Source organism: Triplophysa dalaica, chromosome 23 (assembly GCF_015846415.1).
Source record: "Triplophysa dalaica isolate WHDGS20190420 chromosome 23, ASM1584641v1, whole genome shotgun sequence".
NCBI lineage: Eukaryota > Metazoa > Chordata > Actinopteri > Cypriniformes > Nemacheilidae > Triplophysa > Triplophysa dalaica.
The window spans coordinates 8,297,575-8,435,212 of NC_079564.1; the positions used below are offsets into that span (position 1 = coordinate 8,297,575).

The 137,638-nt window shown below is 38.7% G+C and overlaps 4 protein-coding genes across 8 annotated transcripts; 1 reads left to right on the top strand and 3 right to left on the bottom strand.

Moving 5' to 3' along the window:
* Positions 1-4,932: 4,932 nt before the first annotated feature.
* prdm14 (PR domain containing 14) lies at positions 4,933-8,440 on the bottom strand. The gene is made up of 8 exons (XM_056738894.1): positions 7,888-8,440; positions 7,645-7,695; positions 7,381-7,541; positions 7,018-7,285; positions 6,511-6,713; positions 6,075-6,176; positions 5,358-5,577; positions 4,933-5,087 (listed from the first exon to the last, which is right to left on the bottom strand). Exons 1-8 carry the CDS (start codon positions 8,438-8,440, stop codon positions 4,933-4,935), a joined length of 1,713 nt encoding a protein of 570 aa, XP_056594872.1.
* A 1,982-nt stretch (positions 8,441-10,422) lies between these two features.
* Positions 10,423-80,117, bottom strand: ncoa2 (nuclear receptor coactivator 2). 5 transcript variants are annotated; one of them, XM_056738933.1, is made up of 22 exons: positions 79,542-80,117; positions 63,407-63,493; positions 48,955-49,059; positions 47,877-48,049; positions 43,638-43,741; positions 39,537-39,714; positions 37,920-38,102; positions 35,629-35,730; positions 34,854-34,994; positions 33,595-33,742; positions 30,849-32,109; positions 24,076-24,271; positions 22,522-22,722; positions 21,266-21,499; positions 20,767-20,896; positions 20,395-20,557; positions 19,989-20,285; positions 18,981-19,058; positions 18,413-18,893; positions 16,108-16,285; positions 15,470-15,662; positions 10,423-13,588 (listed from the first exon to the last, which is right to left on the bottom strand). In XM_056738933.1, exons 3-22 carry the CDS (start codon positions 49,041-49,043, stop codon positions 13,574-13,576), a joined length of 4,545 nt encoding a protein of 1,514 aa, XP_056594911.1. In that variant the 5' UTR covers positions 49,044-49,059; positions 63,407-63,493; positions 79,542-80,117; the 3' UTR covers positions 10,423-13,573. The 5 variants fall into 5 exon arrangements, with proteins under 5 accessions (XP_056594911.1, XP_056594913.1, XP_056594914.1 ...); XM_056738935.1 differs by lacking the exon at positions 79,542-80,117 and adding an exon at positions 78,517-78,763 and having other exon boundaries at positions 30,858-32,109; XM_056738936.1 differs by lacking the exon at positions 79,542-80,117 and adding an exon at positions 78,517-78,763 and having other exon boundaries at positions 18,623-18,893.
* A 223-nt stretch (positions 80,118-80,340) lies between these two features.
* tram1 (translocation associated membrane protein 1) lies at positions 80,341-88,875 on the bottom strand. Its single transcript, XM_056738938.1, has 11 exons — positions 88,627-88,875; positions 87,396-87,459; positions 87,132-87,253; positions 86,843-86,959; positions 86,678-86,736; positions 85,838-85,922; positions 85,519-85,589; positions 83,449-83,553; positions 83,115-83,258; positions 82,438-82,583; positions 80,341-81,424 (listed from the first exon to the last, which is right to left on the bottom strand). The coding sequence occupies exons 1-11, from the start codon at positions 88,747-88,749 to the stop codon at positions 81,351-81,353; spliced, it is 1,110 nt and encodes a 369-aa protein (XP_056594916.1). The 5' UTR covers positions 88,750-88,875; the 3' UTR covers positions 80,341-81,350.
* Positions 88,876-90,037: 1,162 nt separating this feature from the next.
* On the top strand, positions 90,038-93,211 carry xkr9 (XK, Kell blood group complex subunit-related family, member 9). Its single transcript, XM_056738937.1, is given in 5 exon segments — positions 90,038-90,235; positions 91,327-91,755; positions 91,955-92,151; positions 92,455-92,979; positions 92,982-93,211. Coding segments are annotated over 4 exon segments (1,134 nt in total). The 5' UTR covers positions 90,038-90,235; positions 91,327-91,453; the 3' UTR covers positions 93,092-93,211.
* Positions 93,212-137,638: the final 44,427 nt, after the last annotated feature.

Sequence of the window (137,638 nt, forward strand, 5' to 3'; positions counted from 1 at the left end):
TTTTTGGTCTCCTGCTGCTCCGTTAGAGTCATGAGAAATAACTGTGAAAGCGAGACAAAAGCACATCAAACATACACGCATATGCATACAAGCACTCCTCCTGGGCCATTGTTTAACATGATGTATGGTGAGAGATGTTCAGCACAATCACATGTAAATGGCAGATTCCGTTTCAGGCCTGTAGGTCACAAGATCTGACTCTAAAGATGTATTCAGATGAGAAATATTATTACATCAATCATTCTATTTAATTCCTTTGGGAATTCTAAAATATATAGTACACTGTTAAAGAAATCCGTAAAAGTAAGGCATACAATACTGCATTAATATTAAGGAATTTTCAATATTGATTTTTGTTTTTGATTGATCTGTTTCGTGTTCATTTTAAATTGTGCACTGCATGATGTTGTGTTTAAGGATTAATGGAAATATGGCATATAAATTAATGGATAATGTCCTTGCAGAAAATTACCAGAATATTTTGCGTTTTTATTTTTTTAAATGTGTTATACTTACTGTAATACAAAAAATACTTATTTACAAATCTTATCACTCAATCAAGTAATATCCAAAACAGTTCAAGTTATTATTTTGAATGAAAAACCAGAGTTAAATTGAACGTTTGGATAAATTATTCTGCATTTGTTATTTGTAATATTTTTTTTATAAATCCATTTCTGAATGAGATTTTTACCGGTTGGTCATCTATGTAATAGAGGCACAGTATTGCTTAAGACATCTATATAGAGAGTGGTGTGTGTGTGTTGTCCCATGAGACTGACCATCACTGAAGGCTCACTGAAGCTTCAGCCAAGCAACCAGAGCCATCTGCCCAACCACTACTGGTCATCTGGACACTCTCTCTCTTCCTTTCGTCTTTCACCCTGTATATCTCTTTCTCTCTTGCTCTCTCTTTCAGTCTAAGCCTTTTTCTATCACTACCAGTATGGAGCAGATTTACAGTGTTTGATCTCTCATTCATCCAGTGAGCAGCATGCAGATCCTTTAGCTGGACTTTGCTAAGGATTACCTACTGTCCCAGAGGAACCTCCTAGCACAATGACAACATACCCCAGCCTGTAACCTTCTGCTTCCAAGCTGCTCAAGAGACCCAAGCACCTGACCAGGGATCGTTTTTTCAAGTGTTTAACAAATCTGAGTTAAAATTCCACCAATAAGCCCACACAACAGGGCGTTATGTGTAATAACATTTTACTATTTGGCGGAGAGATCAAATGGGTGCTTGAGAGATGAGAGGGCAGTTTAAAACCCAGTTTATGGTTTCACTGAGCAAAGAGCCCACGGCTAGTTTTAGACAAGTCTAGTGATGTGTGCTGACTGCTATTAGGGAATCAATAGGGCTAATTGATCAGATTGCGGTTTAGCTCAACTGTTGGTGGCGGCTGGAGGTAGAGCTGAAATAGGAACTGACAGGTAACCACTTAAAGAGAGACAGTGTGGGCTAAACACATGGACCGTATGTGTGCGTGTTTAGACTTGGAGTGAAGCTAGTCACTAGTATCAAAGTTATATAAGTGGTCCACCTTTTCTCTTAAACAAACGCACATGTAAACACAACCTTTTCTCCTTTAATGAACAGCTGGGACATTTCTTTTAAGCTCTGACACACGTGAAAATGAATCCCTGTGTTGCGATTTAAGTAAAAAGTGTTTAAGGATACTTTCTGAATACACTTTAGGCTCTGAAATAAATAAACTTAACGGGACAAAAATAGCTAAAGTTACTCATTGCTTAGTCAAGATTCAGAGTTAAATTGTTTATCAGCTTGAAGTTTATTTTCATATTTTACCATATTTAATAAAAAGTATGGTATACAAATCTGTAATTGTATCAAACATGGTGGAATCAGTTATTATGATGACAATATTTATATAGACACTGTTTTCTCCAACCAACAATGATATCACTTCCTGAAGAATGATGTTAAGTATAAATTTACTTGACCAATTTGAATAATATTCGCAAGATTTTTTTTTTCAAATTTGCTTGAATATTGCAAAAATAAATTGTTTGTTTGTCATTTAAGAAGTTAATGCACAGCACAAAGCGAAAGCGGAAACATTTGCTTAAACCAAAAAAGATAAAAATATCACACAATTAAATTTCGCTTAATTTTGGTATTGTAATAAAAGAAACATGACAAATATGATTTATTCAATTTCTTTGTTCTGATAACACAGAGAAAGATATTAAAGTATGCTTGTATCCAAACAGTTCTTGACCACCATAGTCATTTTTCCTGCTATGGTAGTCAATGGTGGCCAAGAACTGTTTGGGAACAAGTATTCTTCCAAATATCTTTCTCTGTGTTCATCAGAACAAATAAATGTATACAGATTTGGACAATGACAGATTTTTAATTTTGGGTGAACTGTTCCTTCAATATTTTACCCAGTATGTTGAAGGGGACATGATTCTGAGATCTGGAGTTATGCACTACATCCTTCATTTAATATGTGATGCAGCACAGCCATTATAAGACTTGACCTCGAGGTATAGCTGCATCATAACACAAGCATCAAAATGCCATAGGGGGAGGTCATTAATTTCATATTAATAAAGAGATCAAACTAAATTATGGATGTTACGGTAGACCGGGCAGCATTTAAAAGCCCCAAAGGTTAAGTGTGAAATCAATGTCTATAAATGATCGTATACATATTCATTGGAATGAAAAACGGGAGACGAAGACAGAGCCACAATTGTGCAGCAATGCTCTTAACATAGAGCTTTTACGTAGTGCTTCAAGACAGTAACTTTTGCCATGCTCATTATGGGCTGTGATGGAATCATATGTTCTTTACAGCATCATTCGACAGACGTTCCCGGCATGGAGAATAACGCCAGTAGTGACATCATCATGTGGGCGACAGGAGTATCTATTGTCTACAAGGAATATGCTTTTTATCGTCAGCCCTGAGGGCTCCTTTGTGAATTTATTGTGCCTGGAAGCTCTGTTAACTCAACATGAGCTCTGCTGTACACATGTACTACCAGAAGCCCTGGGGAACTTGAAAAGCTGGAGACAGAATGGTAAAGCCCGGTGAGGGTTGGCTTTCCAGCATCTCTCAGCTGAGCAAGTATGAGAGGGTAATTGAATTGTCTTTTGAAGCTTGACCTATGACCCATCCAGTTTTGTATGTAACCAGTGAGGGTGAAATTAATAATAGGAATCCACGACAGCTCCCTGTGCCAGTGCCTGGTGAATCTGGATCTGTGTCAAAGAGAGCTATCCGGGGAAACCCTCAAAACAAAGACTAGATATGAGATCAACATTTCAAATGATCTCCAAACCAGTTTACACCAAACCCGCCATCCGTGAGTTCCAATTTCACAGTTTTGGTGAGGTCAGCTGCACTGACCAGATAAGTGGACGCCCACATAAATAAAGAACGTGTACATTAAAAAAAATCCTAAACTTACTTAAAGATGCTCAGCCACACTTATGAAAAGCATATGTTTGGTAAAAAGCTTTGAAAATAAAGGAAAATTGCCCTTTGACCTTTGTTGTTGTTGTGTGTTTTTTCAGAAAGGAATGCTGGAAGATCATGGAAGGAGTAATCTGTCAGAAAGGTCCTTTTCTCTCTTCTCCTCTCCATCACAGACAGTTGGTACCATGAAGACACAATCAGGGGGCAGCAGATGTCAGAGAGACCGCCTTTGTTTCCATTCTCTCCATACTGGACCACCTCATTGCAGTAGTCCATTGTCATTAATTTGCTGTTGGGGGATGTTCACTCTCCTCCTCTGCTGTCCCCGACCATCATTTAGTAAAAACTGTAAATGCACCAAAGTCTCTGTCTAGTTGGGGGGGGGGGGGGGGGGCTATGTTAAGTCTCTTTTGGACTGCTGTTTGCCCTGCTAAATTCCTTACAAGTCCTTGACAAACTGAAACGGTTAAATCAGTTTTTATTCATCTACCTTTTTAACCCTAATTTATCCCACAACACAATGTCAGATCTATTATTTGTTCATTAATTTGATCCCACTATCAGCAGTGCTGTTGTTTGTTTGCTGTTCTTTTTGTGCAACTATGTGTGTGCATGTGTGTGGGGGGACTATTTAAAAAATGAAACGATTTAAATGTTTTTTTCTGTAATGTTTTAGATAAAATGTATACAACTTTAATCTGTTCTCGATCATTCTTGCGCTTTGGAATTTAGAGTTAATTGTTTTGCGCAGTCAGAGATTCCTTAAACTTCAAGTCAAATAAATTATATTTAATTGTTTGGTAAGCGTGACCCGAGGTAGTTCGGATAAGCGGTAGAAAATGGATGGATGGATGGATGTTTGGTAAGCTCAATAATAGAATTTTCGTTGAATTTAAAATAAGAAACGAATATGACATTATTTAGACTATTGCATTAAAAAAATAATTAGAAATACGCATTTAAGCAGACATATAACATGGAGAAACGCATTAGAAAAATCTTTCACATAAACACTCATGCTCGATGTATTAACATTTATCTCTGAATAATTTTAATTAGTTAACAAACAATTCGACATACACTGACATATACAGTATTATAAGAGTAACAGCTTATGATATCGTTCTGACGATAGGTGGACATGACAGCAATATAATAACAAAATAATAATACAAATAAAAATGAAATAATATATTTGTCTTTAAAAGGTCTGGCTTTGGTTGTGCGGCTCACAATAATAATACGCAGATATTTGCTTGGAGCTAACTTTAAAAGTACAAAAATGTTTACTTCAATAGCCAAACACATTTGAATAAACACTTGAATAAATAGCAACAACATAAAAATAATATAATTAAAGCAAAATATTTTAGGGGACAGTTAACATTAAATAAAATATACAGTACCAAACAACATTAAGCAAGTCTCTTGAAAAGTCTTATTAACGCAACCAGTGACATTTAGATGCAGTTTGACGGTATTAATTCCAGGGTCTGTACTCGGAGGAGATGGTGGTCATCCCGGAAAAAGAGAAAGGATCCCCAATTTGTTTCTCTAGGTGTGAAGGGTCTTTAATCGTGGGGAAAAACTTGTTCTCGTCTCCAGGAAGAACAGTATTTTCCAAAACTGGCCGCTCTGGAGGAAAGAGAAATTGTATTATCTACTCATAAATAGTTCGCAAGCGCATGCCACATTTGATGGACTCATTATCAAAAATACCCCAAATATTCAATTCCATTCTTTCCACACATACCAACTCTCCATTGCAGATATTACATGTAAATTACAATAACTGTCCATCCCTTCAATAAAACTCTACATTTTACTTTATTAAAATTAGCCGTGGGATAAAAACAAAGTAAATGTTGCATTGACCAATGTACCCACAAACTGCTTAACACTTACTTTTATGGGTCTTCATGTGATGTTTCAGCTCTTGGGCGTCTTTGAAAGTAATGCCACACACATCACATGATAAGGGTTTGTCTTTGGTGTGTGTTCGCCTGACGTGGCTGTCGTGGGCAGCGTGAGATGCGAATGCTTTCCCGCAGTGTTTACACTTGAACGGCCGCTCACCGGAGTGCTGCCTGATGTGTGTGCGGAGAATGCTGGACGCAGTGAAAGCCTGCGACATAAATATTATTACAGTTTATATGGCTGATAATATTATTACGCATATAAACAATATCTAACAATATCTAACCGAGATCTTCCCATGGTCGTATAATTTTGTGTTTTTACATTTTTACGGCAATTTGCCTCAAACATGCATAAAGATACAAACACACAAGGATGCTTTATTGTTGGTACAAAACGAGTCCACAAACAGTCCAGAGGGAGTGACACGGCCATTGAAAAAAGGCTCTCATCGCACGCGTTAAGTCACTCTTTCAGATGGGAAGGCGGCGGATTTGAAACAAAGCGACAGACGAACATTTGTCTCTTTGAGAGTCATAAATTAAAGCATAATCCGCGTGCACAATAGAATTAAGGTGCATCTGGCATTAATTAGCATGTAAGTGTCTTCCTATAGTAGACCAACGCTTGGACACACGGTAACGAGCGCACATATTCACCATGAAAATAACCAAATCCTTATACTTTACTTCACATTTTACTCACCTTGTTACAGTAAACACATTTGTAAGGCCGCTCTCCTGAGTGCACGCGCATGTGTTTGTTCAAACTGGAGGACTGCGAGAAACTTTTTCCGCACACGGAGCACTAGAGAAAAGTCACATATTGTGAGGTTATTATGAAATCAAATATATAGCATTACAATTTTCGTAAAATTCTATATTTTTTTGGCAGGTCATATCAAATTATAAGCATGCATGCATCTAAACGGTGCGTGAACAGCATTTATGTTTTTCAAGTTTTCTTAAAGTTTTTAAACATTTAAAAAATAAAATACTTTATGCACAATTTACAGCCATACGATGTGTTATTTTCTATAAGGCATGTGCCGCGTTTTTAACTGAGCTGTTCTTTCAGCACCTTATAGTCATCGTTTTAAGAAAAAAAACAATTATTTATGTACGTTTTCTATAATTTGTACCTTATGTGGTCTGTGTTTCTCGTGTACGTGGAGAATGTGAATTCGGAGACGGTCTCTCTTCTCGAAAGACCTGTTGCAGAGGTGGCAGGGAAATTTCCGGTCGCCCTGATCCACGCAGCGCGTGTATTTCAAGTGTTTGTCCCTGTAGTACTTATAAGCGAAGACTTTACCACAGCGATCACACTTGAAACCCTCTCCGGAATCTGAGAAAGACGATGGGGACATAAGTAAAAAACATGTAAACACTGATTTGTCATTTAATGTTGCAAAAGGGCAGTTCAAATTGCATCAAAACCACTGTGCATCAGACATGCGCCCTGGATCATAAGATCACGTTAGCTTAGATCTATCTATTTATCTATCTATCTATCTATCTATCTATCTATCTATCTATCTATCTATCTATCTATCTATCTATCTATCTATCTATCTATCTATCTATAAAACTTTATTAGGAGAATAATTCAAGTAGTGTTGATTTGAGTGCATTGCATTTCATATACACACCTTCAGTTGAGAACTGCTCGTTATCATCAATAAACACTTTGAGGGTGAGGGGAATGCCCAAAAACTGCACATAACAGTCTCCGTACCACACCAGCAGTTCCTGGCCGGTCTGGATATCTTTGCAGGCCTCGTAGTATATCTGTCCTTCACATTGCACAGCAATCAGGTTCTGCTCTTCTGGAAAGCGCGCACACTTCACTAAGGACATCCAATTCCCTGGAGCGCCTCTTCCATCCACAAAGTGACTCAAGCGCCCATTCTCAAAAATCTTAACACAGGAAGAGAAAATATTCATTTGATAAATATTTAATATAAACCTGATTTTACATTTTTACATTTTGAACAATTATCATTGATATTTACCTCCCACATTAGCGTGTTGTCATCGTAGGTTTTGATCTCACTCGTGTTCACTTGTTTTCCCTGAAATGGTCCAAACCTTGTGCCTTTTGGGATTATGCTTTTATCGGCAAATACACCATAATGGAAAAGGCTTCCACAATTCGTTTGGAGAATCGATAACCCTGAAAAATTCAAGACACTTCGTTAAATTGGCAGAAGGGATATATAGTACATAAACTCTGGAAGACGAGATAAAAAAAGAAAGAAAGAGAAAGAAGGAAATACCTTCTGGGAGTTCATGCGCCTCAGCATCACTGGGAAGAGGATGTCGACCAACTGAGGAACAATTAAACAAATAAATCAAAATCCCAATATTGATGAACAACTAAATATGACATTAAATAAAAAATAGAAAATAAAAGCCGTCATCTGAGATACCATTTTGACATTTTAGCTAGATAGGTCTGCCTAACTCAACTGCGTTTTTAGATAATAAATACAATTTAAAAATCAAAACCGAAATGTTACCTGTACTAGGAGGAAATGATAATCCAGAGATCGCGTGCCCAAAATTTTGACCCTGGTTTTTGGAATATCCATACAGGACCGTGAAGAGGTCTTCTTCTGTAAAACTGTAGGTGCGAGGGTGTTCAGGTAGCAGATCTGTGGCCTGCAGGTAGATTAAACTGTCCTTATACGGGGAAGTTGAAGCCGAGGACGATTTTTCACTGGACGGACTGCTGAACAATGACAGTGAGCCAGTGCTGCGATCCTCATGTTTGGAGAACGCGGTTTGCGAAGGCTGGACATGCTGAAAATACGGCGTGCTGGACATATTGATGATTTGTTCATGGAATATCGCAGTCTGATGGCTGTTGTGACTGAAAAAAGGCGGAGTCCCTGTAAAATTAAACGGCATGATTGTTTGTGTGTCGGTCACCATGCGGCCCAGAGACTTGAGCGGGTGGAAGATGCTGTGCGCGCTCTTCAGGACGTCCGAGTAGTGCGCGCCAGGAATAGATGGATAGAGCGGAAGACTCCTGTCTCTCACTGCCGGGTGAGTGGAGAGAGACACCGACATCACCACAGACGATGAGGGGCAATCTGAAGAGAGTGAATACTTTCTTTATTCAGTCTTATATATTGTCCCGTTTAGACCAAACAAAGCTAAAACTGGAAGAATCATATAGAAAATTACGCATACTCATGAATGTCTGACGATTTGACAATATTACAATTTATTGCATCTTACACAAGCAGCGTGACATTCTCAACAAATATTTTTGTTCTGAATATTATTTAAAAGATCCCTCAAATTGTTTTAAAGTGTAAAAATAAATTAACGTGCCAGGTTAGTTTTAAATGACTAGATCAACCTAAATACACCAAGCAGGACTATGGTAACACAGAAACAAAAGTTGTAACGGTCTGCTCAACGATAGCTTGTTAATACACTTTTTTACTTTTAACAGTGTACATATTATAGAATCTCAGCAAATGGCCGGTAATTAATAAATTAATATCATTTCAGAAATTTTACTCAACAGTTTTTAGTCTTGCTTTTTTATTATCCTAACGCACTTCTCGATCACCAAGATAAACAGAGGTGAGTTCGCGCACTGGCACACATTACCAGAGACTAATGAGGGTCGTGACACTACAATTTAAGAACACACAGGGTCAGTAAGAAAGGTCACCGTTAATGAAGCCTTTCCAGCTCTTTTAAAACGGATTGAGGGTGTCACGCTCCATATATTCCCTCAGCTGTTTTTGCACACGAAGAGTAATCCTAAATTCAGATTTAACAGTTTACACTCCCGAATTAACTATTGAACAAAAAACGAAACTCAGTTAAAGTTGTTCTTACCAAATAGCAATGTATTGTCAATCCCGAATTCTTTCCTCTACAGTTAAGAAGAAATGTTGACTTCGGTTCACAAGGGGTACTGACGACTCAAGAGCGATGAAATGCGGTCGTGTATATGTGAAGCTTTACATAGGTCTGAGGACATATGGTTCTGCGTACAAAACCTAGGAGAGATGGGATGCCTTTCCCGTATCTACGCTGTCATTGGTCAGTCTCGGTTCATCCTCAGGGAATTGCACTTTAACACGCTCTTAGCACCACCCGACCCTCCACTCTTACCTTCCTTTCATATGCATCACAAGTTCTCTAATGTGTTAACTAGAGGCGGACTATTAACGGGACCTAACGTGGAAGATACGATAAAGGCACGAGCATATCAGCGGCTGTTTCTGAAAACGAAAGTTTAAACGTAAAGAAATAAAGCGCGCAAGAAACGTGCATTTAAGGTTGGTAATGAACTTTGTGCACGTTTCTTTAAAATTTAGAAAGAAAATATGAAACGTCATGCTTTAAACAGGCCTACAATTGTTTTGAGTCAAGCAAACAACTTAGGCTAATAATCACCATAATCGTAATTGATATGAATAATTGTAATTAATACATTGTAATTTTAACAAAATAATCATGTTTGTTTTCATAATAAAATATATAAGCAATTAAACAATGGATTTGTCTATATCACAAATAAGATTCGATGTTCAAACTGTAGACATATTATTTGTATAATTTTTAGTATTATAATAACGAGCAAGCGGAATTCAACAGGTTTTATGAGGATATTTAGCTTATTCAGATTTTATACAAAGAATTTTGAAAAATGACATTATTGACAATGTTGACATCATGCATTTTAATTTCAGACAAGAAGAGTGTTCAAACTTTTCCAAAATTATTTTAATTAAATATGACAGAAATTATGAAACTTGTTGTTTTGTAATTGTTTTAATTAAAGCTTTTAATCATTTTCTTTAAGCAGTCGCACGAAAAAACGCATTTATGCGGTTTGCCTTATTTAGCCTTTTAGCAATTTCATAAAAATAATAATAAACTAAAAAAACGTTGTACCATCCATGCCCAAGGTTTTAATATTTTTTAATCGTTATTTAAAGCTCATCGTGTATTTATAACACATATATATATATATATATATATATATATTATTTGCAAGCAAAGATTCAAAAACAGCACCCACAGCATTTTAAATGTTGCAATAACAGAATTCTTTATTTACAATTCAATTTGATTCAACATCAAATAGCATCAGCAAAGCCATAGTTGACAACTTGCATAACTGTATTTAAATTTCTCTCGGTATATCTAACTTTGCATAAAAGGCTCACGCTAAGATTACACACATCGATGCGGATGAACAGATGTTTCATGTGACCAACTGGAAAGAAAAATACATCTCAGGAGCGCGCAACACTGTAAGCTTTCTCCAAAAAGTTCATATAAATTACATATTGCTTCGATTTCCCATTGCATCATCTCCATTTTCACACATAACAGAGGGTAAAATCAGGACTGTACAAATAATAAAACCCACAACTGATCACAAATATGGAAAATGAGCAATATTGAGACGAGGAGGAGAGAGTGGGAAAGGAGAGAAATAGATAGAAAGACATGAAAATGTCTAAGTAAGGTAGATGATGGGTGAATTGGGTCAATCTGGTCAATGATTCACTATACAAATATAATACATACAGGTTTTGTAATATACAAGACAGTAAAACAGATCTAAGGCAATATGCTACGTTTTAGCATTTCAAGGTTCTTGCATTTAGCTCTAAGAAATTGGCAGACTATACAAAAGACTCAGAAAAACCAAAGGTAAGGTAAAGACAAATCATTTCAGGAAATTCAATCACTGCCGTTACAATTCCATGTATTTATTTCTTCATTTTAGGACAAATGGCTCTTTTGCACTAGTACTGATAAAAACACTAAAAAAACAACTCTGCACCACCTTCACATCATGGCTTATATTTATTTCAAAATCTTGACAATCTTTGGACTTTGCAGAGGGTAGTTGTACATGTGCGACTTCGAAACTGGCTATTCTCCAATATTGGTCTCTGGATGTCTGTCCTTCTTCAAGGCATTCGACATTCAAAAAGCTTGTGGAATAAATGAATGCCAAATATAATTTTTTGTCCTTCTCAGACGCCAAACAGATGACAAATGTCAGCAGATTCATTAAGAATGATCATCAAATCAAAGTTTTGTTTTATCTTTGCAGGTGAGTTTCTGAGAATTCACAGAAACGTTGGTGGGCAGTGAACGTTTCACCCCAATTGACGTGAAATCAAACTTGTATTTACAGTGTTTGAAAGGAAAAGCTAAAGCTATACCAAAACACCAGGTATATTCGTACACAACCACGGCACCTTTAGCGAATAATGACAGAGCTGGGACATTGCAAACTTTAGTTGCTGCTGGTAAATACAGTATATACTCAAAACATGTTGTTTTTTTAATACACCAGCTTAAACACAGATGACATGGCGATATTTTCAGCGAAACTGCGAAAGCTGAGGATCATTCCCCAATACGACCTGTGCGCAGACATGAGACGAAACAAAATGACAGTGGCATGTGTAAGTCTACTGATCAATTAACAATTTGGCTTCGTTTTCTAATATAAAACACGAGGAACTGTATTGCGTATGTTACAGCTTTACGATTGTAGAGTTGACATGTCTCGTAGTGATGGAATTCAGACATATGCATTACAAGTGGATATGTCCGATTCATGTGTACTGGGGGTCAAAGCAAACAGTCTGGCTGTAGATTCCCAGTTTTACCTGTTTAGAAATAGCCACCTAAAACAAACGCTGCTTTCTTTTTTGGCTACACCCGAACTAAAACCTGCTTTTCACTGAGAAACACATAGATTCCGACATCTTTCGTTTGTAGTTTTTCTCAAAATATAAACCACAATAAAAAAGTATCTGTCTTTAATACTGAGTTTCAACCGGGGAGCAAAAAGGTGTCTCCTGAAAAGTCCTGTACAAAACTTACAAAACAAAAGAAAAAAATCTCAAGTACTATTTATTGCTTGTTGTATTTTCTTACACACACCGGATTCTGGTTGTAAATAGCATCTGGCATTAAGCACATTACTCCACGCAACAAAGAAAGCACGCTTCAGTGTCGAGTTTATGGCTGTGTTGGGCTCCTCTGGCGGGGCTCCCAGCTAAAAGCTTAGAAGCAAGCGAGTATTTGTACACTGTACACACAGCGTCCTCCCAGACCCCACCCAGGAAAGAAGGACCACCGCACCCCAGCTCACTCTACTTAGTACCATAGAAAACCCGCCTTTCTTATCTTCCCGGTCTACACACGGGTGAAACGCTGCAGTCGTTCACAAAACCCGGACTTTGAGGGAAGAAGGAAACGTATTGAAAATCAAAAAATAAATATCATACGAAACAGATTTGTTTCCCCCAATATTGGTATTTACAATCTACCAGAATTCCATTTTACTAACCACAAGATAAAAATCACATTTACCTGAAACTACTGGACCGAAGCAAATAAAACCCATGGGTGTGTTTAAGAATTTCTTATGCGGAGGCATTCGCACGAATTCTCCGTGTGATTTTTCACTCAAATTGATGGATCATAAAGAAATCTACATCGTTTAAAAAATCTATACATTAGAATAGAACTTAATTTAATACACAATAAACCTCTAAATTACTTCTAATTTTACAAACCATCATCTGAATTCTATGCCATTTCATCATCATTCTAACTTTATTTGCACTCTGAAAAGAAAACAAAGAAAATAAAAAAGGCAAAACGGCTGAATTGAGCACGTGTTTCAAATGCAGTCTTCTTGCCCGTTTGCAAAGTCAGACAGAGGGGAAAAGACGAGGGACATCAAGTCTTTTAAGAGAGCCTGAAGACCAGGAGAAGAAAAGGGTGGATTACATTCATGGGAGACAAGGATTCTGATTCCACAGTTGCCGAGTCTTTTTTCTGGGGAGACCTAAGTCACACTACGGTGAATGCAACAGAGCAGACTCGCGAAAAGGGCTCGCTGTGTGTGTGTGTATGAGAGAAGGCCGTGCTCGACTGAGGGGGGGAGCTCTAGGTCCAGATCAAAGTGTCAATGTGTGTGTGTGTGGGAGAGAGAGTCCAACCCCTCTGAGCTCCAGTACCCCTGATGCATCTTCTATAGATGTCCAGTAGGGGGCAGTAAACAGGATCTCTAAACACCCGTCTGGCCCCCATTAGCAGCTTAAATAGCACAGCATTACTCCAAAATCTCCTCCGTCACGCTGTAGCAGAATCTTCATCACACTCCGTTTACTGCATTAGGATGTCGTCCGCCTTGGGTCAACAATACTTCTGCTGGGTGAAAGAGACAAGACAAATTTTAGTCAGATTTGAGGTTTACATCAATAAAAAAACATCAAAATTAATACATATCTGCATTTCTTTCTGGTTTTGTCACGGCTATACACACATGTCCGGTAAATATACAGTATGGTATTAAACGTAGTACCAGAAAGGTATGGCATAGCGAAAGCTACATGGATGCAATAAATCAATGCTTAAGTACTTTTTACAAGCTCTTATATCCGGGTTTCATGTATCGCTCGCTAAAATGTGTTGTAATGCCAAACTTCGTGTTACCATGAAGAGATAATTACAGCTAAGAAACAGAGCAATAATTTGTTAAACCTAAGCTAATGGCAAAATGCTGAATTATTCAAAGACTAGCAGTTATACACACAGCCTGGAAATAAATCAGTGGACTAAGATTACCAGGGCTTATAGCAACATAAAGTGCACACAAATAAACCAATGTAGCTTGGTTAAATATTCATACTATTTAATGATTCGTAAAAGCTGTAAAGGTCCATGTAAAAAATCTTTACTGTGTAACTGGTGAGAGAGAACATGAATTAAAGGGCTAGTTCACCCAAAAATGAAAACTCTGTCATCATTTACTCACCCCCTTGTCAATTCAAACCTGTATAACTCTCTTCTGCAGAACACAAATGAAGATATTTTGAAGAATGTCGGTAACTAAAAACCGTTTGTCCCTATGACTTCAATGGTATGGACACAAAATCAATGCAAGTCAATGGGGACCACAGTTACATTATACCAACATTTTTCAAAATATTTTATTTTGTGCTCTTATTTTTGCGTTTTTGGGTGAACTACTTTAAGAATTTATTAAAAATACTTAAATGGAAAATTAAGCTAAATAATGTTAAAACAAATCAATAACTTGCTTTTGATATCGAGTAACTGAACTCATCATTGTTTTCGTAGCCTATTCAGTTAAGTTATATGTAATTTTTTTTTACGAACTACTAAGGCACAAAACTCAATTTTTGTGGTCACTTACAGCAAAACTCCAAAATATTCCTTTAATAATAAAATATTGTTTTTTGAAGCTGTAGCCTTGTGGTCAGCTTTCAAAGATACAGTTGCATCATGGGTGACATGAGTTCAAGTCCTGGGTTGAGGTCCAAATATCAGAGCATTCTGACATGAGCACTTAAAGTCTGTCATGTCTGCAGATATGAGCTCTTTATCAACCTCAAACAGGCACTAATTGTCAGTGACTAATTATATCACTTGTCCGATATGTCTAGTTTTGCATCATCTCTCTCAACTGCAAACTTACCGCGGCTAATTACAGTAAATTATTCAAGAGCTAGTTGCAGTCGTCTATGCTATTTGGTGACCTCAGACACTTAAGGTCTGACCATTAGACATTCTATGTCTAATGGTTTAAGTAAATAAATGCATCCAATAAATCTACAGGGTTTCACTTTCACTGAATTCCTATGTGGAACATTGAGGAGTTAGCGCTGAAAAAGTTCCAGTTTGACGAGCGCTGCAAAGTAGTTCCAAGTAGTTTTAAAGATGTGTCTTAATAACTAATCTGAGCTTTCAAACCATCTAATTTCAGCTGAGTGTGTGGCACTCCTATGGTTTCCTAAAAGACAATAAACATTCACACGTGACGTTACATAAAACAATGAGGTCAGTACGGTATTACATCAAAGGTGTCACATGACTCCCAAATTAAAAGGATGTCAAGTGTTTTATCATTCGCGTCATTTCAGGTGTAAACATTTCTGCTATATAAATACATTATATCGGACCATAAAAATGACGAAAAACCTAAATGGGGCAAAACATGCAAAATGCAGCAAGGCATGTCTAATTCTCCTGCAGTAAAGATAAGTGGCGAGTGTGTATCAGTCTAACCTGTTCAGGGCCCATGTTGGTCATACCCCCCACCGGTCCAGAGTTCATAGAGCTCATGGACATCTGGTTGCCCATTTGGCCCATGTTGCTCGAGTTGGTGCCCATAGACACATTTAGGTTCATGCCGTTACCGTTGTACATGTTGTTGTTGGCCTGTTGGGGGAACTGAGGTGGTGACTGCTGAGTGAACATACTGCAGAGGGAAGCAGATAAATATACGAGATACGTTAGTAACAACACATTATTAAACAGTTTTTTAATAATTAAGATGTGAATTGATGTAAAAAATATGACAGTAGATTTTTTATGTCATTATAAATCTTTTAAGATTATTGCTGCAAATGAGCTAAGTAATTTTTAATTCTTGAACAATGAAAAATTATTTATAAAAACAGAAAAATGAAAATATTTTGTAACAAAAATAAGTTCTAAATAATATCATTATAAAGATAAATTCATTTTCAGCAATTGCTAAAAAGAGAAAAGTTATATGATGAATATAAAAGGCAAAATTATAAGAAAAAATAATGCATAGAATTAAATGAAGTATGAAGCATGTCAAGTATGTCATAATTCAAAACTAACACTGCAGTACAGCATCTTTTAAACAAATACTTGGTGCTGATCTTGTCTCGTACCTGTTGGCATTCATGTTGCCCTGCGTCCAGCCATTCATGTCAGGGGAGGACTGGAAAGAGGTGTTGCCCTGCGCCTGTTGCATCATGGGACTTTGGGCATGGCCCAACCTGGGAGACATGAGGGGGCTCTGAGGGGTGGCGGCCCCACCAAACCCACCATCCGACTGCTGACTCATACCTGATGCGCACATACACACACAGACATGAATGGACTGAACTTGAAATAACAAAACACTTCAACAAATTATTTCTACTTTGTAACATGCACTCACACATACAAACGCTCTCTGAAAAACCCCATTAACCTCTTACACACAGAAATTATTTATAATCTATTAACGTTTGACAGTTTTGCCATATAAATTAGGGCTGTCAAGTTCTGTCACAAAAAAAATCACAGATAAAATACAAGGGAACAGGCCCTTAACGTAAAACAGATTTATGGGGATTATAAACCAGCGACAAATTATGTTTATAAATAAATGATATAAAAACTACATATTGACTTCTAAAGCCACTTTTTATAGTCTCTATTCAAATGCTTTTATTTGCCGCAATAATATTTTTTGTGTGTGGAAACATTATTATTTTGGGTAATGTTCTGAGCGAATACTGATATACCGTGCAAGATTAACTTTGATCCGTTTAGTCGCCAGTCTCGCCACGGCATGTAATACATTCAATAATATTTAATTGATTGACAGCCCTATTTAAAATATAAATACGAAATGTAATCAATGACAGAAATCTAGTTCTCACACACACATTTCAAGAGTACATATACAGTTGCTCAAACTAATTAGCTGATCATCATAAATTTCAAAGCAGAAATCATATTGAGAAGAGATTCAGCTCATCTCAATCAAAAGTGAGAAATCAGGAGGGACGGACGACCAGTGTCACAATCAATGGGTTTGAGGTGTTATAAGCAGGCATTAGGGCAGAGTTACACATGCAGGTTAGTGTTAGTGGCTTAAACAGCCAGAGAGAAAGCTTGGGTGGGGAAATGGGCGGGATTAGGGGCGAGATTGGGTGAGAGGTCTGGTTCACCGCATAATTGATCTTTTATTAATCAACTGCTCCGCTTCCACTGATCACCATCAGCCAATTAGTCTAGGACACAGACACCGACACATGACAGCACAGGCACAGACATGGCACTTAACAGGACATAAGCTTTGTATTATTGATATAACGACTTTGATAACATTAGTAGTTTGATACACCCTTGATGTAATATTCTGGGTTAGATTCATCTTCTATGCACTGGACCTGTGACATGTTGTGAAATACTACAGTCACACAATAGTTTTGAGTTGAAAATACTATGAACGTACAATAGGGCTGCATTGCTGATAGAGACGATAATCCAATATCAGTTTTCTTTGTATCTGGTGTGGTCCTTGATAATGCATACACTACACTTGACAATAACCCAGAATATTCTTTAATATTTTGTCTTTACAGGTAGTTTAGTTCATGTGGAATGGCTTTTAAGCTCTTTCCTGCCCTCTAGTGGCACAGGCTGGCCTAACCACAATTACCTTTTAATGGGACTACATTGCCCATTAAAGAAAGTATTTTTTTTTCTTAGGTGTAATCATTCAAAAAATGTATTACTTTTTTCTGCAGAACACATAAACTATCTAAAAAAATGCTGGTAACCAATTTACATTGATCCCCATTGACTTGCATTGTATGGATACAAAACAACAGAGACTTTTCTCGAAATATCTTGTGTTCCACAGAAGAAAAAGTCATATTCAGGTTTTGAGCGAAATAAGAGTGACTAAATCTTTATCTTTTTCTAGGTGAACTGTCCCTTATTTGAATACTACTATCACCACACGACACTTCACATAAAAACTATATTTTCTTTAACGTCTTTAGCTGAAAAAATCATTGTGAACTTTTTTCAAATACTGACTAAAAATGTTGCTTATAACTACAATATCTAGTGTTTTCATTTTAGCTTAACACGTTTAACGTAATACGTTTTGTTGCAAATACAAATGTCTTAAATCTCAGTTACTTACACAAGGCACAAAAAAAAACGAATATGATTTTTCAGATGACATATTATTATAGAGTCTAATAAATTAAATTAAACTCGGACATGATAAAGTATGTTCGACGCACCTGCCACCGCTAAACTGTTGCATTACTTAAAACTATTTCAACTACTTGAGGATACGTTCAATTCTTCACTGCATGGTCAAATCACACAAGTTAAGCTTGTAGCGTGTTTGCGGGTGTGCGTGTGGAAGCGCGTGACACACAGACAGAGTGAAAGAGCAGGCAGTACCTGAGCTGGGGAACTGAAAGGCACTGTGCTGCATTTGAGGGCTCATAACAGCCCCAAACTGTCCGCTCAGACTGCCCAGCATCCCCTGGTTAGCTAGACTCATCTGAGAGCCATGCATGGCGCTGTGGGTGAGGAGCTGGGGGGCAGGGAGGTTGGGGGAACCGGGGGAGAAGGGACTGGTGGAAGGGGGCGGCGAGGCCAGTCCTGTACCGTAGTTGGGCGGATAGGGGAACTGCTGGGGGTTGGCCTGGGGGATCCGAGGGTTGTTCATGGCTCCGGGCATGCCAGCAGCTGCGGCGGCGGCCATGTTGGGTGGCATGCTGAGGCCTTGCGCTCGCATGGCCATGCTACGCTGCTGCTGCTGTTGTTGCTGCTGCTGCTGACGCTGTTGGTCCAGCTGATGTCCCATCTGACGCTGTCGTAAGTGGTTACTCAGCAACTCTCTCTGCCGTTGGGCGAGCATCTGAGCGTTGATCGTCCCCTGCGAGACAAAGTTTCAAGTTTCAGACAAATGAAAAGTTGACGTCGCCACGCAGGGAAGGAGGATGTAAGGTGCGGCCTCACATACCTGATTCGGAACGTTAGGTCTTAGAGGTAGGTTCATATTTGACACTCCAGTCATCTGATTCATTATGGGCTGTCGATTCTGGAAGGAGAAATAAACCAAATTGTGGCATGTTTCACATTACTCAGCATTATGTTAAACAAAACCTGTACAAAAAAGTGCTACATTTTTAATACAGTTCTACAAACCATTTATGTCTCAAGGAACTGAAATAGTTTAGATTTATAAGATAATTAAAATATGTAGCAAATAAACATTAGGCTTAAGTGATTATATATGGCAAAATATTGCATTGTTGTTAATATCAATGCTTTAAAAATGAAATTATTGGAACTGTAAAAAAAACCTTTTAATTACTAGAGCAGGTTATAAAAAAATAAGGGCTATCAATTGATTAATCGCATCCAGAATAAAAGTGACATATTTATGTATTGTGCTTATTAATTTTGTATTTGTAAACACAAAAACATACACATACATGTATATATTTATTTAGGAAATGTGTAGATGTATTTATTTATATTTACCAATAATTGAAATGTTATATAAATGTATGTATATATATATATTTTTTTAAATATAGGCATGTATGTTATTATAAATACAAATTGAATATGCACAGTACACAGACATGTATTATGTAAACGCAAACTTTTATTCTGGGTGTGATTAATTGTTTGACAGCACTCCCAAAATGAAAAAAAAAATAAGAAATTCATCTTAAAAATGACTTTAAATTAATATTCAATTTTGAATGAAATACTCAACTATTTAATAGGAATTTCAACATTTACTGCAAATGACCCCTAAATAAACCCAAATGAGGTCAAGAAACAATTCCTTAAATGTCCAGTAGGAGGCACAAAACCAAAGGCGATTCTGAGATGAGAATATTTTGGCAAAAAAAAAAGATGCGTTAATGTCACTACTTAAAAAAAAACCTTTGCAATGATTCAATATCAACATTTCCAGCCTTTATCTGATGTTTTTCCACACTTTTCAAAACTCTACCTGCTGTGCTTGTAGCCTGTGTTGAAGTTGCAATCTGAGAGCATTGGGTTGGGTGGGAACAACCGCGGGGGGCCTGAGTCCCGGTCTGACCTGCATGCGGAGCAAGGGGTAACTAGGCCTCTGTCCCATTTGCCCTGTCATGCCGTGGAAGCTGGGATCCTGCATGGGCGCGTATCCCCCCTGCTGCATGTGGGCTTGGGATGCGGCGTACTGCTGCTGACTGTACATGGGAGGTTTCTGATCCATCATCATGCTGGGGTCCTGACCGGGAAACTGATCCTGCTCCACCGGCTGTGCCTGGACAAACACAGGTGATAATGCAAACATTTTTATTAACTACTCTTAATGAATTATTCTATAAAACGCTCCCTCCATTTATCAAATTTAAATGCTGACATGACTCTACCTGTCCTACTAGTGCAGGGATGCCAAGTGCACGGTCGATCTCCTCCAAGCCATCAAAATCTTTGAGGGCGGAGTAGAGTTGATTGAGTAGAGCCCGCTCGTCGACCTGACCCTCGGCACCCGTGGGTAACAACACGTCCTCTTGAGAACCGCTATACATGGAACTGACAAAGACCAGAGACTCTGATTAAGCACTTGTCAAACCGACACGTGAATCAGCAGCATCCATCACGTGATAACACGTACGTTTCGGACATTTGCATCTATTTTGTCACGGAAGGACAACATCAACACATGCACACAGCACATGCCTAGTTTGTGCAGCAATAAAGTGGAGTGTCTAACAATAGTGACAATAATAAATGCTGTTTACCTGTTCTGGCTCCCAAATGGCACCGGCTCTATAGGCATCACGCTGTCTGGCCATGGAGCCGTCTGATTGGGCGGTGCCTGTTGCTGGGGAAACTGGTGGCCAGCTATGCCCATGTCCATGTTTGATTGGGCTGAGGAAAGAATGGCACATAACAAAACACTATTTAAACTGCGTTTAAAACCTCTGTTCAGATGTAAAATATGGTTCTCTTTTTCTACACTTTATTTGATGTTTTAAAAGTCTTTTCAATTTTGTTTGGTTATTGTCAGGTATTTTGTTTTCAGTTAGTTCTTCGATTTATGGCATTTCATATTTTGTATAATGCTTAAACACTGTTTCAATAGGATGAAATGTAACCTATCTTTAAACATACACATTTTTATATAGTTTCAGAACATTTAATTTTTCTTCCTTTAACCACAATGTTTTTTTAGATTTGTTAACAACAGCGTTCATAAAATACCAAAACATCTGCTTGGTTTTCACAGTGTGCGTTTACCATTGGGCATCATCTGAGACTGAAGCATCTGTCTGGGTCCCGGCTGGCTGTTGGGTCTCATTGCCATACCAGCAGCAGACACCATACGGGCGTGGAGCGCTCCCTGCTGGAGGGTGTGCTGAACAGAGGGTGCGGCCGTGGCGGGCGAAGCCGCACTATTTACGGGACCCTGTCCCTGCGCACCCCAACCGTCCTGCTGCATACCTACACGAGGACCATTATTACCCATAACTCCTGAAAGATGATGAAACACACAGAAAGACTGTCAATTTCAGAGTATCCTTTATAAAAAAATGGTAATACACAAATGCAATTGCAATCCTTCTCAGTATTTTTTTATTTAAGCAAGAAATAACACAGGGTAGGACTTCCACATGGCCGTGATCTTGTCAACAAAGTGGTTTTCTATGCTGAGAGAAGTTTTATTTTAGCCATAAGATTACAGTTTTCTTCTTAAGAATAACATGCACAAAAAATATAAACCAAAAAAAACAGGAAATTACTGTACGTTGTTGTTGACAGTTAAAAGGACAGGTTTTTTGTAACTCAGACAAATACCCAACCAAAGCCCCCACAATTCTTTCCTAAAGTTATGAGTCATTCATACACCTTATATAGCTGTATGCACACTGCATTAAAGCAACTGCACGCAAATAAGCGCAACCCACCACAAACAAACACAAATGTTTTTGATATGATTCAACACTTTGTCCCTGTTCTTCCTTTTGGCTAACACCATCACGCTCAACTGTGCTAGTCGCACTGAAACTTTCCTTTAAAAGGGTCAGGGTGGGTTTGGAACATTTCGCTTGTAACAGGCGTTAAGCGTCGGGGAAGCCCTGCACAACCCATGGACAAACAACTCCGAACACTGCCGCTATCTCTTTCTTTAACACACCAGTTGGCAGGAACGCCCATCACGAATGAAGACTAAATTAAGTGTTCATGTGTTTGGACACCCTGTCATTGGAGGCATAGCACAAGCATGACTTAATGTTGCAGTTGAGGTGAATAAATCCCTTTAATAGCTATGGCAAATGTAAATATAGCCAACTTATTTCACCACGACATTGTAATGAGATATCAAAAGCCGAAGCGTTCAATGATCTGAATGCCATCTAAACCAGCCCTGGCAGGAAGTCAACCGCTTATGGACAAACTATATTTTTGCCCAATGGTTTTTGTTTTTGCACACTCAGATTTATTGCTTCAACATAAGTGGAATACGGACATTCCAGTTTTGCTCCCAAACTCACCTGCATTGACCATGTTTGGCTGATTTGGCATGCCACTGTGGTTTCCCATCATGCCTTGCTGCTGCATGAGTGGATACGGGCTGTTGTGCCTCATCAGAGTGTACTGACCCTGAGCGCCTTTAGCAGTCATGTTCATGTCCAAAGATACGCTTCGTACGGGCGGTGCTCTGCCGGGCTGACCAGGCCTTGGACCACCGAAATCTGCACACACACATAACCACAGTAAATATTCAGTATACTACAAAAGCAGAAAAAATACTGAATGTGTTACATTGAGTCTAATCATCTTACCACAGGTGTGTACGTGAATGTAACCAATAAGATACATACAGAACTATCTGTATAGAAGCTGGACTTACACCTGACGTAAGAAATGTCGCAGTTTGTTTTTTCAGGAACTTGATTAATAACAGTGTTAAAAGGTCATTTGGTCAAATGAGGGGTCAAATCCAAAATGTAAATTCTTTCATCATTTACCCTCACATATCATTCTCAACTTTCCTCTGCAGAACAAAAGAAGATATTTTGAAGAGTGTCGGTAACCAAACAACACTGACCGCCAGTGATCTTTGATTGTACAGACACAAACCACCGAGACATTTGTCAAAATATCTTCTTTTGTGTTCCACAGAGGTTCTGAAGACCTGCAGGTGAATAAATTATGACAGATTTTTTTTGGGGGGGTGAACTATCCCTGCAAAGGTATTACTGTACTTGCATATTTTTGAAACAAATTATCGTTCTGTGTCATGGACTAAAGATGAAAGCCTCGTTCAGAAACAGTGAGTGAAACAGTAACCATTATACAAAATTAGTGTTTTAGACAGTAATGTGGAATTTTTTTGTCACATGACCACATTTGACCCAGTCACATTTAAAGTCCCACTGCATTCAATAATTGTATCACTTTAAACGAATATTTAATAATGATGTAACAATATCACAATCTCACGGTACTGTAATACCTTGATTTAATGTTTGCAGTAACAAAAAACAGCAGCGATCATTTCAGTGCCGAGTCTACGCTCCATCCTTACATATCTATAGCTCAGATCTGTTAACGTGATTTGTTACAGGGTTATGATGTCGTAAACATAGGCAGTATCAAATTGCATTTTTCAAACTGGTAAACAGCAATTTAATAGAGAAAGTACTCTGCAATGGTTTAAAACGATGAATTTGCACATGTTTTATCTTAACGTGTATTAAAACCACCACACAGACATATAAACAACATTAAAATCTCCCTGTGTGAAAATCACGTTTGTAAAGTTTCAGTTAGTGATTGGTGTACAAAAAACATCTAAAACTACGTTTAAAGAAATCTTCAAAGTTGTGGCTGATGTTATTTGTCATACAAAAAACGAAAGGTCAAGTGCAGTGCAATGTTGGATTCCATACTCTATGCTCGGTTCAAAACTGCACATTTTGGCAACTGAAACAGGGAATCTGATTATTTCCATGTGCCGCAACAAAAGTAACAGTAGTGTGCTATTCTGAACACAGCCAGTGTCATTTTTCCGAGCATGTGTTATTGCATCCTCGGCTACTCACTCTGTTGGCCCATGGCCTGTAGTGCTCTCTGTTGCTGGGTGCCCATGTTGGCTCCGCCCTCTCCAGTCATCTGCAGGATGTCGTTGATGATTGACTGCTTATCCACGGCAGCAGGCAGAGACACAGGCCGAGGCTCAGAGAACAGTCCTGGCTGACTGTTCTGTAAATCATCCAGGATGTCATCCAATTCACTGGACTACACAAAAACACACACAAGGAAAGCATTTAATTCAGCTATTTATAAATATAGGGATATTTGTTGAAATAATGAAGCGCCTGTCAGCCGTCTGCAATGTAACAAGATAAATCAAAGAATCTGTCAAGGTCAGATTTCCTTTTATTGCAAGATTTATTTATAAGCGCCAAGAATGTCTTTATAGATATACTCCATATTTTTGCTGTCCAAATGAATAATTTTGCATTCTGCATTTTATAAATCTAAACTCAAAACTGGCTGAGATTTCAAATATTTACGCTTTTTTTGCTTGTGCTTTTAGAAATAATGAATGTTGTGATTTAACTGAGCACTCGTTTCCACAAATCAGCACGAAATGTCAATGAGTGTCAAAGAAAGTCTTGTAGGTTTACACTTCAGAATGGGAACAAATATCTGTCTGCCGAAACACACCCTCCTCTCTCTCTCTCTCCCTCTCTCTCTATCTCTGCATGTAGACACGCACAACGCCGGCAGGAATCTAGGACACATTTCACACTGAGTTAACGGAGGCTAGCTGATCACTTCTCCGTTTGTCATACCAGGGTTATCATCACTAAATCTTATGATTACTTCTTTATCAGAGAAAGTTCTAAATGCTCATGCACACATCACATCACATCACATGGTTCGGCGTGCAGCTTGATTTTAAACACCGAATCGATTTTATTCGAAATGCTTTCATCTCCTTCATACGCATTTAAACATATTTATTACTCTAGAAATCAAAATGCACGCTTGGCTTTAAGTGCACCGTCCCATTAAAGTACATATGCAATAAAATATCTGCCCTGATGCATCACATCTTTATCTCAACAGGCTGAGATGGACTTTGTCTGACAGATCAAACCAGAACAGACAGTAAAGAAAGTTTCCTGCTGCACTGCACTGCAGATAAACACCTTCAACTCAAAATCATGCAACTTTTTTTATGCCATGAGGAAAATAAGCAACCGCTCAATACAATGACAGAAAATAAAAGCTTAATCAACAAGCGTTCTAGAGTTCAGCATGTAAATATTTATCCTAAAACGCAAATCCTTATGAAAGCCAGCATTTGGAACTTTTGATAAACGTGCCTTAATTTCTTCACTCCACCACAAGGGGGCAGCATATGTGACGCATCTATATCAATAGAGACACAATAGAAGTGCAATCCACAGATAAATCATTTAGAATCTTCTACAAGCAGAAGTCTTTATTAAAAAAAAGCGCGATCTGAATGTCAAACAATTCCAATAATATCCTAAATCCGTTTTCTTTGTTGAATAAATCAAAACAGAGAGAGACGTGTTCATAATGTAAATGACAACAACAGAAGAGGGTTAATGCACGTGTGCGTTTAGATGGGGGATGCGGAAGGTGGCTGACGCTAGGGGTCAAAGTTCAAATGCTGTACATGATCATGCCGATAGATGGATAGTTTGTCTTGACACGCATCTCGAAAGCCTAATGAAGCCATGTTTCTCCTGCCATTGATTTGCAACTGCAGCGCGGAGGAAAAGGGCCACACAAACAGGAAGTGAGCGGGAGAGGAGGGACTACTTAATGAGGTCAGTCTCCTTGTGTAGCTCCCGCGTCTCATCTCATACATGCACACATGCACACACACACACTTGTGTGAGCACCACCTGTCCCTGGCTGCCCTTTTGTCAGAGAAAACCTGCTGCGGATTATTTCGCCGTCCTTGTGCATCTCACATGCCGCTTGTTTTAGCCTCTTCTTCTGTTCCTCTGTCCAATTATCACCCTCCCTCTCTATCTCCTGTGTATTCGCTGTGCTCACTCGCTCAGACCGGAAAGTGCCTGTGCATTAACATGGATTCTTATTGCACTGAGCTGCACCTCCACGGATCACTTGCTCACCGCTCGGTGGGAGAGCTGACGTCAGCGCCTTGTCAAGCCAATTGTGGAAAACCTCCCTGCGTGGTGATCTATGAGACCTCCGTTTCTAATCATCAGCTACTGGAAGACCTACAGTAAAAGTATATATTTTACACTAATCTACACTACTCATTTTCATTTGGATGTGGGGAGTTGGAAAAATACTTTTTGAGTTTAAGTTAAAAATATTTCTTAAGATTTTTTGTATTTCAACTAGAGATGCAGAGATACAATTTTTTCTCCACCGATAGCCATAATTCAGAGCGATATCTGCCGAACCGATTCGGAAGATTAAATTAATATTTCTTAACTTTCTGAATGTTATTATTTAATATAATGACTATTAATATTGAACATCAAACTGGTGCGATAGCCGATAGTGTAACAAATTCCTTTCATCGACCGATACCGATTATTGGTCGATATATCTGTAACATAAATACATTTAGGTTTTTTCCTGTTCATTTTAACAGTCCTGAGGTATGAAAATGTAATCTATAAATATTATTTATCACACAATATTATTAACATTAGGGATGCACCGATACCAGATTTCAAAGACAGAGTGTGAGTACCAAATTTATCGTAATTATTATTTTGTGCATAATAAAAACAATAATTATTCTGTATATTAGTAATAATAATAGTAATAATTTTTAATTTTATTTAGTTGTTTACTTTTACAGTTCTGAGGTATGAAAATATCTATAAATATGATCACACGTTATTAATAACATGTATCATAACATATATTATTCTAATTATTATTGATAATAATTGTACAACTAATAATAATTTATGTTTATATTTTTTATAAAAATATATATATTGTCCAAAAAACTGCAAGGACATTTAAAAGAAGACTTGACAAATAAACAAATGGTAAAAGTAAACAAATAAGTAGTACTACACTATTATACAGAATGGCAATATTGTCATATAAAGACCTCTATCCTCACTAGCAATACAATATTACAGCGGTTCATTACATAGTACTCAGATTAGAGTTATCCACATATATTGCAAAAGCAATCTTTACTTGCTAATTATGTTAAAGAACTTGTTCGACAGAATTTCTTTCAAATTCCCGATTTAGTACAACTAAGTAAACCTATAGAAATGCTGTCAATGCTAAACACATAAACAAGCTAAGAATACAATCGTTAGTCCAAAGAGGAAATGAGATAGCTTAAAGCTGGGTCGATGGGGTGGGGGTTGTTAGCCGTGTAGACAGGAGCACGACTGCAGGGTAAGAGGGGTTGTGGGGTTAATTGATACATAGAAGAACTACCAATGAAGCGACAATGTCAGCGTGGGGACAGCTGTCTGCACTGTGTGTGTGTTACAGAGGAATGGTGTAAAGGTGCCGATTAGAGCTCTGTGAGGGGTTTGGAAGGGCAGAGGAGTGACATCCTGACTCACACTTCCTGCTGCTGGGACACACGTGTGCCTTCGCAAGCACGTAGACAAACTGCAAGCGTCAGAGTGTGCATGCAAACACACAGATGCACATAGAAACCAAATATATAGAAGCAAACGCGGAGGAAGACAAACCAGTGTGGCCACCAACAAATGCACCTAAGTGTACAGAAGTGTTTCTAAAACCATGATGCCTACATAGGGAGCTGCCTGCAAAGGAAGCATTTTAACTAAATGGAAATTGCTGATTTGGGACTTCTCTAAACCTGTTGCGATGCATTGTGGGATTGCTTTAACAGGATTTGTGCTGTGCTGAATTTGGCCTAAAAGCGCTTTGTGAGTGTGCTAATAATGCCTTAAGATGACGTTAATGTAGACGGCTTACTAGAGCTCTAGAGATGCAGACTGGGAAATACAGGTCCCGGGTGACTAAGATATGTGCATCTGGGTCATTTCTACCACCCTTGATAAAAATGCTGCATTATTAAAGCCATGCTGTCAGTAAAGGAATTAAAGGTAAACCTTTAAAATAACCCTATGCATTGAATGACACTGATGAAATCATTCCTGTAGCTGCATTAATGCAAATGTGTAAGCATGCGTCACAAACTGGAGCAGTGTCGCTGAAGAATCCCTTAGCTCCGCTCTCTCTATCATGACCTTTAATACAGATCTCTGTTTCTCTTCATCCTCAGCTGTGCTTCTCTCACATCACCCTGCCACTCATCGCACGAGTGGTGCGAGGTCACTGTTAGTTTGGTCTTTCTGGATATTTTCATTAGCTCAAAAAAATAATCAAAAAAAATCTACACCAGAATACACTGGTATTTCAAACAACTCTGTTGACCTACTTCTGAATAAACAGAATATTGAATGAGAAAAATAGAGGGTGTGGCTTGTTTTTCACCACTGCAAATTGATTACATATAGGAGGGGGAGGGGTTAACATATAGAAAACAAGGAGGGGAGGGGTTAACAGATGTTCTGCCTAAGCCGCCAAACTGACATCAGGATTGCCACACCAAAGCGAAAGTATTTTTTAGATATATGATTACAAACACAAAACCCAAAACGTGTATTAACTTGTGTAGCAACAGCTTCGTAATGTATAGAAAAACGTAGAGATGCATGGATACAAAATTACTCCACCTACAGCAGATTATTAAGACTGATATCTCCCGATACAGATACTAAAGATTAAATGAATCTTTCAAATCTTTCTGAATGGTATTAATTCATATAATGACTGTTAATATTGAACATCAAAGATTTTCTTTACACAGAGCACAAATTTATTGCATACAGCTCTCATCTTTTGATTGACAGGATATATCGGCCCTGATCATTGGCTGTTTTTAAACTATCGTCCGATTGCTTTCATATACGGATTGTTTTCGGATACGGATTATTGGATGATATATCTGCAGATTTCTACTAAAAAGTAAATAGGGTCAGTTTCAATTTTATGAGGATTAATTTCATGCATTCTGTAATCGCTTCATCTATGAAAAACATGAACGGAATAATGGTGCCTTCAATTAAATGTCCTAAACAACTAGTAAATTTGCCACCTGCTGTTTGAATCACCTTTCATATGCCTATGCCACTTAAAATGTTTTCTAGGTAAACAACACACTAAAGGTTGTAGCTCAGCCTCTCTCTCAACACTCTCCTTATTTCATCCTGCCTCATTCTCACAAAGCTCGGTTTTTCTGCCGGAGCATCTCCCGCATCAGTCTTCCTGTCCCGCTGTGGTCATCCTGCTCTGTAAACTGCACTTTGTGTTCTCAATGGTGCTGTCGTGGCGACCGTGAGGTCACGGGTTCCTCTCCAGCAGAACTCTTGGTCTTTTCCTGGTAACCGAGGGGCGGCGTGATCATTATGCTAACTGCAACAGCTACCATAGACCGCTGCTTTGATTAGACAACTATGACTCAATTTGTGGCTCAATCAACAGATTTTAAAAGAGACCCGGGAGACCCAGTGAATACAAGCACGCACATATACAGGATAATCTCTCTATTCTTTTGCCGGGGCCCAGACATTTCTCTCATTTTACCGCCTCTGTGCCAGGTCTGATTGGTGCCCGTTGCCAGCTCTGCAGGGCATGTGCCAACCGCTGTGCCAGATGAGATGCGACGAGTGCAACCAAGACGTTGTTTTGCAAATGTCAGAGGCGCTTCTGAGAAAGTCCTGCCAGTTTCCCACAGAATCGACTTCCTGTGTCAGAAGAGCTAAGAGAGAGGGGGAGAGCAGAAGTTGCGCACTCTCTCTCTCTCTCTCCAGCTGGTTGAGTCATTTATATCCCCGCTGTTACCATACTGCCTCGATCTGGGGCTTCATTGGCCGGTTTATAAATCTGTTGTTTGCTCCAGTTTCACACCCAAATGGGGAGAAATAAAACAGAATGAAAAGAACAGAGCGCGAGGGGCGCACGGGGTACAGAAACAAACACAAGCAGGAGATGCGTGTGCTTGAATGTGTCTGTACTCTTATTGGTTACATCATTGTGCGAATACCATGAAGGTATCGATTTCTGCGATTTCTCAAAGCTCAAATCTTGTGACTCTCTTAAAAGGATACTTCACCCAAAAATGAAAATTCGGTCATCATTCACTCACCTTCGAGTTCCAAATCTGTATAAATTTAATTGTTCTGATGAACACAGGGAAAGATATTTGGAAGAATGCTTATAACCAGACAGGTTTTGCCCTCCATTGACTACCATCGTAAAAAAAAATACAATGATAATCAAAAGTGCCCCAGAACAGTTTGCTGTCCTACATTCATCAAAATGTCTTCTTTTGTGATCAACATAAGAAAAAAAATGATAAGTAATTTTTCCTACTATGGGAGTCAATGGGGGGGACAAGATCTGTTTGGTTATAAGCATTCTTCCAAATATCTTCTCTGTGTTCTTCAGAACAAAGGTGGAGGAAGAGATGTATACAGATTTGGTGTGGGTGAGTAAATTATGACAGAATTTCATTTTGGGTGAAGTATCCCTTTAACTACTAGGTTCTGTTTTTACTATCTGCCTAAGTGCCTATCTGACCCAAACAATTATTAAAGACCAACCTCATTTAAAAAATCTATACTCCATAATATGTTTTATGTACTATTATGTCTTAACAAATGTTTTAAGTAAACTGATCTTGCTTTATGAATGTTGTTAAATCTTCAACAAATTTAGTATCAAACAGATGCTGTCTCTTGAGTTAAACTTCTAAGCCCGTATATAAAAAAAAGTTAATTACATCACTCACCTGCTCCCCCCGCTCGTACCCTCCGTCATTCTTCTCAATTTTAATTACGGGCATCTTACTGCCCTCCACCTTTATCTCGTTCGGCTCCATCTTGATGGCTTTTTCCTTGAGTCCGTTGTCGTCTTTATCCAGTAGGTAGCGCAGCAGAGCATTGTCTTTCTTTTTCGGACTAACAGGTTCTTGTTTAATAGGCAATTCTGCCACGTTTGCCGCCCCACTGGCAGAATCCTGACACATCTCCTTTCCTGTGGCCTCGGCCGTGAGCTTGGCCAGATCGACGGGTGATGAACTGTTCTGGAGAAGCCTGTGTAGTATCTTGTGCTTCTCCTTGAGGGTGGTAGCGTGTGACGCGTTCTGAGGCCCCATGCCACCGTTCCCTAGACCACCGGTGGGGTCCTTACAGCCTGGATCTCCGCCGGGCATCGGAGGCGGTGAGGTTGACTCAATAGGCTCAGTTTTAGTAGTGAGAAGCTGTAGGAGTTTAGTGTGGCCTTTGTTGTCGCGTAGCCGGTTTTGTGGGTCACCGTCTGGGTTAAATTGACTGATGTTTCCTTTTTCGTCTCTTGGCTGTTCGATGCCGTCGTCCTGACCTGTACCGCCATGTTCCGTTTGGTTCTGCTCTCCGTACGAATCGGAGGCGCCCATTTTGTTCATCAAGTGAGGATTGACGCCCACCGTGGCTGGAGACCCTAACTTCCTGTCTGGCGAGCCCAGTGATGGGCCGAGGCTCACGCCGTGGCACTCGCTAAGTGCCTGAAGTGCGTTAAGGGAACTGCTTGTGTAACCATGGTTACCACCTGCCCCACCGTTCCCACCTGTACTGCTAGTGCACATTCCTGCAGGCGAATGGAGGCTGCCCGCTGGGGAAAACTGAAGAGGAGGCAATCGCGGAGAACCCGCCACTCCAGGACTGGCTCGGTGGCGTGGAGAAAGCATGCCTGGACTGCCCTGAGATGGGCTGCTCAACTTCATTGGATACCCACTGCCTTGCGGTGTAGCAGCCTGCATGGTCGCCGAATGGGTCATGGTGCCCGGGCAGCCAAACCGGTGACCCTGCAAAGGGCCGATGGCACCGGGCTCTTTCTGACCACCGGGGGAGGGGAAAGCGGATGTGTTACTGCTGATGGTGGAATCCTGCCCCTGGGGGGCGCCAGAGGAACCAGCTGTGTTGGGAGAGCTCATGGGGTTCATAGATTTGCCCATTGCCTGATTAGCTCCATGGTCTGGAGTCATACCACATACGGGCTGCTCCCTGCAAATAAATATACAATACACATTAGTAATACAGTCAGCATGTTAACATAAAATAAATAACACAATATAACAATTGGTGGATAAAATAAAGTGACAAAAATAAGCATAAAAACAACAATTATTAGTCAGGCCCCGCTAGGTTAGGACACTCTGTTGTCGACAAAGGCGTTTAATTGCGATTCAAGCTATTCAAATTGATTTCCACATGACGCGGAGTAAATTCCATTGAAAATACTTCATTACATTAATCCAGCACAGTCATTTGTTAAATTAATCTCAAACACAGCAAACGGCTCTTCCAGAGCACCGAACAAGGAATGAGAACAAATAAGCTTAAGAGGAATTTCAAGAATGGCTTTATAAACTGAAGTATGTTTCGACAAAGAGAGTTAAAACAGAGGAAGGAATTGTTATCAAAGACGAACCGTATCGCTCATCCTTGAAAACAAGCCACGTGAAAGAGAAAGTGTGCCGTTGTGCTGTTTTATGGCTCTCTAACGTAAAAAAAAACTTGGGGTGTAAAGCTATCAACAAACTATGTTCCAAAACGGTCTTGGAGGGGCTTTCGCTGATAAATGCATAGTGATGCTTTTGTTCAGTGTGCAGGATGAATCAATGACCAGGCTATACTGCGTGTTATTGTGCGAGAGATGCTGTGCTTTAAGACAACCGCCCCCATGATGTGAGCTCACACCGAGTTTAATGTTTATCTGTGCTCGACACCCCGGCCTAACACTGCTGCTATTGTCTAAGAAACCAAGGCTGCGTTCCTCCCTCGCATGCTTCGAGAGATGGATACTTTTAGAAACCAACATGCGAAACTGTTCACAACTGCCCGCCTCGGATATAGGCTTTACTTCAATAGGGTCGACTTGATGTGGTTGCGTGCATCCATTGCAACGCACGGGAACTGGCATTTTTCAAAAAGAACATAAAAGCATTATACAAGCAGTCTGACATAAGATAGCTTTGAGCAAGAAATGGTTTGCAATAGAAGTTGCTTCCCACTTATAATTCAATTTGTGAACAGATAGTGCAGAATATCGCTTATAATGTCGGGACTTTTATTTTAGGAAAGGTTTCCTCAAAACAAATCGTTCTTCATTTAATCAGTGATAAAAACAAGACTATCAGGGGCGAAGTGAAATTTGCCAATGTGTAGCTGTGACTTGAGGGAGTTGTGTTATTCTTGGTTGTGCTGGAATGTTTGGAGACTAGCGTCGGCCTCTGGGAAAACACGCTAGAATGTTCTCACATGACGGTGAGACTTCAGCGTGCGGTCATTATCTGGGCTTGTCAGAACTAGAACACGTACGTACTGCTCACACACACGGAGGCGAATCGCACAGGAAGAAGTGAGAGGGTTAGAAATTACGACACTTAACCAGGTAGTTCACACACACCCACGGAAATAAACATTTGTGTTAAAACCAGAATAAGATACAGCAGACGTGAGTAGGTTGTGCAGTGGGGAAGCGGGTACCTCTGTAAGATGTGCAGGGACATGTAGAACTGCGGCTCGTTGGTGCCAGATGAGCGAACCAGTTTGCTCTTGGTGTGAGCCGAGACGATGGTCCCGTCAGACAGGGAAAACCGGTAGATGGGACTGAATGCCTGCCCGTGCCTTAGCACTACAAAACACACACAAATCCACAAGTTTTGCATTTGACCATTCTTTGCCATGTTTAAAAAGATAGTTTTCCCAGAAATGAAACTTCCGTCATCGCCTTTTGTCCTTTCAAACATGTACGACTTTCTTTCTTCTGCAGAACATTTCAGAATATATTTTGAAAAATGTTACCGAACAACGGCGGTACCCTTTCACTTCTGTTATAGAGACAGTCAATGGGTACTGCCGTGGTTTGGTTACCAACATTCTTCAAAATATGTTATTTTGTGTTCCGCTTAAGAAGGAAAGTCAGTCCTCTTTTTTGAGTGAACTATCCCTTAAAGGCAATGACAAATTTCACACATATACACCATACACTAATTTCAGTTATATAAACATAATTTTTATACACTGAATGCAAATTTAGATTACAAAGTAACTAATATGCTATCAAACACAAAAATGCAGCTTTTATTGGGTTAAATATTAATTCAAACAGAGGCATGCAACTTTCAAACATTTCTCAATTCTCAAGTACACATTGCTTAAAGATTACATAATTATCAAGTAAAGAGTCAATAAATCAACAAGAATACAACAAGAAGAATTACAAAGTTTTTTCTTTTTCTTGTTAAAATAGTTTGATTAATATTCATGACATAATAAACAGGAATATTGTCAGCCTATTCAAAAAATATGACACACTTTGACACAGAATCGGGATTAATTCAAAATAAAAGTTTGTGACTATATGATATATGTCTGTGTATTTATAAACACATACACATTCCGTAAATGCATATATTTAAGAAAACCTTTAAAAATGAGTAAATTTTGATATATAATTTCAATTATTGGTAAAAAAGCAATAAATACATCTTAATATTTCCTAAATATATATAGGTGTATGTGTGTTTATAAATACAAATGTAATATACACAGACAAATATTATGTAAACACAAACTTTTATTCTGTATGCGATTAATCATTTCATTTGACAGCCCATGGGACCACTATATAACTGCCTAAACCAACAGAAATGATTTCCAAGCTTTTCAACAACAAGGATCTATATGTGAAAGAAGTTAATGAAGTGTCTCATAAATAGATTAACCGGACAGATTAACTGTACCTTCTTGCTGATGGCGTTTGGCGAAAGACATGTCTCCATCATTCTGGAGGTGAAAGCGCTGAATGCATCTTCTCACCAAATCTTCCCAGCCTGGTTTCATAGACGCTCGTAACAGGCTGGTGTCCAGTGAGGTGATCTTACCTACAAACACACCAAAAGAAATGTACCTTGGTGTTTCTGTCACAATACATGTTACATGCAGAAGTTTGAGGAATATCAATACAGCCTTGCAAGAACTGTAACAAAAACAGCTTAAACCATGTCTGACCAATCTCTGTTTCAAAGAACCTGAATAACAATAAAGAGAAAACTGGGGGGTTTCCATTAACTGGCCACATAAGAACGTGAAAACAGGTGTGGCTGGTAGGACAAAAAACTGCTTGATATTAATATGTGATCATGTGAAACACATCACCTGAAGAACCTCCATTACAATAACACAACGCAGCTTAAAACATCACATTTGTGCGGAGGATACAATTGCAAGAAATTGAATTTTTTTATTTCTTCCTGGTTTTCATGATGGCGCTATAAATATCCCAGTTGCGAAATCTTACTGCGTAATGACTCGTGCTTCAACCCCCTCATTGAATAAAAGTGTGACAAACCTATTAAAAGGTTAAACTGTAAAAGCCAGTACATGTCATCTAAAGCAGTCCTTTGGGCTTTAAGTCTCTGTTATTTTAAATGAGGGGCTGAGCATTCAGATAACACTAACTGTGATGTAAACGCTCTTTGAAGAGTATGCGGAGAGGGGCGGCGTTGGCATGGTTACCTTGGAGGTCTTGGCGGGTGGTGAAGCTCTCTTGCGTAGGGAGCATGGGTCTCTCTTTCATGGGTACTCTCCGTGCGACACAGATCAGACACGACTGGAAATCTACAGTCAGAGAGAATAAGAACACACAGTTAAGTTTTTTTTATTGAAATTGATTAATATTCATACTGAACTAATGAATAACATTAGTTACTATAACATTAACAATACATAATAATGAACAGCAATATTAACCAAAGGAAACATTCAAATACACTACAAATGTCACATGAAAATGCACGTGAACAGTTTAAGCAATGACGCAACCAAGTTTATGAATCAGAATTTCGAATCATTTTACAAAAATGATATGTACTACCTCTAATCCTATTTCCTAAAAATTGAGATACAATGCATGATGATACACTCTTTATAAACCTTAATGGGAGACCAGCAAATTGCAAATGCATTGTGAATGCATGATGTATCGCCCAGCCCTTAACGTAATCGGATGGAGACAGATTATTAGGTAGACGTATGAATGATGAGGCATTTGTTCTGTGTGTGTGTGTTGAGGGGGCGGAGCAGAGAGGATGCGTGGGGTGATATGATGGAATGTGACCTTTTGGTTGTATGTCATTGTGGAGGCTGACCCTGCTGTGCTGCTCCCATGGAGACCGAGTTAGAGAAGTCATCCCTCCTCCACCCACCAAAAGATCATACATGAGCACTACAACCTCCTCAAATATGACACATCATATCTGACACATAGATAATCAGATATAATAAAACAAAGGAGCAGACAGACACCAGATCAAATTGACGGAGTAACACTTGATATTATAGTGTAGTCGAGACCTGTGTGTAGTCCAAATCAACAGTTCAAGTCTTTGAAGATTTAGAAATGTGGGTGGCGCTTGCCATGTAGTTGCTAAGGTGTTTCGAGTGGTTGTTTACAAATGCAAGTCAAATCTCTTTCCAGTTTTATATGCTGTGAATAGAATAAGTCCGATTGCTTAGATTCTCTTCGCCAACTGCACAATTTAGGATATATTACAAAACGTTTGGTTTCAGAGAAAGACACATTTAGAAATGGTTCTCTGTGGGGAAAATCTTTGAATATTCAAGTTTGCATCAGCTGGTGAGAAGGAGCCTTCTCTTACAAAATGAACAGTGGTTTAAATATAGCAACTCTATGTTTTGCTTTATCTGTTATAAAAGCGTAGTCACCACAAATTTGGTTTGCAAAACTAACCACCGTCTATCTGAAATCTGCAGTAAAACTAACAGTAACATTAATGGGTTTGGATAAAAGTGTAGGCCAAATGCATAAATGCAAATGTAAAGGTACCACTAAAAAATGGTTACTCCACTTTTACTATAATAAAACTATGTTTAACGGGTTTGAATGTACAAACGCAGCTTTTGAAGAGTCCCTTGGGTGGTCTCAAGTTGGAACTGTATGAAGCTTTACGCTGTAACAAACTCTGTCTTTCTCTCTCTCGCTCGCTCGCTCACACACACAGACACACAGTCGACGATACTCTTCTCCTCATACACATTCCTGCTCCTGTCCTCTCTTTCGCTCCTCTGTGCCAGTCTGAACTGTCTGGCTGAAAAGCAGCTGGCACACAACAAACAGGCCATAAAAAGAGACTCTATCACTCAACACACCAACAGTACCCAGAATTAAACATTGTGTGTGTGTGTGAGAGAAAGAGAGAGAGAGAAAGAAAGAGGGAGAGAGCGTAAGTGTGAGAAAAGTGAGGAGGAACAACATTAAACACATAAACATCTCTCCTTCCCTCATGCTTACTGATACACACACACCCAAACCCAAGCCAGGGCCGAAACCAAAGCCAATGGATCCAGTGGAGAAGTGGGTCTCAAATGCACCCTGAACTCTGAGTGACTCCGTTAGGTGGAAGAGTAGAAGCAGAAAGAGCGAATGCATCCCAGACTAAATTTTAGCAACTGGAACACTCAATTCTCTCACTTATGTCAGGAACAACTGTCAATGCTTAGTGTTGCTTCAACTTGTTTCACTTGTATGGATGCACAGCTACTTCTCAGTAAATATTGATGCATGGGATAAATGGTTAATTTCTTAAATAAACTTCAATGTCATGCGATGCGACATTGAGACAACAGCATTGCGCTGCAAACAAAAAGGTCATGGGTTCGATTTAAAATAAAAAAAAATCAATAATACCTTCAATGGACTGTGAGTCACTTTAAATAAAAGGGTGTGGATAAAAGTGTAAATGTAAAGTTCATGTGACTTAAATGTGTTTTAAGGAAGCGTGGCTCACCCTCTCCCTCCTCTTTGATGGACTTTGGTTCAGACACAGCGAAACACTGCATGGTCTCATATTTCTGCTGCACCTCGTGATCCTGCGTCTCCTCAGCCTCACTGTGAGGGTTCACCAGCATGCGGCAGTTAAAGGTGTGGCTGTTACGCCTGGGATTCTCGTTGGACCACTGACCCCCGTTTACTGTTGGAGGGAGGTGAAAACACATAAATAGCTGTCATTCATTTTAATCAGTATCCCACAGTATTTCCTTACTGAAAGAAGGGATTTCCACATCGTATCAGCAAAGGGAGAGGAAGTCATTGATTTTCAAGGAAAAATGAAAATTGGAAAGGAGAATTGACATTTACAGGTGAAGTGTCGCTGCATCACAGCTCTCATTAAACAAGGAACGGAAGAAAAGAAAGGAAAGAACAAACTCAATAATGAAAGAAAGTTAAGAGCAAATGAAAGAAAGAGCAAAAGAAAGAAAGAGTGAAAGAAAGAAAGAGTAAAGAAAGAAAGATTGAAAAAGATAGAACAAACAAAATAAAAAAAACAAAAGTTAAGAGCAAATGAAAGAAAGCGCGAAAGAAAGATAGAGTGAAAGAAAGAAAGAGCAAAATAAAGAAAGAGTAAAGAAAGAAAGATTGAAAAAGATAGAACAAAATAATAAACGAAAAAAGAGTGAAAGTAATAAAGAGCGAAAAAAATAAAGAAAGAGTGAACGAAAGAAAGAAAGAGCAAAAGAAAGAAAGAGCAAAAGAAAGAAAGAGCAAAAGAAAGAAAGAAAGTTTGAAAAAGGAAGAATAAACAAAATAATAACAAAAGAAAGAGTGAAAGAAAGAGCGAAAGAAAGAGTGAAAGAAAGAAAGAGCAAAAGAAAGAAAAATTAGATAGACGCATGACGTATTATTTCTGTGCTTGACACACTCCCACAGCACTCCAACTTGTTTCGGAAAGTCTTTAATAAGTCTGGATCCCTGTATCGTAACAGTGATCTTATTCCTATTTTTGGGGTAATTCTCCAGGAACAGCTCGGCATGGCGAAAGACATCACAAGTGATAATAAGACCCGCCTACAATCAAGATTGTCTGTGCTGTGGGCCTGCAGCTGCAGCACCTTACTCTTGCGATTGTGAGAGAAGCAAGTCATTTTTTTTTCACGGCATTTCAGTGATGGATGATATATAAACGGTGGATATAACGATGGATTTAGAGATCGGTTGAAACAGATAGATGGCGTGGTCCCAGTGTTAAAAGCGAAACCAAGTCATTTGTCTGTGTTTTGTTGGTAATCGGCCCGTAACGTTATGTGTATCATGTAAAAAAACACAAAGGGGTTAATGCGATGATGTAATGTTCTTGTGTGCTCGTGCTATAGTTCCATCCCTCTTGCCCTGCCTCCAGCTGCTCGTGTTTTTCTAGAAATAATGGTACAGCTGGATCTCTCTTTTATAAATATGATCAAACTAAATTCTTTGAAGGTACGACATATGCGATACTACTGTACAGGTACTCAAGATTAATATGAGATTGGCAGGAACAACGTATTTAACTCAATCTTGAAAGTAAGAAAGAGTGAAAGTAAAAGGAGCGTAAAGAAGGAAGTAGAAAGAAAGCGAAAGCTCATCTCACCATGTGACTTGGGCAGGAGGTTTTTGATGAATTCGTTGTGGTCTCCCACATGCAGGATACTGTACACACTGGTGTTCATCAGCTCCTCCTGATTATACCTCAGGTACTGCGTCACATTCTCTGACACAAACACGATGTTCCCCTCCATGTTCACAACAAAGAAAAACCCGTCTAAGGCCTAGAGGAGAGTCAAGGGAGAAAAACACAACCAAACATTAGCACTGCCAGCACAGACGCTCAGCAAATAATATTAAATGAAGAGGACATGCGGACATAAGAGCCAGTGTACACATCCTGGCACAGAGCGCTCCATCTAAAAGCTTAACCGTTCGGCTGGGAAGATGCGATAACAAGGATGGCCAGAAGACAGGAGACCTTGTAAACTCTAAACAAGAGATCGAGTGAAGTCAAAGGGATTATGACATGAGTGAGCGTCTAAAACGGTGGCTTTATGATTAATCGAGAGGTTCGATCAGCAAAAAAGTGTGTGCTTCTCAATTCAGGTTAACCAAAATGATGTAATTAACTGAATGAAAATCATACAAGTGACAGACAGTAGGTTATTTTAACAGGCTTGGTTACAAAGCCTGAACAATACTAGTAAGTAAACAGGCGGGTTATAACAGCAGTTGGTTTTTCTCATTTTAGATGCAGATTACAGGCTACGGCTCTATCAGAGTGCGAGTGCATCCTCACGTCGTATATGTTGAGCATTTGATGCGCTGAGGCGTAAAGGGAGCATCTTAAGTTTCATATGTTTAATTACACGTAGTTCACGACGCGTGATTGTTTAATTGCAGCGAGATCTTGAGTTGTTTAAAGAAACAGGAACACATCACATCCAGATACATAGAATTCAAAATGAATAAATGTGTTGTGCATTAATGTCTTCATTTACTAAATCTCAACGTTGTTTCAAACCTACTTTTCTTTTCAAGAGAACACGAAAGAAGAATGCACTTGTTGATCTGTTGTAATATGTTACAAGAAGTAGGGTGAGAGTCTTTTAATCTTTAAAAAAAGCATTATTTATTATTATTAATATATAATATTACAAATATGTCATCCTTATGCCAATGGATTTATTTATCGGAGAAGTAGAGTAGAGTAGTCAGAAGCAAAGTCACTATGAAACAGCACCAGACACTATTGTGTCTTTTATTGGTATCTTAAAGGCATAGTACACCCAAAAGATGAAAATTCTGTCATCACATACTCGCCCTTAAGTTGTTTCAAACATGTATACATTTTGGAAGGAGTTTGGAGGAATGTCTGTAACCAAACTGTTCTGGGGCACTGTTGAGAACTACAGTAGGAAAAAAATATACTATGATAATCAATGGTTTCGTTTCTAACATTCTTTCAAACATCTTTTTTGTGTTATACATAACAAAAAAAAAATGTATGAAGGTTTGGAACAACTTAGGTAAACGATGACAGAATTTTCATTTTTGGGTGATTTATCCCTTTAGGAATTTTCCAAATATGTGTTGCTGTAACAGGCGTGCAAGTCATAAACAATTAATACACAAGCCGGTTGAAATTAAATTGTGCATGTTAATTAAATCACAAGGATCACACAGCTCATTCCTAGACTTTGACTCAGACTGTGCTGTAGTTTCTTACAAAAGCAAAAAAGTCATTATGTCCATTTCATTTTCTCAAAGCCAGTTTTTACTCCCATTCGATGCTAATTCTGGACTCGACGAGTGGAATATTCTTGTTGCTTAAAAAAGAGCTCTTGAGGAATAATCTCAGCCCTTGATAGCTTGACAGGAACGATATTGACGAGTCCTAATTGAAAGAACACAGCCTTGAGTCAAGCATTACCTATCAAGATGGTGTCAATAAGGTCTGAATGCAGTTGGGCCCCTGAGGGCCTCCAGCGATCTCTATAAAAGCTGCCGTTTGTTTTAGAATGTGAAGCAGCAGCTCTGAAATCATTCTTTAATCTGTGGCGAAGTGTAATAAGCTTTAAATCGTTTTATCAGCAAAACAAACACGGTGCCTCTTCCTAACCGAGAGGATTATCTCACAAACGCTCAGTCACAAAAACAGCATGGCACAAACGCACATGCTCTAGAAAGTTGCTGGAAATTAATGAGTGAGCGAGAGAGAGAGACCCTGTTTGTGCATTGCTCTAGATGTGGCCATCTGGTGGGCACATTCAGCAAACATCGCAAAGTAAACATGCGGGAATGCCAAATCCACCTTTATTTAGCCAAACTTATGCAACTCTGTAAATGTGCTGATGTATGTGTATTCCGACAAGAATGGGGTTGGGTGGCCCTGGCTTTACAGCGCTCTGCTGCGACTGTCCCTGCTTGGAAGGTTGCGTAACTTCCTATACAAAGGGAAGGCTGGGTTGGTCTGCAAACTCAGAGTCACGGACCAAGGTGCAGAAACTGAAAATGGCCGGGTCGATAAAGGCAGACTCACAAAGTTGCCACATAATGCTTCGGAAATGACAAAGCTGCTTTAGCAGATCCTATATGCCGCTCACACTTTAGCTTGCACTACGAAACAATGAAGTTTTTCACGGGGCAGGAGGGACGTACAGGACTGCAAAAAGCTTTCCATTCGGTCTGTCTGTGCACTTGATTGTTTGTGAGCATGTGCGCCCGGGCGACACTGTGAGAGCTTTTATGGGCGTCGGGTGGAAAAGGGCAGTCGGGTGAGTTCCCTTGCCTGGTCCTTTGTCACAACTGGTTTTTAATTAGGTGCATTATAGCGTGTGGGTGCGAACTGTTCACTCCTTCGGCCGTTTCAAACAGATGGGAGATCAAGCGCGCAAGCAAAGCAGCTATATTTGGCCTCCGCTTTGTGTTGATTCAGTGACGGCCGACCACAGAAGCTATAAATACCCCAAAGAGGAGAGAGAAGTGGGTGTGAGGAAGACTAGGGGACTGGATGGGCGGACTCTTTCAAATCTGGGCGTCTTGCCTGCTCGGGCAACAGCAGACTCTGCGTTCGCACTGGAGAGTCCTATTAAATAGTCAACCCTGTTTACAGAAACTAGTCTTTTTGCAATGAAAACTATTCAAAGCAAGTTAGATGGCAAACTGTCACAAAGATGGAAGGGAATGGTTAATATTAAAGACTTTAAAAGTACCAATACTTCAGTACCAAGTCAATAGTTAGAGAAGCCCAAAAAAGTAATATAGAAAAAATGCAATAATGCCTGCCTTTTTTAAGATTTACGGTACAACTGACTAAAGACTCATTTTATATTTGCATTTATGCATTTGACAGACTCTTTTATCCAATGCGACTTACACTGCAAGTTTTTTAATATTTGTGTGGTGTTTGACAGGCAGTTGCATTGAAACAGCAATTGGTTATTTCTCATGTCATGTGAACACAGACAGGAATAAAAGGATTTGTCAAAACGTCAAATTCGAACATTAGGCCTCGCAAATGAAGTGTAAATTTAGCCAATACACCTGCTGCTATCTATTATTCACTAATATAAATCCAGAAGCAACATGGGCAGAAAAAGAAAACCACTTAGGGATCTTAATTTATTCTTTATCAGTGACAATAACTTTGTTATTAATTAGTTGAGAGATACTTTAATGCCACATGCATTGTTATAATTGTTTATATTTATATAGACCATGGAATTTCACCATTGAAAATTTTTTTGACAACATAAGACTGTGGGGAGCTGAATGTAAAAGTGAAAGTAGTAGTAATTGAAAATCTCAAGCGACCACTATTTTGAATATTATACTGGACTTCTTCAATCGATATGTTCTTGGATTTTAAAATTTTCAAGTTTGTAAGCATCAAACAAATTTTAGTAAATTAAATTCCAAATCATCTAGTGGTCGTTCAAGAATTCAGATTTTCTCAAGTCTTACATGCTATCTCAGGTTAGAGGAATTTAGGGAAGGAAACTTCAAAGTGAAAGTGACCAAAGACTCTTCCCCAAATTATGAAGAAATTTTAGCTTGCACAATGTTTTAATCTTTCATTCAAATTGGTCAACTCTTGGGTGCTTAATGATATTCCTCATACATGCTTCTTCCCAAAGAGTGTCTGTCTGCATGTTCTGTAGAGTCGGTGTAACTCAGTAAACACACAGCCTGACAGACCCACCTCCAGCATCATTGGTCCAAGGGCATCTTTGTCAATAACACTTTGGCCTGTCGATGACACATCAGCCTTCTGCACTTCATCCTCATTGGCTGCAGCAGCTTTTTCTGCAGAGAGACACACAGAAAAACAGTGAGGTTAAACGAGAGAGAGGCAGTCCATTTGAGAACTTAAACCATCCAGAACAATTATGCTAACATTAACATAAACCAAGTGTGTGAGTGACTAAGGTGGTCCATTTAATATTGGCTAAAATGTGGGCCATTTAATTTCGGGCTAAAATAATTAACATTTCAATGACAGGAACCTAGAAACCCCCATTAGATCCAACAGAGCCAAAGTGTTTCTTTTCAAATCACATTTTCACGAGTAGTCCAGTGTAGCAGTACGAACACAATGTTTTTTTTTGAACGGCTAAACTTGATTCTCTGCTTAATAAGGCACTTAATTTAATAATAAACACACCTTTTTAACCGATTTCTCACTATTTCAGACTGCGGCACGCTTGAGATGTGTTGTTGTGGTGCGTGCAGAGACCTTAGCAACGGGTGAGGCAGAAGCTATCAGGCTAAACGGGTGCATGTGACGCTTCACACAGCAGCCGTGCAGCCAGCGGCCCGGACATGAATGGAACAGTCTCTACAAATTCACTCACTCACTAAACAAACCATTATATAAAGGATGGAGAACATCATTCTGCTCAACAAAGTGACATGATCTGTAAACAACGTGTCTTCCGAAGACTGCAAAACAAAGCAGTCAAGATCTGTGAGAAGTTTTTTTTACATTTTAATCAGCACGCGTTCGAAATGAAGTAACAAATATTACCATGATGTAGAAACAATTTAATATATCACTCATAAAACATTACTTTTAACATGTAACTGTTGCTAATTTGCATATTGGCAACAACAAATGGTTTGAGGGAAAATATGTAACGTCTCATTAAAACTCAAAAACTCAAAGCGGTTTGTTATCCATAAATAAAAAGCCACTTTTCATTTACTCTTCCTCAATATCTGTCCGACAATACATTAATCTAGCTTTTTTTGTTTTGTGTGTGTGTTTTGGTGCTTAACAGCTGTGGTCTCTTTTAACTGTGAGAGTGACATGAGGGGGAGTACATATTTATTTTCTTTTCATTTTGGAGTGAAATTTAACATGGATATGTTCCTGTTCCTGACAGGATTTGTAAGCTTTACCAAAACACTGAACAATGCTGTGAAACAGTTTACACTTCAAATAAAGAACTACAGAAAGACATAATAAAGAATTAAAGGAATAGTTCACCCCAAAATAAAAATTCTGTCATCATTTTCCCCCCTCTTGTCCTTTCAAACCTGTGTGACTTTCTTTCTTAATAACACACAGTAACACGGATGCAAATCATTTTGACATTTTATTAAATATAAATATCTCTTTTAATAACATATATGACATTATATTTATAAATGATTAAACTACATTACCTGTTCGTGACATTTGAATGTAGTTTAGAAAGTAAACGGCTTTTCCTCACTGCATTCGGCAAAAGTTAGCTAATAAAATATTTCAAATTCACATGTCCGTTTTTTTCCTCATGTGGCAAGTAGCCGTGTTATAAGCAAGATATTGTACAAGTAGCCAGTTGTTATCTCAGAAATAAGCCCCTTCCGTCTGATACATTGATAACACTGCCGGGTCTTATTTCTGCGATAACAACCTGCTGCCTGTACATTATCACTTACTTTAAGGATCTTTTTAAGCGGCCATAATAAACTGCATGGCTTGTTTGTATGTATGTTTTTTTGTCTAAAGCTCTAAATGTTTACTTTTGCAGTGTGATAAAGATAAGACAAACGCTTCCTGCCACCAGTGGCACATCCTTAATCCCCCAATTCCCAAGGCTAATCTAACTTCCTGTCTGTACCCATCCATTAGGGCAGCAGTCTGTGGTAGCATTGGGGCTTATGGGGAACATGATAGAGATGCAAACAGAGCCAGCACGATGAGTAGCCATATGGCAAAGAGAAAAGCCCTTCCATCAGGCTCTCCTCAGTCCATTCTGGGATGCTCTAAACAGACCTCTTCCTGTACGCTTTTGTGTATGTGTATGTGTGTGTGTCACAGATACTCATGCGTGCACTGATGATGGGTGGATGCGAGCGCATTGTGTGTCAGCGGGTCTTTGCGGTACCCAGCAGGGGCTGGTAAACCAGCACAGCTGCACAAAAGGAATGGTGATCATTTATTCTGTCTCTTACTTCTAACTCGGCTCCAAAATTGTTTCCTTATCCCCATCAAAAAGAGGAGAGAGAAAAGCAAACGAGTTTCATCTTATGCTGAATCACGGCTGAGATCTTTTGTGATCTGCCCTTTCAGTCAGAAATCAAAGCCACACCCACAACTCTACTCTTAACCAATCATAGTCTGGCTGTGGACGCTAGATGACTCTTCAAGTAAGGATTCAGCATCATGTCATCTTTGTTCACCAATCATTCACTGCCGAGCAAAGAAATCTGGTGTAATAAGTACAGAAGAGATTGTTTGAATTCACTACAACTCAAAACCAATTTGATGGAAACTGTCCAATGCTACAATTAATAACATCGCTTTAATATCTAGGACAACAATATAGATACCTGGGGTGGGCTTAAACACCATAGTAACACTCTAGAAACCACCCGGAACACCCTACACAATACAGTGCAATTCACTTAAAACCACTTGTGCAACCAATTAGCAACGCATTGGCAACCACCCAGAGCATCACAGAGAAGCACCACTCATATTTTCTTAGCGTTATATAAAAATCTCATTTTAAAATGTTATTTCAATGGAGTGCCAGCTGTTACCGAAGCTTGGCAACGAACAAGGGTTAATTATACTGTTAAAATAAATTGTGTGAGCATAATACTCACTTTCCACTCTGTGTGTTAAATAAGCAGTGAAGGAATTCCTTCTGTAAAGGTTGTGGAGCTTGAACTCTTTCCAGAGCATATCAAGGATTTTTAAGCCTGCACGCACTAAATCTACCTTTAAATATAAATGTCTTTTACAAATCATTCATCCTACTCAATTATAGGAACTCAAATGTCTTTAAAGAGCCATTTGTTGCTACAGGTCTGAATACAACGCAAGGCAGAATTATAAACCGGTATTTTCAGCAAAGAGGAGTTTCTGTCTTAAATGCTTCCTGTTAGCCTGTATTTTTTTAAGGGGCGAACTGACAGCCTTAGTCGAAACTTGAGGCCTTGTTTACAAGCAAAACAGGCCCACTTTCCTTTTCTGAGGCTGTACAAACACGGTTAGAGGAGGGTGCGATGTTGCGGCCGTGCGGAACTGAGAGCAGCAGAAATGGGGAGAGGGAGGGGTTGAGGAGGACATGGCAGACGGCGACCGTCGCTCTGTTAGTTTACATCACATTGTTCAGCATTACATAACTCAGAACATCACAAACAATCTCCATCACAGGAAAGTCAGAGTCAATGGAGACTCTGCGTGGTGAGCTAACACCCACACTCATCCTGTATAAACGACACAGACTTATTCATTCAATTACACATTGTACCCAACCTAAAAATAAAAAGTCCTTCAATAACAAAAATGGCTATTAGAAAAGCTATTTTACATCACAAAATGTGCTAGTATTTGCACTAAACAGTCTCGCAGTATTCATGTATTTATGTTCCGATTACAAAATCAAAGAATTAGAAAACCAACGATTATCATTAAATTGAATTACATCTGCCTTGAAAGTGCATCACCGTGATCATATGAAAGTGGACAAAGTAATTATGTTATATAAAGCTTATTTAATTGTACTTTAATGAAACAACAAAACAATTACTTTCATAATAATTAATTTGATTAATCTACACTGGGTTCTTTGTTTCATTAGCTCACATAGGAAAATGTACACAAAGAAATTTCTCTCATTACGGGTGGAAAGTTTGAGCTTAAAGGAAATTATCGAAGTGTATTACTTGATACATTGATTATCATTTGTATAACCAAACTATGGATAGTGTGATGAGACCATAGTAAAATGTGGTTTCTGTGGTCAAATAAAAAAAAAATTGTAAGGGTTCTGGTATAATATTTAATTGCAAAAGAAAAATGCTGTTAATATTTTTAATGGTCATTACAAATTAGTCTCCTATGTGTTTCGGTTGTACAATTACTAGTTATGAGTAATAAACCAGTTTTCCTTAATAATTATAGAATGCGAGTATAATACAAAAATTCACTCCATTTGCTTACCTTGCTCTTTAATTTGTCGAATCTGTTTCACAGTTTCCTTGAGGATTGCACATTTGTCAGGCTTGACGTTGAAGTTGTCAATGTCATTGAAATTTGCGAAGATCAGCTCCGCCAGCTCCTCTATGTATTTATTTTCATGTTCTCGATTGCGTTTCTCGGTGCTGCGTTTGGGACTGTGGAGAGAAACCATTGTGAGAAGATTCAACGTATGGCCTCAAACAACCAACTATCTACCATAAAGTTGCACTTGAAAGGATCCCGATTATGATCTGGCCAAAACGGCACATTTTGCAGGATCTTTTGACAGAAATACAATATAATATCCATTACTATGTCTTCAGAGATGTATAAAGAACTGACATAATGAAGCTTTATGTTTTCATTACCTGAGAATGAGCTATTTCTATCTACATACACCGCAGATCCCCTAAAATCACCATGTTGTTTCTACAGACAAACTGACAAACTGCTCTACAGAGCACGTTTCATAAAAACGTTATCGCCTTCGGCAATAAGCGAAAACGTGACTCCATCTTAGCTCTGTGTCAGCCACCGTGTGCTTTTATTATATATACGCACATTAAATATATATATGTATTACGATACATTTTTTGCCATTGTGTATAACCTTGAAAACGTCTTCCAGCTTATACTACAGAACCATCAGCAGGTTGCATTTTCAGTTTGCCGCGGTGCATCCTCAGCAGTTTATTCTGATGCATGCACGGAAAGTTTTATTAATAAAGAGGTCATGCATTGCTCTGTCCTATGAATGAATTACATAGACTGTGTTTCCTGACTCAGTGGAACAAGGCTTTATATAGAAACACACAGCCTGAGCTCCACCAACATGTATATACTGGAGTGTTTTTGTGTCAACTGTGTGAAATTGTTGAATTGTAGTAATCTTGAATCGATCACTAAACTATAAACGACTTAACAGCAATAGCTTAAAGACAGTCTGCTCAATTACACCTACAGTAACAATAAAAACGATAATATAATCATTGAAATATGCTGGAGGACTCGATGGTCATTTTTTTAATGATTGTTTGCACTACATATCTAGATGACCTACCTTGGGCCCAGAAGGTCCGATGGGCATTCCTTGCGCTTCTGAGCCTCTGACCTGGCAGGATCAGACGAGTTTTCCCCGACAGCACTCATCCTCAATACATATCACCTATTGGAGACAGAATTCAACATTTAAAAAATGCTCAAAGGACAAATCAACTGTAGTTAGAGTTGATAAATGAACATTCTAGGCTTATGCTTAACGTTTAAAAGGGCGGAAATGTCATTATATTAAATTACCTCCTGAACAGGTTAAATGACAACGTTTGGAGCCAACTTTTCCCTTGAGTTTTGAGAATGATTGCGGAATTTCACTTGGAAGTGTGGATCCATTACTCCGACTTTCCTAAGATTAGTTTTAAATTGTGCTGCTATTAGATATGGCTCCGTTTAAGAGTTAAAACAGCTTGCAGCTCGGCATCCTAAAGGTCATATAAATTTAAGAAAACAAAGCGATACGTGCCTGATGATTTGCAAACAAGCCAAACAGCTCTTCGGGGAGAGATGCTTGTAAAATCAATTAGTCATTTAGGTACTTACGGTTAAAATCTCTATAAAACACTATAAATTTTGGAGAATTTTATTATTTACTGGTTTGGCTCTAAGTGCCAGAAAACGCTTGCTTTGGCAGCTCACTAAACACTCCAAAAATCCCAAAAATAAATTTTCTTATCAACTAATACCATCTTAAATGGCTCTTTACAACTGCCTGGAATATTTAATTACTAATTAGAGATAATTAAAAGCGAGAAGGCTTAGGGGTTGCGTTCTGAGGTCATACATTGAGGATGTGGGTTGGTGCTGGGAGGCGTAAGGAGGTCTGTAAAATGAAAATGGGAGAAAATGGAACGGAAAAGAGATTCAATTATATTGTGCGACAATGAGGGTCCCCTGAGATGGAGTGTGAGAATAAGACAGGGCACGAGAATGAAAGAAAAAAGGGAAGTAATACAAAAGTAAGTGAGAAAGGGAGCGAGAACTAAAGAGAGGGAGACAAGGGGAACACAACGTCCCTCTCACACCACCACCATAATACGGCACAAAAAAACTGACGAGCATGCAAGTTTTTATTTAACAAGCCCTAACAAATGTGGACACAACAAGCGCAGCTGTTCATCCCTCCTACATGTAGTACAAAACGCAGTCTCGTTTTCGATTCAGATTTGTGTGCCTTACAGAAACTGGTTTGGCTGGAAGGCTGGGAATTCCCAGGAGAGACAAAAGTAGTACATTTCATCATCTCATAACGTCCTCGATATGATGAGAGCAAGACAGAGGGAAATGTGTCCCATCACCAGGGGAAGATGAACCAATATCAATTATTGAAAGAGAACTGACTTTTTCATAATAGCACGGTGCATTAAAGTTGCCCACGTGATCGGAGTGGAGTCAAAAACAGCATGTGCTGCATGCGCAGCAGTGCGCTTTCAGTCTCCTGTTTGCCCCAGTCCTGTTATAAACTGAGAAGAAGTGTAGGTTTTCCTCATTGTGACTTATTTGTTGATTTAAACAATCAAAGCAAAATGGTCACACCGTTTCGGCTTCTGGGATTCTTAAAGGAACAGTTAAACCAAAACTAAACATTGGCATCATTTACTTGTTCCAAATCTGTATCAATTTCTTTGGTTACAAGCATTCTTTCAAACATCTTTCTTTGTGTTCAGCAGAACACAGTTCTTGGCCACCATTGACTACAATAGCAGGGGAAATTACTTTATACATTTCTTGGTTCGAGTGAACACAAAACAATATATTTTAAAAAATGTATAAAAGGAAACTTTTAACTACCAATGTAATATTTCCTACTATGCTAGTCAATGGTGCCTCAGAACGGTTTGGTTACAAACATCCTTCCAAATATCGTTCTCTGTGTTCATCAGAACAAATTCATACAGATTTGTAATACTTTAAAGATGAGTAAATAATGACATAATTTACATTTCTGGGTGAACTATCCTTTTAAGATAAAAGTAGAAGAGCTTTACATTTTAAAATAAACCTTTACCAAAGTCTGCAGCCTTTAAACTAAGTTTCACTTTAAGCGTTCCAATACAAACATTATGCGAATAGCACGTGTGGGCTAATTGTTACAATTTGAATTTGGCCTATTTTAAAAAGCTGGAATAACCATAATGGTCTTCAACGTTTTCAAAAGCATGTTCGCATCATTTACTAGATTTCCACTTTTAAAGCCAAACACGAGTGGGGAAAAATAAATCGACGTGCAAACCAATAAGTTATGTCAACAGCACTTGTACTTTGAAGAGTGTTGATGGGACCAGTTGTGAGCATAAATTCAGAGCTAATTTAAAACAGCGTAGGTTAATGAAACCAGCAACAAGGGTTCCATCCGCTGCGTTTGGAGAGTAGGAGGAGAGACACCGGGCCAGCACACGAGGCCAGCACGCTGGGCCGCATTTAAGCCAGGCTGACGCGCACACACAGCATTACGTAAGGCTCTGCAACGTCGCTGCAGACCTGCTGGGGGAGTCAGAGCAGGAATGAATGGAGAATTGCTATTCAATCCCGGCTGGATTGCAGTGCCCTACTTAAACCTAATGAGCTGAGGCCAATCACAGCAATGTCTCCGGGGGAAGTGACCAACGCTGCTCTACAGTGGATGCTGACTGAACACCAGCTAACTGGACAAAGCGAGAAAGTTTCTTTGCAACTGTTCATGTTCTAGTATGAGAGACGGTGATCAGCAGGACATCTGAATCATAACAATATGCAACAGAGCATGTGATCACAGGGCCCGTTCTGACCATCTTAGCGGCCACAGGCTTCTTGTGACACAACCTAGATGATTTTCCGTTTCCCCTTGGATAGAGGCCATGGCCGGATTCATGAACGTAACTAGCCAAGGTCATTGCTTGCCCGACTGTTTACCTCAAAGCAATCCGATAACTACTAGGTTGTTGCTTAAAAAATGCATAACTGTGCAAATTAGGAATGATGGTTGCGATATCTGGTTCACACAAAACTTTCCACATATATGCATCTAGCCGTTACACGCACATCTCAATACCAGGACAACAGAGGCGCTATGTATAACTAGCATTCTCTGTTGCATGTCACAATTGAATGAATTGTTAAAGGTGCAGGAAGGTACATGTTTCTTTTTAAAACCACTAGCGTAGCTGCAATGAGAGGTTATACAGTTAGACATGCTGACTTGTGATTACAGAAGCTGAAGGGGCTACAGGCGGCTATCAGCTTTCCCCAATGGCCGACACAATCCGATTGGCTGGAGAGGATTTAACACAGATGGACAGGACCAAAGTGCGAAAGATTAAGAATACCAAATATATGATACAATAGACTGAACATAAAGCAGCTTTCTGATAGATGTACCAGGGGACGTCAGGAAATCAACTTCTTCACATAGCGATTCTCAAATAAGTTTTGCATAATGTCCCAGATTTTACAAATGTAAACAAAACTGTCTTGTCCAACACCGCAATGTGTTCATTTTACCATGAACTACAAAGGGCCAACAATATGCAAAACTGCAAAAAGGTTCTGTCATCACTTACACTTCCTCCAAGTTTCAAAGCGGTTTGACTTTTTGCCACAGAACACAAATCATATTATTCTGTGAGATGAATATGTGAGAAAAAAGGTCAATTGAGTGATTTTGTTTTGGTCAATTTATTATTTTTAACTCTTGTCAGTCACAGTTTATTGTAATGTTCCATAAAATCTCTAACGAAAAAATAAGTGTATTAAAGAAAACTAGTGATATATATGCTTTATATATAGTGTAAATTATAGTTTGTGGATAGAAAATCAGTATCTGCAAAAAATCTGTGTCGGCAGGTCACACTTTTAATAAAAATAAACAATCGTTCAAGAAAATTGTCATCAGTGCATCCCCAACTAAATTGCATGTCTTTATTCTATCTATGCATGATTTTTACTTGCAATTATTCTTTGGATTTATCCCCTTTGCATCCCTGGGACAAACACAAACCCACGGCCCAATTCCTTATCACACCCCCAATCCAAATATATAAAATCTATGAAATATATAACCAAATATATAAATATATTTTTATTCTAAACAGTCAAAAGTATTTTTTTTTCTGCTGCTGATGAATGTTGCTCTACATATTTTCTGATATCCTTATGAGTTTATATTAGGAGGTGCTGCCATACTGCTTAAGAGCCATCTGACCGGAGCTTTAAGACAGATGCCAACCGCCGTGAGCAGAGACGGCAGAGGGTACGGAAACTGTAGCTCAGTGGTAAGAGCATTGCGTTAACAACGCAAGATTGTGGGTTCGATCCCAGGGGATTGCAAATACCTATGTAAAATGTATAGGATAAAGCAATGTAAGTCGCTTTGGATAAAAGCGTCAGACAAATGCCTTAATGTAAATGTAAACTGCAAGCTTTAGGCGACTGATAAGATCTCTAATGTGTGGGCGTTCTTGAAAAGGAAACCAGTGCTTTGTACCCTTTCTCCCCCCACCCTGAAATTAGAAGGAATTACATTTTCTTAATGGATTGTTGACAAAAATCTCACTGATAATGTTAATAATATACAACTGAGTAAAAATACAGTAGTCTTGATACTGTTGCCAGGCTGCATTCGACAGGTTTACATCTAGCAGATGTCCTGCAGGCTGCGTGCATCACCCACATACGCTCAAGAGTGACTCAGAGATGCTTCTTGTCCCCTAAGGCTTGGGAGGGGGATAGTCAAAGCCGTCTGATATTCAGATACACCCCTGTAAATGTGTACCATGACTAGTGAAATGGTGACCAAGGTTTGAAACTCATGGTGAGAGAAGTATGGGATGAACTTCGGCACACAGAGAGAAATATGTTGAATCTGGATTAAAAAACGCTACATACTGATCATGGAATTACACGGTTAACGGTTGCAGAATCGCAGTCGAGATCTAGATTAGAAAGCTTGGAATTACTGTATGCCTAATGTGTTTACTGTATGTGTGCGTGGGTGCCCCTTTAATTTTCTGACCTCATTTCCTTGCCTATATTAATTTCCTGTGTTGACTCCACCTCTTCCCTTTGGTGTTCCCAAAAGGGAGAGCTATTTATAGACAGTGACCACATCTCATAAAAACTGTTTTTATTTGTGTTCATCAGTTAATAAATTACCCGTCCACGGTCCTTCAGAGTGTTATCATCATGTAAAAATATATTGCAGACTGTGCTGATTATTGGTCCTATGAAAAACACACCACAGTGCTAGTGAGTTCTGGGTTGTTGCCAGGGTGTTGCCAAGCAGTTGTAAATGCACAATTTTATCTTATTTAGGTCTTAAAACAGGAGTTTAGGTTTCTAAACAGGCTGTATTTCTGAAAAGTCAAACTGTCTTTTCTCACTCAATAGCACCCGACACCTTAGTTTACCATCAGTTTAATCTTACCTTTGCAAATCAGGTTCAGGTAAAGAATGTTTCGGACAAGGGCTGTTACAAAATTAATTGGGATTAATCACATCCAGAATATAAATGTATGTTTAAATAATATATACTAAATATATACACTATATAGTGTACTGTGCATATTAACTTTTTATTTATTAACATATACATGCATATATTTAAGCCAATAAATGTTTATATATAATTTCAAGAATTGGTTAGTGTAAATAAATACATCTAAATATATCATACATGTATGTGCATGTTTTTGTGTTTATAAATACAAAATAACATCATGCACAATACACAGACATACATTATGTAAACACAAACTTTTATTCTGGATACATATTATTCGCCATTAATCGTTTGAAAGCCCTATTTTGAACATAATTATTTCAAAAAACGTTCTTAAAATTTTATGAAAAATGTATAAAAATAAGCCGAACAAACAAGCTTTAACTACAAAGCTGTGTCAAACAGGACCTATACTGTATATCGTCGAAAGTTCGCAGTTTTTCAGAAATGGAAAAAAAACACTGTAAATATTTAGTTCTCAAAATTGACAAGCACTTTTTAATACTTTTTATTGGTTCAATATTTGCGAAACCCAGTGACAAAAATAAAAGGTGACCATTTATTATGATGTACGACACTGCATAAAAATTACGCTAACCAAAAATATGGAGATGCAAGGTTTTAGAATGACAGCAGCGATGCATTTTAAAATAAAAACAATATAAAGCATCCGCTGCCATGGAAACCAGTATCAAAACCACAAACCTGGCTTAGCTTGTTTAACATTATGGAATGACTCAAAGTAGGTTCACAATCAGCTGCTTTAACCTAGTTAAGTCTTCTTAATTACAGCTATACAGTCAGCTCAACGCGAATGTAGCGTGACCAGCTTCTGGAAGCCCCTGTGCTTAAAGCAGGTCACAGCTGGCAGAGTGAACCCGGCGTAGCCCTCGACAGGGCCGGAGAGGCACTGATATGGAGCATTAATTATTTACAGCAATGGGGAGGGAGAGGAACAGTCGGCTTGGCAGACTCAGAACAGCCTGCTGCCGCTCCATGCTCGACGTGAGCCCATGTCAGAGCTCCACTAATCAGCACAGAGAGATAATGAGAATCACTGACACATTTCTCAATCATTGCCTTCCATTAGCTGCTCCACAGCTTGTTGAAGATGCAGACCATGAGTGACAGAGGGGTCGACCAATCAGATGCCTGGAATCTGGATCCAACCCCATCTCTGTACTGCACCTTAGTGAAGGTAGCAAGTCTATGTAATGTGAAGCAAACAAAACTTAATGTCTTTGAAAATTTGGGCCTCATTTTTAATATGCGTCAAAAAGCCTGTATCAAATATAAAGAAAGATGCACGGTACATAGTCTAAATGCATTGTGTAGTACATCATTTGGGATGCAGCTCGGCCCTTTATTCTGTCTATCGCTTTGTGCTGTAAACAGACGTGCCAGCCCGTTTCAGCCTGCAACACTCCATGATGGTAGGAGCGAGACAGACAGAAAGAAAGAGAGCGAGAGAGAGAGAGAGAGTACAACAGTCAGCACAGAGAACTTCAGCATCCCGGGTGCTGACAGCTTCTTGTACTCTCCTCCAGAGAAACCATTTAAATTCCACAGGGATGACTCCCCACCGCTACCATTAACACAACAGAGAAGAGACTCTCTATCTGGGACAGGCGGAGAGTTATGGTGGGTTTTGTTTGTTTGTGATTCAACAGAACTAAAAATATCATGTTTGATCACTGACACCAAACGAACATCTAAAAACCATGTTTGGGAGGGTTTACTTGTCCAAATAGAAAGGAACTGCAGCCGAGCAGATCCGTCAGTCCCTGACAGCAACATTTACATGTATTCAGAAGATGTTTGTTTCCAGAGCGAATAAAAGTTTTTCGTTTTAGGAGTCTATGCATTACCTGGAAAAGCAAACCCGTGACCTTGCCATGGCGAGAACAATGCAACTAAAAAAGGTTTACATACGCAGATATTCAACTATGTGCCATTTTTAAGTGGAAATTATGCTTTAAAATCACAAGAGGGTGAGGAAATTATGACCGAACTCAGTTGTGGGTGAACAATTCCAATAAAATGGAGTTTAAAGTTGGCTTTATGCACAGTCAGTTTACGGACGTCGTGCCACTCGGCGGCATGTTTGCATCGCCTTTGGGCAGTTATTAAGATCTAACTCCTATTTACTTGAATTTGGGAAGAAGGCATATAATTCTAAAAGGCAGGCAAAAATCGAAATAAAACTGCATATTTCCGATCAATAATTAAACATGACATGAACTGTAGCAAAACTTTGGTTTCCTAAACTAGAGAGCCCCGCCCCAGAAAATCCTCTGTCTTTACTGCATTCATTCAAAAGCTCTATTTTTAATTACAACATAAATACTAAGATGTTTTCTTCTTGGGTGGCAGCTTTACGTCGTATTTAGCTTTAACTCGGATAACAAAGTTAGCAGGACTGCCATATTACAAAACGCAAGGACAAAATGTTTCAAAATGACAGTGTTGGAGAAGATTCTAAATCCATCGAGAGATAAAGATAACAACAGTATGCATTACAGCTCGACAAAGAGGAACACATTTGTAACTGTGAAATTACAATCATTATGAGAACATTGCACAGCCAAAAATGCCCCTCAGAACTGGGACATGTGGAGTCACTGAGTGTGTGATACACCAAACAGTGATGTTGAACAACAGGTGTGACGGCAAATAAATGTCAAAGCTATTCTGCGCTTATTTAAATAAAGACGGTATTTTTCTCGAGCACACAATAGCGACCACACACACTTATACACAAGTGTTCCAGGTTGTTGTAACCTAATCATTAGACTCAGAACTTATCATTAGACTCAGAACGTATTATTATATGAAAGCAAGGTGAGGTGACTTTGATTTTACATTGTGTTTGATGTCATGCTAAAATACCCAGACAATTTCCTAGTAAAAAACCTGATAACAGCCTTGATAACACGTCTACTTCTTGGGGCCTGACATCCCAGAGACCACCCAGCAATGCCCGAAACAGCCCACTTAAGTTAATAAATGACAGACGTCATCGAGTTCAGATAAAGACTTAAGACAAAGACAGCCGTGGTGCTGTTACTATGATCGGGAAAAAGTGCAACGCTCAATAAGGCCCATCTTTAAGAATTGGTCTTTTATAACTGAAATAGATGCCTAGAGGCGTTGCAAATAATGGCTGGTGAGTGTGATGACTTTCTTTTGTAATGAGTTCCTAAGGGACTTTAGTGCAGTGAGGTACCAAGGACTACCACAAAGCTTAAATCAAAATATGAAATCACCAAACACACATGCTGTTTTGAATTGTCCCAACAAGATGCATACAGATACCCCTCCTTCAAAAGTTCCCAGCTAACTGGACAAACTATTTTTTTAGCATCCATCTATTCAACAAAAGATGATTTTCTCACAACTATACACTATGCGTCAGTTATGGGGTGTTTCCGATGGGATGCAGGCAGGCATGATGGGACTTGATCCCCTTGATGTCCTTTAATCAACAGACTCTCGAGTTGATAAAGGAGCATCCAGAATCCACAATATCTGTCCATAATTTAAATCCCTGGGGTAATTCAAGGAGAATGCTTCATTCTTTTCGCCAAGAAAAATGTAGGCAGGGTAGGAACAGATGAGACTGACAAATGATTCATCAATGTCCAATGTTTATAGAGAGCCCCTTACTAGACAGCACATCGGCAGAGAATGGCAAGCTACAGGATTGCCCAGAGGACGATCAATGTATGTTAGTAAATTTACACATATTGTTTAATAAGGCTTATGTGCCGTTCCGTTATCACTGAAAGGATTAAGAAAGTTAAAAAGAATTACATTTGATACATAACTTTCTTTAATAAAAAAAAAATGAGGACATTACCTGTTACTATAATTATAAATGTAAATGTATGTCAAATGAGTCGTAAATTAAAGTCGTTTAAACATAATAAAAATACTTTTAAAAAAATCCTCAAGTGACTCAAATGCTTATTTTAAACTTGATAATGAAAAAATGTTAACTCAGTTTAAACCTCCCTAGTGTCTCTCATAGTGTCATGAAGGTTAATAACAAATGGCCAAGACCACAAGAAATGATCAACAGTTTAACAGATCAAGCATCCATATAGCTCCCATTTTTGTTTATGTGGTGCTGACCTCTACATCGCCACAAAACAAGACTGTACAAAGTTGCCTTTTAGGGGCTTCGAAAACACGTTCATACACCCACACAAAAAGACGACTCATAGAATCAGTTGACTTTGTCTGGCTGATGAAGATGTCAGAAAAGCCCTTGGTGTGCAGAGCACATCCGCTGATGGGTTGGATATCACAGTAAGAGACGACTCCTGCCTGACAGGAGACTGACAGTCTGGGTTCTTCAAAATGCAGAGACTACAATTTTAGGTTTACCTGCAACTAAAAATGTGGATTTAACAGAATGCAGCAAGTGCCGACTAATAAGTTAAACAATTAAGGACTCTTTAAAGGGATAGTTCATCCAAAAATAGAAATTCTGTCATCATTTACTCACCCTCTTGTCATTTCAAACCTGTATGATTTTTTTTTTTGCACAACACAAAAGAAGGTATTTTAAAGGATCTTGGTAACCAAACAATGGTGGTACCCGTTTACTTCTATTGTATGGGGACAAAACTAATGCAAGTGAATGGGAACCGCCGTAGTTTGGTTACCAACATTCCTCAAATGATCTTCTTTTGTGTTCTACAATAAACAGAAAGTCAGAGAGTTTTGGTGAAAAAACGATGACAGAATTTTCATTTTTGGGTGAATTTAAAAGCTGTAATATGCGTTTATGAGTTTAACGCCATTTCTCTTCCACTCAATTAAAGCAGGCGTAACACACAGGGTTACTCATATTTATATTTTGAGTACCCATAGACTAGTTTTGCATTCTTTTTATCTTCAAAGAGTATTTAGTTTGATCACATTTATAAAAGATAGAAACAGCTTTATGATTGTTTCCGAAAACATACGGCGTGTGCGGGGGGGGAGGGGTAGGCTGAACCAAAGCACGTGTGCACCCATTGTCAACAAAACACAAACATCAGTTTCGCTCACCGCATGTGGTTCATGTCGGCTTGGTTCGGGACGGCTCCATATATCAGTTACAAACCATCTGCAAATCCATCGTCCAAAACATTCATCACCCAAATGCAGTGAACAAACAAACATCTGACTTTCGTGAACGTATGCGGTCTCTCTCTCTCGCTTTTCTGCACACAAGTAAAAATGACGTCTGCACATGCTCCTTCTCCTGCTCTCCTGTTGCCCTGCCACGTGCTTTTCCGGAAGAAATTGACCAATAAGGGACTGAGAAAAAGTGTGGCGTTTTATATGTTTGAAAAAAAACGTTTTCCAAAACCTGTACGATCGCAGGAGTGTATCGAGCGCTGAAATACTACACAATACGCCCAACTCGTTTTTTGACAAGTTGACCATGTTAAGCATGAAAAGACAGCACGTTTAACATTGTTAAGAAGTCAGAATGCATGATGCATCGTTGCAGGGCCGCTTTAAAGATAAGTACGCGAAGCTACCTGCGATTTTATGGTTCGAAGAGATATGGCGATACGGAGGCAAAAGTTATGACTTGCAGATTTAATCAAACCAAAGATCTGCTTTTGAAGGCCAATCAGTTGGGCCCGAAGGGATCCAGCTCGTTAAAAATCTTGCAAGATCTCAACAACTTTGAGAGATTTCTGCCGTAGCTGTTTCCCTTCTAGCTATAACCGGGTCAACCTTGTTGTTAAGATGTCAAGTAAAAACGCTAAATGACAGAGGTCTGGTCTACAGTTCCATCTGCGGGATGGATACTGTGGAAATCTTCTATTGGTTTAGCACTGTGCCTAACGGAGGCAGAGTCAAACTTGCCAAACAAACCCCAGCAAAGAAGACGTCTCATCAGAGGAGGGCAAAAGAAAGGAGGGAGCCTCAATCCATCATTTTCTTGGAGCAGACAAAGAGGCAGCTTGCACCAAAGCTGCATGTGCCATCCCTGTAATCTTGCGGCTTGAAAAGCTCAGAGGAACCATAGCTGGTGACACACCCTGTGCTCGTAGGCACTCGTACGGTCCCGCTTCTGCATCGGCTCACCCCCTTATGAAGTTCGGGGGTCTTTGAAGGGTTCGCGTAATGAGTAACCTTTCATTTAAGAATGATATCCTGGCCTGACCCCTGACGGGTCTTGCTCATGACTCGGGCCAAAAAGAATTGATTTATCATAATCGTACGTTAAACCGTGGTGCGTCAATTCAACCTCCCTGCTCATCTGATGGCACGGGGCCCAACTCCAGCTCAAAGGTGAAGTGAGTTAAATATCAGGGTTGGGGGGGAGGCGTTGGCTTGCGGAGCCAAAATACACAAGAGTGCGTTGAGTTGTTGCGAGCAACCCACAGCTATTACCCAACATTACTGATTACAGTGCGGAGAGATCCCTAAGGCCAATGGGGATTGTGGTTATGCAGAACAGATGGGCGTTTATTAGCAGCGAGTGTACCAAGGAAATGCAAAAACAAGCTGTTTGGAGGAGAAAAGTGGGGTGAGGGAATAGCGGGCGGGTGAGCTTATGACTGATATTGAGAGAGAGAAAGAGAGGAGGAGGGGAGATCGACATTCTCTCCTCCCCAGAGCCGCAGGCCTGGTCTCCAGCCACTGTCCCAGATGGCTCGATTGCTCAGTACAGAGAGACACAACGAGAGAGACGTCCTCGCCGCTCATAAGCTATACAATTACCGAGAATGTAATGGTCTTAAAGCGGCAGCATCAGACAGGAACGAAAAGTTAACGTCCATTTACGGAAGCCAATCACATTCATGAATCTTTTAAACTGACAGTCACTTCAAGCTTCCACTGGGATGGCACTGTATAATAAACACATTAAGTGGCAAACATCAGATTCCAGACCAGCTTGCAGCCATGGGACGCCAGCAGCTGGAAACCAAAGAAAGGCGAACGGATTTCCCTTCATCTGCCCATCACAGGCTTCGGCACTGACTAAAGTCTGTGGATTCTGAAATGCAGGGTTAACTGTATTCCTAAATCAGAATGGGTAACAGAGAGGGGGTTAAATGTCTGATGCGTATTGATGGGTTTTATGTTACAAGAGGCACAGATGCAGTGCGAAAAATCAATAAACTTCTCCAGTGCATGCACAGTGGGAGGGTCCGCGTTCTCCAGCTGACAAACAGAGCTCGGAAAAAATAGATCCTCTGTGAGCTTAAATACCACCTCCCATTTCCTAGAAATATATTCTTAACGCATGTCTGAGCCATCTCTCTTAATTATTTAAACAAAGAGTTGATGGGACGGATGCATATTAAAGAGCTCTTATATATATATTAAGGCTTAATGTCATGACTTAACGTACGTCAAATAATTCAGTCCATTAATGTAGTCAAAGGTAGGCTTGCGAGCTTTTAACAGCAGAGACCAGTTTTCTGCTTTACATGAAAAATCTGAAAAAAAAATCTGATAAATATCATGCTTTACGAAATAACAGGAAAAGAACTGATTTGGAAAATTCTGAACTCCCGTCCTATTTGCCTTAAAAGTTAAATAAAAGATATTGCCGTTTTTGCGTGTTTTTATTATATAAAAATTGTATGATTTTATTTCATTATTTCAAACCGTGCATATAAAAAACAATATACAATAAACATGAATAGAATCGATCGTTTTCTATCAATTCAATTATATTCATTAAGTTAAGAAATAAACCGATCAACGCTATGACAGCAAAAAAAATTAAAACAACCAGACAACAAATATAAATCTCTCTTACGCTATTTTGTGTTATAAATATATTAAAAATAGTCGTTTTCAAAATGTTTGCTGTCTAACCATAAGACACGTTTACGGTTTATCTGTCAACTACCCATTTATATGTTTATTGTATATTCATTATGCATATGTACACCTACTGTAGCGACACTATGATAAGGGTTGAGTATGAATACTAAAGTAAAACAAGTGCATGGATAACTCTTCAAAGCTCATGCAAACTGAGCCAGATTTCTAAAAACAGGATATGTCCCTTTAAGACAGCAGATGACGCGGGGACACGGTCGTGCCTGAACTGTGTATGGACGGTGCAGAGTACTTGACACTGCATGCATCAGCAACACTCAGCATAACCAGAGCGTGACACAAGGATGGACTCTCTTCTCTAACAGCACAAGCAACACCTATTACACTCGCATCAAAAAGAGGCACCACCGACCCAGTTTTTCAAAGGCGCACAAACCATACGGTCAGTCTATGCAAGAGCGGAGGGAGAGCCCAGTGCAAAAATGGGCTTATCCTCACCGTCATCTGCTCCTAATGACAACTGACAAACTACTAATGCAAATCCCATCTGAGCAGCTCCGGTTGCCCCACCCCCAACCTTCCCCTGCGATCCCGTGCAGGAAAGTCCAACCCCGGACACCACCCCCACCATCCCTCTATACATGTGGCGCATGAGCCGTGCTCAAAAACTCCTCAGAGCGAGCGCTTGTCTTTAAAACAGACACAATAGGCTGTTCGTCAGTCACGTGAAAGAGGAGCGATGGTACGGACGGAGCAGGTGGTGACTGTGTCATCTAAACGCAGCCAGGCTTTTGCTCTGACTGGCAACGAGAGAACTTTGTGGATTCAAACTTTTAATTACAAAAATGTTTACAAATATTACGGGTAATGAAATATCAACGGCGGAGTACTGAACGCAATGTGTGAAAGAAAGAAACAAATGGAAGCGAACCTCTAGGACGCAAACAAGAGAAGTTCCTTTTTTGCTGTTAGAACCAAACACCGGGAGGAAATGACGTCGGACCTCCCACGCAAACCACATCAAGTCACTTTCATTTGGTTCTCAGTACGTTTTCTTCATTTCTCTAGCAAGTTTCATACACACGCTAGACATTCTATTCATGCGTGTATTTACCCAGCACATTAATGGGAAGATAGACACCGAGAGAGAGAGTCTGTGATAGGTTGCTAAGCTCACCTTGGCTTCAGTCCAGACTCGGCATCAGGGCATTTCTGCAGCAGTGGGACTTGAAGAAATCTTTGGGCATTATTTACTTCTCTCAATCTGTGGAGGAGAGGAGAACCATACCATTAGAATCAGATTCATTTAGCGTGTACACAATGAGAAGCAAGAAGCACAAGCAATATATTCAAATTTTAAAACAATTTTTTTTATCTTTGTCTTTGTCATTAATATTGTTTTTACTGGTAATTAAAAACAGAACACAGCTGTTGCTCCAATAAGAGTGAAGCTCTATGGGATTTGCTTGTGGTTGTACAACACAGCTTTTAATTCTAAACCGTACACCTGAACAGACATTTCAAGACAAATCATCCTTTATGCAAAATTACATTTACCACCTGGTCATATTCATATCCGGATTCAGAAGATTCGCCGGATCTATAGTTTCTACAGCAAGTGAAAAAATATCAGTAGGTTCACTCAAGGCCAAATCAACCAAACTTTGGAGACTTTCCCAGCTAAAATTTTTGATTGTGTTGAAGAAAAACAAGACAAGCATCAATGGTGATTAAAGCCAAAAATATTTTTATTTCTAAATATTATGATTCAATATCTCATTAAATAATTGTATTTTCTTATAGGAGTGTCATCTCATTCTCATATCTAAAGGGATAGATCACCCAAAAACAAAAATTCTGGCATCATTTCCTCACCCTCCTGCCATCTCTAACCTGTGAGACTTTGGTGATCTTGCTCACAGGGGAATGAGTAAGACGTGATCTTCCAAAGCTGCTTGCGAACGATTATGTATTGTCGATTGCTATAGAAAAAAACGAAATGAAAACTGAATACAGCTTTTGTGGAAAAAACCTTCATGTTTAAGCCCCGCCTTCATTTGATCTCAGTGCAAGTAAACAATGCCTCGTGTAAAAGGCCCCACAGTACGACATCACTTCCCTGTCCATCCCACAAGAGCAGAGCCCTGTCAGCTGTGAGCACGGCACTTGAGCGGTCCTCTATCTGTGAGCTATCAGCAAACCATAGAGAGAAAGAGACAGCTGAGCATTTCCAGACCTGTTAGGCAGAGTGTGGCTATTCTTAATAACAACACCTTACCAGCACCGGCCGCAAGAGAGCTGATACTCTGGTGTTACTGAGCAGACCCTGAGGTCACATCAGATATGTAGGTTCAGTGTTTTTGGACCAATTTGGAAAACAAACGTTGCATTCTTATGTATAAATTGGCAAAATATATTTTTTGATTTGAGAGAGAGAGAAGATATTATGGATATACGTTGAAATATTAAGCGAATACTTCATCTTCAAAAAAATACTTTCCTGTTAACACAACACAACTTATAGATAAAAACAACTTTTTGCACAAGGTGTTTGTGAAAAAGTACATCCGACACTGAGACTTTGTTCAGAAGAAGAAACCTCATAACTTCAGAGAGCCAAACAGCCAGGTTTCATTGCCATAGAGTCAGAATCCCCCAAATTGTAAATGGTATAACGCAATAATCATATAAACTTTTATGAAGACTATTAAGGGACAGAAAATTAGTTTAACATCATTAGACAGTGAAAAATTGGAGATATAAAAAATCAGGAAGAAAAGGGAAAACTGACAATCATCATCAGGTTGGTAAAGATTTAATAGTGTTACACACGTCTTCCGGGCCTTCGGTTTCACAAGGGAATCGTTTCAAGCTTATTAGATAGTAACATGAAGTACGCCTTTTTAATTATGTTCAGCAAGTAATTAGTGGAAAAAACGGTTTAAATCATCTCCCCGATCCCAGAATTAGCCTGAGAGAAAGAAAAAAAAAATAAGTGCTGCAGTAAGTATCATTCAACAAAGTTGAGAGCCTACATAGAAAAGCCAGAATTTTCCCATTGTGAGCAAATGGCGTCAAAGTTCTCCGTCGACTTGAAGCAGAAACTCTCCCGGGATGTTGTGAACAAATACCCATGGGGAGGACACTCAGCAAGCCGTCACATGATGTCATGTGCTGAGCAGATTTTGCTACATGTAGTTCTGAAACCAGCTGCCCTGCTACAACACCACAGAGCCAGTGACAGCAATACAAAGGGAAAACAAAAGACCAAGCACTGTTTTTATGATGGGTACATTAAATAATAAGACCGTTCTGGGCAGGTGTTCCTGTAAAAGAGGCAATCTTACACCATAGTTACAAAAGACTTGTGGCTTTAGCAGTTGACCGAGATTAATACTGAAATGGGCCAACAGAACTATAATATGGTATGCATACATAAAAAAGCCATTGGCATGCATACAAAAATTGTCATCATAAAGATAGAGTTGATCAATTCTATAATATTAAATCCATCTTTACATTGGTCAGAAGGAAGTTACAGAAAAATCCTATGCTGAGGCCCAAGGAATTTCCCCTCTTTTTCCATGTCACATGCTCGCTCTTGCCCACAGCAGATCTAAACCTGATTGGTCACTGCAGTTATGGGGTCTACCAAGTATGATAAATCAGACACCCAGAAGATTTAACCATCATTTAGTTTCACGGTCTCAAAAAGGAACCTCTTTGTTCGTCTGAAAATGTCTATCAAACACCGAAAAGTCACAAGATTTTGTGAACACAGAAAATATATGCTATCCAGACACGCACTGAAATCAAATGGTCACACTTACAGAAAAACGCCTGATTCCATAAAATCTGCTTATTTGTCCACCGAGACGGCCCACCACAATGCCTGGAAGATCTCACTGTGTGGAAACACACTAGGCCTCACATCGTGTACCATTTTTTAATGAACCAAATAGTCAAAAGTTCATGTCAAGTGTTAAAGTTGTGTGTGTCACCACAGACCATATTCCACATCCTCTTGTTAAATGACCATTAAATTACGTAATAGTTCAACAACACAAGCATAACAGTCTAAACCTTACATTACATTAAACAATTACAACTCTACATTTCTGGTTTAGTCAATGTAAATCCTGATGAACATAAGACACAGGTAAAACACTTCATTCAGATAGGAACCTGAAAGTTAGCATGCAATTTAAAAAAACTTTTGTCTACCCACATATTCTGCCAAGTTAACCGAGTGCGTGTTTAAATGTTAGTGAAATTGTCAAAACCCTGTGTTTGATGGTAAGTGATCCTGCTCTCTGTCCCACGATCCGCTCTGTTCCTTCCTGGCCTGATGTAGGTTCGAGTCGTCTCAGCGGGGCTGACACTTAAGGCTCATGTCAGCAGAAAACAGCCAGCTAATCATACCACTCAAAGGCTAAAGATTAGATTGGTCGCCCAGATTCTTTTACTCACTCAAAACTGACCTCAACAAGCCAGATGCAGGGGCCAAATTCAAATATAAGCTTCCGTGTTGCCATTTTCACAGCATACTGTCAGCTTCTTGATTGTATTATACTGCATTCACTTGGGGTTTCGAGTGTCTGAATCGTAGCCCGGCATGATCATCATAGTTACAACAGCCAATCACATTGTTCTCTGGTCTTGCTTGAATGCAATTGGCTAGAACCTGCACTAGGTTATTTGCATAAGGCGATCTGACTGGCTGACGATTGTGTTGGCGCTTCCAAAGTTGAGAAATGTTCAACTTCTGCCATGAGCTACACTAGCGGAGCAACGCCGACGGACTCACAATTCAGTACTGCATTGCTTGATGTCACTCATTCAAAGTTAATGAGAAGAGTTAATGCTGATGCCCCATGTGAATGTACCGTTAGTGTGTCAACACTTAATTTCCTAACTAAGCAAACCACATTTTGCATTGAGGCCACTGGATCCAATTACAACCTTACTAGATTTTCTGACAAAAACATGCTTGGTTCTGCAAAGCACACTTCCACGATGCTAAGAGTTTTGCGAGTAGTTGCCAAGGCATTCCTCTGTGATTGGTTAGGTGATCCAAATTATTTTTATACATTGCTAGACAGTTGCTAGGAAGCTCTGGTCTAGTCCAAAAAAATAAAGAAATCTTTTCAAAATCAATTTTTCTGATTTACTACTTTTATATTATTTTTTTACTACTTAATTTAGAGTAAATTTAAGATTTAGATAGAATGACTGTATTGGTTTTATTCTGAGAACTACTGTGGTATACAAATTCCATTGTTTACCTCATTTATAAGTCGCTTTGGATAAAAGAGTCTTCAAAAAATTGACTAAATGTAAATGTGAACTACTTACAACATGTCTACCAAATTTCAAATACAAAATATTGTTTCTATTGGCATTTGTTTGCAGAAAAGGAAAACTGGAGAAACAGTTCATAATAACAGAAGAGATGCTCTGTATTTTTCAGTCCCTAATTACCCTAAAAGTTAATAGTCACTTTTAAGTTAAACAACAGTAATACCTGTAAATGTATTTAGGAAAAGTGAAAAACATGAAAAATGTGAGAAAAATTTAGGTCATTACAAAAAATATGTGTCATGCTTTCAGTCTTTCACATTGGATGACTATGTCACTCCTGAGTCCTAAGGTGTTATTTTGTTGAAATTCAACAGACACTGACTGGTGGGGGCAGAATACATAGAGAAATATTGATTATTATTACATTCAAATTTGGAATGATGTCTTCATTTTTTCCACTGCTGTATGTGATCCAGTAACCAAGATGCTTTTGCTCCCCAAACTATCTTATTTTTCTGTTTATGTAGTTTATTTAATTATACATTTTAACTGTTAGCTGTATGAGTTTAGTAGTAAACAACCTAACTACCATTAATGTGTGACAATGTTACAAAGTTTTGTTTTTAAGAAGTAAATCCCAGAGCATCTCAATCTCATTGCGTTTACCATCTAATTTCAATAATAAGTGTATAATCCTCTGTAATTCCACTTCTGTACCCTGAACATACTGTATGTCACGAGTAAAAGAAGTCAAACGGTACAACAGTGATGCGTAACGTAAAAAAAACGAATTAAAACTTGGAATGTTTTCCACTTTTTCAAAAAAGGGGGGCTGTAAGAAAACTTCATGCAATTACTACAATGCTATGTTGATTTTCATTAAGCTATGATGTCATGAGGCAGCATTCTTTAGTCAGTTGCTTAGGTACAGCCTCAAATCAATGCTCCTCAATGCCTCTCTCAAAGGGCCCTATGAAACGCAAGCAGATCCATCTTTTGTGTGATGATATGCGTGAAGCCTCCTTTACCTAAATTGCCACATTTAATGCAGTGGGACAAATTACGTATAGATGCATTATATGAACAAAGCCATTATGTCAAGACCACGTTACATCAAAAAGATACAAAGGTATTCCAGTTTCACTTGCCTTTTAACCCAGGAAAGAAACGCTTCTTACAAATCAATGTAAACTAAACACAGAAACTAAATGTTACATGTTGATACTGTGTTATACTTAAGTAACACAACATGTACTTGCATCCTATGATTAATAGCACCCATTCCCATCGAGCACAACCCTAAAGTGAAGATGTAGGCCAATTTGAAAATCAAGCATTATAGTGCAGGAATGCTGCTGATTCTCCAAGAGGACACGTAATTGGACGAGACAGGGAAAGCAAAGGGCTGCAGTGGAAACCTGTCTCTGTGGACAGAGTCACTCATCATTCTGCCAGTCAACGTCAAGACCGTTAAATTGTGTTACAGCTTCCGGTTGTCAAAGACCATGATTATCCAAAATTAGTGCTTTGGCCACTCAACCTTAAGGCTTTCAAAATTAACCATAATGTCATGATTGTAACTCCAGGCCATTTACTGTAAGAAGACTTTCGAAACAAAAATAAACAGAGCAACTACTGGGGTGTAAAACTAAGCGGACATTGTTGCAAAAGACAGTTAGTTATGAAAAAGTTTTCTGCTTGAGTTAAAGAAACATCAGCCCTGGCTCCTAAAAAAAGATTAACAACATGATGACACACTTAAACTGGCAATTCTACATTTTACTATATTGGCTCAAAATAATAGATGTTTTACAGAATAATCTTATAACGATTCATTCCAATACAATAGCAAAATGAAACTTAAGGCTCCGGAGTCTTTCAAAACACCTAAATCTATCTGGAAAAGTTTAGTTTCCTCATCAGAAAAAGTGGATTGGAAGTAAATCCTAGTGAAAAGCAACCCAAGTGTCCATAAGCAATTACCTCAGGTTTCTCAAGCTCAGTTCACATCACCAGCGACACTCAGCGACAAAGCGAGGCGATGTCATTCATTTCAATGGTAGCCTAGCGACATCCAGCGACATGAGCGACAGTGACCGTTGCCGACAGGACGTGTCTAGCGACTCGACAAAGTTGACATTTTCCCAGCTTTATGCAAATGATGAGCGACTTTCGGGAGCGACTACCAATAGCTCTCGTCTGTTTAAATTTTTTATAAATGTTTCTAGGACAACTCAAGCTAGGAAACCCTTCTAACAACCTCGTAGTGAGAGACTTGTGACACAGCGACGCAGTCGCTGGCGGTCTGAACGTAGCTTACTGAAACGTAAGAACTTAACATGAAATAAATGTAGGGCAGGACTTAAAGCTGGATCCGACAGGACTGTGAACATTCCGCTCTATACATCTACTGTACTGGTTGGATAGGATGAAGTGAAAAATTTAAAAGAATCAGCCAAAATTTGCTTCAGTCACAAAAAAAATATTAGATTTTGAAACATCAAAAATAACTATCTTAAAAAAAGATTGGTCCATAAAGAAGTGCATTAAGAAAGTCAACCGGGTCAATTTAATTCCATATTGTCTCTATTCAAAAGCATAAATGACATACATGAAGTTTTAAATTCAAAAATAATAAACCATTCCTTCCAAAGCCTGCACTACGTGGGTGAGTATTATTGTCTCCTCAGGTTTAACATGAGAAGATTTTTTTGGACAACCCACAATTCCAGGTGCCAAATCCACATATATCTGTAACAGACAGACGCACACTGATTACAGAGGTTTTAAGGACTCTTTATTTAACCTATGACCAGCAATTTATCTCTAGTCCTGGAAAGAGGACCTCCATAGCGTAGAGACTACAGCCAAGTGACTCAAGTAAACGTGTTGTGACAAAATCACGTCTCAGATCTCAGTTTTGCATCACATTCTTTGTAAAAATCATTACCTGTGTGTACAGGGCTCTAGACTGACATTTGAGAGGGGTGGCACTGATGATAACAAGTCAAACAATTGTTGGCACCAGCCCCTAATTTGGTAGCATCAGAGGTAGGAAAAAAGAAACAGTAAAACTACATTCAAACGTGTTTAATGCATTAATAAATTAATCACAAATTAATACAAATCATTATTGTTTATAAATAGACAAGACTTTCACATATTTAAAGCATATCTATAACAACTAAATTATTGTATCCTACTTTTTCCTTTATTGGGAACTCGTATGAGGAGTAAAAAATTCCTTTAATATCAGTGACTGTTCTCGGGCCTGTTGTGTGAACATTATAAACAGAGACCTTTATCATGCTGCGGTCCCTTTAAGAGCACCTATGAGGATATACTAATCTTAATACGTGAAGCATGTGTTTCCCAACTGTTCATGTTCATGAAACGGACTACTTTTACAAGGATACTCGCCAATAGTGGAATTTTGACATAAGTTTGTGTGTTTATATGTTTTTTATGTCAGGGTAAGAAGACGTGAAAGACACCTCAGTTTAGTATTTTGTGCTCTGACTCTGTGGGCGCGCTCGTATCTCAAACAACGTGCGAGAAATGAAGGCATTTCAGTGATTTTTCTTCATGAAAGCCTGCATTGATATACATGTTTGGCTTTCATCAAATATTAGCGACTTGCAAATAAAAGTATGTAACTTTATGTCCAACAACAATACTGCAAAGCATACAAAATGTTAGAGAGCTTTATACAACGCTATAGTGCTTAAAGTTTAAACACCCTGTTGGAAGTGTTGTTTCCTGCATTACCTTCACACTGCATAAGCATACAACACAGGCAACATATTTCGTTAATGTTACAGTTTTGAACCTTAGCCATGGAAATTCTTGCATTCAGCAGGTGAAACATATTTGTTTTACTTGCAAGAGTGAGCGTTGTCGGTCCTTCTGCTGCATCAATACAGAATTGAATGCGACACCCGTGCAATACCACTTTTTGGCACATGGGCACTAATAGATACATGAATGGGTGAACAAGAGGAGGTGAAATATAGTGACTAGATGCGTTGCTTGCGCAATATAACATTTCTGCGCATTCAATTTACACGTCACAAAAAAATTATATTGACCAGTTTAGCAGCTGCACCGGCAGGAAAAATTGTAATTGAAAAAATTCGGTCGCAGTCTACAGCCCTGGTGTACCAAATTTTCCCTTTAGGAAATTCACCCCTCAATCAGCTTAAGGACTTCTTTGTATTCCTTACCCCGTATGGGTTCAAAAATAGCAGCGAGGAACGTAGGTGTGCACGTGTTCTGTAACAGGCGAATGACAGTCAATCCGATATATTTTGACGACAGACGAGCTGGCTGCTGAGTGAATCAAGCTGCTTAGCAACCTCCATTGAAAGCAGCTGCCAAGTCTTCTGTCTAACGCCAGTGCGGATGCGGTGAGAAGAGAATTATGGATAACTTTATTGCTTCTGATACACTAATTTGAAGCAGCGATTGATTCGGTTAAGAGCGTTTACTAATAAGTACACAAGGTATTGGTTTAAACATAAAACCTTTCTGTAGTTTACTGCAGGCTATGAATTACAGGGGTGATGACCATAAAACATGCAAGGAGAGGAATGCAACGCAGTTGTTCAGGGGATATAAATTGCAAAGAACTACCTGATGAAAGTGTCCAGATTCTGTGTCATTTTGTAATCATAATTGGAATTATTTGCAAAACGAATAGTCTCTTTCTTTGCAAAGAAGAGTTCTTTTGCTACTGCTGCATTTTTATTTTGCAAGCGGAGGACGTCTCTACGCCACCATGTTCGCTTCTGCGTGCTGTAGGCTTGCATCCGCCAAAGTTTTCTCCCCTATGAATTTGCACTGCATGAAAGAGCAATTAGATCTGTGGCCCAGTTTGCGAGGCTGGCCGGCAGATACTAGACCCAGTCAATTTACAGCAGAAAAGGCAATGCTGGAAAAGCTGGCCTATGCTATCTGGAGGATCTTCTGGAACCTTCTTCCAGCAAAGAAACATACCAGCACTAGGCCCATCCGGTGGGCTTCTGTTCTAGAGAGTTACAGATACTTTCATCACGGGTGGCTCAGCGCTGGAACTCAAGGAATGGCAAGCGTTTATTGAGTTATCTGTCACCAGCTGATGACTGCATCACACTCCTGATCATTCAACAACAAGTCTTTGAAGAGTCAGAGGTTTCAATTCAAACCAATGGTTTAATAAGTCTTAAAAATACAAGTTTGTTGTCTCCTTTCCAGTTTGAGAAACCGAAGGAGAAGTTTACCGTAAAAACTGTTAGCATTTACTCAACCTCTTGTCTTTTTCTAACCCATATTACTTTTTTTCTTCGGAGGAACAAAGGAAGTTATTTATAACGGATTATCTAAGGAGCTTCTTTTCCTGTATTGAAAATGAATGCTGACCACAGCTGTCAAAGATATTTCAAAGAGATTTCTGTGAATAAAACTTTATATTTCAGTCTCTTCCCAACACAAGCCCTGAGGTTCAGAAGACTTGGACTTCTTTTTATGCTTTGTCTTTTTTGGAACTCAACAGCTCCGGTACTATCTACTGTCACTATAAAAAATGCAGAATTATCAAGCAAAAAAAAGAGAAAACCACAGGTTTGGAACAGCATGATGAAGCATAAAAGATTACACAATTTTGAACTGTCTCTGTAAAGGGATAGTTCACTCAAAAATAAAATGTCTGTTAATTTTGTATCCTCAAGTTGTTCCAAACGTGTATTCATTTATTTGCTCTGTTTATCATAGAAGAAGAGGTTTTGAAGAAAGTGGAAAACCAAACAGTTCTGTGGCACCATTGACTACCATAGTAGAATTGCTATTTTTTAGTGTACTATCCCTTTAATGATGACAGTGCTACACCGTACATCAATGAAAATGAACAGGAAAGAATCTCTCTGTGAATACAGTACGCACACTGCATGACCCTGTATTACAATGCGCAAAGGAAAACCAAGTATCAAACCCCTCACGTACAGCTCACACATAATGTATATGCGAAGGTGCTCTGCGTCTTTTGGCAGCGCTAACCTCAAGCTCTGCTTGTGGCCACCCTGGGTTAACCTGCTCTGTGATCGTTGTTTCCTTCCTTCGACTTGGCATTTCTTAAAGTAGCCCCCCCATCACCACTCTAACTGTGGCGTTCTGAGCTGGTGCCAGGCCACACTCTGTGCCAAGGATTACACTCTAGGTCTGCTGCCAGGCACACGCGGGGCTCCAAGTGCAGAGTCCTCCAGACAGCGGTGAAACGAACACCATCCGCCACATAGCTGCAGTCACGCACACAGTACCAGTCGATATTTTTTCAACATGAGACCCTCTTAATAACACAGGGACCTTGAGGTGCACTTCCCTTGATAGTGCAGGTTAGAGATGTTGATCTTTCTGTCAAGTTTGATTTGACAGGTCACTTATTTGGGCAAAACGAATAGTCATTTCTCAAAATATCTTCTTTTGTGAAGATGAAAGGGTTTAAATAAAACTCAAAGTTTCAATGACATGAGGGTGAATAAATGTAGAGAATTTTTTTTTGGGTGAACTATCCCATAAAGAGCGGCAAATAGCACTTGTGAGACCGATAGCAATCAATAACATGGAAAAGCCCAGAAGCCAGTGAAAAATGACAATGCATTTAGCAAACGTGTAGGTCTGACACAATGAGCTGTGGTTGTCATGTGGAACACACAAGTTTGAGCCTGACACGTTTATTTCTAACAAGCTCATTCTAACCCTCCTCCAAATAAAATTTAATTTAAAGAAAGAATAAATAAATAAAATAAATATGCAATAAATAATGCTTAATATATATTTATATTCTAATTTCTTTAAAAATGTTACACACATTTTTTGAATAAAAAAATCTTTACAATCCTTTGAGAAAGCAAATGTGCAACAGTAAGACAGCTCATTTTGAACAGTCACGAGCACACGCACACACACACACGTGCACACACACACTCGCACGCACACACACGCACACAGTGGGCTCATTAGGCAGAAGTGGGGAGTGGAGAGAGATGTGTGTAGAAATCCTGGGTCACAGTCTGTGCAAGGACGCTATGTCTATGAGAGCAAGCGGTGAGTGGAATGAACCCAGCCATTATAACTCAGCTCATCAGTCACTGTGAGGCCTCAGGCCCGTCTACCCGTTGTTACCCTGGCAACACACTCCTAAACTTTCATTCAGTATCATTTCAGGAGTAACAATTACTTATTATTGTTTTAATTATAAGGTGAGGAGATCACATGATACAAAGCATTTTAGACAAAAAAAACATTTTTACAAGAGAAAAAAGGCCATCTGGTATTATTGTACTGTATTATATTTAAAGGCATCAAAGGAGGCTGAAGAAACAAATAGCATAAAACAGAGCTTAATAAAAATTCAGTCATTACTTTTACTTGTATGTTGTTCACACATTTGAAAAACTGTTTTTCATTACATACATGTAATATTATTATAGGGATAGTTCTCCCAAAATATGAGAATTCTGTAATCATTTACGAAGACTCTTGTCATTTCAAACCTGTTAGACATATTCTTCTTCTGCAGAACACTTAAGAAGATATTATCAAGAATGTTAGTAACCGAACAAAGGCCGTACACTTTGACTTCTATTGTATGACACAAAACCAATGCGCTACCGTTGCTGTTTGGTTTAACAACATTTTTCAAAATGTATATATTGTTCATCAGAAGAAGGAATTTCTTACAAGTTTCAGATGACAAGAGGGCGAGTAAATGATGACAGAATTTTAATTTCGAGTGACCTATCCCTTTAAGAAGAATAGATCCACAAGATAATGTGTAAAAATATCATCACAATTATTTTCCTTATAATTATCACAATTATTCCATCACTATAACTTTTCTTAGCATATATATCACACTTCATAGCCAACGAATATGTTATAATCTGCCACTGTTTAACTTCTGTAAAGCCGTATTTCAAAGTGTGCTACACCCCAAAAATCAACACACTCCAGCCCCCCAAAATGTTTTTAAAAGCATGATTATGAGGATATTTTGTTACTTTATGTTTTTGTTGCCGTTAACACATTTATATCTTGATTATTATGCTTTATAAATTGTGAAAGGCAGAAATCCTTATGATTAAAATACGATTAATCATGCAGCCCTTAAGCTGAATGTTAATGGATGACATTGTATGAAGGTAAAATCAGCATCAACATTCTTCAAAATATATCCTATAGCCTTCCAGGAAATATAATATTTTAAACAACACGCGAGTGAGTAAATAAGATATTTTGGGTGACTGAACCCTCCAAGTCATCATTTAGCCGTCTCTGCTTATTCCTTCCAACTACGCCATTTCAGACAGACTCCAGCTTTCTAACCACCGTTCCTTAAAGTGCATTACAGTTAAATGTGAGCAGCAATGTCATTACGACAGACCTCGTTACCTCCCTGCCCTTTGCTCCCGGTGTAATATGACACACTAAAAAAGGCCGTGAACACAGATCTGAATGAAAAGTACAAGGAGGAAGCCGGCATGTTCACATTCAGCCTATGTCTAACCTAATCGAGTCAGACAAGGTCATCGTTTTCCAGCTTTCTTCTAATTAGCCTTAATTCAGTTACACTAATCCCCAACAGTGAACGACACCGAGCTACTGTACCCAAGAAAAATGTGCCTACCACACCATCGCATTTGGGTTCCATAACGTAATGAAACATGAAGCTCTTAAGTCCATCACATCTTTCAATCATTTCAGCCAATGCTTTCTTATGCTCTTTGTTTCCCCTGCATGTCAATCTGATCCCACTTGACACTGATTTGATTTGATAGTGGCTCATATGATCATCCCTCCGACTGACATACCGCATCTTGTCACCGTGGCGTGAAATCAAACAGCTTGGTGACAAATTTCTCTACCTTTCAACCTTCTGTAGAGCATGCTTGACAGTCAGGCTGCCCAGCTCAAGCCTTACAACTACAGCGAATGCGCTTTAGCTGCCTTTCTGCAGGAAGATCAAAGTTCAACAATTACAATGTGATTCACTGTGATGGAATACCTCAATCAATAGAAAGAGTCAAAGGTCAGCTGATCTAGAATGAAATCACAGTTCTAGATTGCTGGCTGGGCCCGTGAACAAACTCTCCCCTTTCTACCCCACCGCCGGCAGCCTGGAGGTCACATGATCACAGCATCCACTGGTGGATATGCCATATTTAGATTGCCACGCGTGAATGCAGCCAAGCCACAGAGACCTATCCGTAGACACCATCGCCATGCGCGCGCGGGAGTCCTGACGGTATACACGCACAGCCAAACACTACAGTTTGTTTGCGTGCATGGGAAAATATGTTACCACATCATAGCAGTTTGACAGGTTAACTTTAGAACAGGGTTGACTGCAAGCATTTCTTGAATAATAAGCCTCCTACAACAGCATGTCAAGCAAGCTTGTACCACAAAGGAAGTACATTAATGCTTCATGATAAAAATCTGATAACTAACACTGGAGTGAGACAGCTAAAATACCACATGTTGGCACCGATTTTAATTCCTGGGTGTTTTAAAGGTTAATGTGCATTTTACTAAACATCAGTTTACATTATAGCGTTTCTGCAGCGCAAGGGTCATGGGTTTGATTCCCAAGAATGCATGTAAACATCCTATGCACTGAAAGTTAAATTATTGTTTCAATGCACTGTATAAATGTAAATTACACGGAGCTCCAAAACAACAGTCTGCTTTGTTCTCAAAATAAAGGAATCAAAGTAATGCCCATATTATTCTTATTTTCGGCTGCGTGAGCACTTACAACACAAGCCCTACTGTGGAATGTGTCAGCATGATGTAAGATGTTGGTAACAAAGCTAGCGTGAACTGAACTACTGGTCCAACAGGCTGGGTCGCACTACAGTAGCTCATAGCAGCACTAATGCAAATCTGAGGTGAACAACAGCTGTCAGTGTACAGAATCCAAGCTCGGGCATTCAAGCGTGTAATTTCAAAGTACCCATCCAAAAAGTGAGTGAAATAAATGGAGCAAAAACAAAACAACTATTTTAAGATGCATGTGAAGCAAGGCTATTCTTGATCTTAATAAGACGAGTTAAAACGCATCAAAACATGACCGAGACCCGATGAACTCTCAGGCGGCGTGACGTCACACACCGTAAAACACCCTGACGGCGGGTCCAACCAGGGCACGAACTCCTTCGACCAAGCGAAAAATTATCATCAATGGACGACGAAACAACCTCCACCATGAAGCGTTCGCATTAAAATCGAAGTTCAAGCAAATCATGAAGCGAATGCTAATTAGCAGCACCCCCCGCCACTAGCACCCCAACTTTTTCTTTCTCCCCAATCTCTCGAAAAACCGGGTTTGTGACCTCGCTCCCAGCACCCTCACGTAGTTCACCGAACAGCCGACTCACTAATCTCAGCTCTCGCACAAACAAAACGCCGTGACTGTCAAATAACGCGCGTTATACTTTTAATAGAACGCACCCGCCAATGATACGTCGTCGCTCCGTCTTGCTCGTCAAAATGTAACAAAGCGATTTCAAACGTGGCGTTACATTGTAACGAGTTGAATGTAACAATAATACAATAAAGTTGTATCGTGTGCAGCTCGCACAGTCAAACGGAGGCTCGCAGGCTAAAGCTAACCAGGCAAATAAGAGGGGGGAGCTGCTTCAACTTAATCACTCGTATGCAAGCAACGCGGGGGAATGAAGTAAACCAGCAGCACGATATCAATCTTTACATAAGAAGTCGCGCATCCGCTTAAAGGTCGCTCACGGCGAACTGTTTGCTTTGCAACAAAAAGCGAAACACAACTCTCCAACTATACAAAGTAGCCGGGCTGCAATAGCGAGTGTAGCTGGTTTAGCAAGCTAATGCAGGAGACCGCCGCCGCGGAACTGTGATTGGATCCTGCACCGAGTGTGTAAAAATCGCGTTAGAAAGCCGGCAAACACGGAACGTTTGTAACGATGTTGAACTCACTGTGTTTTCTTCCCTCTTAAATCCAGTACGTTACGTCCAGCTCTGACCTTCGTGTTGGTGAAACAGCATTATAGTTAACTGCCGCCGCCATGTTCCTCCTGCCGTATGCCTAACGATGGCTGGCTGCTTGTTTATCTCGCCAGCAAAACCTCCCCCACATACTACGGGCACCAGTATCTACTCGTTTACTCTAGCCTGCATAGCAACCTTGCAGTGAGCAACCGGGCAAAATGATGATACAGCAAACATAAGGACACTGCTCACCAGTTGGACTGCATGTTTCCCTTTAAAACACAATAAGGGGGTTGGGTTCCTTCTGTTTTTATACAGCACGCAGATGTTTCATAATATTTTCAAAAGACAATTAAGACAACGTCGAAAAGCCAGTTTGAGTTTACACAGCGGATTAAAAAAGCCTTCACATTTAAAGTAGTTGTGTGGGAGAAAAGTGTGCCAAATTGGTCAGGTTGAAAGCTACACTTGTTGTTGTTGTTGTTGCAAAAGCTAAAGCAATCTGCACTTTGTTATGAAAGTCTTAATTAAATGGAAAATAGGATGACTCTCGTAAACAAACTGTTTCCCAGACACACACGTCATATTATACATGTTATGTGATTTAACTTTTACGTAACTGTCAATACAAACCAAATCTATGTTTGTGGGATGATTTCTGTACAATTACAGTTGGTTTGTAAGATAAATTCTTACTGGGATACGAAAGTCTTTATTTTGCTGGCTAACATAACAAAGTCGATTTTTATTGTAAGTGTCTTGACTGAATTCATTCAATAGCTACGTCATGAATGACACGTTTCTGAACAATTGAAAACGAAACTGGTAAATAACAATTACAAAATGTTACAGTATGGAAACATGCAGTAGTTTAGTGGGACACGCCATTAGTATACACCGAGTTTTGAAGTTCACACTCGTTTTACCCCCCCATGTCCACGCAATGTCATATTACATTACAAGCCCATAGTCTCCCACCACCTCCTATGATCTGACATAAATTCATCACTTACCGTCCAGTATTGAGTAATAATCCACCCCAGATGTTTTAAGAAATGTATCCGATCAAAATCCAAACGCCATGTTTATTTCCTTGTATAACATATTTCCACGTGAACGTAAACCAATAGTGGGTCTCGGATCAAGCATCGACGAATCGCTACAGATCTTCCACCTACAACCGATCAAAGGTCTACACAACGAATGTGACTTCTCTCTGGGAGAAATCTGCACACATTGTGACTTTGGCAATATTGCTGTTCACACTTTCAGATTGGCAGGCGCTGGACAGCAATTGTGAAAGAGCACAGGGCTGTTTTTCGCAATAAAACGCCCCCAAAGAAAATCACTGTTATGAGTTGACTAAAGTATTGTGTTTTTATGTGTAGAAAAGTAATAATTTCTCCAGAAAAACACACTCAAATACAGTACAGTTATTAGGGAGACCGAGAAATAACGTCAAAGCAAAACCGTGGTACACAGCGCCGCTACACGGCGAAACAACGACATCGCAAAGGAGAATAATTTTTCAACACTAATACAAACACTACCACAAGTCTTCTTTATTAGTCTAATTGTGTTTACTTTTCTTTTGAAGTTCACGGCACGTTAATAAAAAAAGAAAATGACACTTTTTTTGTAAAAATACACTTCTCATATTGAAAATGATTTGACCATTATTTACTACAGTGCTGGGAAAACAAATTCAGTAACAGGGAATAATGCATTCAAAAATATAGATGACCATGAAAAACAACATTTTTATTAACATATTCTGCTTACGTAAATGGATTGTACTTGGGTAAAAGAAAGTTGAGATAACATTGTTTCTTTATTGAATTTCATTCACTATATAATGTTTTTCTTACAACATGATCTCTTATGAACATTATGAAATGTATTTCTCAAGAACATATACTAACATTTTAACCATAGTCTCACACAACCACAGTGGAATGACACAACTGATTTGTCATTTTTAACATGTTATCTATACAGAACAGCAAACTCAGCTGTACAAAGTTCACGATTAAAAGGCAGAATCTATTGACACAACAAAAGCACGTGGCTTTTGTTCTTTTTAACGTTGTTCTTTGCTAAATAAACTTTATTGTTGAAACTATTTGCTAAGCTTGACCAATCTGGCAGTGCAATTGATGGAATTTATACTGTGTTATAAGATATAAAGGCATAAAATGCTTTATGCTAACAAGTTGCAAGAAACTTGAGTTTCTTAAAAAAAAAGGTAAGACTTTAGATCCATATGCATAGAATCAAATCAACTTAAAGTGAAGCCTCACAAACCGAAAAATATAACCCTTGTTTTAAACTTAATTTAAAATAGCGGATTATCCCTCTCGGTTCTGTTATAATAATGTATGATTAGGCACTTGTAAATGAGTATTCCACAGCGTTCATGTTTTCTTTGTAGGCATGAAGAGATCATGGTTTAGGCATGGGGATTGTGAATCTTAGCTTCAAGCAAATAAAGCAAACAGCATCTGGGCCATTAAAGTCAGGAAAAGAATGTGTGTGTATGTATGTGGGAGGGGTCATGGACTGGGGGTGTCCTCTCAATCACCCAATGCCACTTTTCCTTAAGCCCTTCTTGCAATTATACATAACAGTTGGATGGATTAATAGTACTACAGCACTTAACATCCAAAAAATAATAATAATCAAGGAACAGAATGAGGAATTTGCCATATTGCAAAGTTTTTTTTTCAGATAAACAAGAGGGGAAAGGAAAAAGGGATCGGAGAGAGGAATTAACAGGCCGATTTCATCCAGGACAGAGTACAGAAGATGGGAATGAGGGTGGTTTATGATGACTTCTCCTTCCTCGATCTGGGGGAATCTGCTCCGCTGGCACCAACTGATCCGTTCACACCGTTGGCTATGATAAACGAAAATGAAAACTTGTTGTACATTATCAATTAATTTTTAATTCTCAGAGATTCCAAAATTCAACCGTATACTCTTTAAAACAAAACTAACACAAATATATACAGTTTTGTCCCTACCCAGACCAATAAAAAAGGAATGTATTATATAACCCCTCCAAAAAACATGTAAAACAATGAATTAGGTCAATGTATCAAAAGCTTGGTAATTCTTGTAGACCATAAACATACACTGAATGTCACGACAACGGCATATCTCTGACAAATCAACAGTCTTTGATTCTATTGAAGACTTATTTCTGAGTTTCACAATATACTATGGCAGCCAACTTCACAATGTATAGTCTTTTGTACACTGCTTAATTTAATTCAAAGTTATGATTGTGTGGAACTGTGACAAAAGACAATTCAGAAGCTGGAACCAATTGTTACTTAAAGGTCCAGTCTTTGAATTTAGCGGCATCTAGTGGTGAGGTTGAGAATTGCAACCAACGGCTCACTCCACCCCCGTGAGAGCACTACGGTGACTCTCACAGGACAAAGATATCACCACGTTTTTGCTTATTAGCCGAAGGCAATAAAGTGTTTACGAAAGTAGAGCAGTCTGTCCATTTAGAGCTAATGTGGAAACAACATAGCGAATTCCATGTAAGGGGACATTTAGTGTATGTAGATAGAAATAGCTCATTCCAAGGTAATAAAAAACACAACGCTTCATTATGTAAGGTCTTTATACAACCAAGACAGATATTGTATTGCATTTCTATCAATAGCATCCTCCAAAATTAACACAGTATGTGCAAAAAAATTGGGGCTTTGAACCTATAATCGTGTATACACACTAGGTTACATATAATACAAACAATAATATTTGTTTTAGCTGTGTCATATGGCCCCTTTAAAAGTCAATATTCTAGATCTAATTAGTCCAATTTTCCATATTTATTAACCTAGTATTTTCACACAATTATAAAACCATTTAACCATCAACAAATGAAACACTAACCTTTCTTTGATTTGCTCTTAGAAGAGGATGGTTTCTTCTTTAAGGCCTGAGTCTGTGCGTGTTCTCTCCATCGTCGCAGCTGGAAGTTGATAAATTTCCACATCATGAAAGCCTGAGTAGTGCAGATTGCAGCCAGGACGGTCACACTGAGAGACAAAGAGGTCCATTAAAACCAGCTCCAACAATAATAAAGCCATAGGTCGTCATTGCTTTCCATCCTCTGAATTCAGTCCACTACCAGTAGAACTTAAACAATCTAATTACATACCATGCAGTATTTTTTCCTGCAAAGCAAGCCAATTTGATAACATTTGATGTGATTTTTTTATAACTGTGCCATCATTACCCATTCTGTGCTTTTATGGTGGAAGCCAAAAGTGATGAAAAGTGCTCTCCAACAGAGCGCTGTAGCTCACAGACCACAAAACCCCCCCATGAGTTGCGAACCATTTAAATTTAACACAGAATTTCGTCAAAGCACTGTGGTAAGCCAAATATCTCAAATATCACAGGACTTCATAATGAGGTGCAATAAGTTGTAGAAAAGTTTCAAACACAGTTAAAGGCTAAATCTACAGAGTAGTTTACCCAGGAAAAAAACACTAGTTTGCTTTGGACAAGCACGATTCCATCTCCTACACATGCTGGTTTTCCAAAACGTAGATAAACCTTCTTACCGAACAAACAGCACATTAAAGTTTCCCTCTGCGAGGTTCAGCCCCTGTTTCTCTGCTCCAGCCAGCCCAAAGCCCACGGTAAGTACAGAGAGAGAAAGAGTCAACAACCGGCCCAGCACAAACAGAACAGCCCACACTGTAAACCTGTTAACATACACACAAAAACAGCAGCTTCACAACGGTGAAACCTCTTTTTTCTCTGTTTAAAAGGGTGAAGTGATCTGATATTCAAAATGTGATCAGTCACAATGCAATTTCGTGTCTGCCAATGCACAGTGCAAATTATGAGAGGCGTTAATTAACTGCAGTGATCCTTCCAACGGATGGCACTCACCCAGTCTGCCTGTCTTCATTACTGAAGTAAATGAGTCTGGATACATGGAAGAGGAATTCCACAAAGTAATGTAAAACCAGCAACACCAGGCCCAACCGGTTCAGACTGCAAAACACGACATTTATGTTTAAACACAAGAAAAGCATAAAATGGCTATTTCTTAACGTTTATTTGCTTTTGCAATGATTTATCCTGTCAAACACATTCTGTCTGTTACATATATTTCCTTGCTGTCCAAACAAAGTTCCAAATTAGATTTTTATAAATCAAGTGAACAACTGTTGCGACAAAACTATCGTTCAAAAGATTAGCGTCCGTTGAGTGAAATGTTTCTCTTGACGTTTGATTAGAAGGCATTTGCTTATAGGTGTCAAATTATTTTTCAGACAAAAATTATTGTTCTAAAACATGAATTACATTCACTGAATTCATCATTTAATTGGATGATGTTAACGGAATACAGAAAAAATGCACAGTTCAAGACCTCAAGAAATTCTAGGGAAAGGGTAAATATACAGAAGGATGACAATGTATAACTAGTTTTGCTTCATTTAGGATTTTTTTCAATAACAACATATTGTATAGTTACAGTTATGTTATACCGTAGCTACATACTATAAAAAACCATAAGTTAAGTTTTCTATTCAAATTCTAGTATGTGGGTAGTCAGTAGTGAAGCCCTAAACCTTTGAACGAAAGTATACACAAAGATTTGCACGACATACGTTTTGAAATCATGTAAAACAGTGGTTCTCAAACTTTTCCGATCAAGCACCACCTTTAATAAAATTAGTTGTTCAAAGTACCACCTAATGTCCGCCATAGAAAACACATGAATATATACTCAAATTAATTAATATTTAAAAATTAAAAATATATCAATAACTGAAGAGCATGTTTTATTTTTTTCAAGTTATATAGCAGTAATAGTGGACTCAAAACACTTCTGTAGCGCACTGTAAACAGGGCTCTATAAATGACACTTATGGGGAATTTATTAGCTTTATGGGGACTTCAAATCTACATTAAAGACAAACCATGTGAACAGAATATTTAACAGAGAAAATAAGTATAAATATATGCATAAACATGCAGAGAACCACTATATAATAAACAGATATCTATAGATCAGTTTATACATAAATGTGACGGGTGTGTTATAGGGTGGTGATTACAGGGTGTGTTTTAAGTAAGTCTGTCTCCTTTTACTTTTCTATTAATCTCACACTTTACTGCAGCGGCTCTTGTCAAAGTGTCGCGTCAAAACTAAATCGCAACGTGCACTTCATTGATGTAACCTCGAGAAGAGCCAGACGCGTGTTGAGTGTTTTACAGCTTTAAAGGGATACTTCACCCAAAAATGAAAATTCTGCCATCATTTACTCACTCGCAGATTCTTCCAAACACGTAGAAATGTCATTGTTTTTTTGAACACACAGAAAGATATTTAGAATGTCATATCTCTCCCCCCATTGACTCCCGAAGCATTTATTTTCCCTACTATGGGAGTCAATGGGGGACGAGATCTGACATTCTTCAAAATTTCTTTCTATGTCTTCACCAAAACAAAGAAATTTATACAGGTTTGAAACAATCTGTGGGTGATTAAATGTTTTTTTACAAAAAACAAAAAATAGATTTTGTGCAAATTTTTCACCTTTGGGTGAAGTATCCCTTTAACAACCACCTTTTCAAGTTTAGAAATACATATGAAGCTTAATTTATATGCAGCTCGTTGGAAGAGAGGAAATGAGAGACCCAAAAACTGTATTTGAGCTGACTGTCACGGCGGAGTTACATCGACCAATGATAAACAAACAATAATTCATACAACCATATTAAAATTGCACATAGGCTATATGAGATGTTTTCCAAATTTATTGATCACGTATAACATTTTAAATTGTAATTAAAACTAGAAATAAATATATAGTTTTTAATTTCCTGTCATGTCACGTTCCACTAGGGGTCTCTTCGAGTACTACAAGTGGTACGGGTATCACAGTTTGAGAACCACTGATGTAAAAAACCACACAGTGTTTAGCATGCGCATGTTGGTGAATAGCTTACTTTAGAATGTAGGCTCCAGCGATATGGGCCAGGTAAAGACTTATATAAACAAGCTGACGAGGAATGTCTTCCTGAAAAATAAACAAAAAGGAAATTACAGCATGTATGAAAATATCCAAATAAACACAGTATCCCCGAAAGCCAAACCATCTATTTTGCACTACGTGTTTCTCTATTGTCATGTCTTCACTGTACTCTCCAAAAGTAAATCTTTGGTAAACACTGAAATCCTCTAAAATGGGAAATCTGTCTGGTTACAAAGAGAAAATCTAATTTCACTAGGTTTTGATCATAACACAAGTCATACTGAAAGACTCACTTTCTTGACCTTCTGGAAGTAAAGCTCAGGAATTGCGTGGAGCCAGTAGCCGAGCTGACAGATGTAGTAGAACTTCAACTGGAATCTGAAACGGAGAAGGAAGTCCTTTAGCATCTCCGCGACTTGTGGAAATCAAACGTCAATGATAATTGCGTTTGTGAGCTGTGTGTTACATACAGTAAGGTCTACGAGAATCAGAAGAGAGAATTAGAGGTAGGGTAATGCAACATAATTTGATCAGCACTGTCGCATTAGCTTTTGAACAACCTTCTTGATGTGAAGCAGCTTGGCCTATCAGTTTACATCTCATGTAACTAATGCCACCTCGTGATGTGGATCATCAGAAAACTCACGGTGGAGGGGGGGGGATGAAATTTGTGCCTTTAATATTCAACCCCATCTTCTCATTCATACTTTCTGAAGCCATGCTCACATAAACAATGATAAATAACTATTCTGATTTTCACCAATATACAACATGACAGGATTAATTTAGCCCAATACAAATCTAGTAATAATAATAAAGTAGTTTATGTGACTTTCTTCAGTTGAATACTAGTTTAAGCTTACGTTTATACTATAATGTTGAAAAAAATTGTATGCCATCTTTATGTTTATACAGAATTTAAACTATAGCTTCAATTTAAACTAAGCTCCAAAAAGCACAGTCATTATACAGATGAAATATAAATTCAAATACCGCTGCACTTCTGTAACTTCCAAAATATCAACTATTGAACTATTCCTTTAAACTTTGTGCAGTCTTTTAGAGCAAGGAGAATCAGTTCAAGGATTAACATGTGATACTTCAGTATTTCTCAGAATTCCTGCAGTACTTACGGCATTAGGGTGTGCGGGTAGCCATCCCACAGACTGACGGGGTTGGACAGGAGATTCTCCTTCATGTGAAACAGCATAAATCAAATTAATCTTTCAGACACTGATATATACACGGACCTACACACAAGCTCCTATTTATGTGAAACAGAGCGCTACAGCTCTTACGGAGACAAGAATGCTGGCTCCCCACAGGCAGGAAAAGAGGTATAAGCCACTTAGCTGACCGGACTCATTGAACTTGCTGTGCTTGGTTTTAGAGAAGTGCATCTTCCTGTTGATTTTCTGAATCAAGTCAATGAAAAAAAAACAAAGGAAAATATTTATTTACAATGGCTCGACAAATACACTTAGGTCTTTTTGTGGACCTCTACCGATTAGTTAAAAAACAAGTTAACCGCAAAAATGTGAGCTGGGGTTTACTCAGTCGCAAGAGAAAGCAGCAACGGAGACTTACGTCGAGGACATATTCCTGAATAATGGCATGCATGATTATGGCCACCAGCATGTAGAAGAAGACAGTAGCTACATCTTTCAGACCGTAGTGGAAGTAATTCACAGCCGTCTCTTCCGGACCACCTAAAAACCCAATACGAATAAAATGCAAGCATAGAGATGATGATAATAAAGTTGAATTAAATGCTAAAATCGCATGCAGTGGAATTGTTACAAATAATACGAATCATTAGAAAAGGTAAGAGGTAGTTTTACGCATGCTTACCATTTGCTGGAATCGTGACATTGTATTGCACAGTGATGAACAAAACTGCCACCTTTGAAGTTATCTGGAAAACAATCAGTCAACATTACTTACCTTTAGTTTACATTTGGTGATACTGTTTATATTGTCTACATACATACACTTTTAGAAAATCAACCATGGACTTATAAAGCGTAGCAACCATATACTTTTCGGAGAATTTACTATTATTTGTATTTCCATATTTTACTAAAAATATAATGGTGAAATTATGTAACTATAGTGAGACCATAGTATATTTGTGATTATTGTATTGAATTAATTCTCGTAAGGGATGTCATTGTGTGTATTATCTAATGCTGTGTATTGTAGAGTCATGTTCATATCAAATGAATATTACAGCTAAAAGCTAAAGCTAAAACAAGACACTTAATATTACATCGTTAATTCATGCCATGTGTAAACTGAACCACATTATAACTGTCCTTTAACAGCTCCCAACCTGCAAGGGAACTTCAAATCCCACAATGCATCACCACCAGCGCTGCTATTCAGTAATCTACCGTTCAAATCGAACCGATGTGCAAACTCACATACACCAACTTGTGCTGATGTTGTAAAATTATTAAGCTGTTATCAGTAGATGGGTTTTGTTTGTAAAAAAAATGGGACCTGGATGGAAGATGAGAAGGTCCTCCTGCTGTTTAGCACTGATGACAGCCCCCTCAGTCATTCTCCGATTGCCACGTAACACTTGATTTGCGCGTAAAAGTATCGATGCAGCTAACGTTACAACGATGCGCAATTATATTAAAATCAATTCTGTCGTACGTTCAGCACATCTACAACCTTAACCAATCCGCAGTTATGCATTTAACCTACTACGTTTTTAAAGTTCCTAAAAACGTTTCAAACGAAAGCCCAGTATCTCGGTCATCACGACTGTGCGAAACCACCAACTAGTGCAACGTTTAAAGTGTAGCATAGACTGCAAGACTGATTTTTATGAATCGCCGAAAGGAGTTTCAAGTTTATTATTTCGTACATTAAATATATTACAAATACGTAACGCGATTCAGTTGACATATGCAGTTAAAGGAAGTGAAAGGTTTGAGACTGGGAATCCAAACTGTGACAGAGCAGGAAGGATGTATGATTACTCCTTCGTGCGGATGATATTCGTTTCTTGGTTCTTTACCGGTTTGTTTTATATTTGCCATGAATAGTGAATTGAACGGGAGACGATTCTTACCTCAAACATCAAACCGAGAAGGAACACCATAGCAATACACGATACGATATCCGCATGGTTCTGGATCACAAACTCATGGCTGAGCACTGGCGGATTCTTATTCGTCTTTTTTCGGATGCCCATTTTGGTGGATGTTTAGATAACTTTTGGTTACCAAACTCAGTGTGTGCGTGAGGAACACGTCTCCACTATTGTTATCTAGCAAGCACGTCAGTCTTAACGCCTACTTCTGCCTGCCTTCTTCCACTATAATTTTCGATTTAAGGCACTTTTTACAGTTGCGAAATCTGCAGTAGCGCCATCTGTTGGACTGGGGTGGTGCGTTCACAAGGCAATTTCCTGTTAAAAAAAGTAAGACATTTAGACTATTTAGATTTTTTAGATTAAACTGATAACCATTTTTTAAATCAAACTTATAATAGCAAACATTACAATGAATGCAAGCAAAAAAATAATATAAGGATAAGTAATTTGCATAAACTGAACTGCTAAGAAATACATTTACATTACATTTAGTCATTTAGCAGACGCTTTTATCCAAAGCGACTTACAGGTGGGGTAAGCAATGGAAATACTTATAATTATTGATAGCTTTTATATATAGTCTGTAACACTATCAAGTACTCTCTGACTTTACTTAGGAACACCACAAAGTTGAGTTGAATCTACTTGTAAATGTGTTATGTTTGTAAATAAAAAAGTACACTTTTATCCAAACCGGAATGAAGATAATAATAACGATATAATTCCTATTAAATTGCATGATTTAATAGGCAACTAAATTATATTGATATTGTACCATTGCCTTAAAATAATATGAAACCAAGACACACATTTAAAACAATGTTCTTCATAATGAATTGGTGTTTTATATAAAAAAAGCTAAATGCAAACATTTAAAAAAATAAAGCTGCTTGTGCTGTCTCTCTACTGTCTGGCAAAAAACCCCATTAAAATGCCAAAAATAGAAAATAAATAAAATAAAAACTGCTGATTAAAGCTTGCTTCTAATAATGTTTAGCCTAAGAACACAGACTTATTATAAGCCTTAAAGAATGTTTGTTCATAATAAAAATAAATGCACCTACTGATTAAGGGTTAACAGCTCTATTTGACATGTATGTCAATATTTAAAGCAATAAAGCTATTAATCTTCCAAAGAAGCGTTTTTCCATAAAACACACTAACAATTATCAAGTTTCAACACGCTGTGAAACATGTAAAGCAACATACCATTGTAGGTTTTTGAAAAAAAAAATGCAGCCATAACAACGTAAACACAGCGCACTGTCAACAAATAGTTTCATATTCAGATGAGGTTTTAAGCAATGATTAGAATGTCTAACCACTGTTTCCTGGTTAAGACATGATAGCAGAAGAGTGCAGAGATCAGAGCCTTCCTCTGCATTCAAAAAGGTAGTACAGATTGAATGCTTGTTGTCATTGGGTTAACCCATGCATAAAATACGTATGTGGGTGTGTATTACCTCACACAGTAAGTACAGGAAGGGAGTGGTTTGCTCTGTCAGCTGAATTATGAGAAATCCCACAGTCTGATATCATTGTGAATAAGCCGTATAGGTGAACAAGCCGAAGAATGAAAGCCCTGGTAAGTTCAGATTCTGATTTATTTAATGTCTCCACAGCCAATGTGAACAAATGTAAGGAATAACTATCAAATCCTGTTTGAATAATAAGTGATTGTTAATTAGTTTGGCAAATACTTTTGTTTGTATGTTTAAAGGTCTTAACATATGCACTAAATGTAATGCAAATATGTTTTTAATTAGTTTTCTTTGGAGTTGTACAACAAATATAGGTAAATTTTATACAGACATATAGGGTAAAGCACATGTTATACAAAAAATACACTAAAAATACACATAATTCTATTTTAATGACGTTAAAGGTACATATTTTATTGACTAAAAATGCACTTTTGATAAAATATCACAAACCTGTGAGAAGAAATGACGAACTTTATTTAAAAAGGCACTGTGGTTGGAAACAGACTACATGTACAAATAGGCTACACATGACAGTTGTGATCCTGTGTTACACAGTTTGTGTATTACATAATCTCTTTGCTTGAGGAATGCAGTTTGTGAAACACTTAATTCATTCCATTATCACTGTGTGGTGATAAGTGACCTGGACAAAGTCCATGCAGTAGATATAAAAGCAACAGAATAGGAACAACTAAAATCGAACTTTGGTGTATTTCCCAATAATGCAGCAGCATGCTATTTATACGCAATTGATGAGACCGGGTTGGATAAATGTTACCTGAAGAAATTAAGTATGTGAAGTACTCAAAAACAAACATTCTAATACAAAATACAGTTAATTAAAGGGATACTTCACCCAAAATGTTTGTTATAATTTATTCACTCTCATGTCATTCCAAACCTACATGACTTTCTTTCTTTTGTGGAACACAAAAGAAGATATTTTGAATGTTGGTTACCAAGCAGCATTGACCACCTTTGACTTTTATTGTATGGACACAGAACCACTGTGACATTTCTCAAAATAGCCTCTCTACTTTTGTGTTCCAGTCATATACAGTACAGGTTTTGAATGACATAAAAGTGAATAAAAGATGAAAGATTTATTGTTTTTTGGGGGACCTATTGAAAGCAACACCTTGAACTGTGTAAAACTATTTTGATGATTGTCTCTTTCGCTTATTACTTGCAGGTTTTCAGTGTTTTTGCAAGAATATGGACAGGGTGAGTCCACTAGCTGTTCTCGCTGCTAGCAATGTCCTTCTACATTTCCAACGGTTACATGAAAATCAGCTTTCAGCAATCCACAAAACACAATCATGGCCCCTGGAGGAGGTTTTACCAAATTCCGATGGCTGTGCACCATTCTCGGATTGATTTTTTATATCGGAGACATTATTTCAGATCTCTTGTTAACTGTGCAATATTTCAGGTGCGGACATTGTACATGGGCTATACTTACACTTGTCTTTATTTTGAGCGGATCTTTGTGCATACAAATATTTAGTTATGCATGGTTTGAAGATGACAGGAAAAATGAGAATTATGAAGACGAAGACAAACCTCTGTCGACTGGACATCTGATTGGGATACATGTACTGCAGATTGGCATTTTCACAAGGTAACTTCTGAGAAAATGTAATCATTTATTTCCATCTAAATGTAGCGCATTACTTTTGAATCTAATATTTTGAATTCACACCTGCAAGGCAGCAGATGAGAATGTTTTGTTGAAGTTCTGGAAATGACACATGTTACACTAATCTAAAATGACACGTAATGCAAATAATGTTGTCCTGTGATCTTTCTATTGCTTTCAGGTATCACCATCTGTTGAAAAGAAGTTATAAAGCCCTGTGTTCAGGTCAGACTCAAGAGGATGTGCAGTTACGTATTTTCGCCCTTGCTACAGATCTGAGCATGCTCCGTTTGTTCGAGACCTTCCTTGAAAGTGTTCCTCAACTTGTTCTGCAACTCTATATCATACTGGAGTACAACCATCGCTCCATTTTGCAATGTGAGTCTTACACAGATAAAATCATGAACATCTTCCTCGTAAATCTAGACTGTCATGAATTTTGACACGAGGAATGTGAAACACTTCAAAATTATGGTGCACTTTCTTAAACGTGTCTCTGACCTGCTTTTTCATAATTTTGCAATCTTAAATCACAAACAAAAAAATGTGAGAAAATATGTCCATGCTATTTTTTTTGATGCCGATAACATACATTCAATTTGACAAAAATTTATTTGGCCAATCAGACTATACAAACATTTGAATTTTGTTTTTGATCAGTAACTATTCATCTCTTTTTAGATATCAGCATGGCTCTGTCTTTCCTCAACATAGCCTGGGCCACAGTGGATTATCGTCGGTGTTTCCGGCGTTCTTTACCTCACATTAATGAGATGCCCTCTGGAATGACCACGGCTGTCTATATGCTCTACAAGATGTTCACCATAACCCCTCGAATCCTCAGCCTCACAATATTTATCATGCTTTCCACCTTCAGCACTATAGGAATGGCCTTTATTTGGCTAGTGGGAACAATCTGGGTTTATCTAGAGAAGACTGACTTTTGCATTTCACCGCGTCTTGAACATCTCTATCGAGCCACTGTCGGAATCATTCTACTTTTCACGTTCTTTAACATAAAAGGGGAAAACACCAAAGTTCACATGACAGTGTATTACATCCTCACTTTGAGTCAAAACATTGCTGCTCCCATCATGCTGTTTCTGTTCAAACCAGAATCTGAGGGAACGGATTACTTCTTGCCTATGTTGTTTTTTATATTATTTTCTAATTTCATGGGATTGGGTTTTTTGGCACTTTACTACAGTCTCTGCATCCCCGTGGGGTCAGCAGAGTGGCAGATGAGGTTGATGGAATGCAACAAGAGCCTCTGAGTCCCCCGAAAACCACACGTTTAGATCGTTTTTTACAAATATGACATTGGATTGTCAACTAATGGCAACAAGACTATTAAAACTGCGCAGTAGACATATATTTATGAATGCAATATGTCCTGGAATTGATGAAGAATAAAAATAAAGTCTCTAAGCTATTAAAAGTGTTTTAAGAGGTACTTTAAAGGACATTCTGTATGATTGTACAGGTGAAATGTTTGACCTTATACCGCTGCTGTAACTTATGCCTTATGTATTCGGTTCATTACTTTGACACTTAAACACTCACGCCAATTACCACCAAATGCCACAAGATGGCACTGTCGCCTCAAAAATCTTTACAAAATAAGGTTAAGTCTCAGCCTCAGGTGTGCCCAACGTTGACTTTAGTGTGAAGGTCTGACTGCGCGAGATTTCGTTTAACAGAGACCGATGGTTAAAACGCTTTACATGTGACTTAGAGATATCATTTTGATCTTTATCATAAATGTTTTATGTAATAAATTAATACAATTTAGAATTGTCACTCTGTGATTCAGGGAAAGGAAAACTGGAGGCAGCTCAACAAACAAACAAACGAACCCCCACTAGGATCATTAATTAGAACAAAAAATTATTAGCACAAAATTCCAGGTCTAGACTACAATTAACAATAACACAACTTTGTAAAAAAGAATCCCCCATTCACATGTAGGTCTACTGTACTGCATGTCAAACTGATCAAATAAGAGCCTGAGAGATCAAATGCCTGTTTACCAATCAAATTCTTTTGGCAGCCATCAGAACAGAGAGAGAGAGAGAGAGAGAGAGAGAGAGAGAGAAAGTGTGAGAGAGAGAGAGAGAGAGAAAGAGAGAGAGAAAGAGAGAGAGAGAGAGAGAGAGAGAGAAGAGAGAGAGAGAGAGAGAGAGAGAGAGAGAGAGAGAGAGAGAGAGCACCCTTCATTGAACATCTGCAGGGACTGACTTTGATTTCTTCCACAGTAGCTATTTTACAAATAAATACTTTTCAATATTTTTCAGCACTTTGCTACTTTGATTTTTCTTATATGCCTATACATAGACATACACATAAAACAACATATATGTGACACTGGATCACAAAACCAGTCTTAAATAGCACGGGAACATTTTTAGTAAAAGACAAAAATACATTGTATTGGTCAAAATGATCAAATTTTCTTTTATGCCAAAAATCAATAGGATATTAAGTAAAGATCTTGTTCCATGAAGATATCTTGTAAAGTTCGTATAAATATGTAAAAACTTTATTTTTGTGAGTGGATGGCCTGCCAGAGTGCCTCCAATTAATAACTTCAAAGGCAATTGTCTCAATATTTAGATTTTTCTGCACTTTCGAAGAATCCAGAGTTTTAAACGTTGTATCTCATCCAGATATTGTCTAACAACTCATACATCAGTAGAAAGCTTATTCATTCAGCTTTCAGATTATATAAAAATCTCAATTTCGAAAATGGACCCATAAGACTGGTTTTGTTGTCCAGGGTCATATATGTTTTCTCTTGTGCCTCTAACACTATCTGGACTTGCCTTTTGGCTCTTGCTTATGCTGTATCAGATTCGTAATTTAAAACAACGCTCTACCTATTTGTTAACAAACAACATACTTTGCCAGTCTCATTAAAAATTCTGTGTGTATATTGCTATGATTTCCCAACTAAAATTGTGAATAATAAGTAATCACTATTTATAGGTAAGATATTGTAACTTCTTTCAATGATCACTGTATCCAAAATGTAGAATAGAATACTGATTTTAAAAGCATAATCGCATACTGAAAATGTTGTTCCGGTGTCTTTGTTTCAGGTTATGCATAGGATAATATTAAGGTACATTATAGACTGAGCTATACATTTACATGTATAATTAAAGGTCCAGTGAATCAAGTTTAGTGGCATCTAGCGGCGAGGTTATGAATTGCAACCAACGATCCACTCCTCCCTTTCGAATCAATACAGTGGCTGACACAGAACTAAGATGTCATCACGTTTAAACTTCTTTGCCGATGTAGATAACGTATTAACGAAATTCGCCCTGTAGTGCAGTTTGTCCATTTAGGGCTACTGTAGAAACAACATGGTGAATCCCATGCAAGTGGAACCAGGGTGTATGTATAGAAACAGCTCGTTCCAATGCAACAAAAACATAACGTCCTAATTCACCTCTGAAGACAAAATTATGTATATTATATTGCATTTCCGTCAATAGATCCTCCAAACAAACTACACACTGACCTTAATTCTTTATATATTAACATAAAAAATCTACGAAAGGAAACAAGTTGAGTTTCTGCTAATCACAGAGACAACATACTTGATTAAGACTGTGCAATAAAACGAATAACTACGTCCAGTAAACTATTTCAATTGAGCTGATTCTAATGAATGAATGAATCGACCTTTATTTCCTAAATTGCGATAAAAGCAATTCCTTCTGTGTACTAATCAAAGCCAGTTTCTACACCTGAGGTAAATTGAGTAGATTTAATTAAAGATAAACTCAATTTAACTTTAATATCTTCATAATAACTGAAGTAATGTTTAAGAAGATATTGTGTTTCATACACACACAGATCAGGCTTTGTCTGATGGGAGTTAGTCAAGACAGCATAACCGCTGATTGTCTCCTCGATTCACTCCAGTTTATTTTTGCTTTTCTTATTGCCGTTTCCTGTAAAAACCACTCAGAAATGGGGCATACCAGCATACAATCGCCACAATTTGTACAAACGCAATAAAGCCGTATGGGTGTCTGTTTTTCATTACAGCTTCAAAGTCCATATAAAGGATGATTAATGCGCACGAGATGCAGCGTGTCTTTAATTATTATGACTTGAATTGTGGCAGCGAGCGCAGATACATTAGCAGCAATGGCAATCTGTAAATGTCTACAGATACAGTCTAGATTCTGACACTGGGGGGTTTTGTCTCACAGCTGGAAAATGCACTGGAATGGGAAGACGGGAGAAATCGATGTGGTACACTAGGGCAGTCGGGTGCTTTAATCACGGCACACACACTAACAAATTAGGCTCGGCAGTGACAGATTGGCAAAAGAGAAAAGTTTAATTAAATCCTTTCTGATCACAGAGTGGCACTATGGTTCTCCCGGAGGTCTTTTTTAAATAAAATCCACATGCAGAGGGTGAGATGTAACTGCTGTTTTTTAAAGCACTCATGTTGATCCAAACAATGCTTTGTAACATTGGCAGCTGGGATTCTTTAAAGTGGCATTTTTGTAAGGCAGGGCTGCAGTTGGCATACGTTCAGTGGGGGGATCGTAAGGCAATCTGTGTTGTAGCAAAGCTGGTGAGGTCAGTCATTACCAGAGACCTGACACTGCCTGTTTTCATATGCCAAAGAAACAAGGCAAAACTCAAGATGGAGCACATCACCCCTGCGCTGAGGTGGGCTGTCGCAAACCACACATACACGCACCTGGAACTCATATACGGGATGTTAAAGATCATATACATATATAGGAGCAGGAACACACGCAGTTGCACATGTGTGTGCAAACGATCACACGCACTTTTGTGTTATGTAATTCTTTCAAATGTGAGAATTGTGAGGGAATATTTTTACTCAAGACACTGGAACATTGCTGTCAATCAAGTGTGGATGAAATATTTAGATAATCAATTTACAAAAATGATTTGAATGATTTCTATAAGTATCATTTTGCGGCCTTTTATGTTGTCAAGCGAAATGTTCCTGCTAGCCTAAATGAGAACAAATGTCTGCCCTTGGCTGTGTAAATGTCCAATTAAAAATAAAACTGTACATTCCACTAAATAGGTTTATTTGTTCATGGTAATTAACCATGTTTAATATCAAGAGTGTTTACATTAGAATGAGCACATTAATTGATGATTACCTTTGGATGTTTGCTTCGTGGGCCAAATAAAACTACGAATGTGTTATTTCAGGTTAATTCTGTTGGCAGAATATGGCTTTTATAAGCGGAACAATGACGTTCCAAGGAATTGTGGAGCTTGTAAATCAATTTGCTTTTCAACATACCATTTAAAGGGAGCATAAAGTGGAACAGATGGAGTAAGAAATTATGGGAGAGTTTAAATAGAGGTTCACGCAAGTTATTTGAAAGATCAGATTATTGAAACTTGAAATAGGAAGTATGTGAAGTTACCTGCAGTATTAACAAGAACACACAGTGCCAGTACCATGGTACAGATCAGGTAGAATATTAATACTATTGTTTTCATATACCATGGTATGACCATTGGTAAGTGTTTAAATAAATATATTATGGCTACAATACAATGTCAAAATAAAGCAAAATATAACATAATAATATTACAATTCATCATATTATATCACTATAAACTAATAGCGCATAATGCACATTCTAGCCCATAATAAACTAATTGCACAAAATATCACAATATTAATAACTTAATCTTCTTAAAAACCTTACTGTTTTAACCATGTTAATGAGAATAGACCTGACTGACAGCATTATTGCAACTTTCATTTGATGGAATCAGGAGCAAAGTGATTATAGTTTGATTTGAGTTTTACGTAGTTTTTATTTTTAATTAGCATTTATTTTTAGATTTTTTTGTTAATTTTAATGAAGTTTAAGCAATTTTGGTATATGCTTTTGTCATTGTATAATTTTTGATGCTGCTATATAATATTAGCTATTATAATATTACATTATAATTTTCCATCCATCCATCCATTTTCTACCGCTTATCCGAACTACCTCGGGTCACGGGGACATTATAATTTTATTCCTTTAAATTTATTTCAGTTTGTTTTTGAGGCAACCTTTAGATTTTTTCTTTAGTTAAGTATTCCAATCATTTAAAGGTCAATTTGTTCAAAATTTAAATTTTAACAACCTAAAATGATCTTGATCAGGAGAAATCCTGTGTGGTAAAAATGATGTCTTAAGAAACCTGATGTCTTAAGAATCTGTATTTCATCACTGATGGTAATCATGGTAAGTGTCAGAGGAGTGATTCATACACAGAGGGGAAACTGTATGTACTCTGCCATATGTTATGTCTCATAAATCACTTCCAATCCAACAGTTCTTGAACTTTTACAAAGCACAGTGGCATATATGTTTAGAATATTATGATTTTGATACATTTGTGGAGAAAAAAATATTTTTTCATATATATATATTTGATTTCAATTGTGCTGTCTAAAAACAGGTCATCAATATCTGCTCACTACACTCAAGCACTATGAGTTCTCAAAAGAGGAAGTTGTGAGTCAGAGGAAAGCCAATTTGTGTAATCCTAATTTAGGCAATGTTGGTTTAGTGTTTCAAGAGTGATGCCAGTCTGAGCGGCACACGACAGGGCCCTGTGTCTCCTGGCTCTTTCCCAGTCACCTCGCACACAGATAGAAAACAGAAGCCGTGTTTTCATTGAGCAAGATCGTGCTGAGCACAAGCAAGATGGATAAAATGACCCTGCCTGTTTATTTGCCCAGGACGACATGCGGACCTTTGAGAATGAGCGTCCATACGAACAACATCTAAACAGGATTCTAAATTATGAATGAAGTATGAAGTGGCGAGAGAAAGTGCACAGTGCACAGCAGGATGGTGCTTTTATAGAAATCTAGTCTTGATTGACCTGACTACATCCGGATTTCTTGTTTATTCTCTTACATCATAGCCCAACTTCCAAAAACAGCCTGGATGCGGAAGCCATCAATTGCAGTTTTTTTTGCTTTGAATTTCCACTGTAGTGCTGAGCTTGATCTCTGGGTAGCAGGGGGGTTGAATGGTTAGTATATCGTAGTCTTGTCATTTTGGGGTATAATGAAGTTTTATTGAGAGAGCAGAGTGAATTGATTTTATGCAAAGGTCCAAAACATCCAGTGCAAGACTGATTGTATTTGTGAGTTTCTTCTAAAAATAGTGCAAATCTGGGGTCAATTTCCCTTTTTTTCAAGCACTGCTGCCTACATTCACAACCGTTTCAGAGGTCCAAGGCCAAAATCTAGAGCTAAAAGGCTTTAAAAAATAACAAAAACTGTCACTTGAATGATTAATAAAGGAATGTGCTTTGTAGCTATACTTTTTGCAAAAGGCTCTCAAGAAAATAATAATGCCTTTTTTCCTTTTTTCAACCATTTCAATCACTTTATACCTCCCATGCTAAATTTAATGACGGTCTAAAAATGTGGGACTTTAATAAAACAACCCATTGATAAACGGTTCTCCTGATATTAAGCTGTCCAAATATACATGACAGCTTTCATTTACTGCAACATTTACATGGCAGACACATCCAATGGTTCTTGGAGTGGAACAAAGCCTTTTATATTTAATAAGTACCCTTCATGGGATTCAAAGCCATGACCTTGGCATTACTAGCATCCCTCTCTACAGAAAAGCCACATCTTGAGTGAAGACCTGTTGAAATATGGATGACCCCGTGAAGTGACAGTGACAGGAAATAACTTTGAGGTAAACGTTGACAGTGAAGGACCTATAAAAGAACAACATGAAGAAGACATTTGGAAAAAGACAGGACACATATGCATCTGATTTGGAGTCTGATGTTTCTTTTTTTTACAAGATCTCCCTTATATCAAGATCATGTCATTCCTCATCGCTCTATCTTCTTCAGTGTCCAAACACTGAATTATAAAAAAGATGCAGTGTGGATTTACAGTGTGCGACTGCTTTTTGATGCTGGCTGTAGTGAAATTTGTTCTACATTAAGCCGGTGATAATCTGATTATGGACTGCGATCCATTAAGTCTACTGTTAAAATGCACCGTGCACTAGTTTTGAACTCGATATAGGCACGAAACTCGAGAGGCACTGTGAAACATTAAAGGACCTTTGATGTCATATTTAACCCATCTGCACTAGAGGGGAGAGCAACATAAAATGCGCTTAGGGCCGCCGATCGGGCGATGTGAGAAATGGGATGTGTGATCCTCTCTCATCCCGAGCCGCGCACAAGCATGAAACATCCGACTGCGCCTCGACCGTGAGCTCACTGCATTTTATCGGAGCAATAAAACCAAAGCCTTTTTGTCTCGCCGGGGGGTGGGCATTCCCCAAAAGTGCATGCTTTCACATGAAAAAGAAATGAGGAGGAGGAGCAGAGGGCGCTGTCATTTCCTGTCTTCTGCGTCAGGTACGAGTAAATAGCGGGCGTTGTTTTTATCTCTTTTTCTGCATTTCACAAAGTCGGACTGGAACGGTCCTGGGTTGCTTTGGTTTGTCATATTAAACAACTTTTAATGTTTCAAGAGGTCACATTATATTGTTTACAACAGTGGATATCAAGTTTATAGATAGTGATAAATGGCAACATGTATCGTGCATACGTTTTTCTAAAGCCATGCCTTACGAAAAAGTAGCCTTAACATTTTAAAGCTTTCTGAGGGATAAAACAATGAAAGGTAAATTAGCATACAGTCTAAATAGCTACCTGTTCGCTGGCATCAATGATAAACATAGTTTATGCCGACTATAAATGTCAACATTTGGCTGTATGAATTATTAAAATTCAGGAGAGATTTAAAAAAAAATTCAAATTTTTTAGAGTAAGTGCCCTGATATGGATTTTACATATTGTTATATAAATGCAAATTGTGGTGACATTATTTACTTACTTTATTATCTATGTACCAAAATATAACACATTGAGAGAAAGCCAATGCTCTAGCTTGTAGCTATAATAAAAATTGATTTATGTTAAAATCAGAATGGAAGATCCTAATGGAAAGGATTAAAACGAGTTTGGCATAGGTGATCTAATGGCAATAGGTTATATAATGGCGCAGTTATAAAATTAAGTTCTAAAACAATATTTCTTGTTTTGTGCATTTGTGAATAAAGATATGGAATCTTCCTGCAGCAAACACTGTTTGACACATTTTTGAACCTCACAGCGCACATTATATTTTGGACCGGTTGTGGTTGTGTGTGGTCTCTGTGGAACCTCAGCGAGGCATTGCTATTCAGGAATGTAATACAACAAAAGGGCCCTCATATCTTCCCAAACAGTCCACAGAGGGTTCAGACCAAGGCTGGACATAAAGTCTTTCTCCTGAATTTGAAGGAAATGTTGTGGCATTGATCCACGGTGAGAAGGAACACAACCATGACATCACTCCAGCCTCAAATATCCAAACATCTCTCTTATTAGCATACATTCTGCGCCAGGCGTTGTGAATAACAACATTTTCTCTCCCCCGCAGAAGGCAGTCGGGCTTTGACCGCCGGCGACCGCAGCCAAGCACAATAAAACTCAGGAGAATGACGATCAGAGCACCTCAGTTAAATGGTTTTGCTCATATATGCTGCACTTGCCAAGAGGACCTGGGCTATAATTTGAAAAGGAAAAAGAAGGGTTTTTATTAACAGTGTTGGACAACGCCAAAGAAACTGGGGCAAAAATGCTGATGGTGCAGTTTAGGTGAGGAATGATTAAAACGCTATGATGGTTTGTAAACATTGATGGCGTCTAATTGGACCCAACTACAAGGAAAACAGAGGATCAGTGAGCTCGCCCAAAAACACCACATCCTGACTGATGCTAAATTTGTTCAATGAAATATTAAGACCTTCTGCTTTGAACATTTCCAAAGTAAATTTTTCAGGCATTTAAACATTGATTATTTATGTTGAAAGCGAGTATGTTGCACAGTGATGGAGAACTTGTTATTGATAGCACTCACAGGTATCCAAAAGGCTGTCTCTAAGGCCCCAGCATTAACAAATTAGCTTGTCTTGTGACACCCACAGCTCAACTGAGCTATGACTGATGGTTAATATTTATCATTTATGGACCTGCTGAAGGAACACCATCATTAATACCGCCCCTGGGTCCATTCGGGGCCTGATGAAGACCTAGCTGCCCGATATTAGAGTCCAAGACCTCAGGGTCTGTGCGGTAACTGGACCCTTTCCTGCCTGTTGGGTCATTACGGACAGTCCCATCGAACCTGTATACTACACTGCACCCCTGTGGGCCCTGTGGGTTATTTATGTGGCTTACAGGACCCTGTCACATTACTTAAGCCCTGGGAGTAGATTAAGGCCAAATGTAAAATGTAGCTTTATGTTCTGATCGAGGACCAGCGTTTTCTTAATCCTAGCCAGTCAAAAAATAAAATAAAAGCTTGGTCACACATCAGTAATCAGAGATGGATATTACTGAAAAAAGTGTCTTAAGAATGTAAGCTTGTCATGCAATGAAACTTTATCTGATCAATATTGCAAGACTGGAAGGACTTTTTAAGAGGTACACCAATAGGTATATTTATGGTGATGAGAAAATAATTTTCTGAAAAAAACAGAGAATGCTTTGCTAATTCATTTACATGAGTCAATTTTTGCCTTTGTGAATCAAAATTTGCTCAAGATGCCTATACTTAGACCAATTTTTTTAGTCAGAGTGTCACAGTCAGTTCAGTCTATGTCTCAAAATGCGTTATGAATTTCATTATGATATATTCTGAGATTAATCTAAATGTTCCATGATGCCCAAAAAGTATGTCTTGGTAAACAATCAAGGCTGAGATAGTTCAGCCTCAATAAGCTTCAAATAAGAGTATTTCCCACTCTTATCCAGAAGATGTCAGTGAATCAGCATGGAAAGGATCCCAAACCTATAGACAACTAGTATTTGTTTTTCATAGACATTGCAATGTGATCCGACTTCATTATAATTTTAATTTCTTTTTAGTTATTGGGCCTATTCGATTATTACGAAGTCGAATGTTACTTTATAATCTATTAAAATAAATTAGGAAATGACGATAGTTTTAACGGACAAAAAGCAGCAGAATATATTTGAATATCGTTTAGCATTAATGTACAAACGTGTACATAATTATTTTTCAGTAGTATATATATTTTAAATAATACAATTATATAAATAAAAATTACATTTGGTATCCAAGAACGACATGTGAAAATCGTTTCACATTTCAAGTCTTCTTAAGGTAAATTTAAATTATTTAAATAAGCTTTAAATGTAGTTTGAGGATTATGACGAATGTGTTTTTATATTTATAAAAATGATATTACCATTGTTATATTTTAGGCTAATTGAAAATAGTAAAAGAGCTAGAAGTCTCCATACATTTTAACGTTTTTGCAATAATAATGCGCGTATAATAATATTTATACTTTTTATAAAAAATAATGTTATCATTTTACAATCTAATTCGTATAGTTTAAAAATGATTTAAATAATAAACTACATTTGATACAATTCGTGTAAATTAACCAAATTCATACCAATTACAATGTTTATGTAGCCTTATCCCATCTGAAATAGATTTATTCAGTCGTATCCCATCAGACTAAATTTTTGTTCAGGTAGGTTGACGTGCTATTAAATTGTTGGAAGTGTAGCATTCAACAGTTCTCGAGTGTAAGCCTATAGGCCTATATGTTCAGCAAAGAAAGTGCAAGAAATACAATTTATAACATACAAAATAGGCCTTGCAATTTTTTAAAATTACATACAAAATTGTACCCTGTACAATATGATCTTCTGAAATAAAAAAATAGTAGAGCATATTTGGTTAATATCCTTCGCGTTTTAATTGAAACGATTTATTTCCTCAGATTTTACGGAATTCGTTGCATTAACCATTGTACTGCAAATCACAAATCTGTGTCTAACACATGTCATCTAAAAACGTTGGATCGTCGTGTTTCTTTTTTCCTGTCGCAACAGAAATAGGGGTTATATGACAGGGAAGTGGTTCATTGTGGTTTAGAGGCCGAGCCGCTCTTCATGTCACCACCACACATCAGCGCGCGACGCATGTGGCTCAATAATCAGGGAGGCTTTACGCTTAAACTTACAGCAAGTCCAGTAAAAGTATCAAATGTCTATGAACACTAATTGAGCTAAATCAAAATTCCCATTTTTTTATATTTTTTAAATATATCAACAGAAATAGAAATGTACGAAAAAATATGCTAACGAAATTACTTGCCCATTTCTAAGCAACTTGTGTGTGTTTGAAGGAAAAAAGAGTAATTTGGACTGTTGCAATCGTGTGTTTGTATTTATATAGGCCTATGCTAATTTCTAATAATCACTAACCTAAATAAAAAAGCTCTAAAATTGTATCTACTGTTTTAGTAATAAGATATTTAATTTGAGAAATATGACGAAATATACACCAGCATTAAAGGGCGTATTAATCTGACGTTTATAGAGAATTCTTGTTATAAATGAACTGCACGAGGAGCTCTCACCTGCCACCCGCACCGGAAGAGACGCACTAATGCTTATATTTAATGATTTTCACACAAGTCCTGGAGCATGACAGGCGGCCTAAAAAAATCTGCCCTCACTTCCACCAGAAACCAAATCAATCAAAAAGGATATTAAAGGCTGTGCGACTCGGTCCTTGTGTTTGTATAAGCTTGATTTTCACAACTGGAAAGTGATAGCCATCTGTTCAAGCAGGCTGGAGGGATATCGAGTGTGAGCAGGTTACTGACAGCTATTAAAACCTCAGTCTGCTTCGTGACTACACTAGTCAGACTCATGATTAAAAGAAGAACTGCGCAGAAGGCTTAAATGGAGACGCCACGACTGCACAAAGGACAAATCTAACAAAAGCAGAAAGCAAAGACGTGATTGACATTTGTCTGTTAGATGTAACTTACGATGATGCGTCTTACAGCATTTTCGGGTTAAAATGATTTGTACCTCTCAGTCACAAGGTAAGATTGACCTTGCGATGACACGTGACCCCATCAGCAACTCCGTCTTTCCATATCTGTCATGCGCAAAGCGCACAATGCTAACTCCTATTTTCATCACGCGCAAAGCTCGAAATTACAGGAAAGGGCTGGAGCTTCCCACGTCTAGCCCAAGTTCAATTACACGAACATAGTTTTTTTCCCATGCAGGCATGCTGTTTACATTAATCAAAGAATGGTGATTTTAACAACCCTGATTGTAATATGATTTTGGTTTATGTGCATGTTGATGATTCTAAGTGTATGACAATGTGCGGCAGATTTAAATATTTTACAAGAAGCAGTGACATTGCAGTATTCATAACATCTGTGTAACAGGCGCTTGTGGAAACATAGCCTACCCAGATGCCGCTATAATTACTCTCCCACACTTGTACTTTCGTAAAGTGGCGGCACCAAAAACTTTGTCATAATATTGACCAAACACAGATTTAAGTGTTAAGTTTCTTTCAATTATCATCTGACGTCACTAAGATGAAATCACCAAACAACCTTCTGAATTTGCTTGTGGAGCAAAACATTATATGTTGGTGAAATTACACATTGAGTCTTGTGAAGGACGGAAAATACAAACTCACCTCTTTATGAAAACATGTTTCACAAAAATAATATTTTATAAAAACACTCCGCTACAGAAGATCTCATGATGGCCAAATAAATGGTCATTGTAAAATAACCATTAAAGAAATAATAAAAATGCTGTCATCATTCACTCACCCATAAGTTGTTCCAAACCTGCTCAAATTTCTTTCTTCTGATAAACACAAAGAATGATATTTGGAAAAATGTAAACAACTGACATTTCTGGGGCATCAATGACTACCATTGTAGGAAAAAATATTGTGTCTTATTTTTTGTTCCATTAAACACAAAATTAGATATTTTGAACAATTTAGTTAGGCAGACAGTTCTAAGGCAACTTTAATGATGCCCCACTGAAACAGAGATTGACATAAGGCTTGGTTTGATATGGCTTTCTTGCTTTGCATGTCCTCACCAGAACCAGGACTTCCCCATCTGCGCGAGACCCAGTGAACCCAGACGAAAGCTACTGAGGTGGAAAATACAGGAGAGGACCTGACAAGATAAAGATATCAGAAGCGGACAAGGGCAAAGTAACATATTGATGGAGCAGGCCTCAGTCTGCTGACACCAGATACCTGCTATTTAAAAACAGCGGTTTCGCTTGCTCATGGATTTGCTGCTACCTCTTTCATTCTCTCTTTCTCTCTCGGCCTATGTCTGGAGCGCCATCCCCCCTTGCCGTGTAAAGCTGGGACCCCTTTTTACAGTGTGTCAAACAGACAAATACGGTCACCCCTATAACCACTTTTGTGGTCTCCTTCAGGATACTTTCCCAGCTTTGTGAAAGAACTCTCGAGCTGATGGAATTTCAGGCTGCACCAGATTATAAAAGCACAATAGCATATTTGTTTGTCCAATATACGAAAGCACTGAGACTCAGTGGAGCATGAGGCACATAGTACCACAGATAACTCCCTCTGGCGGTGCGCCATCTTTAGCTACAAGCTAGTTTGCTAGTTGCTATTGAGGCATGCTGAACAGTTGAGAAAGAGGGTTAACATGCTAATAAGTAGCATCAGTTACCATGTGACCATCTTCTACGGCACATTTCTCTCAACTGTATATTTATTTGTACTGACGTATCTTTACAACATTATGATCATTGGCATGTACTCCATCGAGCAAGTATGGAATCTCTCTAATCTGTCACTCACTTTCCAGGCCCCGCCCCCAAGTGTCTGCGACTGGCTCCCCTGTCAGGGCAGCCTGGCCCTGATGGATGTTGGGGTCAGTGGTTCAGCTGTGGGGTTCAAGCCTGCAGGCTTGCAGCCTCTCCCTATCCACTGCCAGATCAAAACAAGAGGCAGTAACCTAAGCGCAGCACTCAGCTGAGAAAACTCATAACTCTCGCCCCACCAGAACCCCCCCCACCTCAAAACCTCCCACCCTCACTTCACCCAACACCCGGCGTTAACACTTTCATTCCTCACCCCACCCTCAAATAGCACAGAGTCAGACCCACATAAATCAAAAGGTAAGAGCGCACCATGGGACGGGCTTCAACCTCTTGTGGAAACTCCCATTATTAGGGTCATCACTGTCTGCCATTGGTTAGTAATGGCTCTCGTGATGTTTATTGACTGTTTCTTTTGGCTAAACGCTGGTCGTTTCTTGACCTAAGAGGGGTAATGATAGTCAGACGCAGGTTATTTGGCCTTTAGGGAAACGTTAGACTAACACAGGTGAATGAACGGGAGTTGATGCTTTAACCTGGCCTGATAGTCAATAGAATGAGAAAAGGTGCTTTTGAGTTCAGCTAACTCACACCCTTTATCTGCATATATGATTGAATACATCAGTAAGAGCAGTCCAAGCAGATGTAGCACCCATGCATCTATCCCGGTTTATGGTCTATGACTGAATGCTTGACTGTGCATTAAATGTAATGGCGTATGGAAAAATAACTTATACCCTAGCCCTAAGAATCACAGGGGACGTTTGACACCCCTAACCAGATCCAGAGAGAAGGTGGAAATGGCACCAATCAGGCCCAATTTCACTCAAAGCAAGCGCTCAGGGCTGGACACATCCCAGAGATGCTCTTCTCTGTTAGGACAGAAAACACACACTATATTTCACCTCTGACAGATGGAGACAAGGCAGTCGGGCCCACAGCAATGTTGCCAAAATTGTGCCAGGATTGCCTAACAATTAAGATATCAAAAGAGATCACTGTAGCTTACTGACAGCTGTTTCAATTGTTTGCACCTGTTTCTCTTGTGTTACACATGTGTCTGGAGTGGATTACGTTGACTCGTGCTGGCCACATTTCACCTTTCCACAAGTGATTTACCCCTGAACCATCTTCTCCAGCCCTGTACGGTGTTGGGAATCTACACAGAGAATGTTCGACAGCTAGCTGTGGCATTAGTCTATTCTCCACGTTGACTATTGTCAGGAGTGTGAAGATGTTTACATTAGCTTGTGTCCTTCAAATAGAAGCTTGGTTTTTTACTCATTCCTGTTGTCATAATTGAGAAGGGATCAGTAGGAATTTACATTGCATTTCAGCCGGACTGACCATCGGCGAGAGAAGCCGATTCACACCCTCTTCCACATCCGTTTCCTCTTCACTGGGAAATGACACAAAAATTCCACTTCGGGTCCCTTTATGGACAGAGTGAGCTCTATATGTAAAGAGAAAAGGGGGGTTGCTGAATCCCAGGGGTCTTTTTTTACATTTGTGATTGACTTTTCAGCACACTTGCAGAGGATCTTGATAAGCCTGTGAAAGCTGAACTCTCAGACAGGGCCTGAATGATAAAGAGACTCATTGTCCCACTGGCTGCCGGTGCCCAATCCCACTGGAAGCCGGTCTAGTTCCTGGATAGATGTGGAAGAAACAAAGTAGAGCTAATAGACCAATCCAAAGCCCAGCACAACAAACCTGTTATTCTCTCTTTTTTTTGGTCTCGCTCAGAGAAATACACAGTTCCAAGGACGCTCAGCCAGGTTTGACGACCACGGAGTCACAGAACACAAACAACTGTTTGATTATCCAATCACTTGCTTCTCCAGCATTCCTCCATTGACTAATAAAAAGCAGTTATAATTCATTTAGACCCGTTTCGCAAGCAGGTCTCACATCCTGATCGGAGAACAGCTGGGGAGTTATAAATGAGAAATTGCGGCTACTTGGATTTCTTTAAAGTGTGTTGAAAGTCTGTTAATGATTCAAAGAGAAGCCGTCCCGTCCCGCGTGTTTGCGTACGTGAGTGTGCGTATTGTTAATGGACAGGTGGAGAGCATCTTTGCCTTTTGTTCGCAGCCCTCTGTCTAGAGGGGATAGCAACTCCAGCTGGCCAGAGGACATGATCACCTGGCTGTTAGTGACTGACCTTAGATCAGACTCGATTTCTCTTTCTCACTTGCTCTCCCTCACCAGCTGTAGGCTCTTTGGACTTCAGTAAACGGTCCCTGGTTGCCTCCTGTCGTTGTGCAGGTTAGAGGAAGGGAGTGTTGAGACATGGAGACATGGGAGCGAGAGATTTTTTTACCTTGAAATACCGCCAAGAGTCACAGGGGCAGTTTCCTGAGACCAATAGCTTCCTGTGGGCACATCATACCTGAGAACTCTAAAGCCATGGTAATAAAAACAGGTGGAGAGGGAAGACTAAATGTTGGCAGTGACAGTGTTGGCGGGAGTAAGGTGCTTGTCCTTACAGACTGGTTTATTTTTTACCCATGCTCCCTCTGAACCCTCTGGATGTTATTCTGCCCACTGACAATGACATTGCTAACGTTGTCCTTTTACTCAACTCAATCTGTGAATCAAGCACTGTATGCACGTTTCCTTTGTGGGCCAGATGAAGAGAGTCCTATGTAAATGTTGATGTTAATCTTAGGTAGAATTCTGTTTGCATATTTGCAAAGTATTTTTTACCAGACGCTTTCTATATTCAGTCTAAATATGGACTGAGGGACAGATTTAACCGGCTTGTATCGAATGGATTGCTTTAAAAAAGGGCTGTTTTTGTAATCTGTTCAAACAGAATATAACGTCACCTTCCTTCTGAAACTTTGTATGTCCAAAAAAAAAAACAGTTTTCCAGGAAATGAAAAAAATACTTTACTTTTAAATGATTAAATACTGTGTTGTCAAAGTTGACAAGCACTTTTGGATACTTTTGATTTTTTTGATTTTTGCAAAACAGTGACAAACATAAAGGGTGACTTATATTAACGATTTATCACAAAAAATTGAAATCTCGAAATATGGAGATTTAGGGTTTCAGATGGACAGCAGCAATTTAATAAATACTTTTTTTTTAAATCACGGTTTTCTAAGCTAGACTTAATATCTATTAAATGGTATTTTTTGCAGGAAGATTTTATACGCAAGCCCAAAAACCAGGCCATTTATATTGCACAGGTAATTTACATCTATGTCATTTCAGGATACAGGCTGCTGCTTAGGAATTAATGCTATTAATGGCGAGTAGGCCTCCTCAGAACCCTTCTGGATAATTGATCACATAATGACACGTGAAGTGGTTCGGGTTTTAGGTTTGGATGGCGTCACTTGGCGATATCCAAATGGAGAGCTTTCTTGAACCAGCCGAACCTCTAGAATACTTAAATAATTGAGTTGGAAGTGTCGCCGGCATTTCTAATCATGAATCATTTCTTAGGTTTACAATCCGTTTATAATTATCGTGTAACCTCAGGAGAGCTTATAAAATGTGTGCCCTCGAGAGCTCTATAATCTGTTCACGTAACTATCTACGTTAGCGCTAATGGAAAGTCCAGCGATACAAAGGGGAGATGTCAAACATTTGGGATAATAATTTTGGAAGTGGAGAAACAAACATTGAGTTTGAAACACTGGGTAGTAATTATGGTGAGTGCATTCCGAAATAACCAATCCAGTAAATGAGAAAAGTAGTAAGCATTCTTCTCCGGCATGGCTGTGTTTATAAGAGAGCAACTCGTGCATGTAAAGAGAGAGCAATGGAAGTTTTTGTGGAATAAAGCACAATTTAACAACCCCTTTCATTCCTCTGCAAAAAAAAAAAAACTTTCCACATGGCATCGCTCATCGCCAGGCAAGTTGACATCCTGACCTCTAACATTTAATTTATTGATCTTCATTTTATTTGAATGTGAAGAGCCTTTTGCTCCCTTAAATTAATCCAGGTTAATTTGGCCAGGCCTCCATCCCACCCAGTATGAATGGCCCCTCTGTTGGCCCGGGCTGTGGTTGGCCACCCAGTTTTATGAGAATCTGCAGTGAATTAGAAAATCTGTCAATGCGGGAGGAGCGGCCGGCCGCGGATATGCCGTGTCATTCCACCTGTAAAAGAAAATGCTCTTTGTCTATTATCTCCCAGGCTTACCTGACATGAGTTAACCCACAGGTCAATAACATCTGTGGAGCGTTGCGGGAATCGCTGGGCTGGAGAGAAAGGAGGTAAGAGAGAGCTTTGTTTTGGGCTGCACGCATGGATTCCATCCTGCCCGCTGACTGTGGTCTGCTGGATGCACAAGTGCCTCAGAGAAATGTCCCTTTCTTTTGGATTGGGGACGTTTTCAAATAAACTATGGCACAGAAATTTTACTCAGAAATTTGATTTAAACTCTATTTTACACTCTTTTATAAATTTCTGATGCTCTATTTTACAATTTTAATTGTAAGGGACACCACAATGGGCTATAAGACCTGATGAGTCGGTGTCCCAATTCAGCTCAAATATGTTTTGTGCAGACACGTTCTTCCAAACCAGGCACAAGGTCAATATAGGAATGCCAGTCAACGAGAGGCTTTGGCAGGAAGTAAGAGCCTGTTTCCCTTTTGCTCTAGCAGCTGTCCAGTGCTGGTCAGACGGTCTGGGGACTGTTGCGATTATGAGCTGGTAATTGAAGCAGTGGCATAGTTTTGCTATTCCTCTCTGCTCTCTTTTACCAGCTATTATTGTCTTTCAGAGTTGGACTTGTTCGGATTCAAACATGTTCTTATTTCATAATAAGTGGCTCCTGTTTGACTAAAATATGTCTTCACCGCCTTCACTTGATTATAGAAATTATTGAAAAATTGTAGGAAAGTATCCCGTGAGGATGTTCCCCTCTAGGTAATAAGAACAATGTTGTGAGTTGGGAAGCATATATTTTGATCTGTGTCTTATGACTGAAGAGGAAAGTATTTTGCTTGTGGTTGGCGGATAATATGTGTAGCGTTTAGGCAAAAAGTACAAGCACTTTTTTGTTTTAACAGGAGCACACGCATGAATGTTTTAGTCAAACATCCAAGTAACTCAATCAATAGAGAGGTTTAATGATACAAGGATTTTGAACGTCATTTGTAACATCATTGGTTTAGTCTTCGTCAGCCCCATTTAGAAAATATACAAATGAAGGATTGTACAAAGAACACACTGTGGGAGTTTTGAGTTATTTTGCGTGCCCATATGGGCCCAGGCTGATTTGCATTGCAATAGGTGGCCATGTAAATACTCTGTCACGGACAACAGAACGACCCGCAGGTGCCTTGTTCAAGCATAGGAAAAATACCTGTTTTTTGCATTCGTATTTGTCATCGTGCGTGTGTAAGTTTGTTCTACTCAGTGTTCAATTTAAACTTTCTATTAGCTCTCGTATCAAACCTGTTCGAATGTTCCTTCATTCCTCCATTTCAAACACCATAGAAAAAGCAGGAGAGGTGAACGGGATTTGCCTAATTTGAGTGGATATTTCCCAACCATCCAAGCGTTTTTCTACAATACCAATCACCCAAGACGGACAGCTTTGCATTCATTCAGCTATACACAGAATGTCCGTAAACAAAGGCTTTGTTGTAATTACCCAGCTCTCTGCATCCGTGCCAGATCACATGAAGTAAGCCAGGGAACAAAAGTGAACACAAATGTCTTAAAAAAGGCGGTGGAGGAAAGCATGCTGTTTTTGTTTAACCCAGACATGCACAATAAACACAATGTTAATCAAGTAGCGCTCCAATTTTTGGACGCGACCTCTTTTCTCGGAAAACTATGTTGTCCCTACATTTATTAACTGCTTCAGATGGGACGGACAGCAGGGGAAGGCATGCTTGCAACGTTGGTCACCTGTTCTTCAACCAAAATAGGACACAACTTGAGATTCAATTTTAGCAGCCTGAGGGACTGGGTCAGTGTGTGTTTGTGAGGGTGGGGAGTGCAGGCACATACAGTATCTACTCTCACAGAGTGACGGTTACAAGCCGCCCCATGATGCTTTGCTTCTTCTGGCCCTGTGTCTTTACCTGCCCTGGGGTGCTGGACCTAATTATAGTTCACCGCAGAAATTTCCACTTCTTTTATAACAAGACCTTCCTTCTCTGATTGTAGGTCAGGTCAGCTGTCAATCAGTTCATTTTGGCTGAGCAGGGAACATTTGGTTTCATGAGACCATCAGGAGCTCACGGACCTAAGCACTGGTTACCACTTTATGTGATTATGGAGAGTCTAATGTAAAAAATGGTTCCCTTTCTGAGGAAACAAAATTATTGACCATTATAATTATCGGTCAATTTAAAGCAATAAAATTCATCTGAGGAAGCAATAGTGGATGGCAGATTTCTGCATCGTTTTGCATTCAAATAAACAACGTCGTGTAAATGTACCATGTGGAGCGTAATGAAATTGCAACGCGTAAAATAAATATTTGTGTTTGTCCCTCTTGAAACGGCATGACTTTGAAACTAATATCGGCCGACTAAAAGCTCATAGTAGCACTGTAAAATACAAGATGACAGAAAAGAGGATCACTGTTTTCAAAATGCATACATTCTTCAACCTGTGAATCATAGCAGATGGCAGACTCTCTCGCCATATGGAAAACATATCCCCCTCTTTCTTCAGCCCTTATAGACCTAATCGGTTCTGAAGTCCTGGAGTAATGCAGTTCTCAATTAGGCCTACTCTCATTAAGGAATATTGCCATTACATGAATCAATTTCTCATGGTTGTTTCTTAGGCATCGGCGCTGTCAGGGTGCAGCGAGTGAATGAGTTAGGGCGGGAGAGAGTGTGTGTAATTCGAGTACAAACAGTGTAGGGAAAGATTACAGAACCACACTTGATTACAGAGACTGTCCATATTCGAAATAGAATAGAAGTTATTCTAGTAGAACTATGAAGAGATTATTTGAAGCGTTCATTTAAAAAAAATATGTGTAATTAAGGTTATTATTGTGTTATCTTGTTTAATGGTGTTTTGTTCTTTTAGTTTTTTGAGTAATTATTACTTAATCAAAACAACTAACTGCCGTTTGATCGATATTACTTGGAAACCACAATGAAAACACGTTTTTGAAAAAAATGTCACTCTTCATTTGTGTCTATAAAAACATTCAAATACTTCTCTTTGGACATTTTATGATGATGCCGCATGGATACATGATACACTCTTCAATAATAGCACTAAACATAATATTAACATAAAGTGATTAAAATAATTAAATTTAAATGAAAATCTTGAAACTTAAAAATACTTAATTTAAGAAGGTATTTAAACTATGTTAATACAGCTGTCGACATTCAAACGGTGAGCATCTGGACAATATGAATTGTAGTAATAAATAAGGAGTTTGCTTATGTGAGAAATTCAAGGGCTCAATGAAAGAGGAAATAGTGGTCTTAAGAAAAAAAAACATACCATTAAACAGCTAAAACTCAACACAATCAAACAGCAATTCATAACTATTTTACGTGGTGGCTAATTCGCATGAATTCATACAATCTCATACATTTGCTGTTGCACCATAGGTTCAGTATGCCGTTTTTCCAATAATTGTACGTTTTCCAGTTACGAGTTTCTGTGAGACCAGGCTGAAGAGCTACATATATACAATGAAGCTTAGAGCAGTTCTGGGAAGATTCTTTGTAATTTACTAAAAAGTGTATTTTACTCATTATTTTACTTTTAATAATGAGTAAAAACAGTTAAAACACGAGTTAAAACAGCATTTTAACTTGTGTTATTTAAACAATTTAAATCTAAGTGATGTCAAAATGCTTAAAAACTTATTTTCCAGCTTAAAATACATTACATATTATAAATAAGCCATGGTGTAAAGTGTAAAAACTGTGGCTTTGTGGTGATAAGTCTTTTTTCTATGGCAATATATTGTCTTGAAAGGTCACAGTCTCCCTCATAAACACTTTGCCCTCATTGAGGTCCCAGCTGCAAACTAGGCCTAACGCCTGGAGCATCTGTGACATTGATAGCACAGAGGTTACACCTCACTTGGGTGACACAGACACTCCACTGGTACCTTTACTTTGTTTCCCAGAGCATCTCCACCTTTCACCTGGGGGCTCTTTCCCAGAGCTAGCCTTCCCACACCCTGCTTTTGTCAGCCTGCCGATACAATACAACCCGTGGCCCCCGGACACCCATACGACCCTCGTCTTTGTTATGGGCCTTCTTTTGAGCACGTACAGGTGACAGGCTGATCGATTGCGAATATTCAGGAGAGTTGACGATTATGTGCAGAAGCGTATGGCCTGGAGCATAGCCGGATGATAAAAGATGGCGAGCGAGGGCATTGTGTGGCAACGCGTTTGCGTGACAATGGTCACAAAGCAAACATTTCGGATTACGTTTCCGAGTGTGGGATAATTACGAACAGATCATCCGTCTTGATTGTTTTGGTAAATATTGCACTTGCGGTATAGTTACATGTCACAGCTTCACGAAATCAAGAAAACATGTCATCAGCGTGTTTCTATTATTATTATTGTCATTTTGTTTGAATGAGATTGCATCATCGCTCTTAGAACAGCAAGATGATGAAATAAAGCGAATGTTGGACATGCAATGCACTCATGATTCTGATTAAAACTTGGAAGGGTGCAATATTGTTCTTTAAAATCGACCTCTCCATTGCAAATGTTTCTCAATCTCTAGCTCTTTGGACTTTAATTGGGCTATATCTATTTTTGAGCAATGTGATATGAAAGATCACGTTTGCTCGAATCTCTTTATGTAATAAAGTTCATAAAGCTTACATTGCTTGGAGGGTTGGATTCTTGGCTAAGCTCTGGTTGAGATTTCTTTATGTTGGCCTGAATTTTGATGTCTCCTTGATGCATTTATGTGGATCTGATTCTTTTCAGAGAGGCTTATTCTACACTGGCTCAGATGAGGTTAATGATGACATTTCCCCTCCGAAGTCCAATCACTTAAAGTCATGTAAACATCCGCGTGCTTCCATGTAAGCACAAACTACACAGTGGGTGCCATCTAATAGTGCATATAAATTCCTATTGGAAAAAGAGAGAAGATTACGATTTACTTTAATAGGACAAATAAACAGGATTGTGTGAGTGATTGGGGCCAGATGTCTGTTCGTGCACGACGGTGTGCGGGTGACTCAGAACGTTCAAGAAAAGATATCGGCATGCTGGCGTACCTGGACCGGCTCAACATCCCTGATCATTAAGAGCTTACAGTTTTAATGGCTTTTACAGACTTTGGCTAAAAATTGACAGAAGAGCGCAAACCACAAGAGAGAATTAAAACCATTCGTTTTTCCTCTAAGCTCCAGGATGTCTCAGATCAGACAGAATTTGAGTTACTTGAAAAATGACGTTCGCAATTGGTACAATGGTTGGAAATTAGGAGCCGGTCAAGTAAATGCCCCGCAACAATGTGTTATCCATTACAAAGTTATGCAAGAGTTTAAAATGTATTGATATACAAGAATCAAACCAGACTACACTGCTACAGGGAGTCTTCCTGAACCAATAGACGAGAATCTCATTTGTGTTTTTGTAAATCAGTCTCATCCACAGAAAAATAGAACAAGGGTAAAGGCATGAACATGGAAATGTGCTGAGTGAACAAACAGGCGCTGTTGTTTTAAGACATTTAAATGATGTGCACCACGCCAAACAAACTTCACTGGGGTTTGCTCTTTAATTAGGTAGGTTTGCAGGGCGGATAACACACGCAAACACAAACACACAGGGGCACGCATGCTCCCCCAATAACCTCATTCGACTGACAGTTACTCTCAACAGTGACAAAACAATACCAGGCGACACAGGAACTCAAGAGATGAGTCTATTCAAGAGGGATGGAGTAGTTGGGTCTCTGTCATTCAAAATGTATGCCTTATTACTTATCCTAAGAACAATAGGCCTACAATGTCCCCTTACAAAAAAGGAGGTTCATCAACTGTGCTATTACTTGTTTTTAACTAAAAACAAAAAAGTATGTTTCCAGTCTATTTTTACGTTCTTCTCAGCCGTATAATACACTTCTCAGAAATATACTTGACGTATGCCGACATACATATATCGAAGTATATTTGGCCTATACTCGTTCTCTATCTTTTGATCAAGTCTTTAAATCTACTCAAAGTATAGTTATAGGTTTACTTTAAAGTATAAAATGAATACCTAAATTATTGACCTAGTAAACATTTAGAACACCTACAAATTCACTTGTAGTACAATTGCAGTTGTGAACTAGTTGTATACACACAGTTTACTGTTTCACTAAAATAGTTAAGTATTAAATACTTAAATACTGTTTGACTTAAAAGTATAGTAATTTTTCTTTAAGATATTAGTACATTTACTACATAAAGTATACTTATAAATAATTTATATTACTTATACAGTATATAGGCCTACTTATAGTTTACTCAATAAATAAACTTAAAGCATACTTATTTTTGTATGGTTCACATTACCAGTCAAACGTGTCTATTCATTTAGCAGTAAAGCTATAAATATTAACAAATGCAATTTGGTTCTGCGAGCTGGTTGGTCGATTAAATGTTTTTACGATAAGAGCACAATTGTATAAACCAATTCTGTATAAAAGTATGATTTGTAAAAAAGTTTAGACACGTTTCCTTGGTAATACCATGGTATTTTATCAAAGTACCTTTGGCTTTGAGTTCATTGTAAATGCAATTTTACCATGACGATCACACCGGACACCATTATGGTACATTTCATATACTGTAGAAAGCTGACTATAGCTATTGACGTATGATATTATAACACTCTCTTATTTTATACAACCCCAAAAATGTATGCTGTTTTATTTAAAGTATTTGTTCGACAACTCATAACGTAGTTGTGTAAAGATTGCAACGATTAATTGATGTGGACGTGTAAATGCATGTGCACATGGAGCCAGTTAAACCATTAGAGACCTCCTGGCTGCTGGATGAGTGTGTGTGAGAGAGAGAAAGATGTAGTCTGTCTTTTATCAGTCTCCATTAGAGCAGACAGCAGCCTGGCCTCTGATGGCTCATTTGTGTTTGCCACATTAATCTCTGTGAGTAAGCAGCGGCAGCAGGTGGGAAGTACTGCTCTGACTAATCACATGACAACAGAGTCGCTGCACCTGGACCTGACTATGACACCTGGGGCTCTTCTTCTGTCACTCTGTCTTTCTCTTCTGTCTATTTACTGTATATTCTCTTCACTTTCTTTCTTTCGTAAAAAAAGACAAAGGGACAACAGTACACGACAGCTTCTTTTAAGGAAAGGACAAACTTTACTTATAATTCACTGTGAACCTTCACCAATGCTCACATCTAGCCGGCATTTATGTGCAGATTATAAAATGGTGTGCTAATCTCATTGAACACGTTTGGACATCAGTAATCAAATTATTTGCCTTATTTTGAGTTTATATTACTATTAAGGTGTTTACAAAATTTGCTTCAAGACTATCCTGTTCATGTTCCCGTTTTACATGTTACACTACATAGTAGATTAATGTCATACTTCATTACGCCTGTAAGCGACGTCGTTCGATGTTTCTTCAATAATTTCATGTTTCAACAAACAGTTGAACAAATATGTCTATACCGCACTTCGATAATGTGACTAAAATAGGAGAACTCCACCCGTCTTGCGTTTATGAGTTTAGACAGATTAAGCGAATCAAAAAGCTCTGTTTACATGGTCCATTCTTAATCGGAGTATTGTCTTAATCGTGTTAATATCGGATCATTGTTGTCATGTAAACGGGGTCATTGTTACAAAATCAACATGGATGGGAGCATGAATGTGAACTCTATGTAGCTTTGAAACAACATATTAGGGCGAATAAAAATGTCAAAATATAATTTTTTTTTGATGAAATTCTGTATGAACTGTATTTATAAATGCACTCTTTAAAAGTACAAAAGGGTTCTCAGCAATGCCATAGAAGACATTTTTTGTTGAGAACGAACCATTCACTTACATGTTGCTAAAGGAAGTATTTCTTTCCTTTTTATATAGTCTAAAGAACTTTTTCACTACAAAAACCTTTTGTGAAACAGAAATGTTCTCCGGATGTTGAAGGAACTTTATGGAACCATTCAGCCATGAAGTACCTTTTTGAGTGTGGTTATATTTTTGCAGTTAAGGAACTATGTGAGGATAAATAATTGCAACATTTTAGTGCCTCACTACTTTGGTAACCCAATTCTGCATTATTTAAAAGCATGCAACTTTCTTTGTCTAGGATATCAGCCATCAATCTCCAACAATGGGCTTTTTGATTGAAGAGAATCTGTTTCTCAGACAGTAAAAATAAAGCAGTGACATTATTGTCTTGAAGGGCATCAACAATTCATCTCACCAGGAGCCTTTAAACCCAGACTAGAATCTGGGATCGGATTCAAATTGTCTGTTCTCCATGTTAATCATTACTCCCGGGTCAACCTGTGATCCAAGGCCAATCTCTGATGGTTTTCTGAGCAGACGTAAAGCTCTCTAAAGTCCACAGGCTCTTTGGCGATGCTAATCTGGCAGACAGCAGAGATGATTTGGGAAAGAGTCGTTGGAGAGTGACGCTGGCCTGAAATCAGTCAGAATTTACCCAGCAGGACTGAGGAGCACCAGGATGCCACACGCCATGAACGAAGAGGGTCACCACCACTGAGCCCTGATCATTTGCCTAATTATTTGGTGTTCAGATGTCAATCCAAGTAAGGCCACCCCATGCCTTTAGATCGCTTCACTGTTACTGTAGGGAGTAGGGGAGGTGAGAAAAGAGGAAGGAAAGAGTGAATAAGAGAATGAGATATAAAGAGAGACAGAAAGAGAAAGAGAGGGACATACTATGGTGTTTATTTTTGGCTAGAGGTGATGTTGGCCCAAAGCAAAGCTACCTAATTGGTAGTGGCAGTTTTGTGAGCTGCGGTCCCCTGAGGGCCGGGCTGGTAGAGGAGCTGTCATCTTAGTAATGATTTCTTTATTTTGCAGGAAAAGCTTCTCGCCAGGGGAAAAGCGCCACTTCCGGCCCGGAGAGAAACTTAAGCCGCCCCAGACCGACCGCTCAAGTTTGTGTCTCGAGCTCCATCTTAGGGGACCGTGGCAGCGCTTTCATCTGGCCTCTTTCCCCTCTTAGCCATCAATATCACCTCTCTTACTGCAGCCATTTTGCCCCCAGAGACTACTCTTTACTTTCCACCAAAGAAAAAAAATAATATTTTGATTCCGTTCTTAAATGGGACGGGGTCCATTTGTTATTTTTAAGGAACACTTGCGTGTGATACGAGGGCCCTTTGATAAAAATCCACGTGCACGTGTGCCTTTGTGCGCCAAACGTCTGTGTTTTCGAACAACGTCACACTTTGGGGTAAAGTTTGAGAAATGTTGCTCTGTTTGGAAGCAATTTGGAAGTTGAATCGCGACTTTAAATATCGCCTTTATAGTTCATATATTGTAATTAAATTAAACAACATTTTAAGTTCCAAACGTAGATTTGGATGGAACTTGTTTATCTAATGCAGCTGATCACAGGAACATTTAAACAGTTGCTCACCTCAACCCTCAACCTCCTGGTCTCCACATTTTCTTAACATTTGACTTATTACTACATCCTGTATTTATATTGCATTAATCAGAGTCCAGGGGGGATCAATGAGGTGAATTCTGTGTTTAAGCCTTTCCCTAATGAATAGAGCAGCAAACCATTTATGAAGCATGCTGCAGAATTATATGAACCAGTAAACCGGTTGTTTTTTAACACCCGGTTGTAGGCTTGTAAAAAAAAGCTCTAAACAAAAATGGGTCTGGGAAATGGGTAACAATTAAATAAACAATAAATGCATTCGAAAAGTAGCAAAATAAAGGATAAAGGCATTAAAGTTTTAAAGAACAGTTCACCCAAAACTGAAAATTCTTTAGAATGTTTGTAACCAAACAAATCTTGGCCACCATAAGTCAGAAAAAAATGCTTTATACATTTCTTTTATTCTGAATTTAGGAAAGCAAACAATTCTAAACCACTTTTGACTACCCCTGCAATTTTTCCTACTATTGTACTCAATTGTGGCCAAGTTATTTTTTCATCTGTGTTCATCAGAAAAAATAAATGTATACAGATTTAGAAAAACTCTGGGGTGAGTACAGAATTTTTATTTCTGGGTGAATTGTCCCTTTAAGTGTGAAAAAATAGATGACTGTTTGTGTCTGTTCAAGAAACACGTTGTTCACAGGTCACTGTTAATACCTTCATGCTGAGCAAAACTCCAGTGAAAACAGACCACTGACAGTGGAAAACAGCACTTTGAAGGCTAAAGCAGATCCAGGGCACCCAACACAACAGCAACAAGGCCTTGAAGAAAAGCAAAACATTTTTTTTCCACTCGAGTTGAAGATAATCAAGACCAGCCTCCAATCATGGAGCCCAAGCTGAGTTACAGCAATGCTTTCTTTCTTTTCTCTCTCTCTCTCTCTCTCTCTCTCTCCGAGCACGTCTGATTGTTACAGAAACAACAGATGGAAATTATGAGCATAAACATGTAAATATTGCAGTCATCACCGCATGTCAGATAGGAAACAGAGCGGGCGAAACAGGAAAAACGCTGCAACACAATCATCGACCTGTATAGAAGCCACGAGAAACAGCCCCTACATAATTTTACATGAAATTTTCCAAATTCTGGATAAAATATAAGCTTTAACATAGTTGTATAACTCCTCGCGAACTCACCCAAGATGATGTAATATAATGTAATGACAGATAGTGAAAATTGAATAAGAACCTGCCCACAGATTGTGATGGTGGATCAGAACATGGGAATTTTAGCAATTGTGTGGAAACAGCTCGGCCTCTGGCGATTTGATATCAAATTTTAATTTAGGCTTCTCACATAGCTGCTCTCTAACTCAACAAAGGGACCCTGCCCGTCAGCCTCATGGGTAGAGTGATTGGCTTTAGCAACCGGCTCTATGATTGTATGTAGTTAACAGAGGGGCCTCGCCGTGAGTGCATTCGAGCTCTGGCTAAAATCATCCTCCATCCACTGCCCTATTCTGACACCGTCGACTCCCGGGCCAGGCTTCCCCCTTCTGATTGCTGCAATATGACACAAACCATCATTATAATCACCCACAGTAAATCTCAACAAACCTCATTTAGGCAAATCAGAGATCATGCAGGGAGACTGTAGCATGTCTCTGGAGTTAGTACCATAATGCTGCAGGAAAGCAAATGCTCCGTTCCCTTTGGCAAGAGATTTGTGTGCAGAAAAATAAATCACACAGTTAATACATTTATGATCGCGGACTGATTGCACGTAATTTAGAAGCTCACGGCCGTGAAAAGCAAAGCTGTTGGGAAACGTTTTATCGTAAGTATCGTTTTAAAAGAATGACAGGTATATTACGATGGAAGTTTGGTTACAGTATGGTACGTGTGAGAGGCTGTCCTATACTGTAAATACTAAATACACGACTAAATAAAATCTAAAACATACACTTCAAAAACATGCTACAAAAACAGCAACCATTTCTGTTTTCCAAAGAATCCTTTACCTGTTTTTCAAAGAACCATTTTTCTCACGTTTTTAATCATCTAAATAACCTTTTTCCACCACACAGAACCTTTTGTGAGACTAAATGGTAACGTCTTTTGATTTTAAAGGTCTTTATGAAAGTATTTGGCCAAAAATATCCCTATGGTATCACTTCAAAAGTGTCTCCAATTATAGTAAAAAAAACGAATGTTTATTCAAAGTAGAGATGCACCGATATATCGGGCAACAATGGGGATACAATATTTATCATATTATCGGCAATCGGTTGACTTTTTTTAAACAGCAAACGATTTGTTCTCTGTATATAGAAAATGTTAAGCAACATCATCAGTTTGATGTTAAATAGTCATTATATGAGTTAATAACATTCAAAATGATTAGGGCCTGGTTTCACAAGGCCTATTGGTGGAGAAATTGAGCATAGGGGCATCTTTCACAGCATTCTTTTATTAGAAGATATAGTTCCTGACCTAAAAAAAGGCAACCGGTAGCTCTGACCAATCAGCATCTAAGACTGCAATTTTTTTGCCCTCCACCTTGACAGTATTGCTGCTGCTTCAAGGCATCTTTATTGCCACCCATGGAATTAACAAACTCCTAGTCAAATAAAAAACAAGAATGCTGTCATATGGCGTGTCCAGAGCTACTAAACACCTCGGACTGAAAGTTGCTGTGTAGCTGGCTTTAGCAGCCCAGATGGAAAAAGAGAGAGAGCCAGTGTGTGTGTGGCTGTGCTCTGTAATTTTCTATTGGCAGGTGGGCGATGGCTCTGATTTAATCTGGGCCTTAGCCCCACCATCCGCATTATTGTTACGGGATTCCCCTAGTCCCTCGCCTCCGGATCCTCTGTCACATTTTGTCATGCCAGCCCCGCGCAGTGCCAGCTGGATCAGGGGGCACTAGAGACTGCAGATTAAGCATTATCCCCTAGCACCCCCCCAAACATCCCCATATACACTGTGATTATTTCAGCGACTGTATTCTATCATGGCTGTGCATTGGCTGGTGAACGTGGGCTGAGGTTGAATGAGGTTTACGTGCTGGAGGGTGTGAGAGTGCTGTTATGAAGGGATTACATCCTGATGTGCAGGGCATGCGCCATTGGTGCGCACAGCATGGGAAAGTCAAGAACATGCTGCTTTAGAATTTCAACAGAACTGTTTACTTGAGCCAAACCATAAAGTGCTATAACATGCACTTCAAACACTTGTGAGGATTTAGTGTCAAACTGTCATGATGACATTACTCTACTACCGGGTGTGCTTGAACTTATAGTGATATTCAAAGTAATGTACACTTTTTATTTAACAAAAGCTTTTCTAGATTAATTTTCAGAGATAAAACATAAAATATTGTTCTGTATGTTTCTACAAACCTGACATGGCAACGCCGGCTGAACCAATATGAGCAGAGTTTGAGGCGGGAAGTATTTCTTAAAGGAAAGGGGAAAGATACACTAGGAAAAGTACAGATAATTAAATAAAAGTGATAATAAATTATAGTAGAAATAAATACATAATTTAATAAGTGTATTGATAAATAAATAATAAAAGCTAAAATTTTCATATACATTTATTTTTTATTTATTAAGTTTTGCTTTTGACATTTCACTGTGGATTTTTTCTTATTAGTAATTTTTAGGTAGGCTTTGGACTCCATATGCTGTCCTGCAGATCTTTTTTCTCTTTCTCCCTGTACCAATTATTATTTTTTAGCGAACTGGTCTGTGTTCATATTTGAGGGGTGAATCAATCTGAAATGTTTCAGGATCGGCACATAGTGTTCGAAGTTGGGTATAAAATACGTTTATAACTTTGTGGTGCTATACTTTGATGAATATTTATTTACGTTCAGAGCCACTATACTCATGATTCAAGGAAATGTCCTTTCCAAGTTGTAATGTCAGTACAAATTGTACACAAAGTACTCACTCCCAGACACTGCAACTCATAAGCAATAAACTTTCCCTGTAAACCCAAAAAGCAGAGAAAGAACTTGTGCAGATTGAAAAAAAAGACTTCAGCTATCCACCAAAAAAGTAATGATTATTTGTTCAGTCGTGTACGGATCCAGACAGAGAACATGAAGAGACGCTTTTATCCGCAGCTTGTGAGTTGAATTTGACTGGTTATGGCTTTCAACCGAGGCCAGCACATTTTGGATAAGAGTGAGAACGGTGATGAATGCGCGCTGGGATTCTTGTGTCTCGCATGGCCCGCTCGTCTCCCGCTGAACCGCATCATTACTTGTGGCCTTCATACTGAAGTAGTGGTGTGAAGACCCTGCCACAGGGTGGAGAGAAAAGAGAGGCAGAGCGATTTTCCATCCTTCAGATTCTGTAAATTGCGAATGTGGTTCCAGACACCCTCTGAACTTCTGTACTGAAACAATGCATGTGAGACGCAACACATGCCAAAACATACAGCGGAGGCCTGAATGTGCAGCATGAGGCCCGGGACGCTCTCAAAACATCTGCCGTTTGCAACACGCAACCACGATCTATCATGAAAATCATCACATTGTTTAAGAAGTTTTGATAGACAAAATATTCATGCTTTCATGTTCAACTGATGTTGTCTCTGTAAAGGTAATAATATTTAAAGGAACAATTCTGTCATCATTTACTCACCCTCAAATCGTTCCAAATCTTTATAAATTTCTTTGTTCTGATGAACAAAGAGAAAGGGTTTTCCTTATGTTCAGAGAAACGTAACTAATTTTTATTTAAAAGAGAATAATGCGAATGAGAATAATAATCACTTTAATGATGAGGAAGAGAATTCTTTACTTCAATAAGTAATCGTTTGCCTCTCTATCGCCATCTCTGTTTGAAACATAAAATTGCGTGCATATTTGAGTGGGTTGAAGTTAAATGATGTAAAATCGACATCATTTCATGTGAATTTCCTAATTATTTTTGGATTGCATGTAAAATCCCACAATACAAGTAAAGCTTTACGTTGCAAATTTGGTGATGTTTATACACTAAATGTTTATGTACCTGCTCAACACTTGCTTTTTTGCTTACAGATGTTATGGATATAAGTTTCAGATTGTGGCTTTGAAATGAATCAATTAAAATATATTAATTAAAAGGTGAATTGAACTATAGGAGCCAAATAGCTGCAAACAAGTTGTTTAAGCAGACAGTGACTTCACATGTTTGAAATACCAAAAAGGCACAAGAAAGAGTGATAGTTTCCCAAGAAGCAAACTTCAACAGTCACACCTGAAAAACCAGACAAACGTCTCTTCATCGCTAGCTTAAAATAACAACTCATGATTTGCATGCTGCATCTGCCAACTCTAGCACACAATAGAAAGAAGAAATCCACCAGAACAGAAACAGCAGCCAAGGCAAGGTTACAGGTATTATGGATAAATGTCATGATGCTCATGAAAGATTTGGGTAGCTAATAAAAAGCCTCTGACTATTATTTACTCTAGAGAAATTGGTTTCTAATGTGGCGATTCACATAATCAATCACCTTATCACTTTCACAGTCACTTATAACCAGAAGTGATCTCACATTAACCATCCACACAAAAACAATATGCACAGGGTTTGGCTTTACACAGCCATTTCCAACAGCCAGATATTAATCCTGATTCATCAACAATCAAGTTCTTGATTTATTTAATCTTTGAAAACACTAATTCGATTTTTTTCATGTGCGGTTCACAAAAAGGAGGCTGTGGAAGGAGGCCCACTCTCCCTAGGGTTTAACCACATTAAAAGCTCCTCTTTTATTTCTCCTTGCCAGTGCTGTTAGACGCATCACTTATCTTCCCTTGTCTCCAAAATGTCTGCTGTACCTTTTCCCCAATGTTTGTTTAAAGAAAAATCCAACTCTAGGCCCGGAATCCAAAGAGGGGTGCGACTGACAGTGGTGTAGAAATATTCCTCTTTTACATCCAAGCCATCTGACAAGAAAAATGCTGTATGAACTGCCACCTTACTCTCATCAAAACGGCTAGTGAATAGCTGACTGGCAGTAACATTAAATTCAATTGGCCAAAACTATCTTTGCAGATGTCCAATGTAATTTGAAAGTCGCTCACGGCCGAGTCCATTATTTCAGTGCCTCATGCTTTTCTTTATAGCTTCAACAGGTATTAAGAAAATAGCAATTTTATTTTCTTAACTTATGTGTCCTGGGGAGCAAGTCCAACTGCTTTGTGTAGGCCAAAATTCTTTCAATTAAGGACTCATCCAGACAGATGGTATTGGCATTAGAGTTGTGGATGAAAAAGGCCAAACTCTCAATAAACAGCTTTTTCTTCACTTTTAGAATATTTCATTGTGTATTCGATGCTGAATAACGTCTCCAGACACAGATATGAGTGAGACGGGGGCAAGTTGTCAGTGCAGGTAAAAAGTTTTATATTAACAATTTAATATTTATATATTGTGACATTGTCCACACTACAGGGGCAAATTGTCACAGTTGAAAGTTTTCATATTATAGGTTTTAAGCCAAATGTAAAGCATACAACTAAAGCATTTTTTTGTAAACAATTAATTAAATGTATTTAAAAATATACAAAACATAAACTGATGACCTGTGCACCTAATCTGTGTTGTTTTATTGTTTTCACTTTATTTGTTGTTTTATTTATTTGCAACATTTAAATATAAATGACAGAATTCTGAAATAATAACTTTAATTTAAAACAGTTTAAAAGTTACATAAACCAGTAATTTTCCGTCATTTTTAGATGTGATCATGTGACAACTTGCCCCGGCATCGCTATCAATAAAAATATCCCTGGACTGTAGGATAAAGATGTACATGTGTGTCGTCTTAACCACAGAGGAGCGGATCAATTAAAAGGATTGTGGGGTGGTTTTGTGGGGGGTGAGGCTTTTGTAAAATGGATGTCCTCCAAGAAAGCCAGGCAGAGTGCGTTTAAAGCGTGAATAATTTATCCCGAAACTCTATCACAGCGTTGTATCGGTTTCCCTCATAAACCCTGGCAAAGAGAGAGGGAAAATATATAAGCATCTGTGTGACAAGCCTCAGATGAAGAGGAGAATGCTCTTTAGGTGGCGATGGCAGAGCAAAAAAAGTTCTAATAAATTAATTCAGTGTAGGATGAGCGAGTCTGAGGAATGACAGCATATGGCGAGGAACCGTGTGTCACCTCTGGCTGTCCAGAGAGCAGACAGCACATGTTCCTGTGCGCGACACACACACACATAGGCTATAACACAATGGCAACTTGGCTCCTGATGTAGACCTTTGCTTTTGCCAGCAAGGCGCACATTATAAAAAACACAGGGAAGCTGGAAGACAGTGTTCAGAGTTCAGTACTCATCCTGGCATCCTCTGGCAACATCACATAGCCTCCAGCGACAATAAAAAAAACATCATTTCAGATTTGTGAGTGAATCTACTATGAAGCAACGTCTCAGCCCATAATGTGTGTTACGTGCTCTGATTGCTTATCAAAGGCAAACGGCGAGCATGTAGGAGTTTCTCATCACAACCGACTGAAGCCGGGCCTCTTTTTTTGAAATCTGAGAGTGCAGGAAAAAATCTGACGGTGTTGTAGACACAGAAACAAGGGAATATGTGGAATGACTAAAGAATGAGAGGGTAAAACAAATAAAAACAAAAACATTTTAGGTTGCGCTGCACCAGTTGCAAGGGTCTGAAGTAAAAGTGTAGCCCACCCCCCAGGCAAAAAAGTAATCTGTTATGACAGTGGGGCGGGAGGGGGAAGAAGATGCTGAAAGATTTTGTTTCCTGTTCCTGTACTCCTGATTTTATGTTAATGAATATCAGATGCTGGCTATTGTGTAAACACCATCTCACAGTATTTTGAGAGGGGGGTGGATTTGATATTTAATCGCCGAATTCATCATCCGCCAAAATACATCTTTACGCTTCGGTTCATTTCAAGTGCAACGGCACCTAAATCCTGAAAAATATTTGAGTCTAAATTGGAGTTGTTATTTGTTGATTTAGAAATCACAGATTCTCGCAATATTCCCATGCATCATAAAACACTTTTCTTGATTTTTATTAATCATGTTTTGGGAAAACCTTCTATGTTATCCACTGTTGTGCTACCAACATGCATAGCACCACAAATTAACTTTTCTAATTGACCAGTATTTGCCAGGTGGCATATTAATAACTGGAAACATCATAAAGATGTAGCAACACCTAGCAACACCTTAGAAACCACAAAGAACACCATAGAAACAGTATAACAATGCACCAACTACTAGCAACTGCATAGCAACACACCTCACCAGTTGTAAACCCTCGCTCTCAACCCTTTGACTAGGGCCGATGAACAAAGACAGTTGTTTCAAATCTACATATTTTGGGGGTTCATTTAACCCAACGGTTGTGTTTGTTTCCTTTTGACCAAGTCTAGGATTGAAAATAACCCAGCGTTTTTTTAGAGTGTGATGATTTTTCTCTGACAAGCAAAACTTTTCACCTATTTTACCAAAACGTGTCCTGCTCTACATGTGTATGTTTGATGTGGCCTTGAGAACCGAATCATGATTCACATTCTTTTCATTCAGCAGCCTTGAACATGGACATAACCAGAAGGCTGCATTTACTACATTTGTGTGTTTCCAAACAACATAAAAATTACAGAGCGTGTCTGGTCTACATGGCTTCTGCATGCCAATGGTTGGCCTTTCTTCTTCCAGACACTCTCTTGAGGGCAGTGGGGGGCGGGAGAGGTTTCCAACGTGAAGATTTCCATCTGTTGGTGGCTAATTGTGTCTGAGTTCAGTCTGTAGCCATAATGACAGCACCATCATTTCCATCTGCTGAGAGAACCAGCTCGGCTACTGCACGCTCTCCGTCGCACTTTAAAGCCGGCTGCCGAAGGCCAAGCCTCCCAAAGGAAGGTGTGATTTTCTTCAAAGCGGGTTTCAGCTTGAAAATGTAAAATATCAGATTGTTAGACTTTCTCCCGTGGTTTGAGAATCTGAAGGACGGTGGAGGAAATTACTGCTGAGTCTTAAAAGATTCTCCCAGTCAGGGGTTCGGATTCTTGTTATATGTTCAAGTAAAGAACAAAGATAACCTGTGCACCTCAACCCCAGTTAAGTATTTATGGGCGGACCTGCGTGCTAATGGGTAGTTGTATGTTTTTTACATTGCGTATATTATAAATGACAGCTTTGATCTTATCACACTGTACTGCAGACAGTCATTTTGTTGCATGCTGGTCGTACTGACATGTACAGTAACACATTTAACAGTTGCTATCGGGGACATCAGGGTTACATGTCACATGTGGAAGTTGTCATTAGGGTAATATCTGAGTATTAATAAAGTTTGAAGTCAAATGTCTGCACAAGGGAATGGTTAACACCCAGAACTGTCTTATAATAAACACCTTTTTGAATTGTTTACGTTTTATAGGAAATTCCATACAAAAAAACGTACAAACAACTTTAGTTTTATCAGTTTTAAATATTTGTCTATCCTTTCTATACTGTATTTTTTTGTTTCTGAATATCTTCGTTTCCTAAACTATAAAAACAATTCTCATTGTGACAACTTACCCAATGCTTTATCATGTGACAACATGTCTCAGTTTTTGTTCAATTTTTTTTCTGAGAAAGAACAATAGAAACATTTTATGGTTTTTAGGAGCCAAGACTGTAGGCTACGTGCCCATACAGAACATTCGAAAATAAAACTAACCTGAGAAATATGAACTCGCCCTGATTTCCCTCATGTGAATTGAACTGCAAACCAACACCTCCCAAATAACCTAAATAGTCATCACGATAGAGCCTCAGGAAAAACCAAGGCAACGTGTTGGACACTTCATTCTCTGGAAAAGGGAACCCAAGTACTCTTCCTCGCTCACCTACCCTATAGAACACATGAATTCTGTCGTGAGTGTCCGTTTACTTTGCATCTATAAATAGAGAACTTGAGCGCCTTTTGTGGAGGTGCTCACAGATCATATTTGCCTTGTTAAGGAGGTGCTAATCTGCTACTGGCTAACATCCCCTCAAACAATACATGTTACAGTGAGGAAAAAAACAGCTAGCAAAATTAGATCAGGACTTCACCTATTAGATGTAGCAGTGTTACAGCTGTGTACACTACCCTATGCTGTGTTAGAGTTGTGTTTCATGAGCACGTATTACTCACTTGTGTCTGGGTGACCTATAAAATCTAATATAATGTATTACATTCAGTGCGGTTTAGCTCATTCAAGTGTCATGCTAGTGCAACATTTTATACTTTGAAATAGGCCTAATTATCATGAGGTTTTGTATCATTATCATATATTTGGTTTGAGTAGTTGTCATCCTTCACCGCACAAAAAAGTGGAGAACACTTTCTTTGAAGTTCGTGTATCCAGCCATGGCACAAAATAGCATACCACTCAAGATTATTTACAGTTTTTCTGAATTTACCATTTATAGGTATTTGTTTCAGTTAAATGCTTTTTATGTGAACTGGTTACCATGTTTCTCCCAAATTCCCTCTCAAAACATATTGTTTTATATTTGCATTTATTTAAAGAAAATGAACTGGATAAACTGACCAAAACAGCAAACAAGATGCAATGTTTTCAGATCTTGAATACTGCAAATAATGCAAGTTCATAGTCATGCTTAAACAAACATAATATGAATGTTTTGACATGTATTTCAGGATCAGTTCAAAAGTGAATAAATGATGGAATAAGCCAGTTTTCCACAACTTTCACAACTTTCAGGCATCTTTGTCATCAGTCTTCTGTTGTGTGACTTATATCACTTCTGAAGTAAAGACAGATGAGTGTTCTCTTTATTTTTTTTTCAGCTTTATAATGTTTTTCCTTATGCATTAGAAAGCAGTTCATGCTTTCTACACGCTGTTATCCATGTTACTGTTCCTTTTTGTAAACAACTGAACCTGCATAATTTTTTACTCAAAAAATGACTTTGAAAAGCTTTCTTAAGCTGCAACTATAATAAAAAAAAACTAAACAACAGTATGTTTTTTTAAATATCATATAGACTGTTTTGAAATAGGTAAACAACTCTGGTGCAACACTGGTCCAGGAAAATGTATTGTTTAATTTTTTTAACTCTGCAAAAATGTTAACAAAATACAACCAAAATGTTAAATAACTACCTTTTTATATTTTATCATATACTGAATGTAAAATTAAAAATAATATGGAAAACTGAAACAGGAAGTGCTTCAGAACCAATCTTGCGAAGTGGTCTATAGAAGGCTATCATTATCATAAATTATAAAATATTAAATAAATAATTGTTGGATGATTTCTCAAGGCAAACCTCCATCAGGGGCAAGTCAGTTGTGCAAATACATTATAAAATGATGTGAAAACATCTCAATATATCTCACTATACTCTTCAAAGTAAAATGTTTTATTTCATGCTAGATTTTACCTTTGCCTACATTACTCATCAGTGCAGACCACCTGTACGGAGTGAGTCAGAGTTACCCCCACCTTAACCTGCATCAAAAGTTCGAAACCCGTGTAAACCAAAACACCTCCTCAGGCCTCAAACAACCTGCCTGAGATACCTCCAACAGGTCAGGCTTCCTTCCGAAACACCTACCTCCACCCAGTAAAAAGTCCAAGCCTGATGCCAAGAACATACAGAAGATGAGACAACTAATATTGTCTTGGCTGACTCTGCATAGCCTGCAGTCACAAGTCCATTGTTGCCGTGCTCTTTTGAAGCCTGGGAAAAATATCAAAGTGTTACAGCTTGACAGAGCTTTGAACACTTAGGTATTGGCCCAATGACAAAAACAACCTTAGACAACAGAGAGGCAAGAGAGAATTGAGAGAGAGAGGTGAAAGAAAGAGACATTTCTTTCCCCTACAATCCTTTATTTCCTCACGTCACACTGGCCCACAGCATTTCTCCAGTTTCATGCCCCGACTTGATTGTTTCAGGGTTATGTGAATGGCCTGCTCTTAGCAGAAAGACGCTGGCTCGGCAGCCTCAGGTAAGGCTCTCCCGGTACATGACAGCTTGACAAGTGATCTTCCATTTACTCTTTCAGGAAGTCAAGACCAGAGTATATCGCACAAGTTCTGGCACATTAAGACTGGACTCTCTCCCTTCTCCTTTCTGTGCCCCCATCTCCCTCTAAGTACAGTATGTCTGTCACCCGGACCCCCATATTGCTTTTTTCTCTACTTTTTCACACACAAATCCACATAAGGAATTTCAGACATTTTTTTGCTATAGACTTTTTACTGTCAGGGGACGGTCTGCAATGTCTTGGCGGCACAAAGAAACAGGGGAATGCCAAGTACTTATAATCATGTCGTTTCCACATGGAATCAGCCTGTCAGAATGGTATCTTCCATCTGACGTGCTGACAAGCAACAAGAAGATGAGAGAAAAAGTGAGAGAGGAAATGAAGAAATAGGATCACATGCGAGTATGCCGTCTTTACCCCCTCAACATGCTTTTTAACAATGTTGGCAGGAGTAGACATGGAGTTTAGTGAGGACCTCTTTCACACCAAATGAGAAGCGAAAAGAGAAACGAATGGCAGATGGGATGATCTATCTACACCAGGTGCGAACCGAATATACATCAGGCTATATGAAAAGCCATTTCACACCAATAACACAGGTGGCGCTTGTCAGATATCTAATTCACATGGGTACAATACATCGTTCAGATGGTCTGCCAAAGTAAAAACTATATAGCGAATTATTTACTGTATATATTATATTGTGAATGTGAAAGATGTTGAAAATCATGTTAAACTCCAGTGAACCAGAAGTTTAGATCATTTTTACTTCCGTAATCGGACACTTTTCAGAGTGAAAAGGAATTTCAAAGGAGAAAATTAGTGGGCCTGGCTTGCGTTTTACTCTGCGAATTGATTGGATGAATAAAAAAAGCTGTTGTGTTTTGAATTGAAACTGGCTGGTTGAAGGGGAGGAGTTAATGTTTGCTCCGCCCAAGCCGTCACATTTACATCATTTGAGATGGACAGTAATTTCAGGGTGGAAGTGCATTTTCAGATTTTAGCTGAAGATAATAAGAGGAACACAAATTTTAAAAAGAAAATGATATGATATTTACTATAAACGCTGCAATATTTCATGAAAATATAAGAATTGTAATATTTAATTTCACTGGGACTTTAATAAAAATAGACTTATAAATGGAATGTGTTAATATTTCTGCATTTTTAGCTATTTTTAATCAATTCTTAAATGTAATTTATAGCAGCATTCGGGCAGTTAGCAGTAATGCGTAACAACAGCATGAAGAAAAGCTCAAATCTTATTGCTCGGCGCTGAGGTCTCACTGGACAAAAAGTTACCTAAGAACAACAAGCCCTGCATCCAAATCCCTATTCTATCCACACTAAATATCTGAAATTAGTATGTCCCAAATCAAGTATGCTAAAATGAGTATGATTAATGTAAAGTTTACTGTTGCTAAATGTTTTAAAATGTGCACTTTTTTCACACACTAATTTTGTATTATATACAAAAAGTATATTCATACTTAAAAAGTATATTCATACCTTTTAAGACAAACTTAAGAAGATCTAAGTGTATTCAAGTGTGCTTTTTTGATTATATTCTTAGTACATTAAGCACAAACTGTGTAAAAATAGAGTACGTTAATGACACTTATGGATAATTAAAGTAATTAAAGTGTATTTTATTGCATTGCTTTAACCTGGGCTCTAATGGATGGTATTACCCAAAACTCATTGTGACAGAGAGCAGTATGGTGATACTACACTGACTAACTTCAGTAAATAACTGATACTTGGATAGTAAATATAAGATAAGAAAGAATGAAAAATGAAAATAAGTCGTGTTCAGATGTGTATGACTGTTAATAATCACAATGTGTGTCTAGACAACAGTGTTCACCTTATGCATACCAAAATGCATAAACTTCCCATTTCGAGTACAGTACATACTTTTAGAGCATAGTGTAAATTTGCGAACAGGAATGCAGGATTTGTGTGATGTTGAGTACATCTTAGTTCCCGCTATTTCTGTATAATATGCATTATCGAACTCAAAATCATAGTCATGCTAAAACACAACTGCTAAAAATAAATGAGGTGATAAATAGAAGCTAAATAAATAAAAATGAAGAAATCCTATATTAAAACAACACCTTCTCTTTAATCTTTTCGCTCACCTAAGGGATTCATACAGATTACACAGAAGTATTTTAGCAGCCAGTTTTTATTTAACCGTCAACTCATGGATTTACAGTTACATCAGACATTCTTTAAAGCTTGAGTAATCGTATTGACTGGACGCTCAGTCTCTTTTGGAGAATTAAGTAGCAAACTGAGAAATGACTGATTCACTCAATAAACAAGATATGAAATGATGATACATCATCCGCGAAGCATTTAGCAATCCATATTTGCTATAAAAGGCTGAAGAGAGGGTGAGAACTCACAGTTGTTTAAAGAGCATTATTTCGCTTCAGCGGGGGTTCCCTCTGTAATATTGAAGCTTGATTATGTTTGGCTGTCTTCCATCTTCCTTACAGCGAGTCAAACAATATCAGAGGATTTGTAAACTCTCCCTTATTTGAACATTTCAGGGGGAATTCCAACACAAATATCACCCTCCGGTGAGTCCCTCGGTTGTCCAAAATCTGGCTTAAATTACCACTATTGTTGTTCATTTTCTTGTCTTTTACAGACGTCCTTTGTATACAACCCTGTATACCCATTTAGAGTGATGTTGCCATAAATCTCCATTGGGCTCAAAACACCGGGTACAATGTAACGCACGGCAATATAAACCTACGGTTGGGCGTATTTAGGGTTGAATTTAGTCTGAACCACATGGTTCATACCCCACTGTTTTAAAAGTCTAATAGCAAACACAGTGTTCTACACCCTGGCAACGAATCAAACACGCCCATATAAAAAACACCTCAAAACCACATCCAGCAATCGAAATGTGTGGCTCCTATATGACCTGGAAATGTCAGATTGTTACCTTGTAATCCAACTTACGGCTTTTGACACGTAATGGAGGGCCTCTAACTTTCAAATCAGTTTTAGAGCAAAGTGGGTTTTCGCTCTCTCTTCCTAACCTCTCTTTTCTAAAGAGCCTGAAATCTCATAAAGCCACACGGAGTGCTGAAGGTGATGTAATGTGCTCTTAACATCGGCAAGAGGGGTGGACTGCTGATTTACCGAGCAGAGAGAGAAGACATGACAAAGACTAATTGCTCTCATTTATCACGTTTGTGCGCATATCCACAGCGTAAACTAATTGAAATCCTCTTACCTGCCAGCCAGGCAGCGGAGGAGTGCGGGTGTAACTGCATGGGTGGATAAAAGATAGAGAGAGAAAGAGAGAAAGTGAAGGTCCAGACAGGAAATGAAGCTTTAACTCCAAATAAACCATGTCTTTGTCTAGACAAATCTCCCTGAGAATGGTAATGCTTTCTGAAAATGTGTTAATGTCATGTAAAGTCTTTCAGTGGAGGCAGACGTGGCCAAAGCCCAGCGCAAATGTGGCTCGCGAAGAAAGGCTCTTTTCCGGCATAAAACACCAAATCAAATTATTCAGGCAGGCAACAGCTGCCATCGCCTTCTGAGGGAGGCGAGTTTTTACTCTCAAACCCCTGTGTGACAGGAAGCACTAAAAACTTGAATGAACAAAGACATCAACATCCCCCTCGTGATGCTGGCCCGTCCGTGCTCAATTGCGTTTAACGGAATGAGAGCGTGAGGTCATAACTGTTACCGCGATTACGACACGGCATTATCGACCGCCCCCCGTGCCAAGTGACCCCGATTACGTACTTTTCCACTGGGCTGTTTTAGGTCTACGCCCCCTGTTGTTGTTATAAAAAGGGGGAGAGAAAATCGGAAGGAACTTTTATTCCACTTAAACACCGGTGCTTAAAGAAAAGGTGTAGGGGGAAAAGCATGAACATTTTAATCCCATTCCACCTTCTCCGTCATCCATCAAAAATGTCTTTTGTTTTCTGTCCAGGGCTGTAATTACCTAAAATCGGTAGGTGTACGCTAGAATGAAAGAGAGGGGTGGAGGATAAGTGTAGAAAAGAGAGAGAGAAAGAAAAACACAGAGAAAGAGAGATTGCTTGTGTTTTTCGAGCGTACCCTCCCACGACAAAACTCACTCAAACAACGCTGTTCAGAGGGTAAATTAAAAGGATAGGTCATTTGTTTCGCCAGGCTGCAAGTGCACGCCCGTGGCCCGGAGAAGCATTCAGGAGATGCAGGGGACAAATTCAAAAGTGATTGCCGTGTGAAAAGAAATCCTCCTGCCTTGAGAGCGCAGATCGTGTTACGAGGTCAGAGACAATTAGAGAAAGAGGATGGGACCTGGCCTCCGTTGTCATGGAACCCGGACCGCTGCAGCTCCACGCGCACACACACAAACGCACAGTCAGCCAGACAAGAAGCCTCTAAGTCATCCATCCTTACATGCACATTAAAAAAACACAGACATTTGTGCAGCCCGCCTTACCGTGACCTCTGCTGCGGAGTTGAACAGGCCTCGGGCTACGAAGTGGATGTGTAATTCAAGGTGAAGATATTCATTTATTCCCCTCTGACAAATATTATCTGTTGATCTGGCAAGTGTTAGCTGCTTCCTGAACATCTCTTGTCATTGGTATGGTGAGAGACTGACTTTAGATGTTATCGCAGGTTTAATCTTATTGGGTTACAGCAATTTTTTAAATGTTGTATTGCGGGAGACGCGACTGTGTTAACAACGAGTCTTTTGTCGTCTTTTTTCATCATCTCATTGTCAAAACCGTCTAAGAGACTGAATGGTTAAACAGATAGGGCACAAACGAATGTTTTATATGACTCTAGATCCTGAACCTGCCAAAAATAAGTTGTTATGTGGTTTTTCGTAGTATAGGGTGGGGGTCTATAAGAATCTGCACAGATTTTAGTCATTTACAACCTTTTCAGTTAGATTTTTTATATAAAAAGTATAGTAACAGGGTTGACATTTTAAAATCTAAACTGATTACCTTCCTTTCAAAACATTGTCACAATCTATAAATATATAAAATAGTTACATCTAAAAGTGACTTAAACCTGTACTTTACTGCAATTTGTCATAGTAATAGGGTTGATACATTACCTAACTACTAAACAAAAGGGAAACTTCTAGTTCCATTTGTCTTGCTTATTTTGCATTTATTTTTTACAGTTGAAAAATCGACACCAAGATTCACAACAAAACAACACATAGAACAGATCATACTTCTATTCCTCTCAGCCTTGTTTGCAATCGCTTTAAATTAAATATGGCATCTACCCTGACTGAGGTCCATTAACAAACTGGTTTTCCGGGAACAAGGTGTTGGGATGTCGCCAACATGGCATCCACGATTCACCCCTTCAAACACAGAGGCAAACTCTCTATACCGGGCAAACTCACAGTGTTTGTTGAAATCCATAATCATGGGTTTAACTAGAAATATTGAATGAGACAACAGGAGAGTCTTTCTGCAGTAAAATGTA

What these genes read in the sequence shown, in the direction of transcription:
- tram1 (XM_056738938.1), bottom strand. Translation starts at nt 88,749, where the DNA reads ATGGGCATCCGAAAAAAGACGAATAAGAATCCGCCAGTGCTCAGCCAT. An exon ending in GAGCCAGCATTCTTGTCTCC is followed by an intron (nt 86,737 to 86,842) that starts GTAAGAGCTGTA and finishes TTTCACATGAAG; the next exon opens with GAGAATCTCCTGTCCAACCC. An exon ending in AATGAAGACAGGCAGACTGG is followed by an intron (nt 83,259 to 83,448) that starts GTGAGTGCCATC and finishes GTATGTTAACAG; the next exon opens with GTTTACAGTGTGGGCTGTTC.
- ncoa2 (XM_056738933.1), bottom strand. Translation starts at nt 49,043, where the DNA reads ATGAGTGCTGTCGGGGAAAACTCGTCTGATCCTGCCAGGTCAGAGGCT. An exon ending in TCCCTGCACATCTTACAGAG is followed by an intron (nt 32,110 to 33,594) that starts GTACCCGCTTCC and finishes ATTTATTTGCAG; the next exon opens with GGAGCAGCCCGTATGTGGTA. An exon ending in GTCTCAGATGATGCCCAATG is followed by an intron (nt 20,897 to 21,265) that starts GTAAACGCACAC and finishes TTCTTTCCTCAG; the next exon opens with CCCAATCAAACATGGACATG.
- prdm14 (XM_056738894.1), bottom strand. Translation starts at nt 8,440, where the DNA reads ATGTCGGTGTCTCTCTCCACTCACCCGGCAGTGAGAGACAGGAGTCTT. An exon ending in GGCGCATGAACTCCCAGAAG is followed by an intron (nt 7,542 to 7,644) that starts GTATTTCCTTCT and finishes TGAATTTTTCAG; the next exon opens with GGTTATCGATTCTCCAAACG. An exon ending in ACAACACGCTAATGTGGGAG is followed by an intron (nt 7,286 to 7,380) that starts GTAAATATCAAT and finishes TCCTGTGTTAAG; the next exon opens with ATTTTTGAGAATGGGCGCTT.